At 46.6% G+C, this 144179-nt stretch overlaps 1 protein-coding gene across 1 annotated transcript; it reads left to right on the top strand.

Annotated features, from left to right (window-relative positions):
- The first annotated feature begins 39083 nt into the window (after nt 1–39083).
- Nucleotides 39084–125744, top strand: GLRX (glutaredoxin). The gene is made up of 3 exons (XM_078677344.1): nt 39084–39449; nt 124017–124136; nt 125493–125744. Exons 1-2 carry the CDS (start codon nt 39243–39245, stop codon nt 124128–124130), a joined length of 321 nt encoding a protein of 106 aa, XP_078533470.1. The 5' UTR covers nt 39084–39242; the 3' UTR covers nt 124131–124136; nt 125493–125744.
- Nucleotides 125745–144179: the final 18435 nt, after the last annotated feature.

The raw sequence follows: 144179 nt of genomic DNA, 5'->3' as shown, positions 1-144179 counted from the left end.
AGCCAATTTTTAACATACTTAAACCAGGGATTAGTAGTATAAACATCAAGGTTCTTGACTTCCAAGATTCCATGTCTATAATCTTCAAGATCCGGAATACTCCAGAGTCTGATCCAGAACAAAAGTGGCCTAAGTAATGCAATGTGGTCTGTCCTTTTCATGTTTAAATCCATAAATAGTGGTACAAGTGGAGTACATTTGGGCAATCTCAAAAGCCTTCTGTAAAAGGTGTTTTCACTAATCGTAAAGATGTTACCTGCCTTTACACCCCAGATTTCAGCTCCATATAAAGCACCAGATTGGGCCTTGAATTTAAAAACTTCTAGTGCTTGTGAAATGGACTTGCTTGAACTTGCCCCATGGCGCTTGATAATAGGAAAGGTACTCTGATTGAAAATAGTTTTACTTTTTTCAATTTGCGTTTTCCATGAGGTTGTTGAATCTAGGGAAACCCCCAAGTACGAGAAGTTTGGAACCAGATCAAGCCTCTGGTTGTTTAAAAAGAATTGCCCTTTAAATGATTTATGAGGATTTATGGACATACATTTAGCTTTTTTGTGTTTATTTCTAGGCCTTTTGCATCACAATACATTTTAAAGGAATTTAAGAGTGTTTGGAGACCCATAGGCGTTTGCGAAATCAAAATTGTATCGTCCGCAAATAAGAGTGAGGGAATCCTCACACCATTCAGTTTTGGGGAATCATTATTGCATTTGTCTAAGTATTCTGGGATGTCGTTGACAAATAAAGAAAAAAGTGTAGGGGCCAACACACATCCTTGACGGACTCCCCGTCTAATAGGTATGGGTTCTGTTAGTTCCCCTTTCGGGCCCCAGCGTACTCTAGCAAAATTATTGGCATGTAATCGTCTGATTTGCTGGAGTATACATGATGGTAGGCCCAGTGCAAACAAACAATCCCATAAACGATCCCGCAAAACGAAATCGAAAGCTGCCCTAAGGTCAACAAACGCTACATAAATATGTCCTCTGAATAGAGAAACATATTTCCAACAAATGCAGCAAAACCTAAATACTTGGTCTATCGTGCTTGTGTTCCGTCTAAAACCTGCTTGGAACTTTGTAAAGATCTCATTCTCACCGATCCACAGATCCATTCGATTTAAAAGATGTCTTGAGTAGATTTTTTGTAAAATGTCTAAAAGACAGATGGGACGATAGTTAGAAGGATCATATCTATCTCCCTTCTTAAAAACTAAAATATTTTCTGCTCCCCGCCAGCTATCTGGTAGGTTTCCTCCGGCCGCTAGCATATTAAAAAGCTTGTTTATATAAGGCACCCATACACTGGTCTCGTGCTTGTACAAGTCCCTCGGTATTTTATCAAGTCCCGGGGCTTTACCGCTTTTTACAGCGGTTATTGCCAACTCTGTTTGTGCAAAATGTTGCTATTTCACTATTTGTTTGAATCCTACATTTCCACATGTTAGCTTCCAGCTTAAATGCCTCTATCTAATCTCTTTTCTTAAGGTATCTATTCCACCATATTCTTTAATACATACTAGTCTTATGAGACCCCATGTCATCTTACTGTATATAAAAAATTCTTCACAATAAACATAAAGTGCCCCCTAAAATCCATTTACAATATAAAAGTGCTAGTACTAGTAGTGTTATGATACTTCCTAAATAAAAAACATACCATTTGATTAAAATGGATGTTTGCATAGTACAGGTCCTTAGTAATGGAGTCAGGGCCAGACTGGCTACTGGGCAGTTTGGAATGCTGCCAAGCTGCTGCCTGATTTTACTGCAGTGGGGGCTGATTTTGTCCATGGAGACCTGCGTGTGCTTAGAAATACGAATTTCTTTTAGCTCACGCAGGTACCAATTAACAAAATCCGCCCCCAGCTCAGCAGCATTCCTAACTGCCCGGTAGACAGTCCGGCCCTGAATAGAGTATACCTGGACAAGAATAAAATCCACATCCAAATATTCCCCCATTGCTAAAAAATCATCATCACTGCTACAGAATTTCATTATTATATCTAAAATAGGTGCAAAGATAAATGGTTACCAAATTTCATTTCTTTCCTTATAAATGCAAAGCTAAATACCACCAGACGGCCTACATGCTGATATTGTCTACCTCTAGGAAGAGAAGGATCGACTATAAAAAATTATGTAAGTCCTCCGTTGTTTAGTCCATGAGGATGCTTAGAATCAACTTAAGTCATTGTTATGTATCTGTTTGAAGTGGCGAGCTACCGGATATGTAGGGTCGTTATTAACAATGCTACGCAGATGCTGCAATATCCTGACATGCACCTGTAACTTGGTACTACCCACATATTGGAGTCCACAGGTGCATGTCAGGACATATACTGCAAATTCTGTTCTACATGAGAAGTTGCCCCTAATGGCTATTTCTTCTGGACAAAATGGAGTTGTATAATGTGTGGTATTTTTACCAAACTTGCAAGCTCTGCAAGTACTGCATTTTGTGAAGCCATTTTTGGGTTGCAACCACGTTTTAGCTGCTGCTAACTCTGGGCAAACCTTCCCTATCTGCGTGCGCATCTAGATGCCCTTTCTGTAGGTGACGGTGGGTTGCGGTATATATATATATATATATATATATATATATATATATATATATTCGTTAAAAAAACATAGGTTTCAGGGATTTTATAGTTAGTTGGACATTTGACTCATATAAAACCAGAGAAATTCGCCCGTTATAGTTAGTTGAGCTAACTATAACTCACGCACCCGCAATGCACTGCTGATGACGTCTCATACTACATCACTCATGACATGGTCAGTGACATCACTGATGAAATCTCAAAAGAAATCACTGATTTCGAAGGTTTTTTAAATGTTAATTTCTTAGTTTAATATTTACACAACCTATATTTTTTCTATTTTTTTGGTAATATTTTGGAACTCTATTATCCTTTTTTTAACATTAAAAATGATTTAATGTTTTATATCTTCCCCCAAAAATATGTCTATATATTTTTTTTTGGGGGGGAGAAAACTGCAGTCCCATACCGGTAGTGTACCAAGCTCCATCACCACGTAAATCCTATCTGCCATATTGCTAAACTCGTAAATGATGTGCATTTCGTATCCGACGGGTTCATGGCACTGCGTCCCGCGCAACATCATATATGTATGAGGTCGCGCCAGCTGCTACTCTGGTATCTGACGCAGTACCAAGCCACGCATTACATCATGTACATATGGGTCGCGCCCACTGCGCATTTCGTATGCGATGAGTGCCCACTGGCAGGCCCTGTGTTACGTCATAGACGTATGGTGTCGCGCCGGGTATGCCTATTCCTCATTTTTTTGTCTCAAATAAGTTTAAAATGTATATGAGAGCAAACGCTAATCTAAAATATTTGAAACATTTATATATTTCTAACTGTAATAAACTTATATTATGATGAATATATTTTCTCAAAATCGCGTCGGGTGCAGCCTCCTTGCGCGCTCCATGCGCGATTGCCATGTGGCCTTAAAAAAAAGTATTTGATTAGTTCATAACATTTCCCATTGTAACAGTTGGAGGACCCTACCCATTTTAGTCATTCTCTCTACAACGTTTGATGAGACACACCCTTTCTGCTTAGTGAGCTTCTTTGAAGTGTTTTGCTGTGTACACATATCATACACTACACACAACGATCATCTTGATCAATATTCATGGTCTGTACATTAGGATTCAAAGTGTGATGGCAATGCATCTGAAACGTTATATCAAAAAATAAATGTGTGTTACACGATGCCCCTGGTGTGTGTGCGTATTATTGTGCTGCCTTTTTCGGACTGGGTATTGGTGGCTCGAAGGGGTATCATCAGCCACGGGCAGAGTGCCCATCCTAGATCACATGTGACAAACAGTAAAGAGTAATGTGTAGATTTGTGTTTCAATATGCTCTGTTGTCAGGCTTTACCAGTATAGTAGTGTGTCCTATGTGAGACTTTCAGATTCACATTTGACATGCATTGCTTGACTGTAGTGAGCATTATCACTATGTATGACGTAGCCTCACTGCTGATCCTCCCTCCATTCGAGCACATTCACATGTGTACGCTTCGAGATAGCAACCCTTTCAATAATACCACACACCATTGACAAGCGTGTCTCCGCATAGCCACAAGCTTGACATCGACATGTAATGTTGGCCACACAATGTTTAAGAACAGCATCTCATTAGCGATAGTTACCGCCCTCCCGGTACATGCTACATTAATGTAAATTACACATTCTGCGACGTCAAAACTGCAACAGAGACACACATAAGTACACTTCCTAGCCAGGCAGGAACTGAACAACACCCAGGTCTCCGGAATAATTATTCACAACCCTAGGCTGGCCTGGCCTACGCAACCCCAGCCCACTTTGCGTACGTATTAATAGGATAACGATAACGCCACATGTCCCAGTTCTTCCACACTGCCTCAGGTGATATGGCCGCATCCACCTCGCATATCACAATGTGCAATTAAAAAAAAGGTGATGAGTTGTACATCGTCCGGCAATCACCACTCGATATGAATTGTGATCCCTACTGGCCATAGTGTTTGGAAAGGGATCCATGAGGTGTACTCCATCCTGGCAATCAACACTGCATATGAATTGTAAACACTGCTGCCCGTCGTGTTTGGACACACAACAATGACAGCAGGTGAGCAGTGGGGCCAGGATGCACAGTTCTGCAGGAGGGTAGGGTGCATCAGCCTGGGTGCGAACAAGCAATGTTGCTGTGCGTAATGATGTGATCTCTGACCTCATTCAGTTACATATCTGTCTTATTTTAAGGACCTGCCGGACCCTACTGTAGTGCTGAGCCAGCAGGCACCGCTGCCATACAGACACGTGGCATTGGCTTTTGGAACACTGTAGTCAGCTAATTACTAAGTGTACATGCACACAGGCTTGCTCCACTGCATTACAGGCGCACATTATGCTTCTAGCATGCGCTCTGTTCCTTTGTATGTAAATGTTGGCATAACATTTTATTATTTAACCTTTTGTATTCTTGTGCACTCCACGATTACCACTAACAGTTTGTAGATCGTACTTCAAGAAGGAAGAATGCACTCAACTGGTGTTCTTTACTAAGCTTGAAATAAACCTTCATTTACCTTAAGACGTTTCCAGCATTATATTATTTCTCCCTTTACAGACACTGAGTTGCTTGCGCCAAAATGGGCGGAGCGGGTGCTCACCCTGTGACGATGCCCTGAGCATTCTGACGCCTTCCATCGTGGTATCAAGACACCCACCGTTCTAGACCAGAGAACTTCTGTGCCACCCTGAGAGAGGCACCCCGGAGTCAGAGCTTGCACCGGCATGTCATTGGACACACAGGTGGTGGGTGGTGGGTGGTGGCAGGTGAGGAGTTAAGCCTCAGTGCGCAGGAGATGCAATTGAGCACAGTGTGGGGGAAGGGGCTGGGGGGCAGCAGCCTGGGTGCACAGGTGCAGGCAAGCGATGTTGCCGTGGATAATAATGTAATCTTCATTCATATCTGTTTCATTTTAAGGACTTGCTGGACCGCACTCTTTCTCGCGGACCCCAGCGTCCTAGACACACGGGAAGTAAACAGTGAGGGCTGGGTGCAGTAGGCCGACGCTCTGTCTCCTCCTTCCTCTGTTCTTTTGACTCTCCCTCCACTTCTCCCTTCCACCCCCTCCCTCTCTGTCCCATGCTCACTATCTTCCTTTCATTCATATATGCTATAGCGCCCAGAGCCCATCACTTTACAGCAATCAGCTTGGTTTGATCCCCGAATCTTCACACCAGTAGGCGTGAGTACTTCACGTCCGGTATAGTATAAATGCACTGTAGGGGTCAGTAGTTTGCTTCCCACTCCCTGTATGGTATAAACGCCTACTAACAGTACTTGCTCACCTATGCTACAAAGACCAGAGCACATCACTTTACAGCAATGAGCTCACAGTTTAGGCTCTCGGTTTCATACCCGAGTGTAGCAGCATCTCATCTCAGCACCATGTTGTGGTAAATAAATAAATAATACCCTATTTTTGACTAGACTTATAGCATAACAGATAGCTCAATAAATAAGAGTCAAGATTCGAGGTAGTAGGAGTTTCTGCAGGTTTATTACAGCATAAGGACAGGATCAGGACAACCTGCATAGGAACAGAATGACAGGGCCCAGCAGGACAACTGGGGCCCAGCAGGGGAAAAGAGGCCCAGCAGCTGCTGGGGCTAGGTCTGGGATGAGCGCGCTAACATTTAATAACAAAACATTGACTTATATACATAGCGCGAACACATAGCATTACATTGCAGTAGGCGTAACAGTGGGTGGAGCAGAAGGCGTGACGCGTAGCAGTCGCGAAAGATAACAGTAAAAAGAGGTGTAACTGGGAGTATACATAGACATGTGATGCGAACGTAACAGAATATGTCATGAATGGGCGGAAACATAGGAGGGGGCTACCTAAGGAGCCGGGACCTCTAACCTAATGGTGCGCGAAAACTGGCAATGACGTATTACTAGGAGAAGCTGGGGGCTACGAACTCTGTGCTAGGAGCAGAGACTAGAGTCTGGAGGGTCGGAGCGACATGTACCTAAACCCTATCTGGTATCTGATGTTTAGGGAACATGTTGATATGAACTAGAAGTCATGAGGGGAGAGGCTAACTTGACTCTAAGACTGGACCATGCATTATTCTACATGTAGTGCGTGATGAAGAATACTAAATGACCATTAAATACAGTATTTCTCTAACGTGGAGCCGAGTAGGCTAGACAATGACGGAAACTATTGATGCAGTTCAGTAGCTTAGGAATGCAGAAGAGGAGGACTGAACTGATAGCTGGAACTATAACATACTTTTGGCAGACTCAGAGGCAGAGCCAAGCTGCACCGGGCACTGCGAGGCAGGAAGTAAGTGAAGGGTCGAGGATACAGGTGGGGGCTGTATCGCTCCTCAGCGAGGCTTTCAGGAGACAGGAGCTGAATCCAGGGTCCGGGCCCTTTTGAGGCCTAGAAACGGGGATTTTATAATGGAATAACGTGCACACTGAGAAACGTGGCAACATTACTTTACATAGGCCTGATATTCGTAGTATTCACGAGGACTGGAAACTAACATACCAGAGGTGGACACAACTGTAATTGCGTCATTAATCGGACATGGGGAATAACATATGCATATTGGTCATGCACACATAACATATGATGGATGAGGCGTAGGGACACAGAACATGGCAAAATTTACTTTTCCACATTCCCTCCTTGTCACTACGTTTCCATCAGGAAACATCAATTTTCATGATACCATCTATCATTTCATACAGTACCATTTGCTCGTCTCGAATTGTCTTGGAACGGGATTTAGAACGGGGCTTGGGACTAGGAATACAAGAGGTAGCACACATGCTGCAAATCGCAGGGCCACATTGTATACAGAGGCAGCAGCTGAATATGATCGCTACTGCAATACCTAGGAAGGACAGGACTTTCCATCCCCATGCGGAAATTATATTCCAGAACCAACCGGACCATGTCCAGGTGCCTGGATCTTGATGTAACAGATGGGCAATTTTATGGAGTCTGGTTATAGCTGAATAAACAGACGGCGCGTTATTTGGAATGAAAATGCAGCAACTAGATCCGATGACTCTACAGGCCCCGCCCCTATCGGCCAGTATGACGTCAAGGACGAGACGATTTTGCAAAACGACAAATCTCATAGCAGATTGTTCTTCGGTTAGGTTACCTAGAGCAGAGGCAGTCTCATTAACTACAGCTTCAAGGGTTCTTGTTAACCTACGGATCAGTTTACTATTCTGGACAGGTCCTACAAAGAAGAAGAAACCTTTATTGAAATCTGTATACTGTTCTAGAGTAGTTTCAGTATAATCGACAATTGGGGACTCCCTTCTATGTCTAATGTGTACTAGATGTGTGTTTCTGTGATAATCAGATGGGGCTAGGAAAACAGGTGGCAGTAGGAAGGCAATGTAACAGGTTCCCTCCCAATCGAGGGGCAGACGGACATATGCAGCTTGACCACAAATAAAATAAGAATGACGTGAAGCTTTGAAAACAGATTTCCCACTGTCACTATACTGAATAACAGTAGTACATTCACTATGACCTATGTGTATAGAACCATAACTTTGGACACATAATTCGCCTTTGACTGGTAGTACTGAAATAGCAGGTAAGTCTGGAGTAGTATCAGACTGAACATTCAGGACCATGAAATTCGACGAATAATTACCTAAATTATATACTTCGTTTTCTAGATCTAAACCTGTCCTGTGGGGAAAACCTTGCTTGTCTGGAAAACATGTACTGTTAAGAAAAGACATATCTGTTGAGGACGACGTTAACGTGGACCATGCTCCACACGAACCATTATGTGAGAATGGATAAGGAAACAGTGGCAGAACTCCCTTCGGTGTCTGGAAAGGGGGGAGTCGACCACACACCCAACAATTAGTGGCATTGCTGGTCTGGTGTGAATAATGTAACATACGGATGAATGTGTTATTACGCATTGCGAGGCGGTATGAATATTCGTGAGGAGGCAGATCACTAAACGTGTGCTCTACTGTAGCATTAGCAGACATATTTACATGAGGAACTGGTAAATACAGGAAAAATGCGTAGCTGGTGCAGGAAATCATTATGCTGAGAAATAATATGAAACTCAGAAAAACGATACATTGAAGTGAACTTCGACTGACTCTCTCACTATGGGGGTCTATTTTATACATGTCAGAAACAATTTAACCGTTTCACCTAGGGGAGGACTTATACAATTAAACTGGCTGACTTATTAGACCTGAGCTTTAACTTATACTCCTGTTGCGGAGTTTTCTCTAACAAGGGAGGGGTTGTAATAATGTCCGGTGCGGGACAGTCCTTTAAAACAATGTTCTGGCAATCCTTTGAATCCTGGGAAATGTTCTTGGAAATGTTTTTGAAGACTGGTTTCGGTCCTTTGAAAAGTTTTACATGAGAAAGGTGTACCCACCACTTCCTGCCTTCCAACTTGACGGCAGTTCGGGTGGTCAAGAGGACCTGACGTGGCTCCTTCCAACGTGGTTCCAGCGGACTTGATCTGTCAAAATTTCTGATCATCACCAAGGAACCTGGAACGATCTCGTGCGGTGCCACCTCGGTATTGTCTGGAAATGCGGCGGCAACCTGTGAACGACATGAGTTGAGGGCAGACATCAAGGAAGCTAGGTAATCTGTCAGCATATTACATGAAACATCGGTAATACTTCGGGGTCTAGGAGTACCCCACATGTTAGGGGGGCGGCCGAATACGACCTCATACGGGGACAGACCTGATCTGGAATGTGCGACCATACGCATATAAAATAAAGCAACTGGCAGAGCTACTAGCCAGTCTACACCTTTGTCCTTACAGACTTTTGCTATACGGATTTTCAGAGTCTGATTATGTCTCTCGACTAGTCCAGCTGCTTCTGGATGGCGTACACAATGGAACTTCCACTGGTACCCTAACAACAGGGAAACGTGTCTCATGAGTTCTGAGGAGAATGGCTGACCGTTATCAGAATATACGACTCTAGGGAGTCCGTATCTAGGGAAAAATTCACGAACCAACTGCTTGGCAGTGGTCGCGGCTGTGTAATCTGGGACTGGATATGCTTCTGTCCACCTGGACAAAGCGCATACTACTACAAGGACATACTTGAAACCTCGACATCGCTCCATCTGAATATAATCCATCTGGAGGACCTCAAAAGGGTGGTCAGGGGGCTGGAAACCACCTTGTTCCACCGGGACACTTTTACCTGGATTAAACTGACAACATATCATACAGGTACGGACTTTCTGCTTGGCTGCAGCTCGTAAATGCTTGTTGAACCAAATGTTCTGGATACTGTCTAACATAGCTTTTTCTCCTAAATGTGCTGGACTATGTGCGGTATTGATAATGACTTGAACCATAGAATCGGGGAGAAACCATGTGGCTCTACCCTTCGTTAACCATCCTTGATCTGTCTGGACCCCTCCTTGTTCAGACCATTTCTTGATTTCATCGGGGGTAGCATGTAACTGAATATCTATGACATCTTGTGTAGGGTCCTTAACTGTCATGCATGTAATCAGATCTGGAGTATGTGTCATGTTTACTGGAATGTCTGGAGTCTGTGCTGTAAGCTTGGCTGTGCGGTCTGCTAGATCATTACCTTGGGAAATAATGTCAGTGACTTTCGTATGTGCTTTGCATTTCATGATAGCAATAGATGTCGGTAAATGTATGGCATCTAACAGGGCTTGAATAAGGAGACCATGCTGAATCTTGGTTCCATGAGAAGTCATGAAACCTCTCTCCTGCCAGAGCACTCCGAAGTCGTGTACAACTCCGAATGCGTAACGTGAATCTGTGTAAACATTAACTTTCAGGTTCTTGGCGTGTATACAGGCTTGTGTCAGAGCAACTAGCTCTGCTGCTTGAGCGGACAGAGTATCAATACGGTGTGTTTCAATAACTTCAGTGTCAGTAGTCACTGCATACGCGGCGACTAGTTCTCCTGTACTAGTTCTCATACATGAACCATCCACATAAAGTGTCAGGTCAGGATCTGGTAACGGAATGTCTGTCAGGTCTTGTCTTGGCTTTGTCGTAATGTTAACTACTTCCACACAATCATGTGGGTCTGGATTTGAATTAACTGATGGTAACAGTGTAGCAGGATTCAGAACGTTGCAGCGTCTAATTTCTATGTGTGGCTGGAACAGTGTCAATTCATAACCTGTTAAACGTGCAATTGTCAAGTGCTGAGTTTGTGTTCGGTTTAAAAGAACTTCTACTGAATGTGGAACTTGTACTGTCAGGGAATGTCCTAAAACTATGGAATCACTTTGTCTGATAGCTAGTGCTGTGGCTGCAACTGACTTGAGGCACGCAGGCAACGCCTGGGCGACTGGATCTAATGTGCTCGAAAAATAAGCACAGGGCTTGTATTGACCTGCTTGATCTTGTGTGAGAACAGATAATGCTGTACCTTCGCGTTCAGTAACAAAAAGTGTAAAAGGCTTACTGTAGTTCGGTGTAGCTAGAACTGGAGCTTGACATAGGGCTTTCTTTAACTCGTTGAAACTAAGTGTATGTTCAGATGTCCAAGGGAGGACAGTCGATACGGCTGCCTCCTGTGTCGTTAACTGTATCAGTGGCTTGGCTAGAAATGCATACTGGGGAATCCATTGTCTACAATAAGAAGTAAGGCCGATAAAAGCACGTACCTCCTTCTGGGTTCTGGGCTGGGGAAGACTCGCTATTAACTGGATACGGTCGGGTGTCAACTGCCTACCCCTCTTGGACAGCAAGTGTCCTAAGTATACCACTTGCTGGACACAAAATTGAAGCTTCGAAGGTGACACCTTGTGCCCCATCTCGGCTAGAAAATACAGAACTGTAAGTGATGCTCGCTCGCAAGCACGTTCAGAACGGGCTGTGATCAGTAGATCATCGACATACTGGAGCAGGGCAGTGTCAGTTGGCATGTGAATATTGTCTAGTTGTCTCTTGAGTGCTTGACTGTAAATACTAGGGCTTTCTGTGAAACCTTGAGGAGCGCGTGTAAACATATAGCTCCTTCCATTTAAACAAAATCCGAAAAGAAACTGGCTGTCTGGATGAATTGGAACACTAAAAAATGCATTCTTGAGGTCAATGACAGTGAAAAACATGGCTTCGGAATCAATGGCTGTTAACAGGGAAGAGATGTCTGGAACAACTGGGTACTGAGGAATTATACATTTATTAAGCTCTCGTAAATCAATCACTAATCGATATACTGGGGGTGCATTTGGATCAGTACGTTTCATGACTGGAATGATCGGAGAATTGCATACATTGGAGTCAGTTTCTACAACTACTCCTTGAGCCATGAGCTCGTCAATAATTTTGGATAAGGCTGCTACAGCCTCAGGTGGCAATCTGTACTGTCTGATTCGGGGTAACACTACACCTGGCTTGAGAGTCACACGATGGGGTGTGATTTGCATGTAACCTACATCAGTTGGACCTTGCGCCCATAAATGCTGCGGAACATTAGACAATCTTGAATCAAAATCTCGTAACACATAGTGACCCTTAAAGTCACGTAGGAACAGACGTATTCCCTCTGGGGAACAGCAAATAACTGCACCTAACTCTTTCAGTGTCTTAATACATAACAGATTTTCTGGACATGACTTAGTAAGTAACAGATCAGTAGTACGGGACAATGGACCTACTTCTAGAGTAACTGGCTTTGATATCTCATTAACGATGGGTTTTCCTGAAAATCCAAGGGAAACATTTCTTGAGCCTGAGAGCGGAGCCCCTGGAACTTCGGCATGACTAATTGTGGTCCTACTTGCCCCTGTATCGATCAAAAATTTTCTGTCTTTCCCTAATACTTGGCTGTGAACATAGGGACCTTCTTGATCTACAGGTATCTCGATGAGAGGCAAGCCTACCTCCCTCTCTAGGCTGTTTCATGAATATGACTGGTACTCTGGATACTCAGACTGTGCATACTGGTACATCTGCGATGTAACATGCTGTGTTGCAGCAATAGGCTGCGGTACTGTAACTGTCTGTTGTGCATTCTGTGGCTGAGGAATCTGTGAAACTTGTTCTTGTCTAGGCGGACGTGGTCTTTCTTTAGTCTTACCAGTAGCTATATTATGTTTCAGAACTGCACACTCGTTTATAAAATGACCTGGCTGTTTACAATAATTGCAGTTCCCTTTAACGGGAGCTGCAGGATGACTGGCTTGATTCGGACCCCTCTTCTGACTGTCTTGAGGAACAGATTGTGCAACTAGCACTTTCATTTTCGTGTCTTTCATACGTTTTCTCTCGTGTTCTTGCTCTTCTCTGATTCTATTCTGGTGATACTGGAGCATCTGGAGCATCTGGGACGGAGTATTTGCTTGCCAGGTGCTTTCGACTTTCAAAACTCGGTTTTTAATTTGTGGACTTGAATTCTCGACTAATTTGGTAACGAAAAGATGAGGGTATGACTCACTACTTGTCTTAAGACCACTGTTAATACTGAAACATTTCTCGAATCTAGAATAAAAATCACTAATGTCTTCATCTTGTTTCTGTTTACAGGCTGAGATTGCATCCCAGTCTTCTTTCCTAGTTGTCAATAATCTGGGTAAAACTTGAATCAATAATTCTGGTAATTCTTTACATTTATCTCCAAGACCGGTACCTGGTACTCGTGCCTTGTCTTCAGCTTCTAGAGCTGCCCAATCGATCTTTTTCTCTCCCACCTCCCATTCTTTTTCTTTTAACTTTTCATACACCCCTGCGGGTAACAGGACCTTTAACATTTTAATGATATCTGGGTAAGTGTATTCTCCCATACGGAGCATGTCTTTTAATTCTCTATGGAACCCTGCTGGATCTTTGTCATGACAGGGAATTAATTTCTTCATTTCAAGAAGTTCCATCTTTGAAATCGGAGTGTATACAAACACTCGTTGCATTACGCCACCCGCCCCTTGGACTGGGTGGACTTCTCGTAACGGATTCTGTCTGTCTATGTAAAACGATTTACTTTCTGGGGGTGAGACATGAACAAAATGCGGGTTCAAAAACGTTCTATATTTGTGGCGCTGTTCTAGAATGACAATAATTAAATCGGTACCTAGGCCTCTCCATTTATACTGGAGTAACTCGTTCAGGATATCGTGTAACGGGCCTGGATCAGAATGTTGACCCTCATACAGAGTAATGAGGTGCTGGATCATATACATACCCACCAGTCGTTGCTCGGCTGGGGGCAGTTTCAGAAACATTTGTGCCACTATTTCGTCTGGAAAAGTGGTAGAATCAGTAATCCATCGGACTGCTGATCGGGCTAGTTCTTGTTCATGCATGGTACTTAACTCACTATAACCGACTCGTGATTTCAGAATGTGATCGGTAGCTTGAAATACTTGTTCTAGAGAACCTTGTTCTGGTGCTGGATGATGAAAAACAGACTTGGGTTCTAGGCGTAAATGGCGATCTGGAAATCTGGATTTTCCTACATACGCTATTCTGGCGGGATTCTCGTTCTCTTCCTCTTCAGGATCAGAGATACTTTCTTTCTCGCTTACTTGTGCTGCTTTACGCTGTTCGTGTAACCTTACTATTTCTTTACGAATTTTCTTGTACATACTCTCCATGGCACTGACGGTCTTGTGCTTACCCTCGGCTATATTATCACTCCACCTTGTCAGGATTCTCATTTCGGCGGGATCTTTAGACGGGTAATCTTGTTCTCTTATTAGACAATTGATCAGGAACTTTAATATCATGAGCTGAATCTCGGCTTTCCTTTGAGACATAATCTCGCCAATACTTTCTGGATCATCCCCTGTACGGATGAAACGATATATTCTGTCTAGATCTTCTTTCATATTCGGCAAGGTGACTAGATACTCGGTCACTCTCCTTACACGTAAGGAATATAAAACCATAGTATATTCGCCTGGAACTGGATCATAAACACATTCGTTAAGGGCTTGCCTGATTTCTGTAACAGACTTATTACTTTTAGGAGTACGCTGTGATGCTTGAGCATGTAATTCGAGTGCTGATAAACGCTTGTGTGGCGGCGGGGTTTGAGGAGCAGCTCCTCCTGCGGCCCCTAAACTGGAGTCGTCTACTGAGGCTCTACGTCCTGGCAGAGTGGGAAGTGGAACTATAGGCTGGACCGGGGGTACCGTAACAGGTACTCCGGTGTCTGGAGGAACATGAATTACCTGGTTTACAGGGACTGGCGGAGCGCGAACAGGATTGGCATATTCGGGGACTGTGTCGTCCAAATAGGACGAAATAAAAATATCAGCTGCGGTCGGTTTGTGACGTAGCTTGGTCGGAACTAATGGTGGCGGGAAATTACTGGATGCCTCTGGGGTCGCTTTTTGCACACCTTCGGCAAGAAGAGGATACATACCCTTAATAAGGGCATGCCTCTGTCTGTCTGACTGTTCGGTTTTGACTTGTTCACCTATCTCGATTAATTCTCTTTCTTGGGCTCGTTCTTGGGATTCTCTACTTAACTCTGACTTTCTGACTTCCTTTTCCGTTCTTTTATGAGCTTCCTTACGCCATAACTCGATGGCATCTTTCTGTGACTGTCTGGCTTTCTTTTTCCATAATGCTTCTTCTACTCGCATGATACATTCGGCATCCCATGTACCCGATACGGGCCATCTATACTTTTCTTCTAACTGTTTGGTATACTCTACCCACAAATCTAGATACATTATGGCGCTTATGCCATGTTTCTGATACATAAAGTGACCTGGACTGTCCCTAGGCGGGACAGGAACTGCTTCCTCTAACAGACCCTTTCTGGTTTTTAACTGACGTAACTTGGAAAAGAGCGGCATTCTAAACTTGAATCGGAACACAATACAATACACGAAAAACAATAACAATTGGGAAAACAATTCAGGCATACCACGACATTGGAAATACATTAAACAATATCATAACATAACAGTTCGAACAGAATACTACCTGAAAATACTGAAAACAGAAACAGAACAGAATTCTCGAGAACGGAACAGACTAGAGTTGCTGGATGCACTGCTATAACAGTACGGAACATACCGGTCCCATAAAGGAACGCATCAAGACCCGTATCCACCTAGGTGAACACTTCGTTTGTGGGCTTGGGTACCACCAACCCACGGACCAGGAGTCAATTTAGACTGACCCTGTCTAGATACTACCCCAGCAATGGTACTCACCGGGCAATACGGAACGGAAAGCCTCGGACGGGACTGGACTACGACGGACTTCGGACTTCGGACTTCAGTTACGGGTGGGCCTCCGGATACCTCGGACCTTGGACTCTCGGCTTGGGCTCTGGTCGGGACTCGCCGCGTTCCTCCACCGTCTCGTTTGGATGCTGGACCGCCTCCTCCGTCTCCTCCGTGGGCCTGAGGGATACTTGGAGCAGAAATATCTGCCAGTGCACGGTATGGTTCCGTCACGACTGCAGAGGGTCAGGGGGTCGGCGTGGCTTCACCGACGCGTGGGGAAAGGGCAAGTCCCTATTCGGGCGCCATTATGTGGTAAATAAATAAATAATACCCTATTTTTGACTAGACTTATAGCATAACAGATAGCTCAATAAATAAGAGTCAAGATTCGAGGTAGTAGGAGTTTCTGCAGGTTTATTACAGCATAAGGACAGGATCAGGACAACCTGCATAGGAACAGAATGACAGGGCCCAGCAGGACAACTGGGGCCCAGCAGGGGAAAAGAGGCCCAGCAGCTGCTGGGGCTAGGTCTGGGATGAGCGCGCTAACATTTAATAACAAAACATTGACTTATATACATAGCGCGAACACATAGCATTACATTGCAGTAGGCGTAACAGTGGGTGGAGCAGAAGGCGTGACGCGTAGCAGTCGCGAAAGATAACAGTAAAAAGAGGTGTAACTGGGAGTATACATAGACATGTGATGCGAACGTAACAGAATATGTCATGAATGGGCGGAAACATAGGAGGGGGCTACCTAAGGAGCCGGGACCTCTAACCTAATGGTGCGCGAAAACTGGCAATGACGTATTACTAGGAGAAGCTGGGGGCTACGAACTCTGTGCTAGGAGCAGAGACTAGAGTCTGGAGGGTCGGAGCGACATGTACCTAAACCCTATCTGGTATCTGATGTTTAGGGAACATGTTGATATGAACTAGAAGTCATGAGGGGAGAGGCTAACTTGACTCTAAGACTGGACCATGCATTATTCTACATGTAGTGCGTGATGAAGAATACTAAATGACCATTAAATACAGTATTTCTCTAACGTGGAGCCGAGTAGGCTAGACAATGACGGAAACTATTGATGCAGTTCAGTAGCTTAGGAATGCAGAAGAGGAGGACTGAACTGATAGCTGGAACTATAACATACTTTTGGCAGACTCAGAGGCAGAGCCAAGCTGCACCGGGCACTGCGAGGCAGGAAGTAAGTGAAGGGTCGAGGATACAGGTGGGGGCTGTATCGCTCCTCAGCGAGGCTTTCAGGAGACAGGAGCTGAATCCAGGGTCCGGGCCCTTTTGAGGCCTAGAAACGGGGATTTTATAATGGAATAACGTGCACACTGAGAAACGTGGCAACATTACTTTACATAGGCCTGATATTCGTAGTATTCACGAGGACTGGAAACTAACATACCAGAGGTGGACACAACTGTAATTGCGTCATTAATCGGACATGGGGAATAACATATGCATATTGGTCATGCACACATAACATATGATGGATGAGGCGTAGGGACACAGAACATGGCAAAATTTACTTTTCCACAATGTCACTCTGAGCAACACCGCACTTTCAGACCGGTAGGAGTGACTACTTTGCTTCACACTCCCCCACAGAGGTTACAGTGCTCCTATCCTCTTCTTTCCTACTCTTATCGCCCTGTTTTCCCCTTACTCGTTTCAACGGAATCACAAACTGGCTGCCAACTCTCTCTAGTTGCAACCGTTCGCACTGCTCGCAGCCAATAAGTAGCAAGCTTGTGCTCGTAACACCTCAGCCAATCAGATGGCAGAATTCCCAAATATCGATATCTGTAAATTTCGATATTTCTCCCAAACTACTGAATGGATTTACACCAAATAAACAAAAGCGTGCTTTCCAGACCAAGACCCTTCTCCCTGCAAAATTTGGGGTAATTCCGTTCACCCGTTCGACCTGTAGCCTTGTCTAAAGCTTCCTATGAAAATTGCACGGAGGAAACATGTTTTGCGACCCCTCTTTTTTCTCGGCCCCCACCCTTGACAAATCACCCCCAAACTTTCAACATAGGAGCTGATATGAACAAAGACCTAGTTGGGAAAATTTCAAGAAGATTCATCAAACAACGCCAAAGTTGTAAGCAAAACAAAAAATGCTCTTCCTATGGAAACTTGGTCATAACTATAACTACCTACTGGCGGCCGCCAGTAAGTAATGGCGGAGTGCTTTCATATGCAATAAAGAAAATTAGCACTTACTTGGGTCCACTCTCGTTTGTTCGACAAAAGGAGCAGAAGAGCGAGGATTCTTCATATATATATGGTAATTGTATGGTTTATTGGGGTGGGAATTGTAATTTTAGGGTTCAGGGAAGGTATGGGTTTGGGGTGCCAAGGGTAATTTGAGGGATTAAGGGTGAGTGTGAGTTTTCGGGTTGCCAAGGGTATATTTATGGTTTAGGATTGGTATGGGTTTTTGGGTGCCAAGGACAATTTCAGGGTTCAGGGTGGGTATTGGTTTTGGAGTGCCAAGGGTAAATTTAGGGTTCAGGGTGGGTATGGGTTTCGTAGTGCCAAGGGTAAATTTAGGGTTCAGGGTGGGTATGGGTTTTGGGGTTGCACAGGTAATTTTAGGGTTTAGGGGTATGGGTATTGGTGTGGTAAGGGTATTTTTAGCGTCAAGGTGGGTATGGTTTTTGGGGTGGTCAAGGGTAATTTGTGGGTTTAGGGTGGGTAAGGGTTTTGGGATGCCACTGGTAAATTTAGGGTTCAGGGTGGGTATGGGTATTGGGGTGGTAAGGTTAATTTTAGGGTTCAGGGTGGGTATGGGTTTTGGGGTGCCGCAGGTAAATTTAGGGTTCAGGGTGGATATGTGTTTTGTGGTAGCCAGGGTAATTTTAGGGTTCAGGGTGTGTATGGGTTTTGGGGTGCCAAGGGTAATTTTTGGGATTCAGGGTGGGTATGGATTTGGGGTGCCACAGGTAATTTTAGGTTTCAGGGTGAGTATGGGTTTTGGGGTGTCCAGAGTAATGTTGGGGTTCAAGGTAGGTATGGGTTAAGTAGTGGTATGGGTAAATTTGGGGTTTAGGGGTTCAAGCTCGCTGTGTCTATTGAAACACGTCATGGCAGGCACTACGCCTGTGTATTTCTGGGGATAATCTGGGTTTAAATTGCACTGATTTTTCCACAAAACCGTTTGAAGTCTTCTTTTGAGTTTGGCTGGGGTCTGTGCCTGCTGGTTCTGCAGAGGATAGGCAGACAGAATTCTTGTGTGTATATATATATATATATATATATATATATATATATATATATATATATATATATATATATATATATATATATATATATATATATATATATATATATATACATATATGTGCATATATATATATTTACCTACCTTAATCACTTTTACCAAGTGTACGCCTTTACTACACATGCCTTTGCATTGTAATGACATGCATGATAAAGGCATATTCGTGGTAAAAGTTTGCAATGTAATGGTAGGTCGTGATAAATGTGTTCGCGTAGTAATACCTGTATTGTAATGGCATGCGTGGTAGTAGTACGCATTGTAACGTGACCTATTCGTAGGCCCTTTCATCACAGCATTGCTGAAACATGCACCTGACGCATCACCGGCACAACACATCTTTGATGTGCATCCTCACAACACTCTGCAAACCAAAAATAAAGGTACTGTGTTCAGCGGGCCTAACTGAATCCCTGTAGCAAGCCCTTGCTCCATCACAGTCGGCCTAAACTTGTAACTTTGTCCCGGTCTGGTGCGACCATATATCCACAATTGGCACTTTGTGCTTTTGGGCACTATTTTTACTAAAATCATTCAAATTAAATATCTCTGATTCTCCTGGTTGGATTTTTTTTGTTATGGTCTTGTTTTATTTATTGTAGAAATGTATATATTTTTTAACTTGGTGTTGGATCCTTTAGTTGTAGTGTTTTTACTTTATTACAATTCAATTCAATTCAAAGACTTTATTTCGATCTCTGCGGATCTAAACGTACACCATAAAAAGTACACCATAAAAAAGACAATGACAAACACACAATACAATAAAATATATCACCCTAAGGAACAGTCACAATCTGACTACAGTCTTAATGTTATCAATTGAACAAAGTGCGCTGGTAGTTGTGCAAAAAGGAAATTAATCCACATAGTAACAGCATAATTAGACAATTTACATTATTAGTTATAAAAACAAACTTCATAAATATTCCTTAAAACAGAAAGACCAATTGCATATCTTGTAACTTCCTCTAAAAAGGAATTTAAAAATGTTAAAGAATTTAAAATTATGTGTTACATCATAGGTACCATCGCATTGTCATTCTCAGAAGTAGAAAACTTGGCACGCCTTATCCATAGGGCCATTAGAAACTTTCCTACACAAAAAACAATCATGCGTGTCGTGTTGGTCCTCATTATTCTATATGCCTCCTTATATCTCCTTACTCCCAGATTTTTACAGAGGGGCGCTATCCATTTAAGTACAGTTTGAAGTGTTGCTCAAATACTTTACACATTGCCCCACAATTAAGCCTGACTGTTCTGTGCCGCGCTACCGGAGGGTTAAATACAGGTTAATTTAGGGTTGACTTGTGACTCACCCCGACAAGAATTGCAGTTGCTGCTTGACTAGGGCTCATAATCTAGTCAACCAACAACCCAATTTCTCCCAAGGAGGTATTGCTTCAATTCCTGGTAATCCTATTACTCTGATTTTACTTTTTTGTCCCAGGCCTTATGAATGATGTGTGTCCAGCTTTGATCACAGGTCTGCCATATTGCTTCTATAGTCGACTCTGGGGATCTCTTGGTAGACATGCTGCTTCATAGGCACATCTTGAATAGAAGGAGTTTACAAGTTTTGTTTTAGATAATCAACAGGATGCCTTTAGGGTGTTGACACATCTTATGACCTGGGGGCGCGGATGATGAAACAAAATCAGAGTAATGGGATTATGAGCAGAGCCACTGGAATTATGTAATTGCGCTGCTGTGGCGATTTTCGAATATTAATAGTTTTGCCTCATTTGCCACATAATCTATCACCTGACGCATAATCTGCAGATTTTAACAACAAAAAAATAGATTCTAGCTCAAATGGTTCAAAAGTTACTAAAAATGCAGCAACATGTGTTAACAGGCAGTAGAAGACCCTCTGCAAAGATGGACTAGTCATCTTTTGGTTGCTTTTTGCTACATTTGGGTGTTAAATTGGAACTAGTGAGATGCAACCAATGCCCATTTCATTGGCTCCCAGTTAAACATCGGGCGAAATTTAAAGCCCTCTGTATGGTTTAGAAGGCTCTAAAGGGAGCAGGCCCTGGCTATTTAAGACAACGGTTTTAATGGTACGTTCCCAGTAGAGCCTTGCGCTGTACGACTGCAAAACAAGTGACTTTTTCCCTCAGTAAAAAAAGCTAGCTAGGGTGGCAGGAGCTTCATTACATGTGCCGCAAAAGCTTGGAACAATCTCCCATTCCACCTCAGAAATGCTACCGACCTCCTCTCCTTCAGGAAAGGGCTGAAAACCTGGTTATTTACGTTATAGCCAATCACTCAACAGTAACCTTTTAGGCAAGTCCTAAGCGCCAGGACAACTTGGTGCAACAGTTGCGCTCTAGAAGTTTTATTAACATAACATAACATAACATAACCATACAGTGTTGTCAAGTTTAAAAATGATGAAATAATTAAGTAATACTGTTACGAAATGTTCCACATTATGCTGCAAAATTTGCCTTTTCTTGCTGCATAAATTACTCAACCCTGCTGCATAATTGGCCCTCTCCTGTCGCATAATTCCAGCGGCCCGGATTATGAGTAAGTAATTTAATAATTTCCACTTCTTCTTTCCAAAGAGTATATCTCCTTGGTGAGTTCAAGCTTGCAGCTCATCACAGCTGTGACCTGCTGGTTACAACTTTGAGTTGCAGAAAGTCTATATCTCAGCTTTTCATCCTTTCCAGCTCAGTCGATTGTGCATCACTGAGCTAGGTAAAATAAACTGCTAGCTGCAGTGTTTAGAGATGGCTAATCTATGAGACGTGATGTATTTGGAGGGGCCAGGACGGGCTGGGTTCGGATCCCACTATGGGCTCTTAACTGAGAATTGTGGATGAGGCTGCAGTAGGCAAACCGAAGTGCATTTCAATCTACTCTTCTCATTTTTATTCTTGAAATTTGGGAGGTGCTATGAATTTTAATTTTAATTACAGTGATATTCGTTGTTTTTCTTTTGTTGTGAGTGCAGTGTGAAGATCTAGAAAACAGTAGAGTGAAAGTGGTAATTCACAAATGCAAGCAAGCACTAATATAAACTGACACTCACATTTTATTCACATGCCTGGCTGGCTGTAAGAAACGAGTGCTCCCCCCAACCCCAATCCATGTCTAAATTACGTTTACCAGAATATACGTTTGGGACATGCGTAGCCTTTACTTATGTATTACCGACTGAAGCCTAGTTGCAGGCTGCCACAAATGCGATGTTTACGCACAGAACGAGGATAGGGTTAGGAAAACATAGAATTCGGTGTTTTTATCTAGTTTATTTGTACATTCCTATACACACCTTTTGAAAATAACACTTTCCCACACTGCACTTACACCTGTAGTATGTAAGCTAAGTTCGTCCTAGCCAGCGAGGGGGTACAAAGTATCAGCAATTGATTCAACCGTACAGGATACAAAGTATCACCAGGTCTATACCTGCACAGGATACACTGTATCAGAAAATGACACCGCCGTGAGAAGCCGCATTAATGGAGCTTTTGTTCGCATGAGGCTGGTTAAGTTACAACACTTTGAGTGGGTCTTGTTGATTTAACTCTATAGGATACAATACATCGGACGAGAAATAGACAGGTGGCTAGAGCCTGCAGACTGAGCCCTTTGATTTTACAAGGAGGAATGATTGCACCTTATTAAAGGGAAATGTTGCTTCCCTTCAATGTGATGTGATGTCTTGGCTGTAAGAGTAGCTGAGAGGTGAGCCAGGTGTGACTCAGTCTTGATTCTTTGACGACGCCTTAGTTTGACCTTGGACTCCATCCACGATAGTTTACGAATGCATGTGAGCCGAAGAAAAATCAGACACTCAAGGAAATGTCTATAGGACGAGCCTTTATTTAGACAAGGCCTGGCTTTTTGTGCAATTGTTTTTTTTCTTGTGTATCATTGTTTTTATGTGTTTATAGCAATTTTGACATATAATACCTCCACAGTACCTACAATATTCGCGGGTTTGTAGCTCACCGAAGCTGGACCAGTAGGAGATGGTTTGTTTTTCTTTTCAGTGAATGTGTTGGTAGTAGCAATGAAGGTGTGGCTATAGCACAGTGTCCAGCACTAACAGTGGTGCTGTATAATTTCTGTATATTTAAACATAGGTTGGTATCATGACTGTTTTAAATCACTGGTGACACGTAGGGTGTGCTCAATATTTAAAAGACAATTGATCTTGTAGTGAAGTAGTGTGGCTCACTGGTTAGAGGCGGCAGACCCGAGAGCAGAGGACGGCCCGGGACCAGGGTTCGATTCCCGACGCGGCAGGTTTCTGGACCAGGGTCAGCGGACTCGATAATTCTCTCGCCTCGGTGCCCACTCGGATCAGCGATCACACTCGGCAACTCTGGGCATTAGCTTGCCTCATCTTCACTAACGGCCCCACCAGACCGCCGGGGATGCCTGGTCTCACCCTGGAGGTACCCATTAAGGGACCATCTCTCAGGGAAGCCAGGAAGGGTTTCGCAGCGGTCGAAGCGCGGAGATACTCCTCCGGGAGTCGATCCTAGCGCTATATAAACTTGCAATTAATTAATTAAACTTTTAGAATTCCGTATTTAATTCAGAAAGGCCCGAAAGAGTGTGCCCTACGGAGCCAAGTGTTTGTGAACATACCACTTCGTCCGTTCCGGGTAAGTGTCCACTTAGCATATTACCCATATCATAGTCCATTTAAGGCGTTGTCACCAAGTTGTCCACGTCTCAGTGATTTACTGAAGCATAGGAAGGTTATAATATGAGTCACACATATTGATGTTGGGCTGCGTATACCTTACGTACCTTTCGTAGAAGGACAGGCACTATACTTAGGGTAGCCCCTGATGCTGGTAGAGCTGTTATATTAGACATTAGATTAAAGGGTACATACAGTACAGTGACCACACAACTTATCTAGATGACCCATTTCTCATTGACGGTGAGATCACATATGCCCAACGTCCCGACATTTACCTTCCTCGTGGACACCTGGACAAACCCCAGCTCTGGACCGGACAGCACCACCGTCATCCCCGATGGCTACAAGATCACCCACAAGGACCACACCAACCGACCAGGAGGAGGCGTCACCATCGTCCACAAAAACACTCTCCACCTGACCACCCTCAAGGATGACTCAACAACAACAATGGAATAACTCCACTTCCAGATCCAGAACAACCCAACAACACCCTCCACAGCACCCTGGTCTACCGACCACCACAGAGACCTCCACTGGCTCCCAGTCAACAAAAGAATCACTTTCAAGCTCCTCACACACGCCTACAAAGCCCTCCATGACGCAGAACCAGCATGGCAGGACCAAGGCTTCTCATTCCAAAAATCCACCAGACACCTCCGCTCCGCCGAGCTGGCCCTGGCCACTGTCCCTCGGATCCACAAGACTAGAACAAGAGAAAGATCCTTCTCCTACCTCCCCGCCAATACCTGGAACACCCTGCCTCTCCAACTCAGACAATCCCTGTCGCTGTCCCAATGCAGGAGGGATCTCAAGATCTGGCTCTTTGACTGAACCCCAGCTCTCTTAGGGTTTTCAACACCCCCAGCGCTTTGAGTCCCTCATGGGTGAGTAACCACGCTTTACAAACACTGATTGATTGATGTATGCTGGTTAGGGCAGTATACTGACAATAACTTCAACGAGTGTTTAGCATCTACTATTGAGATAGGTTTAACAGCCCTTTTTTCTTTCCTTTTAGGAGAAGAGGCAGTTAACTCTTGCCCTTATGGGACCCATCAATTCATGATCAGGTCAAAACATCGACAACACACCATTGCTTGTATCATGATTGCCTCAGCAGGAATACCCCATGGAACTGTTGCCAGGACTCTTGATGTCTACAAATAACATTTAAACATTTGGTTCTACTAATGTTTTTATGTGATCGTGTGTATAACTGTCACACTTCTTGGAGCTCTGCATCATCTTCACTATTATCATTGCATGTATTGCACCACTGTGTTTCTCCAAGCACAGTGCAACTAAACATAATGACTGAATGTTATATTGTTTCCCATGAAAGATATAAGATCTTTTTGTCCAATCAAGCTTTCACTTCTTCAAGTTGTATGCTATGTGATTATAAAAAATTAATAAACACTCCACTGACTTTGCTGCTGCCCTGGGGTCAAGCAAGAATGTCAAATATATATTAGGCAGATTTGTATCACCAACAAAAAAGACAAGTTTTACAGATGCACTAAAATACTGCTTAAATACTGGGAATATTCCAAAACTTTGTCAACTTGCTAATTTGTTTCAGGCTGTTTTTAAAAATTTTTTATCGCATTATAAATTAAATGATAGACTGTTATAGTATTTATATATGTGAAAAATACGTGTTTCATTATTGGTGAAAGTTCTTAGTCTATGTTATTTCTGTCTTGAATGCTGAGGGTTTTAATTAAGCAAAAGCAATAAATGTACTTACTTACATTGAAAGGCTACAAGATTCAGGACAGAATGTGATGTTGGTTAACACTGTGGCCACAGATTGTTTTCGCATGGTAATGAGATAAATGTGTCCCTGGGGGCCTATGTTACACATATTATGATTAGCCCAGTCCATGTAGGCTAATTGGGTCTCTCCTTGTTTATATACAACAACATTGAATCTGTGCATAACATAACATTAGGCATTACTTAGACAGAAACTAAATGAAAAATGTATATATTTTGTCATCAGGCTTTATCAATGATTCCGATTAATGCCCCTGCCCTAGAAACTTTGTCCACTTTCTGGATCCCTGTTAACTTTAGCACAGTGTATGAGGGCTCTGTAGGCCTTATTTTACAGTGAAGCTTGTATAGATATTTCCTTCCACAGAAGCTACTTTATTTAGGGTGATTGGATGCATGCCTGGGCCACATAGCTGCCTGAATCGCTGCGTTTTCACCTCCCAAGGCTTTCTTGATCTCTGCTCACTTTCTGAGTCCCAAATTCTATGTGGTTCGAAATGTATATACACGCAGACCACTTCATAGATGGCAGGTACCGACTTGTGACTTCAAGTCTATCCTCACTCGTCTCTCCTACACCCATGAGTAGGCACAAGTACATGCTTTTCTATAACACAATTTCAGCAGTTTTAGCCATATCCACACACCAACATACTTCAAACAAAGGCCTGACTGCACTCACACATTTCTGTCCTTCAATTACAATATAAAGCTTAAGAAACCTCCTTCTCACTCATTTTCTCTTCAAACTCATTCGGAGTCATAGCAATGAAATTCATTAGGAGCATAACTGGGACTAGTCTTGTGCTCCTATGGAAAGCATGCCATGCATTTACACCAATTTTTTATGAGCAGACTAACTTAATTATTAGGAGTCAGGTGTGATCTTTAGTGAGGGCTGTGGTATGTGAACTCATGCATTGGTTCAGGGTTTTACTAGATGCGCCAAAGAGAATGAGAATAGGTATTCTTAGAATGCAGGGGTATGAAAACAGATGTGATCTTTGAAATTACGTTGACTGTCCTTGAGTCAGACGGGCCAGGCCAAGATAATGTTGCCTGCACTTTGTATGTTGTTTCGCACACAACCATGGAATGGTGCTGCCCATCAAAGAGTGCGGGTCTGAATGCACTAGCAGGTAAAAAAAAGGACTATAAATGACTTTGTGATCTGGAGATTACCTATTGGGGGAGGAACACATGTCATACAAGCGGAGAGAGAATAATCACAAGAGCGGGAGTCAACCAGGATAATCTCCTCCCCCCAAAGACACAGTGTTCTGACCTTCCCACACTCCCAAGAAGGATCACAGGGACTGCTTGGGACTGTTTGCACTAAGGATACTGTTAGAGATTGTCCCAGGGTCACAGCCTAGGTAGTGTTAACAGTAACCACTGCGTAAAATAATACCCAGTATCTAGTGCTGCCTTCTGATATAAGGTGTGCAGCATTAGGTTGTGTGATTCATTACAGCACTTCTTTTGAAAGACTAAGCACTGTTTGGACATTCAGTTACTAACACATAGTCATTGATTTGTCAAGTACTGAGTCTTGAACCCCCATCTGGACTGCTCGACTTCACTTCACATGGTAAAGGGATGTACTTGGTGCTCAGTTTTTGACGACATTGTAAGTTTAGGTCCTAGGACTTTAGTGATAAACGGCTCTGATTGATACTCTCTGACGCCAGTAACCCCTCTTTACCATGAGCTCCTGAAAAAGTACCCACACTTTTGGTAATGGTGGTTATAAATGAGATGTGTATATTAAGAAATAGTGTTCATTGTACGCATTTTTTCTTCTTTAATTCTTATGAAGATAATCTTCATATGTAATAATTTTCCAAAGTTTCATTTATGAAAAATTTACATTTAATTAACAATAATACTGGGGGTGTGCTTACTGCTTTGACCTCAGACTAGAAGCCGTCCTTAACCACTGTGACCCCACACTGGGACATGTCCTTAATGCAATCGCTGTGTAGTGTGGGTTCACCTATTGCATTGATCTGACATCGGACACCAACCTTTCTTGCATTAATGTCACACGGGAGGTACCTTGTATTGCTGGGATATCACACTGGGATCTGTCCCCAGTGGGGTGGACAAACATGTGCAGGCCTGCACTTACTACATTGACCTCCCACTGAAAGCTTACTTTCACTGCAGTGATTTTACACTGGGAGGTCCCTCGTATTGCTAGGATATCACACTGCTATCTGTCCCCAGTGGGGTGGACATGTGCAGACCTGCTCTTACTGCATTTACCTCACACTAAAAGCTTACTTTCACTGCCGTGACGTTACACTGTGTGGGATCTCGTACTGCTGTGATATCACACTATCTGTCCCGAGTGATGCGGACACACGCGGTGCACTTACTGCATTGACCTCTCACTGAAAGCTTCCCTTCACTGCAGTGATATCACACTTGGCTCTATCATTTGCTGTAGTTCCTTCACCCTGAGAGCTGTCTTTACAGTTGGGACACCAGTGCTGTCTTTGCTGCAGGGACATCATGCTGAGCTCCTTTTACTGCATCGCACAGACTTCTACTGCAGAAACATTACATCGATAGCTTCATGGACTGCAGCAACGCCACAGTGGGAGTAATGTTCCCTACACTGAAGGTTATTCTTAATTTTATGTCAAAGGCTGTGGGTTTCCAGTATGCCGTCCCTGCAGTTATGTCTTCAGTGTTGCCTCTCTCACAGTGCACTTTTCATTCTGTGCATAATGTGTTCCCAGGGCACATCTTGCTACCATGACACACACACACACTTACAGCTCTCTGTCCCAGGGCACATCTCACCGCCTGACCATATTGCTACCAAGACTCAGTGGTTAATTTGTAAAAATAATAAGTGCTGGGGCTCTCGCCAGGAGGCAGCTTGCACCAGCCCATATCTCCTGTTAATGCCCAATAAAACACAACCAACTTACTAACCATGAAAGTTGGGAGAGTATGTGCCCATTTTTGATCGGTATGGATGTAAGACGCAACTTTGGTGTGTCAAGTCTGCACCAATCTTTGAACGGAGGACATGAAGTGCAGCGATAAGGCCATGATCTCAGATATTCTGTAGAGGAAAACCCCAGGCCCAAGTTATTTGGAGAAGGCCCGCAGACACCCAACAGTTACTGCCCAAGATGTACCAATAGCTAGTCTATAGCAAGACCGGCCTGCGTGATGGAATGTGTATCACCACACAAGAGGATTTTTACCTATTTGCCCCTGTGACAGCATAAAGGATTCTTATCTTGAACACTACGGGGTTGTGACAAGAATCCCCCTATTCCACTCACCTGAAAATCAGATCATAAGAGTGGATCTGATGAAGGTGGCAGCTACTTATATCCACCAAAACATGCGTTGCCCAATCTGCCGGGAACCTCGACAAGACAACACAAGAGCAGTTTCAAACTGTGATTTATTCAGCCTTCAAACCCTGTCTATTTGGGTTTCCCTGCTGTGTCATCAGCGTATGAGATCACTCTGACCCCACAGGATTCTGCCACTGTGGCCAGCGGCGATAGATAGACATTAAAAAACAGTGGGCTCAGGGCAGAGCCCTGAGGGACACCACAACTAAATGGTTTCTTCTCCGAGATATAAGGTTGAAGGTAGACTTGTTGGGTGCGACCGCTAAGAAAAGATCTAATCCAGGCCAAAAGGGTGCCCTTAATCCCAAGACTATACAGTCTTTCAATCAATATGGCAAGGGAGACCGTATCGAATGCCGCGGACAGGTCAAGGAGCACAAGCAAAGCTGCACTGCCTACGTCCACGCATTCGCGGATAGTCTCTGCCACCTCCATAAGTGCAGTCTCGGTACTATAGCTGGATCTAAAACCAGACTGCGAATCGTGGAGTAGTTGTCCGGACTCAAGGTAGTTAGAAAGTTGTTCTTGCACAACTTTCTCCAGGATTTTGGATGGTTTAGTTGGATAGTTGCTAAACATCGATGGGTCGGCTTCTAGTTTTTTTTAAATAGCGATAAGCATGGCCTGTTTCCAAGACAAAGGGAAATGACCAGTTTGTTATGAGGTGTTCCAGATCATGTTCAGCAGAGATATGATAAGAGGGGCGAGTGAACTAAATAGTTGTGCAGGACAGAGGTCCAAAGGGAAGCCTGATTTGCATGCCAACATTTTTTGCGAAGAGGTATTAATAGAGATCGATTTAAAAGATGTAAAAGCCTCCTTCGTTACTCTGGAGTCAAGAACTGGGGCATCCATGGATGGATTGAACGTAGAAAAAAGTCTAAAACAAATTCGGGAAAAAAGTTAGATAAACCATCACAGAGTCCTTGGCTAGAGGGGGTCGAGTTCAATAATGCAGTTGGTTTGGAAAACTCTTTCACTATTTTGAACATAGTTTTTGAGGAGTTATCAGCAGAGCTGACTTTCTTAATGAAGTACTCTCTCATTACGGTATGTTTCAGTGTGTGGAATTTCTTAATGGCAGCTCTATAAGTACCTTGATCCTCTGGATCATAGGATTGTCTTCAGCTCCGCTCAAGCTTTTGACAGTGGCTCTTCTCAGCATGCAAGGCGGGGGAGAACCAAGGAGCTGATGATTTTAATCTAGAGGAAATTATTGGTCGCATAGGGGCAATAGCGTCAATGGCTGAGGATAGTCAGCCATTAAACTTTGAGACATCACTGTCTAGATCCCCTACTCACTGCCAAGAAGAATAGGAAAGTGTGGGGGCCAGCGATGAACAAGTGATTTTGAATCATTTCCTACTATACTTCCTGGCCTTAACTGGTGTGCCAGAGTGAGGGGTTATAGCCAGACTAAAAGAGATTAGGAAATGGTCTGACCAGGTGAGAGGAAGGGGATATGCTGTGGTCAGATTAGGATGATTGGTGAACAATAGGTCCAGCGTATGGCCGGCCAGATGAGTGGGGCCACTAACCCGCTTTGTCAGATTGAGCCCCTTCATGGTGTCCAGGAGCAGCCCCGCTTTGGTGCAAGAGGTGTCATCCACATGCAGGTTAAAATCACCTAATATAGTGAAATGGGAGTGTTTAAGTGATAGGTCAGCAGCCGTAGTATAAAAATCACTGAGAGATTGGGGGGAACTGGGAGGTCTTATAAAAGAATACCTGCCAGAATTGAATACCTCTTCACACTAGGAAGGTATCCCTTCTACGAGCAAATCAGACCTAGGACTGCTTCTTTGGCTACATTCATGCCTCAGTACCTCTCTAGTGCCACCTGCAGGGGTCCTACCATTCCTTGTCTGCCTTCCTCTCTCCCTGTCATAAGCATAGCGGCCCTCTCTGCCTCCAACTCCAGTGCGTTACTGAGGCTCTTATTAGATTGGTTCCAGAGTCCTGCTTTGGTGTTTGTCTCCCCCGTGTCTGTTTCCTCTCACTCCTTCTACACCCACCTTCCCTCTTCTCAGTCCCAGTCGCTCCTCCCGCCGCCGCTGCCAGGCCGAGTCTCTGCCCCTGTGTGGAGTGGCCCCCTGTCCTTGCCCGCTCTCTCCTGTGCCGCTAAGGTTTGCCATCTGTGTCGTGTTCTGCTCGTGTTGCTGATTTTTTTCGTCGATCCCCTGCCCCTTGTAACTTTTGCTCCGTGTCTCACTGCCCCTCCGCCTGTTGTCGCCCTTGCTGTGCCTACTGTATTTTGTGTCCTAACTTTGTTTCTGTACCCTGCCCTGTTCCCCTGCCCACCCCGCTCCCTGCCGCTGCTCCCCCACGGCCCACCCACGCTCCCTCCGCATCTCCTCACCGCTCCCCCACCCATTCGCCACCCCGCTTCCACCTCCCAGCTGCCCCTCCCTCCCACTAAGTAATACTTAAGCCGGGCGCACGGGACGAGGAGCTGCCACCTGACCTGACCTGGTCAGTCCCGGTCGCTCCTCCCGCCGCCGCTGCCAGGCCGAGTCTCTGCCCCTGTGTGGAGTGGCCCCCTGTCCGTGCCCACTCTCTCCTGTGCCTCTAAGGTTTGCCATCTGTGTCATGTTCTGCTCGTGTTGCTGATTTTTTTCGTCGATCCCCTGCCCCTTGTAACTTTTGCTCCGTGTCTCACTGCCCCTCCGCCTGTTGTCGCCCATGCTGTGCCTACTGTATTTTGTGTCCTAACTTTGTTTCTGTACCCTGCCCTGTTCCCCTGCCCACCCCGCTCCCTGCCGCTGCTCCCCCGCGGCCCCACACACGCTCCCTCCGCATCTCCTCACCGCTCCCCCCCACTCGCCACCCCGCTCCCGCCTCCCAGCTACCCCTCCCTAGCCCCGCCCCCCCACTCTCCATTTATGGCAGAGTGCATGCGTACGTGCAGCGGGCACGCCGAAGGTAAGCCCGTCTGCGCCCGTCCGCGCCTGGTCCGCGCCTAGCACCAGACCCCCTGGCCCCCGAAGATGCCAGCCCACCTGCCGGACCTACGACGCCGCTACCCTCACCGCACTCAACACCGGCCGAAACCCCACCGAGCCACCCCAGGACGCACCCACGGACCCTTCACCTGCCAATCCTGCAAGTTCTCCTGCATCCGGCCCTGCACCGCACCCGCCAAGCCGACCCCAAGCAGCAACCACCTGAAGTGCATCCTGCTCAACACCCGCTCCGTCCACAGACACGCCGTCGAACTCTGGAACCTCCTCGACTCCACATCTCCAGACGTCGCCTTCCTCTCGGAAACCTGGATGAACGCCTCCTCAGCGCCCGACATCGCCATCGCCATCCCGGACGGGTACAAGATCACCAGGAGGGACCGAGTCAACCAGACCGGGGGAGTAATCGCCATCATCCACAAGAACACCATCCGCATCACAACCAACACCGATGACACCCTCACCGCCGCCGAACACCTGCACTTCCAGATACACACCGACCCCAAGACCACCCTCAGAGGCACCCTCATCTACAGACCCCCGGGACCTCGCACACAATTCAGCGAAGACCTCGCCGACTTCATCAGCCCGCACGCCCTCCCCTCCACCGACTACATCCTCCTAGGGGACCTCAACTTCCACCTGGAGAACTACAACGACCGCAACACCACCACCCTGCTGGACAACCTCGCCAACCTCGGACTCAAGCAACTGGTGACCACCCCCACCCACTACGCCGGCCACATGCTCGACCCCGTCTTCTCCTCCAGCAAAGACGTCTGCTTCAGCCACGCCACCGGACTCCACTGGACAGACCACAGCTGCGTCCACTTCAGCTTCAGAAGGACCACGCTCCACCACCACCCGCAACAGGTTCCCCACAGAAGCTGGAACAAGATCACATCTGACCAGCTCACCACATCCCTGAGCCAGCACCCTCCCGCCAGCTCTACGAACCCCAACCAAGCCGCCAACCACCTCACAAGGTGGATCAGCAACTGCGCAGACGACCTCGCTCCACTGCAGACCCCCCCCCCGTCAGACCCGGCAACAAGAGAGCACCCTGGTTCACCGACGAACTCAAGAGCTCCAAGAAGAACTGCCGGGCCCTCGAGAAAGCCTGGCGCAGAGACCCGACTACAGACAACATGACCACCCTCAAGCTCGCCACTCGAAAACACCACCAGCTGATTCACACCACCAAGAAAACCGCTTTCAAGGAACGACTAGACAACAACGCCCACAACAGCAAGGAACTCTTCAACATCGTCAAAGAGCTCTCCAACCCAAGTGCCAGAAACAACGACATCACTCCCTCACAAGACCTCTGTGACTCACTCGCCTCGTTCTTCCACAGCAAGATCGCAGACATACACAACAGTTTCAACGCACAGCCGACGCACCCGACGACCACACCAACGCCCCCCACCACCACCCTCCGCTCCTGGACCCCGATCAACACCGAAGACACCATCAGCACAATGAACTCCATCCACTCTGGATCACCAACCGACCCCTGCCCTCACCACGTCTTCAACAAGGCCGACGCCATCATCGCACCCCATCTCCAGAACATCATCAACACCTCCTTCAACACCGCCACCTTCCCATAGACCTGGAAGCACGCCGAACTCAGTGCCCTACTGAAGAAACCATCAGCGGACCCCACCGACCTAAAAAATTACCGTCCCATCTCGCTCCTTCCTTTTCCTGCCAAAGTCATCGAGAAGACCGTCAACAGACAGCTGGCCGCCTTCCTCGAGACGAATGGCTCCCTCGACCACTCGCAGTCCGGTTTCAGAGCCAACCACAGCACCGAGACCGCCCTCATCGCAGCCACAGACGACATCCGAGCCCTGCTCGACAACGGGGAAAGAGCGGCACTCATCCTCCTGGACCTCTCCGCAGCATTCGACACTGATGGCCACCGCACCCTAGTGCAGCGCCTCTTCGACATCGGAATCCAGGAGAAGGCAATGGAGTGGATCATCTCCTTCCTCGCCGGAAGAACACAGAGAGTCCGCCTCCCCCCGTTCAGATCCGAGGCCAACAAAGTCATCTGCGGCGTACCACAAGCATCATCGCTCAGCCCCACCCTCTTCAACGTCTACATGAGCCCCCTCGCAGCCATAGCACGCCAACACAACCTCAACATCATCTCCTACGCCGACGACACTCAGCTGATCCTCTCCCTCACCAACGACCCCGCCACTGCCAGAACCAGCCTACACGAAGGGATGAAGGGCGTAGCCGAGTGGATGACGAACAGCCGCCTGAAACTGAATTCAGACAAGATGGAAGTCCTCATGTGGGAGAGGTGTGGCGCCGCGGCCAGGGCGACTGACGCTGGAATCTGGGGATCATGGTTCGATCCCCGGCTCCGGCAGCAGGTTAGCCCAGCACCATGTGACTCTGGGCAATAGCTCGCTTAATCTTCCCGACGGCCCCCAGCGCCTAGAGACCCTTACGGGTGATTGTGCGCTTTACAAATGTGGATTATTATTATTATTATTATCCTGGGATCATCACCCTCCGCCTGGGACAACTCCTGGTGGCCCCCTGCCCTGGGCAGCGCACCCAAACCGTCGGTCCACGCACGCAGCCTGGGCTTCATCCTCGACACCTCCCTCTCGATGACCAGACAAGTCAACGCCGTCTCCTCGTCATGCTTTAACATCCTTCGCATGCTACGGAAGATCTTCCGGTGGATCCCCACCGAAACCAGGAAGACGGTCACCCATGCCTTCGTCACCAGCCGTCTGGACTACGGTAACACACTCTACGCCGGAACCACTACCAAACTTCAGAAAAGGATCCAGCGCATTCAGAACGCCTCAGCACGACTCATCCTGGACATCCCCCGACACAGCCACATCTCCAGACACCTGAAAGACCTGCACTGGCTCCCCGTCAGCAAGAGAATCACGTTCCGACTCCTCACCCACGCACACAAAGCTCTCCACAACCAAGGCCCCAGATCCCTCAACGACCGCCTGACCTTCTACGCTCCCGCCCGCCAACTACGTTCCTCCAGCCACGCCCTCGCTGCCGTTCCCCGCATCCGAAGAGCCACCTTGGGAGGAAGATCCTTCTCCTACCTGGCTGCCAAGACGTGGAACTCCCTCCCTATCCACCTCCGCCTGACCCAAGACCACCTCGCCTTCAGGAAGCAACTCAAGACCTGGCTGTTCGAGCAGTAGCGGACCCCCCCTCCCCCAAGCGCCTTGAGACCCTCCAGGTGAGTAGCGCGCTATATATTGATTGATTGATTGAATTTCACCCACCGACTCCACCTGTGCCCTAACCTGTAACGTGTTATAAAGTACCACTACTAAGCTTTTTTAACACCCCTTCCACCTCTCCCCTCTGTACCTGCACATGTCTTGGTACCCGAAGAGAAAACAGGATTTATACAACAGGAAAGAACCTCTATTGACTTTTACTATGTTTTTGGTGTAAGCTTTAACCAATCTGCTTCTTGCATTGTATTTATCAATTGTGTCTGTTCACGAAAATGTGTGGTTTTCCTTTGCGTGCACAGTGAATTGGTATTACAACCTAAAGGAGAAGCTATTCCAGTTCAATGCATATCACTGGGATACTTCACAACGGTTCATTCTTGAACAAACTGCCCGCATTCTTAAAGCTCATATGCAACTTCAAGGTGGATCTGTGTAACTTCTTGAGTAAGTTACCAGATGATGTCATGCCACTAGAGCCAGTAACTGACAATGCGACTAGGCTGTTCCTTGAAGAAGAAAGAAGGAAGAGAAGGTGCTCACGGGAAGGGCAGGGGTAGTACTCAGTGGAGTGCTCCCCTGGGTATCCAATTTGTTGGATGTAATGGCCTCACACACCCTTGCGAATGTCATGCTTCATCATCGGCAATGCTCCTCGTCGGGCAGGCGGTGCAATGCCCAACGGGCTCATCTCAAAGAGGGGCTCTTTAGCGGAGATCTTTTATTCATCTGCCTATGAGTGAAGTGGGGGTGAGGGGCCAGAAGGGAAGGGATAGTGTAAGTAAGTGAGTTTAAAATGTGGCACACGGTACCGGAGATCAATTTATTCTGGTGGTCCCCTGCCACAAGTAATATCGATATGCAATGTAGTCCTGGATCGTGACGTGGAATCCTAATTTCCTGCGATCACAGGCTACCCACTGTTTTTACTTGTGGCAGGGAACCACCAGAATAAATTGATCTCCGGTACCTTGTGCCACATTTTAAACTCACTTACTTACACTATCCCTTCCCTCCTGGCCCCTCACCCCCACTTCACTCATAGGCATTTGGATAAAAGATCTCCGCTAAAGAGCCCCTCTTTGAGGTGAGCCCGTTGGGCATTGCACCGCCTGCCCGACGAGGAGCATTGCCGATGATGAAGCATGACACTCGCAAGGGTGTGTGAGGCCATTACATCCAACAAATTGGATACCCAGGGGAGTACTCCACTGAGTACTACCCCTGCCCTTCCCGTGACCACCTTCTCTTCCTTCTTTCTTCTTCAAGGAACAGCCTAGTCGCATTGTCAGTTACTGTCTTTTGGGGCTCTGACTACGGCTGGACCTTCCATTCTCGAGTTTCCGTGAATGGTAATCCGAGCCCTTGGATCTTAACCTGATCCACTACCTCCCCTTCCTTTGACATATGCCACTAGAGCCACCATACTCCAGTATTGTTTTTCAGTTAGCGCCCAACTGTAATCTAGAACTTTATTTTCAATAATCAGTTGAGGTTTACCAAGACTACAACTTTCAGAATGCATTGCGAGGAAGCTGAACATTTTTAGGCAAATCTCACCACACAATATTATAGAAACGTGCTAAATATTGATATAAAAAATGCATGATAAGTTAAACATTAGAAAATGTGCCTTTCTTTAATATGCAAACGTGAAATTTGATTTTGATTTTCTGTAGAAGTATTTCATTTCTATAGTTTCTTCACTTGCTAGGCTGCACTATTAATTTATTCTACTCTATCCCTTTAAGAAAATAAATGCTTTTCATAAAATTGTAATTAAACATTATATTCGAACTTTAGGGTTTTACTTTTTATGAAATGTGCTGTTTCCTGAAAAATGCATTCCTTCTTTTCTTACACTAAATGATTTCAATGTATTTATATTTGGATTATTTGCCACATATACATAATGAACAAGTGTTTTAATGAAAAGACAATACTAGCTGCAACTTATACTTTGTGATCTAACCGGGACATACCAGAATTTGAATGTTTCGTTTCATAGAGTAGCCCATCATTGTAAGATGATACACCAAACATCTAGCAGTGTAGGCAAGCAAAAGGTTCTCATGAGAATCTTTGTAGATGTAACTTCTTGTAATACATTGTAGCCATTTCTAACTGACTTCATGCTGGCGTGGACGTTTACCATGGGAACCGAGGACAAGGATGACGGACCATCGAAAGATCCCTCTCTATTGGACACCGATGACACCTTCATCTGTTTTTGAAACCTGTTCAGCTGTTTTCAATAGTATATGTTCCTAGCTAGAGACAACACTCTCAATTCATTGCATGCATCCCTAACTTGCCGTGTCCCGTGGCACTTTGCTGTTCTAGCCCGACTTGCCATAAGCTACTGCTTACGGTGATTTCTTTGTTTTAGCTATGCTTTGTGAGGAGATTTTCTGTTACATACTGATCATAGCTATAGCTTGGATTCTATCCTTTTCACTTGCATAGGTGGTTGCTACTGCAATTGTCCAGAGAACTCGATGGGTAGCTCGATCTTTCTCTTAGTTGTCTGACTTTGCACCTAAATCTACTTGCTCTTTTACAATATGAACTCTTTATGGGCTCTCAATAGGATCACATAGGTCTTTAGTTTAGAATAGGGACTGCATTCTGAATGTAACACGCTTTTTATTTCTCTATTCTTGTTCTAACTAATCTCATTTCATATTATTTCTGTAATTGATTTTCTACTAATTTGAATAAAAAGAACAAAAATATTGGCTAGTCAACAAAATGCGAAAATAACTTTGTATAACTTCACCAACCCTCTTTATTGAATGGATATCAAATGTAATCATTAATGTTATTGTTGTGTAAACACTATTCTAAAACTGTGGCAAAGATTTATCAACCTAGAAACAGCTGAACTTCCAGGTTCTCTAGGTAAGTTTTGAAGTGGCATCATTTGTGGACATTTGTATACGTTTTTTGCGCTTGCAAATCTGTTGACATTGAAAGATGAAGTCATCTGGGTGCAATCCTGGCTTTTTAGACAACAGCACCGCTCAAAGGGAGGACAAACGGTTATAGCCAGGAGTGGCGGAAGCCACACCGTACTTTTACTTTGATACATCTACAACAGGCCTTGCTCCCTCTGGTCCCAGGGGTCATGAAGGCAGAATCCGACAGTAAACAGGGCTCTAAAGCCATGTATATCTGATGCAGTTTGCCAGTTCCCACTTGCTGCCTTTCCCCGCGTTCCTGAGAAACAGAGCGAGCTCAGTGAGATGCTGAGGGTGGAACAAGTGCCCAGCACTGTGATGGCATTAGAGGTCACTGAGTGTGTGATGATGTCACTATCACTAATCCAGGCATTTTGGTGACATGGCTTCGGGTGCTCACTTTCTGCACTTTGATGCCTGATACTTGTTTTACCAGAAAGCGAAAGTACAAGTGCCAGAAAGGAAAGGAAAAGCCAAGGCTGGAACAAGTGCCCAGCACTGTGATGGCATTAGAGGTCACTGAGTGTGTGATGATGTCACTATCACTATTCCAGGCATTTTGGTGACATGGCTTCGGGTGTTCACTTTCTGTACTTTGATGCCTGATACTTGTTTTACCAGAAAGCGAAAGTACAAGTGCCAGAAAGGAAAGGAAAAGCCGAGGCTGGCCGACGAAAAATAACAGCATTGCTCGGAGAGAGAACATTGCAACTTCTACCAACACACGGTGGGAGTTCTCTCAGGGGCTCACACTTTGTTAATCTGGAAATTAATTAGTGCCTGAAAAATATTCAAGCATCTCGTATACACACAACACGTAAGTGACCCTATAGCAGGGTGGGAGTTGTGTCTCCTACACAAAAATGTCACGGTCACTCCTTCACACCCAGCCCCACTGCTCCCCGAAACAGATGTGTGTCTACCTCTATAAATGGTTATTTTATTCGTACAGCATCAGGCACGTCTTCGGGTCTACCCACTAGAAGCAGGAAGTCCGGACAGAAAAGTGCTGCTCGGTCCCTTTAAGTATCTTGACCGACAGGGTGGTGTGTTAGCGCCTCGCACCCTCCCTCCTCCAGTCACTCGAGTCTCTTTCCCGTTAGCATCTGCGAGCAGTTCGCGCCAGACTCCTTCGAGGAAGCTGCCTTTGTCCTGTGCTTAGCCCGGCAGCAAGATGGCTCAGAGCTTCGTAGACAGCAAGATCCAGGCGGGCAAAGTCACCGTGTTCCTGAAGCCATCCTGCCCGTACTGCGTCCGAGCCGAGGGGCTCCTGAAAAAATACAAGTTCAAGCCGGGCTACCTGCAGATCATCGACATCAGCCACCACGAACTGATGAACAAAATCCAGGACTACCTGATGCAGCTCACGGGCGAGCGGACGGTGAGTGAGGGCTCCTTTAGTAATAGTCACACGAGGCAGGTTACAGGAAAGCTCGCTCGCGTATTCACCGATTACTTCTCACGGAGTTTTATGGACTGTTTGTGACATTCTGTCCGAGGCAGAATTTCCCCAGGGGAAGGTGAAAGCGCAGACTGATTATTTTCGTTGCTTCTTGGCGCTTTTATGCTCTTTCTTCAGTCACTGCACTGTATCTGGCGAGGGGGTGGGGCGCTTGATACTTTACTGTAAAGAGTGAATTGTTGAAGAATAGGTACCGGAGTGACAGGGCGAAAATAGCGCTTATGTAAGTTCTCCATTTACTGTCTTCTTGCATCTAGGAAGGTTGCGTAAGGACGCCGCGCGCTGCCGGTGTCCGAGGGACGCGTGACTTGCAGAAATTGATCCATCTCAGGCAGCCCTTATTGTATGCAATGTAACGAGGGCGTTGTCTCTCTTGCAATCAAAGCAGCATGTTGTATTCCATGACTTTCTCTACCCAGGGGGTTCCCCCTAATGTTCAAGGAAAGCTCTTCGGTGACCCCCAGATTGTCAAGTACTAAAGATATCATTCATTCCTGCTGAACAAACGAAGATCATTTATTTACCTGGCTTATCACATTACCACGCCCGATTTAAACGAACGGGGTTATTAACCTCTCTTGTTGGTTTTGTTAAAAGCTTTGTTACTTTTTAGAGGCGATGTTTTTTGTTGGCTTTTTTTTCGCTTGGGCACCCGTGTGCTGACTTTAACAGATTCACTTCTCTTCAAATCTAGCATTCTAGTCTGGTAGCGCTGTGCACGCTGGACCTTGTCGTTTGCCGATTTAAATTACATGTGGCATTCAGATCCCATCATGCATAGAGCTTGCCCGCGTTGTGATTTATAATATAACACGTTTTCTTTTTTTTTTAATTTCCGAAATTCTTTATTGTATATATAAAAATATAGTTTTACATACAGGGAAGAGGCTTATACATGAGCGGAAAGAAGAAAAGAGAGAAAGAAAAAAAAGGGGGGGGGGGTGGCATTCCGTACTCTTGAGATCATTCGCCGGTTCGTAGTCTCATAGTCCCAAGTCTCATAGACTCATAGTCATATTGCGTCCATTGGTGTTCCTTGGCGTTTGTGACCAAGCATCTTGCTCCCCGCGCCGCCCCGGGGGATAGTGGAGAGAGATATAGGTTATAGGTTAAGTAGGAGATGTACACGGTGCTCTGTTGGCACTAGCCTGTTTCTGCCCGTGACCTCAGATGTATCACGTTCACGCCTACGGTGGCTTGTGTGATGCCAGGTAGTGGTCTAAAGATCCCCACATGGTCGACTGCTTGTGCGTCTTCGGTGTGTGTTTTGCTGTTATGTTGTCCGCCCCCCTAAGGAACGTGACCCAGTTGAGCCATGCCTGTGGAGCCGCCTTTGATGTGTCCTTCCAGTTAGTTAGGACTACTTTGACTGCGGCTGTCAGCAGGAGATCTATGAGGTCCCTGTCCTCGGCCTTTGTGATTGCCTGTGACGTGAACCCTAGAGCCAGACTTGTGATGTTCGTTGGTATGTCTATGCCTGTGATCTCGTGGATGAGTGTTCTGATCTTCCCCCAGAAGTCCTTGATTTTTGGGCATTTTAGAAGGAGGTGTTCTAAGTCTCCCCTTTCTCTATCACAGTTCCAGCACATGTCGCTGTCTCTAATGCCCACAGTGGCTAATCGGGCTGGTGTCCAATATGCCTTGTGTATCAGCCAGAATTTTGTCTGATTCAGCGTGGCCGTCACTTTTTTCCTACTAGTGGACCTCCATAGCTCTGCCTTGGCTTCCTGACTGAGTGCTTGACCTGCTGCCTCTCCCCAGAAGTTTAGGACCTTGTCATTGAGTTTGGTGTGTTTGGGGCCTAGGATCTTGTAGAGGTGTGCCACCTGGTGTCCTAGCGTGTTCAGGCTGCTGGCCAACTGTATTATCGAAGGTGTCTGGGTGTTGAGGTTCGCCTTCCTAATTGCGACTTTTATCTTCAGGAAGTTGTATAGTTCTACGCTGTTTAGGTTGTACTCTCCTTTCAGGGTGTCGAATGTTACGTCTGCACCCTTGTTCTTAAGATCCCTGGCTGTGGATATCCCTAGGCTATACCAGTCGTGCATGTCGAGGACCTTCCCCCCTGTATTTTAAGGATGGGTTGTGCCAGATAGATTCAAAAGGCCCTCCTTTGATACTCGTGTTGAGAAGTTTGTCAATTTTAAGCAGAGCTTGTTTTGTGTTTCTGAGTACCGGGTTGTCTTTGATTGCCGGGTGTTTGGTGGCCGTGAGGAGGGAGATGGGTTTCATACCTTTTAGTAACCCCTGTTCTAGTGTTAGCCATGCCGGTGTGTAGTCTTGTCTTGGGTCCAGCCAGTGCAGTCCCTGTCTAGCTAAGCACGCCTCGTGGAATCGTTTGAAGTTTGTTATGTTTAGCCCCCCCTGTTCCTTTGATAATCTGAGCTTTTGTATGCTTATTCTGGCCCTCTTCCCTCTCCATAGGAAATCGTTCAGTATCTTGTCTATCTTTTTGTGGAAGTCATCTGTGTTGGTTAGGGGTAGCATGGCTAGCATATAGTTCACCATCGGTGTGAGCATCATTTTTATTGTTTCTACCCTCCCCCACCATGTTGTGAACTTGGGTGACCACCCGTCTACTTTGGCCTTGATTTTCTGGATTATAACCTGTTCATTATGTTCTAGTGTCGTGCTCAGGTTTCTCTCGAAGAGGATACCTAGATACTTAATAGGTTTAGTTTGCCACGCTAGGCCTGACGTTCCTAGTACTGTACTTGTTGTGTGGATGTTTAGGGGCTTGCATTCTGATTTGTCCTTGTTGAGTTTGTACCCTGAGACTTGGGCGTACCTCTCAATTGTATCTGTCAGTGCCTTGATAGATCTCTCAGGGTCTTCTGTCATTATTAACACATCGTCTGCATATGCCGCTAGCTTAAATTTTTCTCCTCCGATTGGCACCCCAGCTATATCCTCGTTTGTTCGTATCATTGTAAGGAGTGGCTCTATTGCCAATAGGAAGAGGCCAGGTGAGCGTGGACAGCCTTGTCGCGTGCCTCTGCCCAGGTTTAGTATGTTTGAGATGCCGCCGTTCACTACCACTCGCGCCTTGGGGCTGTTGTAAAGCGCCATCACCATCCTCCTGTAGTTGGGTCCTAGCCCGAATTTCCCCATGCAGTGATCTAGATAGGGCCATGAGACTCTGTCAAACGCTTTTTCGGCGTCCAGGGCTATCATTACGGCTGCTTTACTGCTCTGGGCCGAGTGGTTGATTATATGGCATAGTAGTCTGGTGTTGTCATGGGACATGCGGTTTTTGAGGTATCCTACCTGGGAGTTGTGTATGAGTTTAGGTAGGTAGGCGTTAAGTCTGTTGGCTAGTATCTTCGCGTATATCTTGCAGTCTACATTTATGAGTGAGATCGGCCTGAAGTTCTTCGCCTCTGTCGTGTCCTTCCCTTCCTTTGGTATGACTATTATATTAGCCTCAGCCATTGATGGGGTCATGCGTCCTTTGTGGACGCACTCCTCAAATACCTGTTTCAACGTGGGTTGGAGTGTGGTCAGGTATTGTTTATAGAAACCTGCTGTAAAGCCGTCAGGCCCTGGTGCCTTGTTCTCTTTGAGGCTGGCCGTGGCCTTCCTTATCTCATCCTCTGTGACTGTTAGCTCTAGGACTTCTCGTTCTCGCTCTGTTAGGGTGGGAGTGGCTATGCTGTTGAGGAGTTCCTCGCCCCCGTCCTCTTTTAGCGTGTCGTCTCTTGTGTAAAGACCCTCATAGAAGTCCCTGAATACCTCCAGAATGTCCTTATTGGCTGTCTGGGCCTTATTATGTTTGTCTTTGATCGCCCCAATTGTGTGCTGTTTTTGTTTCCCTTTCAGATAGGTTGCTAGATTTTTCCCCGCTTTGTTGGCCGTGCAAAGATTGATTGATTTATATTTGTTGATCCAGGTCCCTGCTCTCTCGCTTAGTATTCTATTCAGCTCGTACTTCAGTTTGGTTAGCTCTGTGAGTGTGTTTTTGTCTTCTAGGCTTGCTATGTGGCTGTTCTCCAGTGTTTTGATCTCTTTCTCCAGGTTCTCTATCCTTTTATTCCTTGCTTTGTTCATTTTCCCTTTTATTGTCATTACTACCCCCCGTATGGTCGCTTTAAGAGCGTCCCATAGTACCTCTCTAGGCGTTTCTGGTGTGTCGTTGATTGTCAGGTACTCTCGAATTGCTGTGTCTATCTCTGCCTTCGCCACTGTGTGTTGGAGAAGGCCGTCATCAAATCGCCACCTGCGTGTTGGCTTCTCGTTGTGTCTGCCTGATAAGGATAGGCTTATATGTGCGTGATCTGATATTGTTCTGGGTCCTATTTCTGTGTGGTCTATGAGGTGTGTGTGTGTTTCTGACATCAGTATGTAGTCTATCCGACTGTAGGAGTTGTGGGGGTTGGAGTAGAATGTGTATTCCCTGGCGTCCGGGTTGCTTAGGCGCCACGGGTCCTTAAGGCTCAGTTTTGTGCACAGGTTCTTGAGAATGTTAGGGCTAGTGGTTGTGTGGCGTCTGCAGGGGTGCTTGTCTATAGCTGGGTCCAGGACTTGGTTGAAATCTCCGGCAACGATCAGTAGATCTTCCATTGGTAGGTTGTGTAGCTGGGCACCTATCCCCTCCCAAAATTGTTTATCCTCACTGTTAGGGCCGTATATGTTTGCGACGTGGTAGGTCTCACCTGCTCGCTTGAGGCTGGTCACTAGTGTCCTGCCCTGGGTGTCTGTTTGATAGCTTGTGAGAGACAAGTTCGAATTTTTGCTGATTAGTGTTATTACCCCATTCTTCTTGTTCTGGGCTGGTGATCCCACCACCTCCCCTATCCAGTTAGCTCTTAATCGCGGGATGTCGGCCTCTTCTAGTCTGGTCTCTTGTAGCACATAGATGTCGCTTTTGAGTTTCCTTAGGTGGTCGAGCACCTTCCTTCTTTTTACGGGGCTATTCAGCCCTTTGACATTTAGGGAGACTATTTTGATATCTGACCCTATGCTATTCTGTCCGTTATGTGTCATTAGTGCTGCTTTGTGTTCGCTGTGCTGGTGGGCTGCCCTTAGGCTCGTTTGCTCTTCTAGCCATGTGCCTAATCATGTCTTCCTGTTTCCTTTTGCTCCTACTTGGTGCAAGTGTGACAGAGAAATAAAAGATGCAAGAGATGCAGAGAAAGAAAAGATAGTCAGTAAGCCCATGTACAAAACCCCCCCCTCCCCTTTTCCCCTCCTCCCCCCTCCCCCACTCTCGCCTTCCCGCCCCCCTCCCTCCCATACTTGCAAAAAGGGTGTGCGACGACAAAGTTCCTCTGCTCGCATCATCCCTGAGGTAGAGTTGGTTATGTCCTTGGCTGTTGTGTTCCTCCATGTTCGGGTCTCTTTTATGTCCTTCAGCCCTTCAGTCCTTCAGTCTCCCAGTCTCTCTCTGTTGCCTGTGCACTTCCTTCATTATACATTGTGAGGTAGGTACGCTGTTCTGTGCTTCCCTGCTGGTCCTCTCCGTTCACCTCTTTACTCTGATTGTTCGTTCAGCGGCGACGCGCTCCTCTTTGCTGCCCCAGGGCTTTTGTTCTCCTCCATGTCCTCCACTGCTGGACCTTGCAGGTATCGTTTTAGAGCCTCTGGGCATTCAAAAAACATCGTCTTCCATTTGTCTGTCACCTTGAATTTTGTTGGGCTGACAAAGCTGAACGCGGCTCCTCTTCTCCGCAGGATGTCTCTTTGTGCCAGGAAGCCTTTCCTTAGCTCCACTGTCGGCTTTGAATAGTCCTGAGTCAATACTATCTTGCTGCCGGCCCACGTTAGATTCTGATTTTTCCTGGCGAAGGCAAAAATGGCCTCTGTCTGGTTTAGTCTCAGAGGGTTGCAAATTATCGCTCTTGGGCCTCTTCCTGTGGCTGGTTTCCCTGCTGGTATCCTGTATGCCTTTTGTACCTCGAAGCCTTTTTGGAAGGTGATACCTGTAAGTTGTGGAATCATCTCCTCTAGCATGGCGGCACAGGAGCCTGCCTTATCTTCAGCCCCCTCTGGCACTCCCAGTATTCTTATGTTGCCCCGTCTTGCCCTGTCGTCCTTCTCCGCTAGGTGTTTTTGTACGGCATTTGTGGCTGTTCTCAGCTCTGCTATAGCCTTGGTGTGTCTGCTCGTTTCATCTTCCACCAAGCTTATTCGGTTTTCTGCAGCTTCTATTCTTGTGTTTGTTTTGTGAAGGTCCGCTCTAATGGCCGCCATCTCTAGTTGCATGTTCTCCAGCTTGAGTTTCGTCTCTCTTCCCACCTCATTGCCTTCGTTTACCTTCCGCAGGATGGTTTCCAACGTGACCGGCTCGCCTCTTGTTTTGGTCGGGGACCCTTGGTTGTCAAATTTTGGTTTCTTCTGTTGCTCGCCTGTTGGTTTTCCATCATTGCCAGCCATTGTTATAATGCCCCTCCTTGATAGGATGCTGCCTAGCCTCCCTTTCGCTAGGGTTGTCTTGGGTAGTTCTGTCACCTTTAACGTTGTCTCTGAAATGCCTTGCAGTCTGTATCTGCTCGGCTCCCGGATGTGCCTTGTTCTGGTCTTTGCCTTAAGACCTGCCAGCGTGTGCCTTGTCTCGTTCGCGTTCTGTCTTGCTGCTTTGCCAACCGGGCGCTGGGGCTGCGTGCTTACGTCTGGCGCTCAGGAGGGTAGGCTGGATGTTGTGTTTGTTTTTATCTGGTCCTGCCCGTTGCCTTTAATGTGTGCTGTGCACTTGCTCTGCTCTGTGTGCCTTTAAGGGTCTTGGCCCTGCCCTTGCTGTGACGTTGTCTTCGGCCTCTCGCTGGCCCCTCTGACCTCTTCTCGGCTCAAGCTTGCGTTGCTTGTACACTTTTTATTCTGTTCTCGCCCTTACTTAACTTTATGTGCTCCTTAGCGTACTCTTTTGGTGCCCGGCTTCGCTTGCTGCAGCTGCCTGCGTCCTGGCCTGCTGACTGCTGCTTACTGTGAATGCCACGCCTCTTGGTGCAGTTTGCGCTATGCTCGCACTGTCTCTTTTATGCCCTTACTCTGTTTGCCTTTCGTTGCTCTGTGCCACTCACACTGCCGGCAGTACTGCTTCGCTTGCTGCAGCTGCCTGCGTCCTGGCCTGCTGACTGCTGCTGCTTACTGCTGCTTTGCAGTGTTTGCTGTGTGGCTGCGTGCCCCTCGTTGAGTTTTCGGACCCCGCTGTGAATGCCACGCCTCTTGGTGCAGTTTGCGCTGTGCTCGCGCCTCCTCCGCGCTGCTTGATCTGGCGTCTGCCGTGCTTTTCGCCGCCTCCGCGCCGCTTGATCCGGCTTCTACCTTGCTTCCACGGCTGTTTCACCTCTCGGAAGGGCCGTCGCGCTTCCCCCCTCAGTTTCCCCTGCTCGTGCAGAGTCTTCCGGCGCTGGTCGATGACACCCTTCCTCTTCCGGTCTGGTCCGGGTCTTCCGCCTGGAGGTTGTTGTTGGAGAAGACTTCCGGTGATGGCGCCTTCCTTCCTCTCACTTCCGGTGCCTGTGTCTGTGACGGTGCCGAGCCTCCCGGTAAGCGTGCCACTTCGTTTTCACTGGAGGGGGTTTGCTTGTCTGGCGGGCTTACCTCGCTGCGTGTATGCCTTCTTCGAACGGAGGCAGTGGTGATTGCACGGCGCTTCTGCGGTGAGAGCGTTCCAATCACGAAATGCTGCCTTACTCTCCTTTTTTCTCTTTCCGTGGGTGCGGTATTGGGTCTTTATTACTCTGCTCTCTTCAAAAGCCGGTCTGCTGCACGGCAACCGCTTTGCTGTTCTCTCTGCGAGCCCCGGGCACCATCTTGAGCTCACGCTGTTGTAACTCTTGGCAAAGTTCTCGAGCTGCTCTCTCGGCACTGCGGTTGTTACCCTTACTTCTGGACGTCTTCCCTGCTGCTGGGAGCTTTCCCCTGCTTGTTCCTCTCCTTTGTTGGTGGAATTGGCTGTTTTGGCGAGTTGTTTTCCCCTCAGGGATGCGGAGCTGACGGACCTAGACGACCGTCCACATTGCCGTCCAAGCCACGCCCTCCAATATAACACGTTTTCGTAGCGCGCTTTTTTTGCAGTTAATTTGACTGGTAGCGCTTTGGGGGAGAGCTTGTTCCAAAGCGCTACCAGCTCCATGACGGGTGCTCATCGGCATGCTCTGGTTTATGTGTGGGCACTGCACCCCTGCATGTGGGGGTCAATGCCTCGTCAGTGGTAGTAGGCGGTATTTAAATGTCCGGGGGTCCATGCCTCGTCAGTGGTAGTAGGCGGTATTTAAATGTCCGGGGGTCGTGGGGTTGACTTTGTGGCCTACAGCCCAAGCCAGTGAAAAGATGACGTGTTGGGATGTTCTCTGCGGATTTATTTCTTTATTTAAAGTTTTGTAGAGCGCGAACATGACCCAAGTGGGTATCAGAGTGCTTTACATACAGTTGAGGAAGACATAGCAAAATAGCTAGGGGAGACAAATCAAGGTAACAGTGGGACAATATACAACCGGAGCAAGATGACTTTCTGGTGGACATAGGAAGCAGGCTGGGTGAGATCGAAAAGTAGGGCAATAAACATCAAGAGCAAACAATACAATATGGCGGGCTGCAACAAATGATATGTATTCAGTAAGCTAGAGGCAAGAAGACAAAAGCCTCTAGATCAGCGCATGGGGTCCATACCCCACCAGTGGCGGGGAGCAGAAAATGATCTAAGGCAAAAAATGTGCATGGCGAAACCAAGTGATATTTCTAAAAATAAATGCCCCTAGCACCCAGATCCTGAGTAAGCTCACCCGTTCCATGTTCCCCGAGAAAATCAGTGTCTTTGATGTATTGAAGTGTGGATCTACTGCCAAACTAGAGTTGGTTCTGAAGGTGTGTTCTGTTGCTTGGGGTCTTACCATTAGTACAGTGGGCTGATCTTTTTAATTAGATATGGGTTTAGTAGGTTTGTCTACCGTGTGGAGTGGACAATAGTTATTTTGGATATCTGAAGAGTATCATCTGGCCCCGTTCCTCAAGTGCCAGTGTTTTTCTGTGCTCTCTTGTTATCCAAATTCAGGTGCTCGTTCTCCTGACCCTTGTCAAGTGGGATTGGCTGTGTTTATTTTTTATCTATTTAATTTTTTAAGATTCTTTCTTTCACATTTATACTTTATGGCATTTATACAGTGCATATTCACCCCCCCCCCCCGAGGGTGATCTCAGCGGTAGACAACAGTCCTGATCTGATCTAAGAACCCCTTCAATAAACCAGATACAGAGTGCTTAAACTATGCATTGGAAAGTCCTGCAAAGAGATCATAGAAAACCCAAACTGCTCCTGCACCCAGTATTGACTTGGTCCTTTATAGAGAGTCAGTCGGTAATCAGAAAGTCTAACTCCTTAGCTGCTCTTTTAGGCTTTGTAGCTGGGTCCAGAGCAGGCAAGGCCCGTGCTGGGTGTGCCACCGGGCGGTGGCGGTGGCGGGGGAGGGGCAGGGTGGGTGGGGGGGGGGGGGATGTTAAATGCGGGAAATAGACAATTTCAGGTAAGTACCGAAAAAAATACTAATTTCATTGCGCGTGCTGCATTGCCAAATGTAATGCAGCGCATGTAACAAAATTCATTTTATGTATTTTTTTCGGTACTTACCTGAAATCGTCCGTTTCCCGCATTTTACAACCCCCCCACCCTGCCCCTCCCCCACCCCATGTCACCGCCCAGTGGCACGCCTGGTTCAGAGTAGGCCACCGCAATTCTTTCCAGGCACTTTAAGCCTTCCCGAATAGTAAGATCTGTTTTCTTTCCATTAAGTTTTAGACAGTTGGGCTGCATCCAGTCCGCCACTTCAGTAAGACAGATAAAAAACAAACATTAGCGTCTACATTGCTCGCATCATTGGAAACGATTTGCTGGGTGTTTTCTGCATAAGAGGTGATCTTGAACCCACCAAGACCTGGCAATGCCAGCTAAAGGAGTCACATAGATGTTGAAAACCCGGGGACACCACAGTTGACCGGCACTGGGTTAGATCTAAATGGGGGGTAGCTGGATGTACTGGGACCAATTCTTCAGAAAGGAGCAAAACTAATGGTGGGCAGAACTCGTGGAGTTTCACTCCATGGAATTCTGCGGAGTTACAGAAAAACTAGGCAAGATTCTGCTGAACTCCACCAATGTGTGGGAAATATGCAACTCGCACTGCAATCTAGTGCTGGTAGCACAAGCAGCGCGGAAAATCAGTGTGAACGGCACCATGTGCGTGGTCATTCAAGTTGATTTTGCTGCGCTCGAGTAGAAAATCAACAGCAACAAATCTACTCGAACTGAAGCCCTCTGGCCGTGACTGCTCTTGAACACTGGTGACCACCCGCGTTAAAAATTAGTCTAGGGGATCAAAAATTATGTTCGTCAGCGCGCATATTCTGAAGTCATGCAGTGATTGGCAGAATTTGGCCAGAACTCTGAGTTAAAGAGTAACGCAGAGTGGCCAAATTCTGACAATTCCACAGGCAGGATACAACATTCCACCCACCCTTTAACAAAACTATTGTAGAGTGGCAAAATGCAGGCAGATCTCATAAAGCCTTTGTAGTAGCAGCCGATATGATGCCACCCAGGGGGGGTAAGCCCTATTGTATCCCAAGAAGAGGACTCTTTGTGATTAATGGGTGACTTTGACTTAACCATTTTGATTCTGCATATGGTGATAAGGAAGTACAGCACAAAAGGACTATTTATTAATTGCCCCAATATGAGTGCCAGTGGCCTGCACCAGCTCAAATTAAACCCTGCTCTCACCCCCCTAATTAAAGTCTAACCCCTCTTGTGGGACCACATGACACTCGGGAAATGATCTGACAAACTCTTAGCATCCCCTGTCTTTCAGGGCACAGTATTGGACATAATACCACCCTCTTCATGTGTACATCAAACTGCGTACAACCATGCTTAGTTCATCCTCCGAACACCACACGCCTAGGCACCAAGGCTATTGCATGATGCTGCCATGCTGGATACTGAATCCTGTGGGATCAACCCTGTGCAGCCCTCCTCATGTGCACAGCTCCTGGTCATTACTTTCCTTTATCCTCCGCTCTCTTACCCAGGAGCGGGCCCATCAACTGAGGTAAAAGTGTAGGAAAGACAGGCAATAGAGAAGTGAAGCATGAGTGACCGGTGTCATGAGACCAGCAGATAAGTGTGATTTAGACTTTAGGTGCAGCTGGTGGCCATCTCAAGCTATCACCCAAGGGTGATAGCTTGAGATGGCCAGGGGAAACAATTGGCACTTTGAGATGGCAAGATGAAGATCCCACCCAGTGTGGCCGACTATTCTAAAGTGTCTAGGGACAAAGCCCAAGACTGCACAGCTTCTAAAGCAATCCACCCACACCCTCTGTAAAACCAAAAAATAGCCATCAATCAATCAAGACACGTATAAAGCGCACTTCATACCAGTTAGGGTCTCAAGGCGCTGGGTGGGGGGGATGGGCAGGGGGTGCTGCCACTGATCGAAGAGCCAGGTCTTGAGGAGTCTTCTGAAGGCCAATAGGTCTTGGGTCTGCTGTAGTTTTGTGGGGATGGTGTTCCAGGTCTTGGCTGCGAGGTGGGAGAAGGATATGCCGCCGGCGGTCGTTCTTCGGATGCGACGGACTGTGGCGAGGGCGAGGCCTGCGGAGCGGAGCGGGTGGGTGGGGGTGTGGAAGCTGAGTCGTCTGTTGAGGTATGCAGGGCCGGTGTTGTTGAGAGCTTTGTGCGCGTGGAGGAGGATCTTGAAGGTGACCCTCTTGTTGATGGGGAGCCAGTGCAGGTCTCTAATGTGGGGGGTGATGTGGCTGCAGCGGGGAATGTCGAGGATCAGGCGTGCCGAGGCGTTCTGGATGCATTGCAGCTGTCTAAGGAGCTTGGCCGACGTTCCTGCGTAGAGGGCGTTTCCGTAGTCCAGCCTGCTGGTGACGAGGGCCTGGGTGACTGTTCTTCTCGTTTCGGTGAGGATCCACTTGAAGATCCTGCGGAGCATTCGGAGGGTGTTAAAGCATGATAAGGAGACGGCGTTGACCTGCTTAGTCATGGAGAGGGTGGCGTCTAGGATGACCCTCAGATTGCGTGCATGGTCGGTGGGTTCTGGGGGTGTTCCTAGCGATGTTGGCCACCAGGAGTCTTCCCAGGCTGAAGGGGTGGGGCCGAGGATGAGGATCTCTGTCTTGTCTGAGTTCAGCTTCAGTCGGCATGTATGTTGCAGTGATAGCCTGGAGAGCAAGGGAAGAGGTGGGAGACTAGCACCAACACTGAAACAAAGAACTGGATGAGGGCAAAGGGCTACATAAACTAACACCCCAGCAGAGCCCATCATTGCTTGAGTACGAGTCATGTTGATTAGATACAAGCCTGGCTGTGAGAGATGCTAGGGAAAGACCGGGCTTCCGGGGCAGGCTGTGGGAGAAGATCATCCGCGTGGGCTTCGCTGCGGTGGCCCAGAAAACAAAACCACTGATGAACACAGCAGAAGAGACTGGAGGGAGACTGAACAGTCTTCAACTATATATTTATGGCTGTCAAGCCTATGCCCAGACTCAAAAGACAGGCTCATCAATTGCCCAAACTGTTACTCAGGGGGTCTTCCACCAGTCCACTCCAGTGAACATGACTGACTACAGCTAGATGATGTCTGCCCCCCCCCCGCGCCCTCCCGCCCACACCGGTCCGGAGAGAATAGCAGGGATTCTGATGGATGCATTCAGCAAACCGCCTGTCCACTATGATTCTCCCCTACCATCGTCAGAAGAAGCTCGGTGTTTGAGCCGTTCATGCTGTAGTTTGTTTGTACCTAGAAACTCACAGTGCTGTACCCTCAAAGTACAGCCCGCATATTCCTTGCCAGAGGTCGCGAACTACTCCTGTGAAGCGAGATCAATACACTCCAAGGCTGGTGAGAGGTATGAACAGGAGGACAAGACAAAGCAGATGGATGGGTCTGGAGTGTGACTCAAAGAGTTTTTGGTGTGCCAGGGAGAAAGTGGGGAAGTAGTGAAGGGTAGAAAAAAAGGGTGAAAGAGCAGACTACAGACTTCATCATTGTCCTGCTAAAAGTGACCGATAATTAAATTAGGGTGTTGTAGGAGCAGAAGCAACACTAGCTTGGTACGCTGTGCATATAGTTCTATCGGCAGTGATAAAAGAAGGGTTTGATGACAGAGAAGATTATATTTTATGGATTAGTTAAAGCTTTGCCACTACGACTGATTTTTGCCTGTACTAACATGATTCCCTTAGATCCACTGATAGTGATACAAATTTGTCAAGCAATATATCCGTCTTTTTACAGACAGAAGAAGGATAGATAGTGAAATTGAGTTGTTTGTGAGGATGGGCAAAATCTAATTTTGTCTTCCTCTGCAAAATATGTGTAAATTTCAAGAAAATTATTCATTTTATGCAAATCTATTTCATAGATCATCTGAATAAAAATGATACGTGAACATATACCTCTCAGTGTCCGCTTCTCTGCTAATGTGAAGGAGCGTTGCCCCACAGAAAAAATAAATGATAATGTTTAATCGTTTTATTTTTCCCTAAAGTCGTGCGCTCTAAAGGTGCGGGCTGGGCTGTGCCGGCCGCTGAGCAGGGGGAGGAGTAAAGAGTACATTCTAAAATGTGCATGACTGTTTGGCTGGCACAAAACAGCCGGCCAAACAGCCATGTGCACTTTGCATGTTCCTCACCAGGCTGCGTTGCACATCCTGGTGAGGAACATGCACAGGCTCCGATTCCCCGTCTGATCGCCAAATGGCCCTCAGACCAATCACAACGCTGCATTGCAGCATTGTGATTGGCTTAGGGGAGGGAGTCTGGGTGCTTCCTGTGCCTACGTGCCTGGTGTCGTAGATGTGGACGAAGAGGACACAGGAGAGCCAGCTACTGGTAAGGTAAGTGTTTTTTTTCATTTTTTTTTTACCCTTTTTCTTTTTTTCTTTTCCAACAACCCCCACCTCACCCGCCACTACTCCCCAGTAGCATCCACTACTGCCTCACATGCACATCTTATCCCAGGTATTGCCAGAAGACTGGTTTGAGCAGAAAACGTCTTGTGTCCATGGCTCACACCCATTTCATTTTTCAGATGAGACATTTGTTTGGGGCTACACTATAGCATCAAACTGTGCACTGCATACACTTTCCTTGGGGCAGAGCATCACAAAGACCAAAAACAAAAGAAACTTCTTTGAGTGGGTGGTACTTTATACACTTTTGAAACCTGTCTGACCTGGTGTGCTGTAGGAAGGGTTCACAGACCATGTCTGCCTTTTATCCTGGTGGTGAAAAGAAAGTATTCAACTGCCAAAATGATGGTGTTGGTGCTGGTCTGAGCAGAGACTGTCCCGAGATGGTCACTGTCCCGAGATGGTCACTGTCCCATAGCTCTGAAATATCCCAGTTCCATGTATGAGTATCTCATTCAGTCAAGGCTGTTAGATATAGCATTGTTTATTCCATTATGAATTGAGTACAACAATAAGGTTGCAGGTAAGGCCAGGTGCAAAACACTTTAAAAGCTCTGCGCTTCCCAAAGGCGCCTGGATGTCAGATGGTGCTGTTTTCACATAGGGAACCGGATGACGTCTCTGAAGTTAAACCAAAGCAGCTACCAGATAAGAAAAGTCCGCTAACATTTAACATCTGTGTGTGATCTGTGACCCTTTTACCTTGTTCCTTAAAGCAGAACATCTACTGGAAAGGAAAAGTAACGGGAAGAGATGGATTTGGCAGTACTGGAGCCAATCAGAGCTTGACATGACCTCTGCCCTGCCCCACTTTTTAAGCCAAAAGCAGTGGTTAGCCATCTCGCCATTCTCATTTTAAGTACAGGCTCACCAACCCCACATTTATGAGTGTGCTGACTGACTAACCCCGAGGGGCTTACAGCCACCCTCGTGGCCTGGGATCAGCTGGTAAGGATTCACCGTGAGAGGGGCAGGGCTGTTCCAGATGCCGCCCTTTACTGATTTATTGCTGCAAGAAAAACGTGTTTTTCAAAAGTAGCTTAACGAGACTGAAAAACATTTGACAAACTGAACACCCGGTGTTATTTTCTTAAACTTCAGTTTTGTTGTGGACACCTGAGTGAAGCTGAAGCCTTAGCAACCTGCAGGTTCCACAAACAAAACACATGGCAAGAGCCAGCAATTGGAGAGCCATCAGCTGACTAGGTGTTGAGGATAACACTGTCTCAGTCAAGGATTGTTCGCGTTTCATGCTGAAGAGGGTACACCTGCTGTTCCCTGTATAAACACCGGCCTAAAGTCCCACCATGCTGGGAAGTAATTTCTAATATACTTCCATATGCAAAAATGATCATAAACGCACATGCTGCTGTCCCATAGCAAATCCAAAATACATTGCAAACCTGCCTGACAATGCTAAACACAGCCCTCCACCAAAGCAACAATAACACGTTTCCACTATTTTTGTTTATATTTGACAGCAGTTGGTGTGTGGCCTTTTTATCTGAGCCAACAATAGTGGGTGTAGAGCAGATATGTGGTAGAGGTGGGGAGCTGGAGAAGCTAGCACTAGTGACAATTGAGTGGGAGTGCACTGGGACACTGCTGAACAGGCGGTGGTTGCGTTTCATCAGTATAGTAGATGTTGTGAACCGTGGAGTATATCGAAAGCTAGGCAGCGGGGATCGAAAAACGGAGGATGCTGTGATAAAAATGACAGGTGACCACTTACATGTGATTTCTACTGAAAGTGGCTATGTGGCTGCTTGGTCATAAACAGAACTGCTGGGGCATAAATGTTTTGTACAACTTTTATATAGTGAGCGACGCGAACAAGCTTAATGGCCATTCAAGATTGGAAGATTGGAAGGTGGGAAGGCTCAGATGGCAGAGTGCATTTGGTTAGTAAAAGGAAAGCCCTATTTGCAGGCCATAGTTGTAGAACTGTAGAGGTCTTCCCGAGGAGGAAATGATAGCAGCAGATGGGGTAGTGTGTACACAGCAGAGTACCGAGGCCTTAGAGCACTGTAGAGTAGAACGGAAGAAGAGAATATAGTAGCCCATAAAACCGAGTAGGTGGGATTGACAAGGCATGGAGAAAACCTCTATTGAACCCTGGAAAGGTAGAGCATCCTGAAAATGGTTATTGGTGTCTAAACAGAGCTTCAGGTCTCAGTCAGTGGTTTTAAGTAACAAAAATTCTTAATTTTTCCCATTCCGCGACACATATTAAGCCATGTGCAAAGTCCTCCTGAAGTGCTGCAGTATTTGCAGTTCTCATGTGCACAGTTGTGCCTTCGCCACATCCACACGCTCCCGAAGCTTTAGCGCTGTCCTGCTTGTGAAGTGACGGTCTGTCACCTGGTTCGGTTGAAACATTTGACAGATTGTTCTAAAATATACACGTGCAAGATTGGCACTACATGGATTAATTTGCTGCGATGATTCATTCTCCATTTTCTGCTATTTTCTGCTCATATCTGCAACTTATTAAACTCCACTTTGCGTCCAACTTGCCCCCCATCCTTTTCTGCCACTGCATGCTGACCCTGTAGCGGTGCCGTGCCTTAAGCTGGTGAATGCAGAAATGTACACCACACTCCATCTCCCACGCATCAACCCTACTCGGTGGTTTCACTCCTTGTGGGCAACTTTAGTTTATTCAAGTGTTTTAGTGTGCCCAGCAGATTCTTGGTGGCATTGCAGGTATATAGCTCCTTGTTGTGTGCTTGAAGCACCCTAGTTTGATTGCTGTAACCATTTGTTTTCCATTGTGAGCAGTAATTATCACCCACGGAGGAGGGCCAAGTGGCTCTTGTTTCTTTTAATAGCTTTTGCAGCTATGTTGTTTAAGCCACATGGTACACTGCAAAGTTGCTTAGCATGGAGCCTGTGCTTCCTATAATAACAATTAGGCGTCGTAATCTTGAATGTCGAGCAGCGGATGCTGCTACAAGCCCATACTCTGATGATGACTGGTTATATCGGAGTACTGCGCTGCGGACGAAAGAGGGTGTTTTTGCATTCTTTAACAACCGGGAGGCACAGTAAACAGGAAAAGCTCCGCTCATTGGATTAACCTTATCCATTGCTGCAGCCATGCGGCTGCGATGGTATAAGCTGATCGGTGTGCATATTGTACAGACATTATTGCCATATATGTTATGATGAAGGGTGTACCGACCGCTGTGGCAATGAGGTACACCAAGCGCTGTGTTTGTACAAGTTACCAGGGGCGGCTCCTCCGTTGGCGCATAGAGCTTCGCTCCACTTAATTGCCCACCAAAGCCCCTGGGATGAAAAATGGTAATTAACCACCATTTTATCTTTTATCTGCCCGTTCTGAACAGAGCATCGGGCGGGGCCTGCAGAGTGCCAGCGAGGAGGAGCGGTCATCGGAGAAATGCTGATGCACTGCTTAAAGTGCACATGTCTTTTTGGCTAGCCATCTTGCGACGGCCAGCCACAACTGCGCACTTTAAACCTCTCAACCCAGCGGTCTTAAAATAGCTGGTTTGAGAGTTGGTGCAGGCCTCCATACAGAGCACAGAGGCAGGCTGCTCCTTCCAATCAAAGTGCTGCTCTCATGCTGGTAGAGTAGCACTCCCATTGGTCAATGAGTTTCCTGGTGGCTGGGCGCCTTGTAATGCTAGAGTCCCAGCCTCCATTATCGGGCACCAGAATTGGCCAGTGTCCCTCTGTGTGAGGAGGTCGTCAGCGGAGGAAGTCCAGACCCTCTTTATGAGCTCCTTGATGTAGTGGATGCTGAAGCGCAGAGTCTGGAAGAAAGCAGTGGTCCGGAGTGCAGCAGAGGACTTTAGTAAGTTTTTAATTATTTAATTTTATTTTGCCCACGCACCCGCCCCCTCCCGTAGATGCCAGCTACCACTGCAAGTTACAACTTCATGATCTCTTCAGGCAAAACATTTTTTGCCGGTATTCCCTGACATATAAATAAGTTCCAATTCTGAGCATGTAGTTGCAAGAATTGGTTTATAATGAGTTTTCAGTCCGTATGTACCATTTTCCAATTCTAAAAACTAAAGAGCAAGGTGGGTCTTGTTATATCTAGATGTATGTGAAACATGATGCCAGGCTCATTGCCAAGCTTAATCTCTGGGGTTGGGAATGGCCGTTTTGTTAGCAAGGAATGGTAAAATGTTTTACGAGTGACCATGACGCCAGGTTTTGGTACAAAAGGTTAACCGCTTCGGGTTGGGAATTTTAATGATTTTTTCCAATGTTGTTTAGCAAACTTCACCTTGCAAAACGCGATCGAGCTAGGTGAGGCTCCTGCTGCGCAGAGGTGTCCCACTTCTGTTGTGGTTGAAATTAATTTTTCAACTTGGCCAGTTTGGTACTGGCTGTAATCTTTCGGGGCCAATGATTGGTCTAACATAATGAGGGCCAATGTCTCATAATCACAAAGCTTTCTTAATGCACTAAGGACTAGATAGTGCAGTAATTAAATGAATAGTAACATGATAAAACTAGTTGTTTTACCACATACCGGACTTAGCAACCTGTGGATATAATGATGTTTTATGGGAAAGCTTTGGACATAGTGAGTGCGGTTAAGAATGATTTGTAGCACAGGGAATCAATCGGTGCAATACATTGAATTAGGGTACATTGCATTGAATGAGTTGTTGCAGGTGTGGTGGCTGGTGACAGTTGAAAGTGGTAGGGCATAAATGTTTTGTACAACTTTTTTATAGTGAGCGACGCGAACAAGCTTAATGGACAAACGTGGGGTCCAAGCTGGGTCCTCCTCCCACTAATTAATTTAGTGATAAAGCAAGGCTTAAAAAGCTGTGGGAACCTATACACTTGAAATATTAAACACATTAAAAACTGCCCTATATCTTACTTTATCAATATGTTCAACAGTTACTGTAATGTGCAAATTGTAAAACGCAACAACTTCAGCCTTTTAAAGTGTGTGCCTGCCCGGTCTCTTGGACTGCAGGCAGCATCAACTTTGGAAGAAAATGCTCCAACCAGGCTTCGGGAAGGAATCGCAGCTTCTGATTGCATTCAGTCCTATAGAAATATGTGAAGACAGGTCTTTAAGTGGGATGAAAAATGTGGGGGCTCTCCAAAAGGCAACATGTCAAATACATTACTGTTATTCCCATAGTGTGTTACACGACTGGTATTTTGGTTTCTCTCTGAGATGTAATTCCATCCAGATATATAACACCCCAACTGATATACACCTAAAACCTGTCTACACAATTGGCTTTGTCAATGGTTGTTAGCTGTTTAAGATAAATGAGTAACAAGGATTTTTTTCATGTTTATTTTTTTGTTATTCATTTGTTTGTAAGTCTTTGACCTTACCTAAGGCAAGACGAATAGCACCATCAATGCTTGTTTGTTATGGAATCCCCAGGTCCATACTAACAGTAGGCTGGCAGGCCCCTCACCCTTGCCTCCCCTCATTGAGGTGGGAATTCGGATGCGTGCGGTTTGATTCAGCCTTCTGTTGTGAGGCAGGCCCTTCCCTCCAAACTTGGTGAAAAGAGAAAGGCCTTGAAATGCAGTCACCAGCTGACATTTCCGCTGGCGTGCAGAGGCCTCATTGCGAAAGCAATGCCTGCCCTTTGCTCCGGTACTCTGGGGCGGGTTCTGTGGTATAACGTCTGTTGACCTAAAGATCAGCTCTAACAAGAACTGAAAGGAGAGAAATGGGCGTGGGCCGTGACAGGTTGCTTCTGCTAACTTTCTCATAGCAAATGTTTGTTTAAGTAGATTTTGAAATGGCTGCTAAGAGCAAAGCGAGGAACGCAGTGAAATGCTTACTTTTTGTTAGTGAATTATTTGTACTTTTTTACAGCAACGAAAATGAAAATTTCGTCAGCTCTGGTGCTGCTAATTGTTCCAGAGTGTATTCAACTCCTAACAGTAACTCAGACTTTATTACACATGTTAAGCTGTGTTTAAGTACTTGAATAGTTTTAATTTATAATAGGTAACCTAAAATTCTGAGTTGTCATCTAACATGTTTGACTTGAATGCCCGTCATTCCTTTGGCAAAATAGTCTGTTCTTTGGACATGTTTTAGGCTACTAACTTCTTGTGATCCACAGGATGTGTTTCTGCAGTAATGTTGGTGATGCTCTTTGACAAATAAAAGTTGGCCATGCCTGAAACCGTCTTTTCTGTTAGGTGTGGTTCGCCCAACCCATTCTAAGGCATTGAATGGGATTTTACATTCTCTGATGCACAGGGCATTTACTGAGTTGCAACACAAGTTCATACATGTACTCTGACCTTTGAATGGATACTTGGCACCTAGTTACAGATATAAGTCCCCTCGGCGCACAGCCAGCTAGTTCGACGACTCCTGCTCCACGGGCGGAGAGATCCCCATTCGACCTCGTATCTGTGCCCTCAATGATTGAACACTCTACCCTAATCCCTCTTCCTACGCCACACACCACACGAGTGATTGGACAAATGCCCTACTTCTAACATGATTTGTCATACCCACGGCTTCCGATCGAATTTGCTCCTGACCCTCAGAGATTTGGTCATTCCACCCTCGCTAGCGCTACATCTTTGATACCCAAGGCTCATTTCACCCCGCTAGTTACACACGATCAACTCCCTCCACCTTAGCGCACACAGGCTTACACTGAGACCCCTCCTCCTCTTGCTCTCTCAACACATCCTATACCTCTCAAAGGATTTTTTCCATATGATCAGTTCCATCCTCCCAAGCTGAATTGAGCAAGGTTCGGCTACTCACCTACACCTACAACTCGCCCATCTCTAACATCTTTGATGACATTGCACCACTTCATCAAAAAAATACCTCAACAAAAAAATCCAAACCATGGTACAACGACAATTTAAACACGGAACGACGCAACCTTAGGGCAGCTGAACGAGCCTGGAGGTCAAATCCATCCCTGGAACAACAACAAATTCCTGAGAGAGGCCTGGAGTTTTTACAACAAGCAAATCAAGAGCACTGTCAGGAATTCCCGTCGTTCGGGGAGGTAAGCGCCGTGATCGGCGAAACAGACTACAACTCCCAAGAAGCTTAGCGGACAAGGTTATGCAAACGGGAAAGCCGTTGCATAACAAAAGAGTAACACGCCCATAAAAGAAGAACCGGGAGGAGGAAACGCTGTCAGATATTGTGATTACCGGCACTCCTGCATCCTTGTCAGAGGCGTAGGAGAGAAGAGCGGCAGGAAGAGAGCACCCGCGAACACGGAGGTAGGTCGAGACGTTTTCTCCCAGGGGCCGTGTCTCGCCAAGCTCTCCCTGTGTCGGCACTGACGCACAGAAGAGCCAACAGCCTCACGCCGTGTTGTATTGGCGGATTCAACACTCCGGCGTTGTAGACACTGGTTGGAGCCGTGACTCCCAGCTCTGCACGCTACGCAAACAGGCATCCGCTGTGACGTACACCGGGAGGTGTTTTGCCGCGTCACAGCCGACGGGTGTCCAGGGGCGATCGAGCGGCTGCTCTCGCCTGTGCTTTAGACATTTTGGGGAAACAGCAGAGACGCAGCACCAGGAGGTGTTCCGCGTCCCAGGGTGAAGAGAGGAAGAGGTCGAGCGGCTGCTCCCTTCGGGTAGAGACCCCGGCTGGGTGTCTCCCTGTCTCCTCTGTCAATCATCCCCCTTGTCACCCAGTATATCGAGTGGTATTGTCGTCCACTGGTTGTCTGCCCTCTGTTGGCATACGCCGGGACCGGCGTATATGCAGAGGACGGTTTGGTCAAACCGTGCTGGGTATTAGTATAACTTCCAGGAGTAGTCAGAGGAAGAGGTCGAGCGGCTGCTCCCTTCAGGTAGAGACCCCGGCTGGGTGTCTCCCTGACTCCTCTCTACACACCACATACTAACAGGGTACCACACAGCATATAGAGCGCTTTCGTGCTATGGGTTGGTAACCACGAAGACTGGAAGATTCCATTGACACTTTCATTTTGCCTTATTGTAGTTTTCGTTAATCATTCATTAAAGTCCACAATAACTACTTTAGTGTTGTTTCCTCCTTGCAAGTTACCGATCCCGAGACCATCAGGAAGTTACAAAATATCTGACCATTAACAACACTAACAGTCTCCTGATCGGTATCAGACATGGCGTCGCTTGATGACGTCTTGGCCGCCCTAGCCGCCATGCAAGTGGAGTTGACGGCCTCCAGGCAAGAAACAGCCGAAGTAAGGGACAGGCTGGATGCCCTACAGAGCGACCCGTTCACGCCTAGCACCTCTCGCACAACCCAAAACCCAGCGGTGGTGGTAGAAATGCCGGTTTCCATTCCGTTGGCGACACCGGAGAGATATGATGGGGATCCGAACAAAGTGCCGGTGTTCCTCACGCAGGTGGCTCTTCATCTATCGTGCAAGCCAAAGTCGTTCCCTACAAGCCAAGCCCATGTGGCCTTCCTTATTTCGTATCTGTCTGGAAACGCGGCGCAGTGGGCAGTCCCGCTGGTGAGCCGGGATGACCCCATCCTATGCGACTGGGGGGCGTTTCGTGAGGAATTCTTGAAGGTATTCGACCGAAGGGCTGATTCCTACACTGCGGACCGTGAAATGCTGGAATTAAGACAGGGATCCAACGATCTGGTGCAATACCTCGACGCATTCCGTAGGTTGGTTGCGGAAACCAAGTGGCCTGTTGCGAAACAGACGGCGCCTTTTCACCAAGGACTGTGCGATGAGCTCCAGGACGTCGTGGCGCAAATAGACCCTCAACCCAAGACGTGTGAAGGTCTTATCAGCCTGGTGTTGCGGTTGGACCATCGGTTGAGCGATCGAAAAGGCGATCGGAGAAAAGGGAAGGCCCTTCCGTCCTACGTGGCGGTGGGAAGTCCTGAACCCTCCGCTGCCTCCAAGGGAGAACCCATGGACATCAACGTCCTAAGGGCAAGCCTCACTGCCACGGAGAAAGAATCCCGTCGTAAGCAGGGACTGTGCCTATACTGCGGCAAGAAGGGCCACTACGTACGTGAATGCCCTGCCAAGCCGAAAACGTCACGGTACCGGGCCAACTGGTCGGTAACCGCAGTGGTGGATGTTCCGGCGGAAAAGTAGAGGACTCCCAGATCAATGAAGGGGCATCTCGGAGTCACACCTACATCTCTTCACTCTCCTTCTCTGTCACCAAGGGACAAAGACATCTCTTTCTCACTATACATGTGGGGGTACAGGAACAGTGGATACCCGTTGTAGCCATGGTGGATTCGGGGGCTACCGGCATGTTCATGGATTATAACGAGGCGAACAGGTTGGGGCTTATGCTTCGTCCGAAGGCCACCCCTGAAGATGTCTATGCGGTAGATGGTAGGAGGCTGGTGATGGGGCCCATAGGACAGCACACGGGGTTCCTTTCGGTGAAATACGGAAGGAGTCATCTGGAGCGGATTGATTTCAACATCATCAGAGCCCCTCAATACGGGGTCATATTGGGTTTGCCTTGGCTTCAGAAACATAACCCGTCAGTGGACTGGCCCACGCATCGCCTTGAGATGACGTCGCCGTATTGCAAACAGCATTGCGAAATGAGCTCGGAAGACCCTTTTTCCGACACAAGCGGGATACATACCGTGGCCACTGCGGCCAAAAAGGACGTGACACTCCCTCAGGCTTACCACATGTATAAAGACGTGTTCGATGAAGCAAAGGCCGAGGTGCTCCCTCCACATAGGCCTTTCGACTGCCAGATCGACCTAGTGCCGGGAGCAAGCGTTCCAAGTGGCAGGTTGTATGCCCTGACGGAGCCAGAAAACGTGCATCTCCGAGGGTACCTAGACAAGCTCCTAAACCTGGGATTCATCCGTCCGTCGAAATCCCCGGCCGCCTCGCCACTCTTCTTCATCCCTAAAGCCATCGGGGAACTGAGAGCCTGTGTGGACTTCAGGGCATTGAATGCAATAACCGTAAAGAATCGCTACCCGTTGCCTCTCATCAGTGTTCTACTGGAACAGGTAAAAAAGGCCCTTATCTACACAAAACTGGACCTGAAAGGGGCATACCATCTAGTGCGCATGAGGGACGGAGACGGGTGGAAAACCGCCTTTAAGACCAGGTTCGGCCTTTTTGAGTACCTCGTCATGCCGTTCGGCCTGTGCAATGCCCCTGCGGCCTTTCAGTTCTTTCTAAATGAGGTGTTTCGGGAGGTGATGGATATCTACGTCGTCGTTTACATCGACGACATCCTCATCTATTCGACCGATGAGGAGGAGCACGTACACCATGTCAGGACAGTACTCCAGAAGCTGAGGGAGAATATGCTGTTTTGCAAACTCAGCAAATGTGATTTCCACGTCACATCTGTGGAATTCCTCGGAGTGATGCGGAGTCCGGTCGGACAAGAGATGGCGGAACGCAAGATCAAGGCGGTGAAAGAGTGGGCGGTGCCTCAAGGAGTTAAAGACGTCCAAAGCTTCATAGGCTTCGCCAATTTTTACAGGCGATTTATAGATGGATTTTCAGGGTTGGTGGCCCCGATCACTCAACTGTTGAGGAAGTCCACAGAGTTCATTTGGTCCAGGGAGGCGCAGGAATCCTTTGAAGCCCTGAAAAGCGCTTTCAGTAAGGCGCCGGTGTTGGCTCATCCCGATCCGGAACTCCCCTACGTGGTAGAAGCGGATGGGTCGGATGTGGCGCTGGGAGCAATCCTATCCCAACATAATCAGGACACAGGGGTGCTTCATCCCGTGGCATACATGTCCCGTAAACTCAACGACGTGGAACGCAACTACCACATCGCGGAGAAGGAACTTCTCGCGATTAAGAACGCATTCGCTGAGTGGAGGCATTGGTTGATGGGGGCCAGGCATGTGGTGTCGGTGTACACGGACCATCGGAACCTGCAGTTCATGACGGCCGCCAGGCATCTGTCTCCCCGGCAGATGCGGTGGATGTTATTCTTCGCGGGGTTCAACTTCCACATCACTTACCGGCCTGGGTCGGAAAACAGGAAGGCGGACGCAATGTCACGACAGTCTGCGGTCAAGGAACCCCTGCCAGTGGCCGAACATTCTATCATTCCCCCTCATATGGTGTTGGGGGTTATTCAGACAGATACTTTCCTTAGGGGAATCCAGAGAGGGATCCGTTCTTTCGCATGGAAGAGGTGGCTCCTCAGCCACAAGGACTGGCAGTTGAGGGACGGGATACCTCTGAAAGGCAGGTGCCTGTTGCTACCCACGCCCAGACTGAGGAAACGGGCGTTTGTCTGGTGCCATGATTCTCCTTGTGCGGGGCATTTGGGATTCGAGAAAACGGTGGCCAGCATGGGGCGGCTATTCTGGTGGCCTTCGATGAGAACGGATGTACGGAGGTGGGGGCAGGAATGCTCCACGTGTGCGGCCATGAAGTCCGATCACAGCCGAACCCAAGGGCTCCTCCGTCCGCTCCCTACCCCGGAGAGACCATGGGATAACATATCGCTGGATTTCGTGGTGGGTCTGCCGGTGGATCAAGGAATGACGGCGATCTTGGTGGTTGTAGACTATTTGACGAAAATGGGCCACTTCATACCATGCAAACGCGTCCCTACAGCCGGAGAGTTAGCGTCCTTGCTCCTAAAGAATGTGGTACGGTTACATGGTTTACCGGCGGTAATCGTGTCAGACCGGGGGTCGCAGTTTACCGCCCTGTTCTGGAAGACCTGGTGCTCTGCCTTGCACGTCAAAACAGCTCTATCAACTAGCTACCACCCTCAGACGGACGGCCAAACGGAACGCCTGAACCAAACGCTCAAACAGTATCTGCGCTGTTTTGTGGAACAGGGGAGTGAGGAATGGGTCAACTTGCTGTGGGTTGCGGAGATCGCATATAACAACGCCACACACAGTTCCACCCATTCATCTCCTTTCTACAGCAACTATGGACGTCATCCTAGGTTCCTGCCGTTCCTCCATCCACTCAAGGAGAACAAAATACCCGCCACAGGGTGACACACATTAAGAACGCTTTGATGCGTTCAAGAGCGTTCCTGATCGAGGCAAAAAGGAGGTACAAAACAACGGCAGACAGAAAAAGAAGACCCGGGCCGCTCTACAGAACAGTAGACGACGTATGGATATCCACGAGGAACATGAGATTTCGTAAGAACAGCGTCTTCCATCCCAAATTCATGGGCCCCTATCGAATCATCAAGGTAATGGGTCCGTTGAAGGTGAGGTTACCCCAGTCCTTGCGTATTCACCCGGTTTTTCACGTTTCGCTGCTGAAACCGGCGACCTCCAAGAAAGCTGTGACACCAAGGCCGGTGTGCGTGGAATCTGAGATGGAGTACGAGGTGTTGGGAATCCTGGATTCCAAGTGGCGTGGGGGCAAGCTGTGGTACCTGGTGGCGTGGAAAGGCTATGGCCCGGAGGAGCAGTCCTGGGAACCTGCCGAGGGAGTTCACGCTCCCCGCTTGGTCTCTTTGTTCCATCGCCGTTTCCCTTCCAGCGCAGGCCCCGTGGCGAGTCGCTGAGAGAGGGGGGATGTACTGTCAGGAATTCCCGTCGTGCGGGGAGGTAAGCGCCGTGATCGGCGAAACAGACTACAACTCCCAAGAAGCTTAGCGGACAAGGTTATGCAAACGGGAAAGCCGTTGCATAACAAAAGAGTAACACGCCCATAAAAGAAGAACCGGGAGGAGGAAACGCTGTCAGATATTGTGATTACCGGCACTCCTGCATCCTTGTCAGAGGCGTAGGCGAGAAGAGCGGCAGGAAGAGAGCACCCGCGAACACGGAGGTAGGTCGAGACGTTTTCTCCCAGGGGCCGTGTCTCGCCAAGCTCTCCCTGTGTCGGCACTGACGCACAGAAGAGCCAACAGCCTCACGCCGTGTTGTATTGGCGGATTCAACACTCCGGCGTTGTAGACACTGGTTGGAGCCGTGACTCCCAGCTCTGCACGCTACGCAAACAGGCATCCGCTGTGACGCACACCGGGAGGTGTTTTGCCGCGTCACAGCCGACGGGTGTCCAGGGGCGATCGAGCGGCTGCTCTCGCCTGTGCTTTAGACATTTTGGGGAAACAGCAGAGACGCAGCACCAGGAGGTGTTCCGCGTCCCAGGGTGAAGAGAGGAAGAGGTCGAGCGGCTGCTCCCTTCGGGTTGAGACCCCGGCTGGGTGTCTCCCTGTCTCCTCTGTCAATCATCCCCCTTGTCACCCAGTATATCGAGTGGTATTGTCGTCTACTGGTTGTCTGCCCTCTGTTGGCATACGCCGGGACCGGCGTATATGCAGAGGACGGTTTGGTCAAACCGTGCTGGGTATTAGTATAACTTCCAGGAGTAGTCAGAGGAAGAGGTCGAGCGGCTGCTCCTTTCAGGTAGAGACCCCGGCTGGGTGTCTCCCTGACTCCTCTCTACACACCACATACTAACAGGGTACCACACAGCATATAGAGCGCTTTCGTGCTATGGGTTGGTAACCACGAAGACTGGAAGATTCCATTGACACTTTCATTTTGCCTTATTGTAGTTTTCGTTAATCATTCATTAAAGTCCACAATAACTACTTTAGTGTTGTGTCCTCCTTGCAAGTGTCTATTACCGATCCCGAGACCATCAGGAAGTTACAAGCGCTAAGGCAGATCACTTCAGACATCAACTTGATCAAGCCGCAAATCTCCCCAAGAAACTCTTCGAATTGGTCAAACAACAATCAATTGTTTGTTCAAATAACTCTGATGTCAGCCCACCGTCTGGCGATGAATTTTCAGCTTTTTTTCATTGGGAAATCAAGACTCCTCTCCAGTGAACTTGCCTCCAAGAAGGCTCTACTACCAGTTTCAGGGTATGCACCACCTCTTGTCCTCTTAGAAAACCCCAATCTCACAAGCCTGATCATTAAGAACAATGCCTCATGGAGCACCTTTACCCCTTTCAGTGAAAAAGACATCAACAGGATTCTTATGAACATCAATCCTTCCAACCACTTCAGGGGCCCACTGCCCCGACCATCTTCAAAGAGATCAAGAACGTTCTCATCCCCCACCAGGACAAGGATTGTAAATGCTTCTCTATCACAAGGCACGATCCCTGAATGTCTAAAAGCAGCACAGGTATCACCCATACTAAAAAAAAACAACCACAGATAAATCTGACCTCAATAATTTCTGCCCCATATCTAACAACCCCACTCTAGCCAAACTACTAGAAAAATGTGTACAATCCCAACTTTGTGCTCACATGGAGAATTTCCAACTCCTTAACCAGCATCAATCAGGCTTTCGAGAGGGGCACAGCACATAATTGGCACTCGCGCACATTTTGGACGACGTCTTAAAAATGCTTGACCAAAATGACTCCTGCCTCCTGATCCTCCTTGATCTTTCCTCCGCATTCGACATGGTTAATCACGACAACCTCCTTTCCACTCTGAAGAACAGGGTGGGATTCTCGGGACTGGCGTTACAATGGTTTGCCTCCTTCCTCCACTACAGAACACAAAGAGTCAAGGAAACCACTCCTTCTCCGGTACTCATGGGTGTCCCCAAAGGTCCGCCCTCTCTCCTATCCTCTTCAACCTGTTTTTGGAACCTCTTGCTAATTCCCTAAATGACATGAACATTCCCTTCCATATGTACGCGGACGACACACAACATTACCTGAAAATCTCATCCCTGGATAACATCATCTCACTCAACTCTCCCCTAACGTCTACTCAAAATTGGTTAACTGGGAACCACCTCCTGCTTAGCATCTCCAAAACTGAATTCCTCCTCCTCATCTCTCCTCCGAACCACCCCCTCAAGCTTGACCTTTGGTTGACCCGCCACACGGCTTTCAATTGAACTCCTCTCATCATAAACTTGGCCAAATCTCTCGGAATCACCTTGGACAAGCACCTGAATATGAACAATCATATCAGCAACGTATGTAGGGGAGCTAATCACTTGCTGAGGACTCTTAGAAATATCAAGCCCTTCCTTCCTCAAAATGACTTCAAACTGGCGGTCCAAGCACTGATCTTGCCAAGGCTAGATTATAGCAGCACTACACTCTGTGGCCTTCCCAAATACACCCTGGCTCCACTAAGGTCAGCACGTAATGTTGCGGCCAGATTAGTTACTGGTACCAAACGTATTGAGCACATTTCCCCAGTCCTAAAATCTCTTAAATGGTTGCCCTACGAATCTCGAAGTCACTTAAAAATTGTCGTCCTAGTGCAAAAAGCCCTGCATGCCAACACCACAGGTACCTAGCGCAAAAGCTTGATTATCCTGTCGCGAGAGAGCCTCAAGAAGCGCTAACAATTTCCTCCTGAAACCACATATCATGAACAAAAAGAGAACCTGTCGTCGAACCTTCTCAGGGGCTGCCCCAAAGATTTGGAACTCTTTCTCCTGAATTGCGCAGAATCTCATCAATAACTGCTTTCAAACTTGAAGCCAAAAGATTTCTAATGAACAAATTCTTATGCTAATTTGGGCTAGGTGCAATTGCTCGTAACCATTGATGCACCAACATGAGTTGCATTGACCCAGGTATAAACAGTGTAAGGGAGCTTTGTGCAAAATAGGCAGATTATCTTTACATTTTTTCAGAATGGTGCTTTATATCGGTCAATTGAGAGAAAATCATCGAATGCTGGTCAATTCTAGCTTTAAAATTGGGTCTGTATCCCTCAAGAGATACATTTAGGACAGTAAGAGGAATGTGCTGTCATGCAAGTGGAACTTAAAAGACTGGCATGATTCGCATTTGGAGGTCCTGAGGGTGGGGACTTTTCAACCCTCTGAATAGGTGCCATTAAGAAAAGTTTAAACATCGGAGGAGGATCTTTTTAGTGAAGTGCTGTGCAAAATGGAGATTTTCAGCAGGAAAAAGGCATTAAAGGATGACTGTAGCCCTGCACACCACGTTCAAGGCCTTCTCCCACCAGGAGAATATGAGCCAAACTCCCTGAGAGTCTTTCCCGTCCCAATGAGAGCCAACGGGGTGCACTCTGCCTCGGGTAAAAGGTGTAGGTCTCAAATTCTAGGGAGTATAGAGGCCGAGCATATCTGATGCTGGAGAAACCAATAACTGCTTATATTTACTTTTTACTGCAATCTGTCATTCATGTAGTGTGCAGTCTGCCATTCTTGATGTTCTGCGGTGCTTTTGGTTGACTGGGAATTACTTTATACATTGACTGATGATTCCGTCACAATAAAGGATTCCTTTTGTGAAGATTTGCAGCCAGTAGAGTGAAGTGATCCTGGGTTTTGTGAAAGTGTGAGCCTTAGTGAGTTTTGGGTTTTACGGGTGAGGTCAGAGGACTGAAACAGGCTGTGCCGTGTCTTTTCATCCAGTACGTGCTCTTTTTGACCGACAGATGTATATATATGCGTGTTAGGTAGTTGGTGGAGGCTGGTCCTGGTGCGTGCCCTACTTTTATATTTGGGCAGTGGTGGATGTATGTTCAGGGTTCTGCATGCATTCTGATGTAGGAAGGTGTAAGGTGTGCCTTTGAAAACAGTAGTGTCCACATGGTTGTGCTTTTGTGAACATGCTGAAACGCACCTGATATACCCCCCTTTAATTAATGCACTTGCTGAGAATCACCTTTTTTGCAGCACCGAAGCGTATAATCGTATGAGACTTTACTACTCGCAGCAAGAAAAGTGTAATGCCTCCCAGTTAGGACAGAGTCTGTACAATCTGTCTGCGCCCCTCCTGGAGAGTTCATTGACCATGAGGTGGCAGGCTCAGCACTCCACGATTTGCCTCTTTCCACAGTAACCTGCCTTAATGAGGATGCAGTTGTTATAAATTGCATTTGTTTTCTGTAAACTGATATTAATGCCACACTCCACTTATCTGGAGGAAGTTTATCAAAGTGGTAGTAAAATGTATTTGTAGGTAAATAAAATCCATTACAAAAAATGTAAATTCGCTTCCGTGTCTTTTTCTTCTGTCATTTTTTGGAATGTTTAAAAAAAAAAAAAAAATTTTGACCAACAAATACATTTTACTACTTTTCAAAGTGGTTGAAAAATCTTTAAGCGAAATCGGCGATTCAAAAAACACCCAGGAAAATTCATAACAAATTGCACAGCAACTGGAAAAAAGAGCACTGGCAACGCTCATAGTTGTGATGTTGGCTGCTGCTAATGCTTATTTTGTCTGTGAATGTTTTCAGTTTGAAGAAGGTGAGAAGATTTAGTGATACAAGTAAAGAGGCATAAAGGAAGTCCAGACATGACGACAAAAAGCAAATGACAAATTAAGAGTCAAGAAAGGCGAAGTTAAAGAAAGAAAATGAGAATTGAGAATGATTGCCTAGAAAAGAGGTGCGAGGGAACGTTTGATGATGTTTTACAACTAAGCCATTTGCAGAGCTCAGGTTCTACTGATGTTGCCTGTAATCACTCTTGCTTGTCAAGCAATGTTTTTTAAAAATATTTTTCCTAAATATTAGTGCTGCACCTAGAGAATGCTGTCATTCTCTCTGCTCCTATAGTAGACGAGTGGCTGAGTATCCTTCCATCTTGTGTTAATGCAAACCAGAGGCCTTCAAATGAATCAACTTTGCTTTGTAATTAATACTGTCAGCCAAACCTGTGGATGAACTCCAGAAGACATCCACTGCAACATGTGCAGTATTTCTTTTTCAACCTGTACATTATTTGTCCATTTATTTTCTTACACTGCCAAATACTACTCACCAGGCGATAGACTAGTGCATTTTTTAATTTCAACATATTTTTATTGAATTTTTGTACATATAGTCATCACGCTTTGTTGCTACAGGGTGGCAGCCCACACTGGCTGTGTTGTTTCAGAAATACATTTACACAGTATATATGGTTGGATGACCTCCCTATCCACTGCCCCGTTAAAGAGTAAAGATGTGTAAAATGGGAAAGGATAGAGAGAAAAAGAGAGAAAGAAGAAGCCTTAGTGTGCCAATAGTTTGCGTCCTTCGAGTTTGTGTTGTGATCAATGCTGGTATTTCCATCACTGCATTAGTCACGCACAGAGAGCACCTTGACATGCTTTGGGGAACATGTAGTGCTCAGAAAAACAATACTGGAGCGCAGGTCTTAACCTTTGCACTGCTGCTCTGCCTGTGAAGCATTTTACAAGACTACTTTTTATGGTGATGTGCAGGGGCGTAGCTCGGTCAGTAAGATTGGGGTGGGCAGGGGGGGGTCAGCTTCAGATTTCCTAACAATCAAACTGGCACGTGGGGTCTATTTACCGAATTGTTAGACAGTACAGCAGCCAAAAATGTGCTGAGCTGCGTGAGGAGGAGAGAGCAGAACAGCACTGTAGGAAGGTGGATACCTGACTATGGTTACCCCAGATTTTTTGCCTAGTGTTTAGCTGGTTTTCGACTTAGTTGGCCTGGGATCCTGCTAACCAGGACCCCAGGCTATCTGCTCTCTCTTAAAATGGACTCCATGCACCCTAGGTGCATAAGCAAATTGTTACTGGACACCTTATCAGACCCTATACAGTGCACTATAGGTGCCCAGGGCATAGGTGCATCCAGGGGCTGAAGCATAGCTTTTGCCTCCCCTGGCTGGTTCTTAAATTGACACAACTGGCTGAACACTCAGCTGGGGCAAGGTGGTGTAATCACCCCTTGCTTCGATATAGTATACCTATGTCTAAACCTATATCTGGACGCATATATACATATCAGCCACTCCTATAGCAGGCCTTAACAATCCTGGAGGCAGAGTGCTTGGTTTTATGTGAGATAGTGCTCTGGCATGAGCTGAGCCTGTCTGCAGCTTGCGGGACCATTTCCCTATAGCTGTTCCAGTGATACTGCCATACCATATACTCTTAAGTGCATTATAATCCTCGCGGTTAATGCTAACTTTGGTTTGGCTTTATCAAAACATGTCGTGTTTGGTGTCATACATTTTGGAATACTACCCCCTCGCCAGTTCTGGCGACGGGGGTAGCATTCCACCCTTCTAGAGGGAGAAGGCATGTTACTTACTGCAAATGCGGTTAATCCTAACCAGAGCCCCAGCATCACAAAATGGATGCTGCTGCCACAGACACAGGTCTGCCCTCCTGCTGCTGACCGAAAGTTGACAGCGGAGGCTTGATCAAAGGATCTCCTGTCACAGGGAGGTGTCACACCACCCCAGACAGGAGATAGTGGATTGTAGCAGGGAGGGTTGAATGAAACTAGACACTGCCTGGGGCACACAGGGTGTCACTGGGCAGATTCCAGTCAAACCGGTTCTGGGGACATCCAGCCCCAGTCTTGGCGGCAAACTGGACAAAGGAAAGGGGTGTAACCACCCCCTTCCTGGCTCCCACCCATAGGAGGGACCTAGCAGGTAATCCAGCCCCCCAGATTGGAATATAGGTGGGAGCAGTGCCAATGCACATCAGATTATCCTGACTGAAACTTATGAAACGAAACTCTGGACCCTTCGACATCCTACTCGACGTAGAAGACAGAAGAATCTCCCTTGTGGTCAAGGAGTGACCACCCTGTGCAAACAGGCACCATCCAGCACCTCGACGTTTGCTTTGTTGCAGTTCCTGCCAGAACTCGAGCGACAGAGATCAACAAGAGCCACCTTTCCTGACTTCCAACAGCCCGATCCACAGTCCATGCAGAGCTGGGACCCATGGAAGCGACCTGAAGCGTGGGAGCGGCCATCTTGAAGTAACTACGAAGCGCTGACCGTGCAGCACCCGAGGCTCCCTTGAAGCTGTGCATTAAAGCGTGAGAAGCTCCAGCCCCGAGCAGCTTTTGCATCGAAGCTCACCCCTCTACACTCGACGAGTGCTGCGTGGGGCCCTTCTGCATTTTCCTGCTCGACGCATTGGTCCGGTCGCTTGCCCGTTGGCTAGTGGCCCCTGTACCAACTAAACCGTGAATTTACACTGCTGGTCTGGTTGCTCCAGACTGGCCCTCGCTCCCCTGAAAAGGAGCACCCGCTCTGACCTTGCTGGTTCGAGTGCAACGCCTTCTTCGAATCCTGCGTGGGTTGCCCTTGCCAAGGCTTGTTGACTCCGATCCGGAAGCTGACCCCGCCGACAGCGAGAGCCTTTGTGGGACAGCTCGTGATCCACTCCAGGACATCCTCGGTGCCCCAGAGTCCACGTGGCAGCGGTGACAAGCCTCCCATCATCAACCAGATTGCACCCGACATCGCCTGGTTCCTTCCTGGTCACTGGCTAGTGACCCAGACTCTGTCCCCTCTGCTTTCAGGTACCCTTCAACTTCGATCCACTCTTGGGTCGCACCGGACACTTCTCTTCTGGACGCCTGCAGCCTCTTCACCCTCAGGCACCATCGAACTGCGTGACGGAACCCGACACAGGTTGGCACCTGTGCACCCGCGGCCTGTGGGTGAGGTAACTTACTAGCGCCGGTGTTCCCACACTGGTACACACCTAGTGCCTAAGTCTAAAGTTTGGTAGTCCTAGTCCAGTCGGAAGACTCCTTTTTGCAATAACATTGTAACTTTTACGCACCATTGACTTTACGTTGGTGAAAGCCGTGCTTCCCGCACTGCACCCGAATCCCGCGGGCTACTCCCGTCCTAACTGCTGTTAGTCCAGTGTAGTCCCAGCGATTCACAAGGCCCTAGGCCTTATCCCCGATCGATTAGTGATTGTTATACCACTTTATTGATATATGGTTTGAGTGGCCACCGGCCTCATCCAAAACGTGCAACTTGTTTGTTATACTGTGCTTTTATTTAAACGCTTGTGCTTCATTGCTCCTAAAGAGTAGTGGGCATTATTCTGAGAATAAATACATATATTTTGATAATATATAACTTGTGTGGTGTCCTTTCATTTGATATTACAGGATTGTATATGGTAAAACAGCTGGCTTCACATGTCCTTTGGAGTTAAGCCTATAAGGCTGCTTAGTCCATGCTACCCCTAGGATAGCTTGTCTATAAGGTCGACTTACAACCACCACCATAAGGGATTGTTTGGACTGATACAGGGTGCCCACAGAACCGTGGACATCATATACCAGGCCAACTTCTCACAAGTACCATATTTACAGAGATATTGCACTCTCCTCCCCTCACCCCGTGCCTGCGCACAATCAGGTAGCCATGGGCCACGCACACACCTTTGCACCATAGTGAAGGGGTAGATGTGCAAGTCTAGCATTGGTTTTGTACTGGGAGGGCGCCCTTCCAGTACAAAATACAATGCTTAGACTAACTTTAAAAACGTCCCCACTTTTTTATGTGCGCTGTACAGTGTAGCACACATGCAATGTCTCAAAGGAAGGGAGGAATAAATGCATTTCTCCTTGATAGCACCTATTTGAAATGGCCGTTATTTTTTGATGCAAAACTATCTACTTTTTTTTAGTAAATATATTTTTTCATCAAAAACCATGGATAGTTGCATGGGAACGCCCATGCACCACCCATGGAACGCCCCCATGGAACTAAGTAATGTGGATTGGTAGGGTTATTAAGTGAGAGAAAACACATTATTTTGTGAAATAATCAATATATTTTTCATTCTATTCCCGAACAGAAAGAGGGAGAGAGTGTGTGTGTGTGTGTGTGCACATTTTATGTCTTTTGTAAAACTTCTTGGTGAAATGCGACGGACCCCTCACTATACCCAACTGAAAACTCCTGTACCCAACTATATAGTACAAAATACATTTATTAGGAGTTTGTAACAATTTAAACACCCCCTCCTGAAGCTATGCCCCTGGTTATGTGGGCCGGCACAGTAGGATGAATTGTTTTACATGCTCTATACAAAAACAAACTGTGCTCCCTCTGCAGCCCCACCCGTGCCCTCTCTGACACACGTGTAGCTGCAGACTCATCCGACACGGTCCGGGTGGCTAACTAGTGAGTCATGGAAGTGGGACTTTTTGGCTGGCATGGGTAGTCTCTCGGCGAAGGTTGCACAGGAGTAGATTTCCAGCCCAACCCAGTCATGGCTGACATAACTAACGGGTGGGGGGTAGGTGTGAGGGGTATCATGCAGGGGGGTATTTTTTAAATAATTAAACGTACCTTGCCACCGCCCGGGTTCTACGTCTTCTCTGCTCTCCTGCTCTCCAGGAACCAGAAGCAGGCAACCAGGCTCCCTCCCTCCCCTAAGTCAATCACAATGCTGTAAGCAGCGTTGTGATTGGTCGGGACGCTGCCCAGCCAGCGGCTTATGGGGAGGACATTTTCTCCATGTAGGCTGCATTGCCGAAAATGTAGAGTGAGCATGACTGGTTTGGACGGCCCCAGGGGGCCGACCAAACAGTTTATGTGCACTCTGGAGTGGGCAGCACACCACTCCTCCCCTGCCCTGCTCTCAGAGCAGCCGTGCCCACCCACAATCAAACATAAAATGGTAATAACGGAAAGTTGTTACCATTTTATGTTTCTGCTTCTTGCACTGCGAGAAGCAGTGGGGCGATGCTCCTCCACCCTAGTGAAGGAGCTTCCCCTGCCCCAAGTATCTTCCTGTAAGCACTGGAAGCGAGCTAGCCGGAAGCAGTCACACTAAATATTTGAATAATTTCTCTGTGAACAAGTCACATTGCAATTTGAAATTGCAATGTAACTTGTTCTCAAGGGAATTATTCTAATATTTAGTGTCTAGGCTGCCGGCCAGCTAGAGTGAGACGCTCCTGCGAGAGGAGCGTAGAGCTGCCTGTAACTCTTGTCTTAGTCCAAATACTATTCAGATACTCAGATCACCCTTGAGCTGCCGTTTGCTGCTGCTCTCCATGGTCCCCTTCCCCTAACTGGCCAAAGGCTTACAGCTCATGAAAAAGCAAGCTGGTGAAGCTCTAAGCTTAGCAGATACACTCTTGACAGTCCTTATGGAATGGCAGCAATCAAGTGAGTCACACACTGCTTTTTCACTGTACAGCAACTCTGCCATATCTCTGCAGCATTCGTTCTACAGACTAGGCCACACACAATACAGTGTAATTGCATAGGGCGCCATGGTGAGGCATGCTTTGTGTTTATTTCTTTACTTGGATATTTTTTCAGCATGTACGTCCTCAGTGCTCCATGCCTAATGTTGCTCTCCCTTCTAGGACACATTCCTGCGTTGTGTGGCGCACACCTATTCTATTCTAATCATGTATTCCTTTGAGACGAAGATGTCTCCGTTTGGGAAACCTGTGATGAGCGTATTTTAATATCAATGCATCCTTAAATCCCAATTTACTATAACATCAAATGTCGCTCTAAACCCTGTTTTACATCTGCTGAAATATTTAATTGCAGAAGGTTAAGGAATCTAAGGGCGTTAGCAGAAAGTCTCACAAAAAAACAAACAAGGAAAAAATATTCAACTATTTTGCCTTTAAATAACCTTATACACAATAACCACACACCTAAATGAAGGATGCTAAATAATACAAATTAAAGAAATTGTGTGGAAATGCATAATTTTATACTAACGTTTTGATGCCTCATTTGCTTCATGCATTTTCTGCAGAGATTTTGTGTGTAATTGGAGAGAAACCGAATTTGGGCTTGACTGGCGCAGTGGGGACTAGTGACTTCTCTATTATAGTGCAATGATAATGTAGCCCATGACTTAAAGCACTGTGAATATGCACATTGTTTTACAATGTTATTACATACAATACTAAAAAGGCTGACTTAAAATGTACAGACATTTAGTTTTCATTATGAAGCGAGTGTTACGCTTCAATTGCAGGTGTTTTGCAGCAGTTTCAACATACGTTTAGAGGTTCTCATTGCTCAAAGGGTGTAATTTCTGGTATTTATCTTTTTACATGCACTTTACTTTTGGCTTTACTCACAAGAAAGTGTCACACGTTTGGCAGTTGAATGTCACTCTGAAGTGCACCTGAATCATGAAAATGTCACACATAAGTAATCTGAAAATTTGGCAGCTATGATGATCCTGCAGTTACTGCTTCTTATGAGTGCAGCCTAATGCTCTTGATATTTCTCCACAAATGCATCCAGCCATTATTTTTCACTTTCATCCCTTGAGCTGATCAAGTTACCTGGCTGGATCGGTGGTCTATCAGTATCCTAGCAGCGGACAGATGGCTTATCTGATCCTAGTGTCCATCAAAAATAGCTAATGCAGTACAATCTTTGCAAGCAAATATTGTTTCTATCTTCATTCTGGCATCCTCAAACTGCATGCGGTCTCAAATATTCTTTACATTCCTTCAATCTGACATGGAAAAACTGACCTTTAATCCCAACTTTTTTCTTGTCATCTCATCTTTTTTTTCCTTCCTTTGAAAAGTCTCTTACACATCCTACTCTGACTCATGCATATTTGCCTTACTCTCCAGTGTTGTATTACTGCAAATTGCTAGCAATTAATTTACAAGATCACGATCACTCCTCCTTCATCTGAAAGTCATACCTATGCAACCTAACAATACCTAATCTCCTCTAACTCATCTGTTAATCCCACGAACCATGTTGAGGCCGTCACATACCCCCCACTAATGATCACCACTAAACCCTATTCATTCAATCCAGAATAAAGAAACTGGAATGACTGCATAGAATGGTTTACTTGAGTGCACATGACTAGTCCCTATAACTAACCGTAACCAATAATAATGAACTAACCACTAAACTTGGGTTCTGGAGCAGCGTGCTGAATGGCTTACATTGCTGTAACTCCTCACCAGGGGTAGTAAGTACTAAATACATGCAATTAGAATTACAATACAACAATCCTTCCTGTGATGCATTCACCGGGCCTCTGCTAAAGATATTTTCTCTAATGTATTTTGTTACACTCCTAGGCCTGTTGGGCCAATTTTAGCACTGAAAAGCTATCCATCCCCACTATGACTGCCTTGAATTTTACATTGAGAGTTATCCATCCATCCCTCCACTCCTAACCCTAATATTTCTCTTGCGTGCCTTTCAGCAATACTGTGTTACACCCTAGTGTTTTGCGTGATTGGTCCCTCATGTGTGCAGTAACAACTGATCTCTCTCTGTCCGTGCTACTAAGGAATTTGCTGTCTTAGTGACGAAGGAAGAGTAAAATACCTGAGCTGCTACCACACCTTGTACAGCCCATTCATGCAACAAAGTAAACAGTCTCCTTTGTTGCAACTGGCTCACCATACAATAGCTTGGCTGAGCTCGAGGCTTCACCCTGCAGGTAGTGAGTGACTTGTTTGATGTGGGCTGCAAGCCCAGCAGGTGGAGGTTGTCGAACAAGCAGATGGAAGAGATAAGTTTTAAATACCTTAACTTATCGGTACTGCTCTTGGAAAGTTAAAGCAATAATCCTCAAAGCCCAATTCTCTATAAAATAGGAGACCTTCCTACTCTCTTAGTGAGAAATCCACTATAATTGGACCATATCAATTTACAATTGAACCCTGAAAATAAAGTTTATTCTAGGGAGACGTTAAAATCAAAATGCATATGCCATAAGTCTTTAGTTGGACATTTCGTGGGCCAGTTTTGTGGGGAAAAAAAGATCTGAGCTAAGCTAGAAGCAGATTCTAGACCTATCCGGCACCGTTTATGCCTACCTGGATCATTTTATGAAGAAAGGTCTTCTATGATGGACATAGGGGTTATGGTGTCTGAAGATGCCACTGTCTGGTTATAGCAGTAGAGAGCATAGAAGTTCATTAAGCAGGTGGTGGCAAAGGCCTATTTGAGCTGCTAGACACTTAAAGAAGATGTGGTGCGTTCAACTGGAGCTTTGAGTATGGTTTGTTTTCCTGTGTATGCAAGCTTGGAAAAATACAAGCGTCCTTGGGGTAATTTGTTTTAAAGAAATTATGTTTGTTTGTGGTTAAGTTGATCTGAGCAGTCTCATCAAGGGAGGGAACCATGATTTGTAGCAGATAGGAGGGCAAACCTTTGCTGAAAGGTCTTTGTAACTAGGTCTAGAAACCATTTAGTAGAATGTTGTACTGTCTGGTAGCCAGTGTGTATTTATCATTAGGGAGTTGGAACGTCTCTTATTTTATACCAGTGAGTGAACTGGAATCGAGAAGAAGACAAAGGGAAGGTTAGAGTCCATTCTGTTGAGAGAATACCGATGTCTGATTGTTCAAGACCAATGATCTGTGGTAAATTAATTTAAAGAACAAGTTTGAAATGGCCAGCCTTTTAAGAGGTTTCTGAATCATAGGTGGCTGGGTTCAGATCACAAGGGGAATTTGGGGGCTCTACCCAATCTAGGGCTTTGTAGGTGTATAATTGCTGGAGAGGGGGTTTCATTAAGATATATTTAGGAAATGTTGGATAGTGCTACATTGTTTTACGGTTAAAACTGGCACTAAGCAAACAAACATTGGAAAAACCTGTCCAAATTTGTAAGAGGTGATCTGGATGGGAAGACGTGTCCCTTATCCAGTGTTCCTGATTCTTCCAAAAACAATCAAGTGTGAAATTGCTAGGTCTCGAGTTACATTCACCTTATGCTTTACTGAAGATGTTGGATGATTTTCCAAAGCATGGAAGATTGAGTGTTAACTTTATAATCGCTGAGTAGATCTGGGGAATAAACGAGAGATCTGTACCATTGTTTTATGTTATGTCAATTAAAAGGTAAATCTAAAGCAATTAATGAAGATTGGGGGTGACCAGGAAGAGCCCAGGTTACCTGCATGCCACCAAGCGAATGGAAGATGCCAGCGATCCTACACCTGGTGACTGCGATCGCTGAGGATCCATTCACTCCTGCCCATTCTTCCAGTCTCCGGATAGGCATCTCAAGGTTCCTTACATAGTCGGCTGCCGGAAGTTCAAATGGAATGAGTGCAGCTTCTATATATTCATTTACAGGGCCCAGTAGTTACTCTCCAGTGTCTGCCCGCGTGGTTTTGGTAACTCGTCTTAATCTAAACTCCAACTGATGGCCATGGAGTAGGAAGCAGTAACTACAATTCAGTGTTCTGCCCAGTGCATTAATGGAGCATTTTAAGGGATTTCTCAGTTTGCTCTGCCTTACAAAAGCGCTGTCGGACCTGTGTGTTTCTTTATTTTGCCATAACATACAACACTATAAAGCAAGTTATTCCAGGGCTCTCAGAAACCGCAATAAAATGTAAACTATGGTGTGAAAATTAGATGCGTTTTTTTATAGAAATATCAGCGATTGTACACCAATATAATTGTAACAGTGTGCGAGCAGGGATTTAGAACATTGCAACATTAGCAGTTCACTGCTGGTGTACTTTCCTTTCTTGATTCACAATCTTGTTCACTGCTTTTATTTTGTTCTTTTTCTATACAGGATCAAGGGAGATGCTGCCACCTCCCCAGCATTCTTCGACCGCATTGGCGCAATGTACATTCCCCGTCTGCACTTTATTTGCTCTTACTTTTACAGTAATGCCCAGGCACTTCTCCATATAAGCTTTTCCGATTCTGTGCTTCCCCGTTTGTTGTGACCTTCTCTTTCTATTTTATTTCATTGTTTGGTTGCTGCAGTATCTTCTGCTCCACTATGTTGAATGTATACATGGCGCTAAGCCAGCAAGGAAATCCTCCTGCTTGAGATGTCCACAGTGTGGTCGCCTGATGCGCCCCAACAGCAATTCAGCTCAAAGACAGTGGCGTAGCTAGGGGACGGTCGGACCGCCCCAGGCAGCATGAGTTTTGGCGGTGGCGGACCACCCCCCTCGCTCCCGCTCTCACCTGCGTCCTAATGAACAGCCAGGCCTCCCTCTCACCCGCTATTCCATCACGTCGCCGTGGGCGGCAAAAGCAGGGGCCGCCACAGGTGGCCTAAGGCTATGCCACTGCTCAAAGAGCCTACAAGCTGGAAAATATTGCACTGACCTAAACCATACACCCTGTTACATTATATCAAAGTTAAAAAACAGAGAATGCCAGTTCTCCTAGTTGCTGCAAGGTTGCTAATTCTCTTTCTGGGCTCTTTGAAGAGCTATTACATTTCATCTTTGTGAACATTGAAAAGATAGGGCTTCCTTTGACTAGTCTCCTTCTTTCTCTCTTCCAACCCTTGATTTCTTTACCCCATTGACCAGAGTTCAGTCAAACTGAGATCCAATAGATCAGGCCCTTTTCTCAACCTTACTCCGAGAGTTGTCAAGTTTACAGATGAGGTTGGTGCTCTTCTCTCCCTCAAATTTGCAGTATTGTGCTTGCTACTGCCCAATCTCTCATTCTTTGAGCAAATCAATAGTCACCACCCCCTTTCTGAAAGCCTAAAAGGAATCTTACTCTTCCGTTTATCAACCTATATAGTTTCTTTTTTTCCCATTGTTACATCAAGTTTCAATTTTTGTTGAAGCTCCTAATTTCCTCCACTCCTCACAGTCAGGTTTCAGGGTTGGGCCTAGCACTGATTCCACCCTTCTTGCCATGATGGATCATCTAAGGCAATATCTGGATAAGAAAGTTAAGGACGCACTCATCCTGTTGGATTTGAGTGCAGCATTCAACACAATTTCCCACTCTAGTCTTATTAACAGACTGGAGCCATTGGGACTTGAAGGCTCAGCCTTGGGATGGTTTGTCTCCTTCCTAAAGGACCATTAATTCCAGGTCTTTTCGGACAATATAAAATAGAAGTCACAGCTCTGACCTCCGGAGTTCCGGGGCTCCATTTTGAGCTCCTTATTATTTAACATCTAATCCAATCTCTGATGGACTTAATAGAGAGCTGCAGCTTTACCCTCTTCTCATATGCCAATGATACTCAGATCATCTTTCCATTATCTTCTGCACATAGCCATGACCCACCCTTGTAACACCTGGCTATAAGTACATTTTTATCATGGATTTATAAAAACTCACTCCAACTTAATGGCGACAAGACTGAGGTTAAGGTTCTGGGTAACACCATCTCCCTTTGGGTCTCACGACATTGGCCAGAAATCTTAGGTACTCCACCTATACCTTCTTCCAAGGTACAAAATCTGGGCTTTTTTATCCGCGAAAAACTCTCCATGAAGCTGCATGTGGCTAAGGTAACTGCCACCTGCTTTGCAGTCCTTACGTGGCTGAAAAAAATCCTTTGGCTAATTAATTCCCCTAGCGGTCCAAAGGTAATTAAGGCTCTGGTCCTACCTGGGTGCGGACAAAACTTCGGTCCATTGCTTACAAATTGTTCAAAATGCTGCTGCTAGGTTGCTCTCCTGCTTAGTACAAAAGGGGGTGGTGATGGACGGAGCATCTGAACCAATCAAACACTCAAACCCAGTCAGAAGATCTGGGTTTGATCCATAACCGTTCTTTAGCCCACTCTGCCACCCCAGTTCAGACGTGGTTATATGTAAATCAGTCTGACCCTGTGCCTCATGGGAACAGTCCAGCCCGAACTGCCAAGCCATGCCTTCCCTGGACCGGAAACAAGCTTCCGAGGACCGGTTTCTGGCATTACAGCCGTCTTCAGCCCGGCTTTCTTGAATCCAGTGGCAAAGTGAGCAAGGGACTCGCGTCGGAGCATACCCTGCCACACTTATGGCGGCCAAAGCAGTACAAAAGGGGGGTGGTGATGGACGGAACATCTGAACCAATCAAACACTCGCACCCAGTAAAAAGATCTGGGTTTGATCCATCACTGTTCTTTAGCCGACTCTGCCACCCCAGTTCAGACATGGCTATATGCAAATCAGTCTGACCCTGTGCCTCATGGGAACAGTCCAGCCCGAACTGCCAAGCCATGCCTTCCCTGGACCGGAAACAAGCTTCCGAGGACCGGTTTCTGGCATTACAGCCGTCTTCAGCCCGGCTTTCTTGAATCCAGTGGCAAAGTGAGCAAGGGACTCGCGTCGGAGCATACCCTGCCACACTTATGGCGGCCAAAGCAGTACAAAAGGGGGGTGGTGATGGACGGAACATCTGAACCAATCAAACACTCGCACCCAGTAAAAAGATCTGGGTTTGATCCATCACTGTTCTTTAGCCGACTCTGCCACCCCAGTTCAGACATGGCTATATGCAAATCAGTCTGACCCTGTGCCTCATGGGAACAGTCAAGCCCGAACTGCCAAGCCATGTCTTCCCTGGACCGGAAACAAGCTTCCGAGGACCGGTTTCTGGCAGTTCGGGCTGGACTGTTCCCATGAGGCACTGGGTCAGACTGATTTGCATATGGCCATGTCTGACCTGGGGTGGCGGTGTGAGCTAAAGAACGGTGATGGATTAAACCCAGATCAGTCGACTGGGGGTGAGTGTTTGTATTGTCAACGCTCTGTCCCTCACCACCTTTGGATTTTCTTTGTTCGCCCTAAGTTGGCAGGGTATGCTCAGACGTGAGTCCCTTGCTCACTTTGCCACTGGAGTCAAGCAAGCCCGGCTGAAGACGGCTGTAATGCCAGAAACCGGTCCTGGGAAGCTTGATTCCGGTCCAGGGAAGACATGGCTTGGCAGTTCGGGCTGTACTGTTGCCATGAGGCACAGGGTCAGACTGATTTGCATATGGCCATGTCTGAACTGGGGTGGCGGAGTGAGCTAAAGAACGGTGATGGATTAAACCCAGATCAGTTGACTGGGGGTGAGTGTTTGTATTGTCAACGCTCCGTCCATCACCACCTTTGGTTTTTCTTTGCTCTCCTGCTTACCCAAATAGGCTTCAGTCTCTCATCTGCTTCAGGAATTCCATTGGCTTAAGATTTCCAAACGTATCAAGTTCAAAGCTCTGTGCTCCATGTTCAAGGCTAAATTTGGCATGGCACCACGTTGCATCCAGAACCTGGTAACTCCCTATCAGCCCACTCGGTCCTTGAGGTCCTCGAATCAAACTTTGTTCATTGTACCAACGTTCCGTCTAACTCATATGAAAGGCCGTTCCTTCTCCTACATAGTCGCTAAACTGTGGAATTCTCCACCAGACGCCCTCAGAAACTGCAAGTCATTTATCACCTTCCACAAAAATCTAAAGACATGGCTATTCTAGGTCGCTGTCCTTTGACATTCCATCTTTACTTTCCTCTGCTGGAAAACCCCTTGGGGTAGCTGTGTGAGCTATACGTTACTAATAATAATAATAGAGGTTCTTGGATCCGCCATAAAGCTCAACTCTCACCCAGAGTCAACAGCGCAGTCTTCTGGACCTGTAGTAGGCTGGCTTCTGCCATGCCCATGGGATGGAATTTGAGGTGGCGGCCTTAGACAACCTGTGCAGGATACTTGATGCAGAAAGACATACAGCTGTAGGTCTCCAAGACTTCTCTACAGCATTTGCTGTTTCCTCTCTCTGTTTTTCTTTGAATGGGCTTCCTTGTGAGGTATATTTCCATGACACACCCTTTGGCCATTGATTAAGTCGTTTAAATGTCAATAATGTTTGTTTTTTAGTTCTGTTGCCATGCTAACTACACTCAACCTATCTTGAGGCTCAGTGAAAAACCTTCACCAATGCAAACCAGCTTTTCAGTAGTGTTTAGTCACCCTGCTCGTTTGGGTGAATTCCTATCATCTGACGCTTAGCACAGAAAAAACAAGTGCTTGCCTTAGGGGAAGTCAGCATCCCTTGGTTAGAAACCTTGTAGCCCAGCCCTTCGGTAATGGCCCCAATCCTGCAAACTGTTTGAAATCTGTGCAATTCTTGATAAGGAATGTGCGGATCTTAAGGATCATAAAACAACAAATTGACAAATGAAGATTTTACTCTTCTTCCAAAAGAATACATGAAAACAATTATTCAGCCCAATATCTCATTCTGCAATAATTCTAGGTATTTGGTTTATCTCCGTCTCCCCAGGTAACTGATAAGCCAGCTACATGTGATCCAGAATAAAACATGCCCACTAAAGTGGTATTGGGTCTTTACCATAAGGACTGCATTTCTGGTCTTCTTTTCAATCTTTTTCGGCATCTTATTCCTAACCAGGCACTCTTTAAATGAATGTCCATCTTTTGCAAGGCCATTCATAACGCCAGCGAAGCTTTTTTTCCTCCAAATTTTCTTTTAAAATGTATATTTCTTCTAGAAAACATTGCTTAGCTGTTACCCGTGAACTGGTCTTTTCTAGATATGTGTTGAAGCAGGTAGGGAAGAAGAGTCTTCTGTAATTTGGCTGCAAAAATCTGAAACTCGCTTCTGAGTGACATCCTAACTCTTGCAAACCATATTGTTTTTCACAAGCTTCTTAAGGCCTGGCTCTTCACTTCGATCGGTTCCTTTAGCAAATTTGCAGGGCGCTCAGTTCACGCACTACACATGTCTTCACAAGAGTGAGTAAACCTTTCAAGGTCTGTGCAACACTGCACAAATTACATTTAATTAATTTAATAGCTCGAAAAATAAAAACCAAGAAACAAGCATTGGCAAAGTTAATAGGGTTGGCTTTAATGTACGAACAAACACAGGCATTCAAAAAGTGTTTGTGTGTATTTTATATGCACACATGTTTATCAAATTAAAGCCTTTCCCGTTGGCTTTACCAATTCTGATGAAAAAGTAGGAAAAATATCAAGGGGAAGCCGTGCCAGGGATGCAAAGTCAAATCTTTTACTATTCGTGACATTGTGGGTGCTGCTTACAGAACCGCCTTGAAAGGTGGTTGTGGAGATCAGAAAGTGCCTGTCTGTAGAGTAATCCTTCACTAGGACTTGGGTGGCCATCTCCAGAGGGACGAAAGGCTCAAGATTTCAAAGTAGTTCTAAATAAAATGAACATTCTAGGCAATCTCTTTGATGTGCAGTTCAAGGTATAGTTTGAAACTAAGACCTTTTGCTGAGTTGACAACTATAACTGGAAGGTCGTGGCATTCAGCTTATTTGTAAAATTTGTGTGCCTGATTTAAGGGTTGAGTGATGAGTACCTGCAGTAGGTAGTGATGTTTTTTAGGGTTCAGCCAAGGGCAGTGTTAAGGGTAAGTATGTAGTTTAGGGTCCAACGATGGCTGGTAGTAAAGAGCTTATAGGCTTCAGGGAAGGGCAGCATTAAAAAGTAGTAAGGCATTTTTAGGGTTGAGGAAGGTGGGTGTGAATGTGGAGGGAGGCAGAAGCAAACCAGAGGAGAAGAGCTAACTCATTACACTAGGAATTAACAATGGAAAACGCTGTTTTATCAAGGAGTGCCATATTAACATATCTCTGAAGTTGATGATGGAAAAGAAAGAGGGGTGGGTGTTCGCCATGCAGCTCAGCAACATATTCCTCCTGATTGCGCACCCACCATCTGCGATACTGTCAAAGAATTACCAAGCACTGTAATTATCTAGGAGGTGTGGTGTAATAGCATTGCAGTTGCATGTGTGTGACATAAGGGGCAAGCTCCATCCCATCCTAGCACAGTAGCTTAACTTAATAAAGATCCAGCCGTAATACCACAGGCTCATAAACCTTGATAAGCAAAGGATCAAAGATACTTGAAGGGTAAGCACTCTTTCTGTGGATGCACAAAGCTTTTGCCAAACGAACACGCATACTCAAGTGAAAGAACTTCAGGGCAGAGCCACAGTGCCTCTCTTTAGTACTCCTGAAAGCACTATTTAGGATTTGCTTGTGCTGCGATTGTGACATTTCTTGTATTTATATTTAAAAAAATCCTAAAAGGGGTTTAGAATCCTCCCATTGTTTACCTTTGGCTGGCTCCCACTCATGAAAGCCCGTCTTAGGTTTCACTTGCACTGTTTGTGAAATCCACCCATTACTCTGCTTTGCTTATCATTGGCTGGCTGGCTCCCATGTCACTCTTGTTTCTTTGCTGGTCAGCATCTCCTCCTCCTCTCCATCTTCTTGCCATGGAGCCTGACCAATTGTTGCTTCCTGTGGCCACTGTTCTTCAACTGGCTGAATGCATCTGGAGGTTTACGTAATCTCTGTTTCTGACTTCGTTATTCTAACCTTTCATTTTGCTGGCACCATTATACTTTCACCACACAGTGTCTCTGATGTGCCTCTGTAGCTAACCTCATTGACGGATATATAGTAGAACACTTGTGTCCCAAGGGTTCATTTACTTTTTGAATAACTTAACAGCCACTTGTTATTGTTTAATAACTTTTGTAACAAGTGACAGACTTTTGTAATCCGTTCAACCGAGTCCCAAGATGACTGGCAACACTTCCTGGTTTAAGTGTTGGCAGCCAAACAAAATTCAGTAGGGTCCCAGTTGGCTGTTGGGCACCCAGACATCTATATTTTTTAAACTTGAATATCTCTGAAACTACTTGATAGCATGCTTTTTGTGATTTGGTGTAAATCTATCTGGAAATGCATTTGGGACTCCCTTTTTCTTGGACCCCCCCTTGACGGATCACCCCGAATTTTCAACACCCCAGCTGAGTCACAACAGGGATTTATTTATTTTTTATTTGATGAAGGTTCGGCAAGCGGTACCAAAGTTATTGGCAAAACAACACTTCTCCTATGGAAACTTGGGTCCTACCATTAACTACCTACTGGTGACCTCCATTTTGATATAGAGAGAGATTGATAAATCAGCGTGACAAATTTATATTTAATCAATTGCTCTTTAGCTTTTTTTGCACATCATATCAAAACTTTTTTCACATGTGTGCTAACTTGACTGACTAATGTGAAAAATAGATCCGTATTTAGCTATTGCACCGAAAGCGATTTTTCACACTTTATTTATGAATTATGTGTTCCTAATGGTCGTAATATGTTTTATCATCATTCTAGCAGTCTACGGTTGGTTAGATTTGCAAATAGCAATATAAGAGTACTAATGTATTAAAAATGTGAACCATAGATGGCATTTCTTTATGGGAGTAAAAATCACCTTCTAGTTATATACATAACTAATTCATAACTAATTATATATTTATCAGTCAATTGTTTACTAGGGAATAAACCTATGATCATGTAAATTGATACGAGTGCGGTGCTCCAATGAATCACATTGTATACATTCGAAGAGCGTAAAGTTACTTGTGTCATGGCGGCTATGTTGAGTCACGATATGCGTAAAGCAGCGGTCTAGTTTTTAAAAATAGGGGCAGTGCAATGAACAAAGGACTGTTTTAAAATCACTTCTGTTGGGAAATCTGAATTGCCCAGCTAAAGGTGTAAGCTGAAATGCGTCGGCGTCCTGTTTTATGTCAAGTTGCAATAAAAAAAATAGAAACATACCACTGTGCCTGTGATGTATGTTAGGGATTCCACTGCAGTGGTGTGGCTGCCTCTACGATCGGGAAGAGCAGTGGAGTAGAGATTTATTTATTTGAGATATATATATATATTTTATACTTCAAGGCATAAGCGTAGTAAACATTTTGTAGTTACCATTCATGCCTTTACATCGAAAATGTAAGTTCTTTACAGGTAAGTATAAACCCTGTATATATCTAGATAGATAGACCGACAAAGGGTTTATACATACCTGTAAATACTTTAATTTTCATGATAAAGTCAAAAGCATGGTAAAAGCATGCTTGGTAAGCACTCATGCATTGTAATGACCGTGTTGTAAGGGCAGCGTGGTAATGGCTTACGTGGTTCTATCAAACAACCAGTTGGACAAGTTCAGAAGTGATACAGCCCTTGCTTTTAGTAAGGAGCTGTGGGCTGTGTGCTATGATACAGGATATTGCCTTACTCCCCCAGTCAGTTTTTATGGTGTTTGTTACCTCCCTCTTGGGGGCCTATTCACAAACTGCATTTTGTAATACTTAAAGTAGAACTACAGTAGTACTACTATTTACTGCAAAATGTTATTCACAAACCTAGGTCCCGTTACCTTTACCACTGCCTCCCTCACCTATCTTTTCAGTGCAGACATCTCTGCACACGTAGGTAAGTGTTTTTGTTGTGCATGTGGGAGGGACAAGGGGAATAGTTGGAAGTGGGTTATACTTACTATGAATTGGAGGCGTTTAGGAAGCGACATGTTAATACAAAAGCACTCTCACAAATGAGGTAGATCTTTACTAATTACAGACATTTCTAAAGTTGCTAGAGCCCCAAAGGAGTCCAAACCGGCGGAAATGCACTTCATCCCAACTAAAAAGCATCACACATGGCCAGTCATGGGTACTGAAACACTCGCGCAGAAAACAGTAGAGCCCGGGGGGGGGGGGCAGAAGAACATCCCATAGGAACTAATGTTAAAATAGTGTTAAATAAGTTTGATATAGGCCAAAATTGCCATAGAAGGATTCTGGTGATATGGTTTGCAAATATCAACAAAACCACTAGATGGCAATATTGGACCATATTATACATGGTACCCTTTATGTATTTTATATCACGTTTTGTTTGAGGCAGCTCAGTTGAACAGGCTGTTTTCTTCAAAGTGCAGCTAACAATGGGCACTTTCTTGAACAAGAACATTAAGGGTTTGTTTACCTTTCTTGAATAAATTCTTAATAAAACAATGGACAGTGGTGAGTGTGTGTACATATACACATTAATGTTAAAAAATATGTAATTGTATTTTAAACATTAATAATTTAACATTGAAAATGTAAACTTTTATTGAAAAATTAAACCTAATTTTTCATAAACTTTAGGTAATGGTAAACGAAAATATTAGTGAGGGTGAGCTTTTAATTTTTTTTTATAGATTACTAAACTAATTATTTAATACATATTTAATTTGAAAAGTTAATATACCTTAACATTTTGTTTTATTCGTGCTAGGTTAAAACTAACCTTTTAAATTAACATATTCTAAAAATCGTTTCCAGAACATCTTAACACAAGATAAAAACACATCCTATTCGACATGCACTGCAAGTGCTATATCTCATTTGAGCCTGTCGCGCAGTGTGTTAAAACATACTCCTGTCCCTGTGTTCTCAGAAAGAAGAATAACAGGTTTCCCATTAAAAATAATTCTCTGATTGAAATTAGTTTCTGTGCCCACGCACACCCAATGCTCTTTCTTTACACACCGCTAGTCATCAGGGTGGGCGATGCCCTGCTTTGTGCCCAGCAAAGACTGTCCGGCCCGCCCCACCTTGGTTTACGACAGCCCTCAAGAAAAGTAAGAGTTTTAAGCATTATTAGGGAGATTATCAATCCGGCCGTTAATCGGATCCTTAATCTCTCTCTGCAGAAGGGGCTGGTCCCCAACATGTGGAAAAGGGAGAGACTTCTTCCCTTTTAAAAAAAAGCTGATACTGGACCCAGAGTTAAACTTCCATTACAGGCCAATATATTTGCTTCCTTTCTTTTCCAAGGCCCTGGAAAAAGTTGTGAATCATGTCACCACCTCATTTGTCGAATCCAATCAAGTACTCGATCAGAGTCAGTCTGGATTCAGGGCAAATTTCAGCACCGAGACGGCGCTGTTGGAAGTTTCGTAGCCCATAAAGGACGCTTTGGACAAGGATGGCAAGGCCGTATTGATATTATTGGACTTATCTGCGGCGTTTGACACCATCCCCCATGACAGACTCCTGTCGAGACTCCAGGAGTGCGGGTTCGGGGGCGTGGTACTCCACTGGTTTGCCTCCTTTCTAAAGGATCGCCAGCAAACCGTTTGGTCCCCACCTTTTGCTGCCCCTATCCCCCCTCTGGAGTGGGAGTTCCTCAGGGCTCAATTTTGAACCCCACTCTTTATAATATATATATGGCCCCCTTAGCGACTCTGGCCGGGGGTCATGGAAATTGTATCATATGTGGATGATACGCAGCTGCTCTTCACATGCAATAAAGATGCCGATTTTAAAGGGTCATCATCTTCGGCCACCCCCCAGTAACATGTGGCGAAACTGGTGGCCAGTAGACATGTCTCCTCCCATAACCTCTGTAAAGACAACGAAAAATTTAGGAGTGAAGCTGGATGAGAATCTTTCCATGCAGGCACAGATTCAGGCAGTTGTCGGATCTTGCTTTGGTATGTTGAAAATGCTAAAGCAGTATCTGCCCCTCCTGCCTATTACATATAGGAATACGGTAGTCCAAGCACTGATAGTCTCCAGGCTGGACTACGTAAATGTACTGTACCTAGGGCTGCTGGAATATCTACTGGCTACTGGTACGGCTGCAGGTGGCCCAGAACACAGCTGGCAGCGCAATACTCATTCTCGGCCCAAGATCATGGATGTCTTCACAGTTGAAATCCCTACATTGGCTGCCAGTTCACAAGAGGATCTATTTTAAAGCAATGATCCTGGCTTTCAATGCTCTCCATGGCATAGGTGCCATGTACATCAGGAAGAGAGTCCAGTTCTACTGCCCGCACCGAACACTAAGGTCTTCAACACTTCCGTTGGCCCGCACTCCCAAATATCAATGAGCGTGGAGAGGGGGTCGCTCCTTTCAGATACAGGCGGCTCAACTATGGAACATTCTGCCACTGGAACTAAGACTGATGCAGGACCTTCTTGCGTTTAGGAAGTCATTGAAAACCTGATTATTCCAGCAATAATATTCCTCCTGGTTTTAATAGCACATGGCCAACGACGTCACAGCGCTCTGAGTGCCGGGACACTCTATCGAGTAGCTGCGCACTTTACAAATACTCATTTTACATGACCTAACATTAGATGGCTTTATTGTGTCTCAGTTATCTGCTCTTGATTCAAAGGCTTTCCTCCCTGTTTTAGTGTTTGTCCCACCCAGGAGCATTTTTGTTTCATAATGTTCTGATTCGATACAATGTCTTCTTCCACTACATATATAGGAGGCTCCTTTTAGGTCGAGCCTAGTGTCCGCACGCATGCGCTGCTCTGCAAGACTTGTTGTAGTGGTGTATGGAATGGAAACTCCACCCATATTTTTCATTGGCTTGTGTCATTGTCCTTCGTAAATGCTGGCTTCTGGTTTGTAAATAGGGTTGTTAGTCCCTCCTTAATACCACCTTGTCTTCATTTGTAACCTCCCATGGCGACTGGCCTTTTACTTCGGTTGTTACACAGTATGTGTTCTTAAGTCTGTAAGCACTATTTTCTCTATTGAGTTTCTCTTACTGCAGACATGACATGGTTGCTTACATTCTGTGCGCCATGCTCGCTTTTTCTTTTCAAGCAGCCGGGACAATGGCAGCCACTTCTTTCCAATTTATTTATTTATAAAGTTTTATATAGCCTGAACTAGACCCCAGAGGGGATCAGAGCACTTTACATTTAGGATAGTTGCGTTACAGGTTTCATCATTTACAAGAGCAAAGTAGGGTACAGTAAACAAAAACAATGTTGCAAGAATTCGTAGGAGGGAGACGAGGAAGAACTGTGTCCAATGTCCGGCTGGGTAGGGGACGGTCAAGGGGGAATCCAGGGCCAATCTCCTCTTTAGCTGTCTAGCACGGGCATCAGCCATGTTGCACAGCTCTCAGCATTCAGGAAAGATAGTATTGATTTGACATGATTTGAAAAGTTTTATATAGCGCTGGCTAGACCCGGAGGTATCGGAGCGATGCCATAGGTCTCATTTAAATGCAAAACCTATTGCATTGCAAATATTTTTTCCATGTTATCTGTGCCTTCTTTACTCCTGCCTTCCCTCCCTCTGTGCCTTTTTTACGCCCGCCCTCCCTCTTCTGTCCGGGCCTTCTTTTCCCTCTCTCCGTGTCTTCTTTCACCCCCTCCCTCTGCCTGTGCCCTGTTTACCACCACCCCCTCAGCCTTTGTCTGTGCCTAGTTTATACCCCCACCATTGTCCGTTACTTGTTCACCCCCAACCCCTCACCCATTGTCCATGTCTTGTTTACTCCCACCCCCCCAGCCATTGTCCATGTCTTGTTTACCCCCACCGGTTATCCGTGTCTTGTTTATCCTTGCCCCCACCCGTTGTCTGCACCTTGTTTACCTCCGCCCCCTCACCCGTTGTCCGCGCCGTTACATGGATGCCCCTGCCTTGTTTACACCCCAACCTGATGCCCACGTCTTGTTTACGCAAGTATTTGTTGTAACTAGATGCCATTCGAAATTATTAACCCAAATATAAAGGCATAGACGATATGCTTGTAACTTTGTAAAGGTTGGAATGTGGTGGGTTGATTGTTTTTTCCCTCCTCTTGCTTTTAATAGTAGTGTGATATTGCAAAGCTTTTTCTTATTCTATATTAATGGTGCAGTGCATCATGAATGTTATTGTATGGAGAATTTGTATGCAACCTGCAAATAAAGAAAAGATCATAAGGGAACTCTTTCCGTGCTCAGCTTGGGGTATGCTCCCAATCTAGAACATGTGTTTATTTGTACAGGCACTGCCAGTGATGCAGGAAGGAAGGAATGGAGATTATCTGTGCCAGTGTTTCGCGGTATGAATGCTATTACTTTACCCCCACGTTCTGTAACGATTGCTTAATTTTAGGCGGTGCGTCTTTGCAGTGCATGGAAAGTTAAGGTGATCCAAGATAAAGTTGTGTACATCATAAGGCTAGAGACAGGTTATGAGCCTGTCTCGACTGGTATTGTTGCACTGGTATGCTGGCTCCTCACACTTCCAAAATTTTCACCACCTGCTGCCTGCATGTACAGTGCCCAAAGTTGAAGTGCTGAAAATGAGTGGAGCGAGCAAGTCTGACTTCCTTAAAGTGGGATTCAGGTGGGGGTTGTCCCTTAAAGAAAATGTTTTAAAAAATAGAAACATTTGGCCTTTTTACACCATTATTTTCATTTATATTTGTTGCAAAATGAGACTACATCCTGCAACAATATACATATATCGAATTACCATGCTATCGCGGTCAGGAGAAACCTGTAATAAAATACCAAAATGAACACAACAGTGCCTTCAATAAACATGACACTGAATGTAGTCAGTGATTTAAGTGGGATTCAAAAAAGGTGAGGGCCTCTCTAAAAGGGCCATGCCCAAAGATTCGGAACTATGAATCTTTCCAAAAAGGCATGGGCTATGTGACTAAGAACCTGGATTTAACATACTTGAATTCTGAAAATATAAGATTGCAAATTAGACATTACTGAGGACTGTGGAAGGGGTAGTGGTCTTTGGAGTGTCTGTGACTTCTATTCCCCCCTTCACATCACTCTCCTCAGCAATCCCTGCTAGACGGTTGTGTCTTTTTTCCATACAACATTGTCTGTGTTGTCTTTACTCCCGCCCCTGCCCGTTGTCTGTTGTCTTTACTCCCACCTCCCACTTATTGTCTGTGTTGTTTTTACTACTGCCCCGGTTATCTGTTTTGTCTTTACTCCTGCCCCCACCCATTGTGTGTGCTGTCTTTACTCCTGCCCCCACCCATTGTCCGTGTTGTCTTTACTCTATCTCACCACCTGTTGTCCGTGAGGTCTTTACTCCCTCCCCCACCCATTGTCCATGTTGTCTTTACTCCCACAACCCCACCCGTTGTCCGTGTTGTCTTTACTCCCACCCCCACCCATTTTCTAGGTTGTCTTTACTCCAGCCCCCACTTGTTGTCCGTGTTGTCTTTACTCCTGCCTCACCCATTGTCGTATTGTCTTTACTCCTGCCTCACCCATTGTCGTATTGTCTTTACTCCTGCCCCACCTGTTTTCCACGTTGTCTTTACTCCCACCCCGTCCATTTTCCGTACTCTATTTACTCCCGCCCCATCCCGTTGTCCTTGCTCTCTTTACTCCCACTCCCCTCTAGTTCTCCGTGTTGTCTTTACTCCCATCCCCTTCCTTACTTACTCAATCTGGAAGCTAAACGAAGGTGCGAGTTGCAGGGTAAGGAGCAAACCCATTTTAAGTTCAGAATTTTTTTTATTAAAGTAATTTCAGACAAAATAAGCACAATAAATCAAAAAAGATGTTACATAAGATCAAGCATTAATACAATAAAATTGGGTAGAGGTAAAAAAGAAAGGGGGAAATAAAAGGAAAACAACTGAAGTTAAGTCATAAACAGTAAGCATGACTGAAAAATCTTGAAATCTATACCAGTAAATCATTCAGGGAATTGAAAACAGTAAAATTAAATATGCAATGTGCAAAATACAAAAGTAGAATATGAGACACGAAGGATATGGAACCGTCAAGAGGCATTTATGGAGGTTTGGGGACTTCCTGCTGCAAGGGAGATAATGGCAAAGAGCGTCTGGCAAACCCATTTAAGTTACACTTCTAAATAGATATTTAGGTTTGCTTTCATTTACAAACCTTTCCAGTACAGCGATGTCTCGAGTGAACCCTGGATTTTGCATTGCATGAGGAAGCTGCCAAGCAACCTTCCCTGGGTGGGCTTAGGGCAGCAGCTTCACAACAACGGTAGAGAGGAACCATATGCAAGCCTGGAGCGGCTGACTTTGTTTGGAACTATGTTATCTGGTTAGACTTGTTTCATCTGTACAAACTCTTGCATTCCCCTTAAAATGTCTGTGTCCGTAATCCCTCCCCTTTGGTAGGGACACATACTGAAAATGTCTAAGCTTGCGCCAAAAGGTTTATCCTTATCGGATCCCTTCGAGGCACAATGACATGCCTGTCGGTGCCTCCGTTTATAGAAACATTGCCAATTCTTGTTTATTTTTCGTTTTAAAACCGGAAATAAATCTATCCAACTATCACAGCTTTCCTGATGAAGTTGTGGTGTATTTTATTCCACCCTCGCCAAAAACTGTCCCTTCGTGCCGTGACTTTCACTAAACTCCACCAAACAGCGAGAACGGCTGCATACTAAGTGCAAACCCCAGTGAATAAGGAGCTATTTTTTTGTTAACATTCAAAGATTGATGCTGCCAAAGAAGAATAAAGACCGTACCCTTTTGTACTCTCAAGCATTCTAGACAGCAGCCACACTGGTCTACAACATACCTTTAATACATTGGCAAAGCCAATAACTCTAGCAAAACACTTAAAAGACCTATTGGTTATGCCGATGCTTGTTTATTTTATAATCAGCTCCTCATCTGTGTATTTTCTCTCTCTCTCCATGCTTGTTCTTCTTCTCACAAGTTTCAGTAATTTCTCCCTTCTCAATGCTCCTCGGCCCAGCTCCATGTGTGTGTGTGTGTGTGTGTGTGTGTGTGTGTGTGTTTTTTTTGTTGTTGTTTTTTTTAACAAGGTCCTGGCAGCTGAAAAGTACTGCTGCACTACTAGATCCACTGATTATCCTTCATGCACCATTCTTTTTTGTATTTGCTTTTTACATTGTAATTTATTGTTCAACATGGTCGTATGCCATGTTAGAATATTATATAAAAATGGTCATGTATGTGCATGTGACACAACGCATGCTTGCATATCAGAGACCATCTTAAAGGGGATGTTAATTAATAGAAAACCCAATCCCAGATTTCCAGGCATGCTGAACATGTTTCTTGAAGTATGTGGCATATTTGTGATTGGTGAAAATAACATTGTCAAAGCAAATAGCTCATCCATGTTGGCTTTGTCAGCTGTTGCTGTATTTAGTTGGTTAGGAGTGGGTTTGTACTGTGATCTGGCTGGAACTGTTAGGTGCACCATTCTAGGCCTCATGGGCAACACCTATCTAGTCACAGTAATCGGTAAACTTGCATCTGTGCTGACTCTGGGAGAGTGACCGCGAGGTTTAAGATGGGTAGATTCAAGCTTGTAGAGGCCTATCATGCCCTTCTTATCTGACCTGTGTAACATCGGGTCATTTATCTCCAGTTGCTGGGTGGTAACAGTTCTCGGGCATTACCCAATTTACCAGCATTTGATTCATTGACCTCGAGAGGATGAGAAGCTGAGTTGGCCCAGCATGGATTCGAAGCTGTGACCTGCAGTTTACTACCGATGTCAGCTGTGAGCGCCTAATTTGCTGAGCCATCTCGTAAGCAGGCGCGGTGCGTCCATTGGGGCGTAGGGGCGAAGCCCCACTAAGCCCCATGGACCTGCCGCGTCGTCACTAAAAGCCAAATACAAATATTTAAAAGAATCGCGCTATCTGCCGGCCGGGAAACCGGGAGACACCCGACTTTCCCGGAGTGCGCAGGGGGGGGGGGGAGGATGGGCCTGCTGCAGCTGCGCAAGTGTATTTTTGGGCACAAACATCCCCGCGCATGCGCAGATCGTTTTCCTGTGAATTCCCCCTTAGAGAGAGGACCAGGGGGCGGGCCGCAGCCCCCGGGGTTACACAGGGTGACTGGGCGAGGAGTCATGGTGCCCCCACAGCGCCAGGATTGGCTGGTCAGTCAAGTTCTGTTACTTCAACCACTCTGCTGCCAATGGCGTAGGGCACACGTGCCGTGTTTCATGTGGAAATGTGTTTGTGGCAAATATACTGAAAAGGTGGTTCAAAAAAGGCATTGAGTTATTACCACGGCGAGGTGGGGTGAGAGGGGAACACAAGTCCGGGAGCTCCGGACGCGCTCCTGAGCACTGTCTCTATCAGACACATTGCGCTGATCCTGACTGTTAGTGTCTCAGCGCCTGGAGGCCCACTACATAGAAACCAAGAAATAAGCACAGCACCAGCAGTGTCCCAGCTCAGACCTCCTGCGGCGTTGAGCACAACAGCGCATACCTCGTCTGAGTTCACGCAGGATGGGGAACCCACTGCTAAAAAAAAAGTGTGTTGAAGTCAACCTGGAGTCGGGTGATTATCAGTTTTCGCAAATTTTGAAAGGATGCTGTGATTGTAATACAAGCTTCCATTGTCTGTGGGTAGCCTGTGCGCTTGTATACACTATACAAATACATCTAAGCAGAGACTGAAAGGCTAGGTGGAAGTGAGCAGCCTCTGTGAGGTGAATCCACAAGTTATGCCAGGAGGAGGCCCCATATAACAATTGTGGCCTTATATTACTGTGTAGAAAACCCGCCCGCACTTCCCAGAACACAGAGATAAGAAGCCCCAGGCAGATGACAAAAAGATTTCACTTAGAACAGAGGAAGACAGTCTGTAAAAGTATGAAAACCGAAATAAACATACATTTTCCTGTGCAGAAAACGTTTTTCACTAAACTCTTAAACACACTGAATGAAGTAACAATGCAGTCACTTGACAGGTGTAATGATAACATAAGATCCCCTCTACTAATTCTAATTCCAATATTGTCGTTTATTAAGCAATTTAATACCCACAACATATCGGTATGGATGGGTGGATGCATGAATGAATGATGGATGCAGGATGGATGCAGGATGGATGGATGGATGGGTGGGTGGGTTTATGCATGAATGAATGATGGTTGCAGGATGGATGCAGGATTGATGGGTGGATGCATGAATGAATGAATGATGGATGCAGGATGGATGCAGGATGGATGGATGGGTGGGTGGATGCATGAATGAATGATGGATGCAGGATGGATGCAGGATGGATGGATGGATGGATGGGTGGATGGATGGATGAATGAATGAATGATGGATGCAGGGTGGATGGATGGATGGGTGCATGAATGAATGATGGATGCAGGATGGATGGGTGGGTGGATGGATGGATGGACGGGTGGATGCATGCATGCATGCATGAATGAAGGATGGATGGATGGATGGGTGGATGGATGGGTGGATGCATGAATGAATGATGGATGCAGGATGGATGCAGAATTGGTGGGTGGGTGGATGGATGGATGGCTGGGTGGATGCATGAATGAATGATGGATGCAGGATGGGTGGATGGATGGATGGATGGGTGGATGCATGAATGAATGATGGATGCAGGATGGATGCAGGATGGGTGGGTGGATGGATGGATGGATGGGTTGATGCATGAATGAATGATGGATGCAGGATGGATGGATGGATGGATGGGTGGATGCATGAATGGATGATGGATGGGTGGATGGATGGATGGGTGGATGCATGAATGAATGATGTATGGATGATGGATGGATGGGTGGATGCATGAATGATGTATGGATGGATGCAAGGTGGTTCGGGCTGCGCCTGCTCGCTGCAATATGCAAATTAGTTTACGCCTCACCACTTTCAAATGTCACCAGCCGCCCCTGCTCGTAAGCACTATTATTGTTTTTTAGAAGACTTATCCTAGTAATCCGTCATATATGAAGAATTTGATAGTGACTAGATTTTGCTTTTTTCCCATAATTGGTATAGGCAATTTACTGATTTCAGAAAACTACTTCATTTCTGCTCGTTATCGACCTCGGTACTGCCTATTCTTTCACTCGCAGCGTAAACAAAGAAACCTTAACAGAAGAACGCTCCCATTTTGTACTCCATTTATTAACTATTAAACCATTTCTATGAATAATAAAGTTTCCAACAGCTGTGTCTGTTAATCGCTAAAAAGATGTTTTAAATGTTTAATATGCTTAATACTAAAGTGCATCAGTTAATCCTAAACAATCCTAACCGTCATAAACTTAGCCAACAAGTTCCGTGATCGTACCTCGTTTCCTCTGTACATAAAATTACGACAAATTAACATGGTTAACTTTTGTTTATAAAAGAAGGTAACTGTTGGAAACTTCAATTTTCACAGAAATGTTTTGCTCAGAAATAAATGGAGTTTAAAATTGGTGCCTCCTAAAGTTTAAAGGTGCCTTTGATTCATTGTAGGGCTGCAGCGTCGAGGAGCGCACTGCGCATGTCAGCAGAACCTACCAAAAGACAGAAACGTGGCAAAAACACTGCTTTCGGTGTTCAAAGTTGCTACAGCATGTAGAATGTTTACTATGTGATTTTTCAGGTTCAGTCACACTGGTCTTTTAACCTCAGGGTGTTGCTGGCGGTTTGGTGTTTGTTTTAATCTCTCTCTGCGCTGCTATGCAGAGCTCGTTTGTAACCACCTGCACTCAGTGTTTGTCTGTTGGTCATGGGCACGGCACTGCCCGTGTAAAATGATTGTCCATTTTTTTAATCTAATATTTGTTTTGGGGATTCTTTTGCAGCGAGGCTCGCCAGCCACTCTCGCTCCTTGTTAGAATGGCTAGACAGAACCAGGCTGGGTTTGCTTGTTCCCCACTGCAGACCTGGCTTCTGCCCTGTCAGCTGGGGAGTATAACACGCACTGATATTACCAGTGGACAGGGCCGGTGCTAGGCATGGGCAGCCTGGGCAGCTGCCCAGGGCCTCGCAGTCAGCCCACCAGCATGGGACCCCGAACCGATCGTGGGTCCCCTCCCTGGGCCTCTCAGGGATGGTGTCTGGGGGCCTAGGGGAGGGAGACGCTTCCCCTTGTCCCAATTGCAAGGAGACCCATTCATAGTGCCCACACCGACATCGCTCGCTCCACTTGTACCCACACATTCACACCAAGAAGACTCATGAGACATAATTGTGGGAAAACGGTGGTGCAGGTTTATTTGCATACAACAGCAGATAGGTGGGTCATCTTACAGGCGATCCAAGACGGCAGCCCCTCGCTGGCCCGCCTGCCTAATTAGCCAATTTGCACGGTAAGTCGATGCTCTTGACGGTGCAATACCTTTAATAGTTATCTCATTTACTCCCGCCCCCCCTGTCGGGGCAGAGCGATGAGGCACACCCCCGGTCGGTTTAGGCCCCCCGACCGCCCGAAGGACTAACGGGGCGCCGACGTTGTTTCCTGGAACCCCCTCGGCTCCAGGTTCTTGGCTCGGGCACCCCTAATGTGCCAGGCAGAGGTATTGCTGTCTCCTTCTGCCGCAGAGGTACCCTTACTGTCCATCTGCTTCCAGATCGCCCTGTGACTCCGCCTGCAACACAAAACAGACCATTATTTGTTCACACCAACCTGCTGCTCTGCCGCTGGGTCTGGGCCAGGGCGGGAACAGCGCAGAGTAGTCCAAATAAACGCGGCGGCAAAAGAGGAAGTACTGAACCAGGCTGGCCTAGATAAAGGCCCTAGGCCCGCCCTCCACCTACATGCTTGCGCCTGCATTGGCCACCCCAAAAGGGGGGCGGCGCCCTGACGTCGCGCTGATGACGTTTTGCTCGCGAGGCATGTGTCACTAAGACGCTGTCTCGCGTTATCTCCCCTTCGTGTCGCGCGGCCAGCGGCATAGTGCCCACACCGACATCGCTCGCTCCACTTGTACCCACACATTCACACCAAGAAGACTCATGAGACATAATTGTGGGAAAACGGTGGTGCAGGTTTATTTGCATACAACAGCAGATAGGTGGGTCATCTTACAGGCGATCCAAGACGGCAGCCCCTCGCTGGCCCGCCTGCCTAATTAGCCAATTTGCACGGTAAGTCGATGCTCTTGACGGTGCAATACCTTTAATAGTTATCTCGTTTACTCCCGCCCCCCCTGTCGGGGCAGAGCGATGAGGCACACCCCCGGTCGGTTTAGGCCCCCCGACCGCCCGAAGGACTAACGGGGCGCCGACGTTGTTTCCTGGAACCCCCTCGGCTCCAGGTTCTTGGCTCGGGCACCCCTAATGTGCCAGGCAGAGGTATTGCTGTCTCCTTCTGCCGCAGAGGTACCCTTACTGTCCATCTGCTTCCAGATCGCCCTGTACTCCGCCACAGCTCTGGATGAGGCCCCCGACGATGACAGAGCCCCCCACCACCTAGCACCTTGTACTTAGCCTAGCCCTGCATGTCAATTGCAGCCTGCTGCCGCTAAAGTCTCCTGTAAGTCAAGGAGAAACACATCCATCCCAGTCTCAGACAAGTGAACCCCATCCTTGTCATAGTAACCCACAGTCCTGTCCTGTATTAATGAATGCCTAATGAAACCCATACCCCTCTTTTCGGTGAATTTCTGCATAGCCCTGTTCACCCTTCTCCTGCCCTGCTCAATAGCAAGCGGTGACCGCGCTCCCCTCCATGTCCTGCGTGGGACAATTTCTGACCATATCAATTCCGTTGTTCCCAACTCGTTCGCTATTGCCGTGAATTCCCGCTGCATGGTATCCACTAAGGCTCGCCTCCCCATAGTTACCAGGTCGTTACCACCCAGATGTATTACTAGGATGTTGGGTGGTCCCCCCAAGGCTGCCACACCCTGCGCCAGTCTGCGCTTCAGCTGACCCCACCTCATTCCAGAAGAGCCCATCCATACTATCCGGGTCTTCGCGAAGGCCAACTCCCATTTCCTGAATGCCGCCCATCGCTCGAGTCTGGAAACATAAGAATGCCCCATTACCCACACGCAGACGCCGACTGTAAGGAAAGACATCGTGGGTATTACGCTTTTATTCGAAAATTTCACTGCAAGCAATAATCAACAAAACACACCAAACTTCAATAGCACGATATACAATGTTCAAAGTAAAATGACAGCTCGGCATTGCCTTGAAGGAGCAAATGGTCCCCACCCTATATTAAGGTCTCCAACCCGGATATGAAACGCCAACATTAAAGTTCGATGCCCCAATACTTATGGGCGTACATATCTTTGGTAACATGCTGATGACCATCTCCCCACTCTTTTGACCCCTTCTTCTCCCAGGCCCGCCTTGAATGCTGCTGTGGCTGCACCTATTCTGAAAGAATGGCTGGAAAATTTTTTGCCATCCCCAGCTGCAGCCAACCCCGCCTTTGCCAACACTTTCTCCATCACCTTTTCAAATTGGAACTTAGTTAGAGGCATCCCATCTGCGTGGATCAGAAAAGGTCCCGCCAGCAGGGGTCTTATTTTCAAGTATTCCCGCACCAAGGACACCGGGCAATACCTGGGGTCCTCAAAAGCATGCAATGTTATAGCTACTCCTTTCCCAGCCTGATCGGTTTTGGATTTGCGCAACCATAAGACCAGGGAATCCCTGGCATTCACATCTAGCATGTCCAGTGCTCTCCCCGACCTGTCGTTTTTGGACCTGACTACCAGCTCGCTGGTCCGGAATGCCCCGAAGAAGGCCAGGCAGAACGCTGTTGCAAACAGATGAGCCTCAAAGGCCGAACTGGCCACCGCAGGCACTGTATCTACCATGCATTTTAGGGTAGGGAACTCTATCCCGGCTCTCTTATCAGGGCTCCTGATCTCATCCCGCGCCCAGCCCTTCAGCGCCGCCCTAATGCTAAATGCTCCAGTGGGGTCGTCTTCACCATTCAACTTAGTGTCGTGCCTGAGTGCGGCCAGGTGGCTGCACACCCAAGAATGGGACTTGCCGGATTCGTTCGCCCAAACCACAAAACCCTCAACCTGTCCCTTCAAGCCCCCCTCCGTTGCACCGAGGTACTTCGTCACTGTTCGGAAAGTGTCCAGCTGGGACGCATATCTCCTCCTTGTCGATTGTGCCAAGGAACGCTGACCCATCTGTTTTAAGCGTTCCCCCACCGAAGGAGTCGCCAGTATACTGCCGGGAACGGTGTCATCTCCTTGCTTGCCTGCGGCCATGCCTCCCGGAAACGTGACAGCTGAAAGCGAGAGAGAGCGTCAGCTGCCACATTTTTGACACCTTCCACATGTCTAGCTCTAAACTCGATGTTGTAGCGCAACCCCGCCCCGACCAACTCTCTCAGTAGGCTAAGAACCAACGGGCAGTTTGCACTCAGGCCGTTAATCGCCTGGACCACAGCAAGGTTGTCAGACCAGAACACCACCTTCCTGTTGCCCAGTTCTGCCGGCCATAGGTGCAAAGCTACCACGATGGGAAAGAGCTCGAGGACAGTGATATTCGCCGTCACCCCTTTCTTGCGCCATGCATCTGGCCATTTCATCGCACACCATTTCTCACGAAATATTACACCAAATCCTACTCTCCCTGATGCATCAGAAAATAAACAGATGCCTTGGCTGCTCTCCCAGGGGGCCCTCCAGATAACTGTACCGTTAAAATTACTCAGAAATTCATCCCACAGGGTCAGATCAGCTCTCAATCCGGGTCCCAGACGAACTAGATGATGCTTTTTTACCATCCCTGCCGTAGCCTTGGCCAACCTGCGTGAGAACACCTTGCCTGCCGGTATAACCCTTGCGGCGAAGTTCAGCTTGCCTAACAAGCTCTGCACCCGTTCCAGTGATGCGCTGCCCTTACCCAGCATTGCAGCAATCTCCTGTCTCAAGTCACACACCTTGTCAGCTGGTAGCCTGGATTGCCCATTGACAGTATCTAGCTCCACACCCAGGAATGTTAGCACCTGTGCGGGCCCTTCAGTCTTCCCTGGTGCCAGGGGGACCCCCAAATGTTCAGACAAGTCCTCAAAAGCTCGCAGTGCTTCATCGCACTCCTGAGAACCGTCCCTGCCAAAAAAGAGGAAGTCATCCAGGTAGTGAGTGACTTGGGAAATACCGTACCTGTGCGTCAGTGCCCATTGTAGGAAAGAGCTGAAAGTCTCAAAAATTGCGCACGACACCGCGCAACCCATCGGCATGCATCGGTCAAAGTACAGTGCCCCTCCCCAGCTGAAACCCAGCAGATGCTGACTGTCGGGGTGGACCGGCAAGAGGCGAAATGCTGACTCTATATCTGCTTTTGCCAACCAAGCTCCCCTACCTGTCCTCCTAATCAAATCGATGGCCATGTCTAGAGAGCAATAAGAAACCGTACATGCCCCTTCATCTAACCAGTGGTTAACTGAATTGCCCTCTGGGTACGACAGATGGTGGATCAGTCTGTAAGAGCCCTGCTGCTTCTTCGGGACTACACCTAACGGGGAAACTAGAAAATTCGGGAGAGGTGGGGAAGAATATGGCCCGGCCACCCTCCCCAAGTCAACCTCCTTCTTTATTTTCTGGGTAACCACTTGCGGTAGGTCCCTAGCTGATCTCAAGTTCAGCGCATCCCTGTGGCCCAAAGGGCCCTTATATGGAATCCTGAAACCATCCATAAAGCCCTCGGTCAGTAGCTCGCGCTCCTTTTTAAGCGGGTATACCCTGAGCAACGGCAGCATGTTCAGCAGTCTTATGGGGGAAGGACCCTTGGAATGCACCATCCCCTCACCCAGCTGGGGGATCATCAAATCATGTTCAAAAGCTGAGTCATCACATACTATGCGTCCTGTCTGCCCTTGGATTACCTCATTGCCTGGCCCCATCTGAACCCTGTGCTGTGGTAGTGGCTGTGTTCTGGACAGTGGTGCAAGAGATTGCCGCGTGTTGAGACCCGCACTTGCTGCAATCGTGTGCGAACTTACATGCCCTCCCCCATGTGCAAGCGCCATTGTTGAACAGCCTACAAGTCCCTGAGTTGAAACGCCTTGGTCCTGCTCCATAGCCCCTCCCTCGACCTCCCCGAAAGGGCTGCTGAAAGGACCGCCTCGGGTATTGTTCCCACTTCCTATCCTGGTCCCACCGCTTGGCCTCCTCGCCCTCACTCTGTGACCTGTGCGATGTCTCCCTTTTACCATTACCCGTCCTGCACATATGCTTGAACCATAGCTGTATGTCGGTGTGGTCCCACCCTATGTCAGGGCAACTGGCCATGGACTTCCTGAACTCCTGGTCGTAGTAAAACCATCCCATCCCCCCAGATTCTCTCGCCCCTTGCTGGATGGAATTGGCATACTCCATCAAAGCCTCGCTTTGACCCGGGTCCTTCTGTACAATTATGGCTGCCAAGATGTTGAACGCCTCCGTCCAATTCTCGATGGTCTTTTCTGGCCACCGCTGAAACCTGACCTTATCCTCCTCCTTCTTCCCCATCCTCCTCGTGTCAGCCCCCGAGGTGTCGTGCATAAGCAAGGTCAGGATGTCTATGTACTCCCTTCTCCAAATGCCCTCCTTTGCCGCCTGCGGCACTTGCCTTGCCAATGAACAACCACCTTTATTTTTGAACCCTGGTTTCCCCATACCTGTTGGCTGACCCACACCAGCGGGACTTGAAGCTGCCCCGCCCCCTGCCCCCACAACCGTGGTACCACCAGCTGCCCCGCCCAAGGCCCCCCCTGCACATGCACCAGCACCTGATACCCCCTCTGTGGCCGGCACCCTTCCAGCAGCATGCAATCCTGAAGCGGTGCCAGGCAGAGGCCCTGCCGGGGGGACAATTACCGGTGTACCAGGGGGTCCGCTCTGAAGGACACTGGGGGGCACACTTAGCTGACTCACTGCTGACACATTCTGCGAGTTAAGTGCGTTGACAATTTGTGGGGCTCCGGTCAAAGGGAACCCGTGACCCATGCTCGGCTGAACCGCAGGCGCACTGATCTGCTGCGTAACGGCCGATACACTTTGTGAGTTGATAGCATTAATAATCTGCGGAGCGCCCGAAAAAGTGTTGGGCCCCGCCTGTGATACGTCGTTAACGGCGCCCTGTTGACTGACTGGTACGGCATTCCGCCCCGCCCGTGAGTTGGCACCCAGACCGGCGGGCATCGATGACGGTATGACCACAGACGACGGCCCCCCTAAAGGAGGCGGTCCTGCTTGAGCCCATACCTGGCTCACTGGATCAGAAGCTACTGCCCCCAGCAAAGGAGCCAACTTCTCATGTGCCACAGTTATGGAGTCTAAACGCTTCTGAAAGGTAGCCATGAAACCCATCATGTCCTCCATTGTCTTACCCAGTTGGGACAAATCGTTCAACTCCGCCATAGGCACCGCCGTGGGTATTACTGCAGTGTTTGTTGTGTTGGCCACAACCTCAACAGGGAGCGCTGGTGTTGCCGCCTCGATCCTACGTGGCGGTGAGACTGGGAAGTCCTTCTGTGTGGCTTTCCTTTTGCGGGTGGACCGACGCGTCCCCTCTCCTGAAGTGCCCGGTGCGTCGTCGCATGCACCCTGTCCGCCTGCCTCTTCCAGACGGCGTGCTTCGATAAAGCCCTGTGCCCATGCCGGCCCCTTCGACTGTGCGACCGCCAAGAATTCAGCCCATAATCCATCCAGTGGCAACGCGTCACCGCGGGAGCTCATCGTGGCTGCTCCTGCCTCTTGGCCCTACAAGCGAAAGGTACACATCAAGCACTGCATTTGCTAAGTCATCTACCCACAACCATGGCGGGACTACGTCCTGAGCCTTCATTAGCGTAAGAACTATGTCTGTAGCTTGGCGATCACCCTCTCACAACTACCCCGGTGTCGTTTACGAAGCGAGTGTTACCTGATGTTCTTTGAAAACGTTCGCTGTCACGCACTCCGAGATCCGCCCGCGCCGCGCCGAGCCGAACCTGTACCGAGCCGAACCTGTAAAACAGCACGTGTTACTTCACCTGTCTCCCTACACGACCTCCTCCTACCTAACACAAAACCCGCGTACCCGCTGCCACGTATTAGACACTTTGGCCAAATATATTAACTGGCGTCCTTAAATATAGCCACCCGATCAGTGCCCGCAACCCAGCGTATCTGTGAAACCTGTAAAACAAAATGGATTTAAACGACCGCACCTGGATCCGTCCTGCCCCGTTGGAAGAAAAGGATCTTACCCAAATGTCCACCCCGCCTTGCCTAGGCGGCCCCATCTCACCTGAATGCCCTGTGCAGTTGCTGCTGTCGACCCCTGCTCGCGCGCTCACCGGAGCTGAACTCGACGCTTGGTCCTCCTAACAACGCGGACAAGTTGAAGGAAGATGGCCAAACAGATGATTAGAACGTTAATTGGCACAGCGACTCTGAAACATTCATCACATGCAGGGAAGCAACGACATCGCAAACGAAATAAAGGAATGCAAACTTAAAAAACAACGCCACCTCCTTATTGCTGGAGCCCTCTACAATTCTTTCTGTGAATGTGTTTTATCTGCGATGGCAGCAGTTCTCCCTCCTTACTCATTTTAGCTTCGTTTATCTCCTTTACTGCAAACCAATCATTACAAACATGATCGACACTTTGTTGGAATTACTAGTGTAATAAAGTGTTGCAATGCATATAGCAGGCTAGTACTAATTATGTTCTTCGTTCTCATCTTGCCTGGCACATCACAAAAGTGGGTTACCAGATAGGCCAGTGACCCCACAACACGGCCGTTAAGGTTACAAAAATTCACAATGCTGCAATTGTTATCTGCCACTGTGTCATAGCATCACCTGCCCCGTGCAGCAGAGAGCAGAGGCCTTAAATACCACTGCTACTCTTTCCTTCCCAGATCCCATACAATTCGAGGACAATTTGGAACAGCCGGCTCAAGCCAGGATACGGCATCTGTAGCTTTCTGAACTATTCTCTTTTAAGTAGAAAATGCGTAGTATAAGCGCGCAGACATACTCGTGGTATGGAAATGGCCAAACACATGAGCAATGATGTAAGATAACCAAACGGCAATACAGGATATGATGAATTGAAATGAAATGACGCTTGGCACAGATTTGGGCCTTAGTTGCCACACCAGCAAAATTGGGTATGCCCCTCTCGTGATTATTCGTGCGGATTATAAATTAAATCAACACAGTGGCAAAAGTGTTTAATTTGGAGTGCCGTTGCTGAAAACGTCCCGTCTAACATTACCGCCACCTGGCCGCAATGAGGTCTGGCATGTTGCAGTGCCGTGGCGTGGAGTTGAACTCCCTCGAGAACTATGCCAAAAACCTATGCACGTTGTCAAGAGTGCCTCACCACAGATATCTCCATGGAAAATGCGCGCGAAAATTTGCTCTTCGACTGTTACACGCTTTCCCCACCAGTTCTCACCCGGGCCTACAGCCTACACAATGCGCGCGAAAATGTGCTCTCCGACTGTTACACGCTTTCCCCACCAGTTCTCGCCCGGGCCTCCAGCCTACACACGGATGGATGGCACAGAAGGCCGCCAGGGGGACCGAATACGCACCCGTTCGATGCACAGCCCCGTGCTCTCCCACTGTACACGCTTTCCCCACCAGTTCTCACACGTCGCCCGGGCCTCCGGCCTACACACGGCTGAGCCGCCAACAGTCAACCAAACGCTCTCACCATCGGCCCGACACACATAAACGAACCACGAACCTACGATGCTCTACCCGCCGCCGTATACCCGCGCTCCCTCCAGGAATAACCCTAACCCGGACGCCAAGGTGCTACGCAACCCCCCCCGTGGACAAGCCACTGGGCCCTATCAACCTGGTCATGCCCAGGGACGGGGCCGGGGGGAGGCCGATAGCACGCATACCTCGGGAAAGAATCCCACGTCGAACAGCGCAGAGTAGTCCAAATAAACGCGGCGGCAAAAGAGGAAGTACTGAACCAGGCTGGCCTAGATAAAGGCCCTAGGCCCGCCCTCCACCTACATGCTTGCGCCTGCATTGGCCACCCCAAAAGGGGGGCGGCGCCCTGACGTCGCGCTGATGACGTTTTGCTCGCGAGGCATGTGTCACTAAGACGCTGTCTCGCGTTATCTCCCCTTCGTGTCGCGCGGCCAGCGGCAGAGACACTGCGGGAGGCCCATTGTACAGGATTTTAGCGCTCCCACCATGTTAACTCTCAGCCCACAAGCAATTCTTACACGTATCAGGCTGGAGGTGTGAGTATTGCTTGAGAGCTGAAAGTTAAAACTGTGGGGGCGCTAAAATCCTGTACAATGGACCTCCTGCGGTGTCTCTGAATGGTTTCTGTGGTAAATATGTCTTTCTTCACTCTTTATTGTAGTATTAGAATATTTTATGTCACCGAGTATTCTAACATCATTTGGAATTGTTATACATCATTTTAGAACCATAACATGTAATGTAGAACTTGCTGGTTTGGGGTTTAGGTTTGAATGCCAGAGAAGCGGTTGGAGCTGATCTGAGCTTGTGCACCAGTGGGTCATTTCTGGCATTTGAATAAATAAGGTTTAACTTCATTAAGACTCCTTCGCTTTTTAGTTTCCTTGCAAGGGGTCACTTAAGTAAATTAGAGGGGCCTCGCGCCTTCCCTTAACTAAAGTAGAGGGGCCTCGCGCATTCCCTTTTGGCCCAGGGCCTCGCAAATCATAGAACCTGCCCTGCCAGTGGAGGCATTTAAAATGTCCGACCCCACTGGTATGTATTCACCAGAGCTAAGCATATCAAATCGATCCTTATTAGGCCAGGGCTGAGAGTGCATAATCAGATGGACTTATTGTTTACAATAAACTCGGGATCTGCTTCGGGTCCTACCCCATTAACTTTTTGGACCAGCCTCCTTCAGCCATTGGAATGAGACTTTGTCTGTCACATCTTGGCTCAGCTCACAAGCATTCTATTTCATTTATTATACTGACTGCTTGGGTGTGTGCGTTTGCCTCCAATTGAGTATTTAAAAAGCAGTCTCTATTAGCTCCTTGTCGTCACAATTTCTTCTTTCTACTCCTTCCCGCCTATTGCTCTTTCCCCTGTGTTTCAGCTTCTTATTGCTTTTGACAGCCCCTCCTTCGTGTTGCCCCCACCCCCATTGTTGTGGATCGGGCTCGTTATTTTTTTTTTTTTTTTTTAACTACATGACCTTGTTCCTTCCAGTTCTCCCTCTGGTTGCTTCATTCCTCCTTTTCCTTCTCTCAAACACCCCTCCTTGTTGCTACTTCTCACACCTCCCTCTTTCCCTCTAAAATATATTTGTGGCTTTGCATCATGTTGTTGAAGTGTAAGGGGAGGAGAAGGTGCTTTTTTTTATTTTTTTTATTTTTTTATTCACTGTATCTGCATTTCTTTGTATATCCCATAATACAGTAATACAATGAAGGTTCCCTTATCATCCTATCTGTGTTTTGCATAGAAAAAAAGAACACAACTACATTGAATGCTCCTTGGCATTCATTTCAGTCTTGTTTTTGTTTCTCGGTGAAATGAAGATCTGGTTCAAAGAAACTTCCAATATTGTTCTGAATTACTTAATCAGACATGCCAGCACACAGGAGGCCACGTCTCACAAAATATCAGCATTTTTCCTCCAGTAAAGAGCTATGTCACACAGTGAACATAGACATATTTTTGTAAGAGGAAGTTTCAACCCCATGGTGGCGTGGAAGCTCTAAACCAGTGAAATTCAATAGGGTTTTTGCATTTTACACAGTATGTTGGGGACTTCTCCAGAAATGTATATTTAATTGGAAGGTAGGAGTGACTGCTGAGATAGTGCGGTACAAAAGGGGGTGGTGATGGACGGAGCATCTGAATCAATCAAACACTCACACCCAGTCAAAAGATCAGGGTTTAATCCATCACCGTTCTTTAGCCCACTCTGCCACCCCAGTTCAGACATGGCTATATGCAAATCAGTCTGACCCTGTGCCTCATGGGAACAGTCCAGCCCGAACTGCCAAGCCATGTCTTCCCTGGACCGGAAACAAGCTTCCGAGGACCGGTTTCTGGCATTCCAGCCGTCTTCAGCCCGGCTTGCTTGAATCCAGTGGCAAAGTGAGCAAGGGACTCTCAAGCAGAGTCTAATTGCAAGTTGTCAAATGGGTACTTCAGGAAAAAAATCCTCTTGAAGTTTGTTGTGTCCCTGTAACCATACAGGTGGTCAGTCAACTGACCCCTGGAGTCTGCGTCTTTTTGACAAGTGGGAGCAGTGCAGCCTTTTAAGTCTCCTCCCAGGTTTCCGACAGCAGGTGCAGTCCATTTCCTGTTCTTTCACAGGTCCAGAAAGCATTCTGAGTGGCTGGTGGTGAGGTCCATTTTTGTACAGTCGGTAGATTAGCCATCAGGATGGGGTGGCTCTGCGGACTACCCAACCAATGAAGAAAAGGTTCTCCGGAGCAAAACTTTATAAATAAATAAACCCTAGCCAATTTTGTGGTACCTCCTGTTGGCTTTACTGCTAACTGGCTCAGAACACCCTATTCTATGGAGAATTCAAGATACCACATGTCTTTTACCCTTCGAGGGAGCTTGTATGTCAGTCAGTTGTGTGTTTAGGGAAAAGAGCAGCCCCTTCCTTCTAAGCTACACTAAAACTGGTTCAGGAACCAGCAGTCCCTTCCACGGAGACAGAGCCAGGCTGATCCCAGGTGTTCTGGAATCAGAGATTTCCCATTCCAGTCCCCTCCTTAAACTAAACCATGAATGGGAAGGACTCCACTCTGCTTCTTTCAAGTTAATTAAAATCCTATAAACTTCCCAGCTGCACCTCCTGAGCCGATACAGAGTATGCACCTGGCACATCCTGTTGTCAGGCCTAAGCTATTGTTCTGCCACAGAAGCAGTTTTCACTCCTCGTCAAGATCATGCTTTGGCAGACACAGCTGCTGGCAAGCTAATGCAAATTAGCCTCCAGGATCGAAGAGTCGAAACATAACTTTCTAAGACGTTACCTTTCCTAAATATTTATTACAAATCTAACTTTACCATTGAACTGGAGTTTTGATAATTATTTAAAAGTAGTCGTTGAGCCATTTCTCTAGCTTGTACCAATCCCAAGATTGCAAAATTAATATGTCAATCTTCACTCTAGTTCTCATCATAGGACTGACTGAGCCTTCCACATTAAAAATAGTCTTCAGGTGTTTGTCACTGTAGGAACATGCCAATATTTAATTCTTATATGTCTCACTTTTATATATTAGGCACCCTACTTTGTAGGCTACAAGGACTGTGTGAATCTGACTTTTCAGAATCTGAGAGAGTTTTTTTCCCCTCTGTCAAAAGGTTTATTTTGATAGGTTGGGCTGCAGGCATACATTGCAGGAGTCGGGCTACAAGAATCGTGATGAAGCCAATTTTGTCTTTGCCACACTAGTGGATGGCACAATGTGGTGGAATCCACAGGTGATATTTAACTCTCTGTTGGTACATTTCTGCTCTATATACTATTGCCTTTTAGGGAAGTTGGATATGCCAATTAGATATTTTGGGGTCAAAGCAGGTAGACTGTGCTGGAGGCAGCACCACAGTTTGAGGAGTCTACAAACCAGCAATAAAATTCAGCAAAAAATGGGGGTGACCATGCACCAACTGCCATTTCTTACAATGGGTGTCTGAAGTGCCAGATAATTTTAACACCTGCCCCAAAATGCAATACTTTAGCCTGTGTACACAGACTCCACACCTTCTTTAAGGGAAATATTCTTTGATTTGGACTTAGAGTGAAGAAGACTCGGTTTTAAATTAATGCTTTTTAAATATCAGGCTGTTGGTTGGAATACCGCACACGTCTTCTCTTCCGTAGTAGGTATGACAACACTCTAACCGTTGCCAATGACTCAGTAGAAAGCTCTGCAACACGCTGACCTACATTCCATAGAAAAAGCGTTTTGGAAACTAAAGAATGTGACGCTTCAGAAACTGAAATATATAACTGTATCAATTAGTCAATCAGGGTTGGTAAAGCGCAACTACTCGCCCGTGAGCGTCTCACAGCGCTTGGTGGGGGTCAAAGGGGGGGGGGGGGGCTCAGTTAGGTGTCTGCCAACGTAGAAAACTCGTTTGGCAACCATTAAAACGGTTTACTGTAAGTCAAGACATGGAGCAGTATTTATATGCTAAAAAGCAGAAGTCGCAGAAAGAGTGTAAATTAAAGCATGATGATAAATCAGAGAAAAATGGCCCACTTTCTTTAGCTGGTAGCCATGCCTTTATCATTTGTGGCCCTAAAAAATATGCTGAGATGTTTATACTTCCCTAGAGAGTGTCAGGAATGTGGGCACCTGTGGGTACAGAACGGATAACTTGCCTGAAAGGATATAAAATAGGTGCCAAATGAGAGATGCCTCTCTGGGTGTGGAAGGCCAATGAATGCGTTTGAAATCCAACATCAAGCTACCATATCCAATTCTGAGAGAATACTTTGAAGCTTCAACCAAAGTGGTTTCCTCTTGTGGTCTTTGATCCCAAAAAATTACTAGCTTTACAGAACCAATGCCTAGTAATTCCATTCGTAAGGGGTATGAAATAGACATTTTCATTATAGTTCTTGCCTCATCTTCAAGCCTCTTTTTAATGTTATTTGTATAAAATGTTTGTTTTTTCTATACAATTGTTTCTTTAGATACACAACTGGTATCTCCGATGGACTTTGTGGTGTCTCTGATCGCAATACTGGATGACCATGAACTCCAATAGAAAGCACACTTGCTCACCATACAAATGTGGAAAGACCATAGTGTGTTCAATACTAGAATCATAACCATTTGCTCTACAGAACTAAAATAAATGTAAAGTAAAAAATATATATATCAGCAGGAAAATAGGATATCCTGATCCGGAAATGGCCTAAAGTGTCCCTTTAACACAGTATCTACTTTTTGTGGAGAGGCTGTCTGCGTGAATTATTAAGCGAGAGAGCAGAGTTCAACCTAATTATGGAAGATAGCTGGATGTAAAGAAGTCTTCATCCCTCATGATGGTAGAAAAAAAGTGTCCCATGGCCCTCCTAATTAACTTTATGGGGGGGGCTGTTGGAATGGGAATAAGCTCTGCATAGTGTACATTCATGCATACCTTCCTGGAGTGCAGACTGTGTGTGTGTGTCTAATATCCTGGTTTTGATTTTTGACCCGGAGTCCCACTAATCTAGCATGTGCACAAAAGTACTTGACCTTTGACATTTGTAAGATCAAAGACCTGTGCTGTGACCTGGTGGTGTGCACCAGCATATCCTTATTGGCAGACCGTGGACTACAGCAGTCCCTGCTATGAGTTTATCGTAGTGGCAGTGTATTGTGATTTGTGAATCCATAGTTGGGACCAGACTTTTTTGAATCTGTCACTAGACTGGAGGCCTACTGGCCTACCCATGTAAAATTCCACTTCTCTGCACCTACCCACCTCCTTGCTCTAACACCCCAAGCATATGCTGTGCATGGATGCGTGTGTAGTGTGAGATTTAGTACAGGTTGGAGATGAGGTGGTTTTCCAATCAGTGAAAATATTTTGCCGATATTTCTGAAGCTTTAGGGAGGGAAACTAGACACTGAAATAAATGGGATGGAGACAAGGCTCTTTTAGAAATTCCATTAGGCCTATTGCCTGGCAAGGAGCTGCTGGTTAGTCTTCTGAACACCGCCATTGGGGCTGTTTGGGAAGACTGGTGGGCCATGGATTGTTGTCTAAAGTAAAAGGTACCCTTTAGTTGAGGCCCAGGCTTTTTTTTTTTTTTTTACATTTTTTGTTCCTCCTGATCACACGTTCTCTTTGCTTGCAGAAGGTTTTGGTACCTCATACCTTTTTGTGCCTCTGTTGTGGGTACTCCAGGTTGGAAACGGCCCAGCTCAGAGACTCGTTTCTCTGAGCAAAGGCTGTGTTTGGAATGAAACCTGGACAGAACACATGAAAGGAGAACTACCCCAAACTGGTTCTGAAGATGCAGATAGTGGGTTCACATCTCCTGTCTTATTTTGCTGTACATAAGTGAGACCTCACTTGTTGTCCAGTTCAAAGTCTTTTATGGCCAAGGAAGGGAGTGATCTGCAGAGTGTTATGTTTATGTTTGTTTATTGAATTTGTATTGCGCAACAAATACCCGAAGGTGTCTCGGCGCAGAGGATTATACAATGACGAAAAAAATGAAAAATTAGATTATTGATCAAAGAGCCATGTCTTCAGCTGTTTTCGGAAAATTAAAAGGGTAGGACTGGTCTTAATGGTGAGAGGGAGAGTATTCCAAAGCCTCGCCGTAGCCACCAAAAAGCGTCTGTCTCCCCAAGCAACTGTTCTAGTGCGAGGAAGAGGAAGAAGGTAGTTGGATGCCGAACGGAGAGACCTGCTGGGAGTGTAAATCCTGAAAGCATTTATTAGAAATTGAGGGCCTGAGTTATGGATGGCCTTATATGCAATGCAGAGGGCTTTGAATTTTATGCGGCTTCTGACTCTGAGCCAGTGCAGTTGACGTATGGCCGCCAAAACAGATTGGTATTTGGGGATAGAAAGAAGTGCTCTAGCTGCCGCATTTTGGACTAATTGCAATTTATCCACAACCTGCTGTTGGGCATTTAGCAGGAGGGCATTGCAATAGTCCAATTTTGAGAATATTAGTGTGGTTATCAATGTTATTCCTGCAGCTGGAGGTAATTAGGGAAGTAATTTTTTTATTTTCCTAAGGGTGAAGGAGGATGAAGTCACAGTATTAACATGATGGATAAATGTTAATTTGGTGTCAAATATGACTCCAAGGTTCCTCACCTTGGCAACCGGTACCGGAGAGGGGCCAAAATCAATGGGCCACCAAATGTCAGACCATACCAGAGACAGGTTGCCAAAGGTCATCACCTCTGTTTTATTCGAATTTAATTTTAGGCAGTTCATCAGCATCCAGGAGCCTATGGCTAGCATAGCCTCCTGGAATCTCGATGCAACTGCCAAACCATTCTTATGGACCGCCAACACCAATTGGGTGTCGTCTGCGTAGGTGGTCAAACTCAGCCCATAAGCTTTTATGACCCTCGCCAAGTCCGACACATAGATGTTGAATAGTGTCGGACTTAGCGATGATCCCTGGGGTACTCCACAAGGTAGTGGGATGTGGGCGAGTAGAAGGTACCAAGTTTCACAGATTGGGAGCGGTTGGCCAGAAAGGAGGCTATGAGGTCTCTGGCTAGATGGTTAACCCCCAGTGCTGAGACACGGTCGATCAAGATGGTGTGATCGACCGTGTCAAAGGCAGCGTAGAGATCAAGCAATATGAGTGCAGCTGCCCCATTATGGTCTAAAATTGTTCTGATCTCATCAGCCGCCATTATCAGTGCTGTTTCTGTCCTATGGCCTTTTCTAAATCCGAATTGTGTATCATCCAGCAAATGATGTTGATCAATGAATTCTGAAAGTTTACGGTTCATAAGTGCTTCAAAGATTTTTGCTGGAAAAGGGTGGCAGGCTATGGGTCTATAACTGGCTAGTTCTAGTGGGTCCAATGAAGGTTTTTTTTAACAGGGGTTTAATTATTGTTTTCTTCCATATCTGTGGGTACTCACCCGTAAGGAACATAGAGTTGCAAATCTCAGTGAGGGGGGGGTGTAATAATTTCACTGAGTAAATTAAGTACCGATGGAGGGCACGGGTCAAGTGGGGAGCCTGAGGTGATGGTTGCTGTGTATTTATTAATTGTCTCAGCAAGGACAGGGTGAAACAAAGAAAACGTTGGACCAGCAGCCGGTGAGAAAATAGGTCGAGGGTCAGGGTCTTTGGAATGGGCTAATGAAGAAAAAGTAGCATAGATGTTAGTGACTTTGCTAGTAAAGTAATCAGCTAAGGAGTTGCAAAGATCTTGGGATGGCTCAATTACAGAAACAGATGGAGGAGTGGATAGAATGTCAACTATTTGAAACAGTTTTCTAGAAGAATTGTGTGCGAGCTCTATTTGGGATAGGTAGTAGGCCCTTTTATGAGAGATTATGGCACGCGTGTAAATAGCTATGGCAGCTTTGTAGCTTTGTTTATCGTGAAGATTATAGTGCTTTCGCCAATGTCTCTCAAGGTTCCTGCAGTGCTGCCTCTGCAGTCTAAGTTCCTCTGAAAACCATCTGGCGGATTTGGTAGAACGGTTAGGCAAAACTAACTTGGTGGGCACCACCTTATTGAGTGCCTCCAGGAGCCAATCATGATATTTGATAGACGCCTGATTAGGGTTGGTGGAAGTATCAAAAGGGGGAGTCATGAGTACTTGGGTAAGCAGAGAGGGATCTAAGTTTTTCCAATCACGGATACTCTGTGCAGTTTGTGATTTAGATTGTGCTGGATTAGGGTTATGTGCTTTAATACAAAAAATGACTGCATCATGATCTGACCAAGTCCGAGGTAACACCTTAGTGAATGATATAGCAGAGTTGTTGGTGAACAGCCCATCCAAGGTGTGACCAGCTTGATTGGTCGGGGCTGTGACTAGTTGATGTAGTCCTAGTGCTTCCAAATCGGCAATAAGTTGAATCGTATCTTTGTCCACGGGAGATTCAAGATGGAAATTAAAATCTCCCAGGACTGTGTAGTCCGACGATTCTGTGCACAGTTGTAATATATCGCCAAGATTGGAGAGAAAGTGAGTGCGTGGGCCTGGAGGTCGATAAAGAAGACTGCCCTTAAAGACTTGGTTTTTATTAAGTGTGATGGAGAACTTAAGAACCTCACTGGTCAAAGCAGGCCTTGGTTCGGTTTTTAGGCGAAACTTAGCTTTATGGACTATGGTAAGTCCCCCACCCCTACCTAAGGGTCTGTCCAGTTTGGATACAAGAAAGCCCTCAGGAGTAGCAGAGCAAAAGTCCGGTCCCGAGGCCGCATCGCCCCAAGTTCCTGGGATGAACAGAATATCCAGGTCTAAATTGCTGATTAATTCCCGGATTTCTAAGTTATGCCTTGGTAAGGATCGGGCATTAATAAGGGCAGCAGAATAAGGGGGCCTTAATTTTCGAGCGGGAGGACTGAATAGGTGGGCATAGATCGGAGAATGAAAAAAGACATGTAGGACAAGGATTACTAAGAAGCGTAGGTAGTGACACTCCAAACATAGGAGAGCAATGGTGTGGAAAAACACTTACGTTTATCTCTCTTAACTGGTCAGCAGTATACCGGATTTGCGGCGCTTGGTGTGTGGAAGTATTTCGCACAGGGGTGGTGGCCCTAGGCCCGGTCCTGGCGCAGACGGAAGACTGCTGTGCAACCAGAGCTGGTGTCTGCCTGGCAATCTGCTTTCCAAGGTGAGGGGACCATACTAGAGTTTGACTTCTTGCTGGAAGAGCTCTACACTTGACTTGAAGTGCCTAGAAGCCTGCATGCCTGCCTGCCTCCCTACAGAGAAAGGGAATAACCCTGCCAGCCCTTCAGGAGGAGTGTGCCCAGGAGGAGTAATATGCAGCGTGTCCCAGGTGTCTGTCTGACATCCAATAGAATAGGACCTAGGAGAATGATCTGTTGACCCTGTTGTCTGGGTCTACAGTCTCTCCATGGCTGTTCCAGGGAGGAACCATGAAGATTTGGGCTGTGAGCACTAAGACCCAGTTGGGGGGGTGATACGGAGTCAAAGATCTGGGCTGTGTCATTAAAATATTGTGGCCACATTACCATTAGAAGAACAATATGTGTGAGACTGTGTCCCCATCAGAGGAGCAGCCTCTGTATGGCTTTATTGCCTACAGAGGATCAACATGTGTGTGGCAGCACTGCAAGTAAAAGATTTTCCTGTGCCTCGCCACACCAAGCCCAGGGAATCAGCCACGGCATGGATGCACTGCGCCCAGAGAATCAGCCCAGGCGTGACCGCACCGGGATGGCTGCAGAGCGCCAAGGGAATCGAGGTGTGTGGGGCTAAACTCTTCACAATGTGATCAAGCCTTGAACTGGAACAGTCTCTCCTGTCTTCTCAACAACTGTAGAAGATCATTGTGGAATGCACCAAAACAGGACCACCAAATTCATGTCTGCTGGGCAGGCGTCCCATCAGTCAGCTCAAAGATCTAAGACAGAGTTACCATTAGTGCCACCTCCCAGAAGCGGGAGAAGGGCGAGGGCACTGAGAAGGAAGCAGGTTGGCTGCCAAATGAGTGATCCAGCACCGGGGTTAAGAAATTGTAAAAAATTAACTGTGAGAGACTGAGCACAAGTATGTTAGAGGGGAGATTGGCACCATAGCCGATAGAGGTGAAGCCCTGCCCAACAGCACCTGGAAAGTAAATTGTATTGCGAAGTGTGTGATATCCCATTCTAGTGTGCAATTAACTACTTTTTTTATTCTTGAAAGTGAAGCACTGGGTTGGAAATCCATTTGTTTATCTCTTGCACTATTGTGTGATTGTTGAGTTCTGAACTCGAGCTTCAATGAGAAGCCTGTGAGTCTTCACCATTGCTACCAATGATTCACATGCTGAAGGTGTTGTACTCAGGTACAGGAGTTAATTTTACTACAGCTCTGCAAACAGACCTAAGAGACAAACCGGCCAGGTCCAGTACCCCCTGGCGAATAGTATGCATACAACGTGTGAATCACCCCACTTATTGTAAATCAACCCCCCTCCCAACAATCCTGTACTACAGAGCGACAAAACACGGCTTTTGACCATCCAAGGCGTTGTCCTTTATTTCACCTTTAAGGTACTCATTAATTAGATCATTAACTTGATCATTTATTCAAGCATAAACAAAAACTAACATTGTTCACTACTTATGAATGACCAGAAGGTGCAAGCATATTCAAAGGTTACGTCTAAGCAATAGACTGTATTTACATTATAATCATTGAATTAACCATCAAGACACGAAATTGTGGTGAACCCCCCTGTGTACGCTGTGCCAGGAGGCCCCAACTTGCACTGGCCCCGGAGTACCACCCAGGGCGTCAGACAGCATTGATGGATCACATTGACCAGCAGTCATTTTTTACTAGTAGTCACTTTTCTGCCCTCCATCCCAGAGGTAACTACCATCAGGGCACCGCATAACACCTTCGTCTCACCGGTGTTCCTGAACACAGGGCACCCTCAAAGTTTCTTAACACACAGGCATCTCGGGTAGGGCAGGAGAGTCCAGGAACACCAGCAGGTCAGTCCCCCCCCTCCCGCCACCCCAGAGCCCCATTGAATGTTCGCCCTGACCCAAGGGTCAGTCCATACATAGAGTCCACATCTTCGTATCCCTGGCCATTTTGCTGCCAGAGACCCCACCACAGGGCGAGGAGCTCACTGGCGCTCTCGCCCGCCCCCTCCTATAGTTTGACTGTGTGACACCTCCGCAATGGCAACTAAAATTGTCTGGATAAATAGTTCTTGTCCCCTGTTAGACAAATGCACTCCATCCTTGAGATAAAACTCTGCATTGGATACCTGAATCACATTGTGCCTGATCGTGTGCAGCGAGGAGCCAGCCAAAATCTTAGCGACTGCTTGATTAAATGTCTTTACTGATCCGTTCACCGATTGAACAGGTGGACCCTTGGGCCATACCCGACGTGGTATTCCCTAGATCAACCCAGGCCAGGCCTAGTACCCCCTGCTTACCCCATGGCAACACTGAACAGGTTCTAAAAGGCCCAGTTCACAGCTTCTTTAAGTCCAAAATCTATCACGTGACTAATTATAAGGTTTGTATAAATATCAAAGTTTTCCAGAATGTATAATGATCTCATGGAGTATCCATTGAAAGATAGGAAACTGTAGATTGTCTGCAGTATAAAGTTCCACCTATGGGTCAAAATGTGGTTTGATCCTATCTTTATGAATTGCAACCAAGCATCTGTGCTTGCAGATTACTTCTGTTGTTGCACACCTTGTTTCCAGTTGGGTGCACAATAGAATTCTGCGTGGTGCTCTTGGTGTTTTTATCCACTCTATCCAAGGCGTCCATTCACCACCACATTAAAAGGTTGTCAACACTTGTCACTGTAAACATGTTTTACTGAGAAACTATCGAAGGAATAACAGCCATTTCATACTGACCTGCCACACTGAGTCAGTGGCATCATTTTGTTGCCACGCAGTAAGTAGTCTGAGCAATAAAATATACCCTCGCTTTCAACTATATGGCTGTCCCCAAATAAGTGGACGGAGCATGTAATTCTTACCCGCTCAACAAAGGTTTGCTGGAGTTGTTCCTCAGGAAAGTTTCCTTCCTTCTTCAATTCCTTCTCTTTTCTACTTTACATTTTGTTTATTTTTTTCCACTCGTCTGTTCTCCCTTGTTTTATGCTCTCCCTACATTTGCCTCTCACTTACATTTTCTTTACCATTTCCTTAATATCTCTTTCTCTCTGTATCCATGTTTGGCAACGTTGTCACCCCTTGGCCCTCTCTACACAACTGTGTCGTCTTCTTTCATGTGGTGTTATTTATTAGCCTCCGTTGTCTTGCAACCTGAAAGTCACAGTTCAAAGTAAAGAAAAACCTTAAGTCTGTCGTGTCAGTCAAGTGACAGCCCCTCTCAAGCTGATAAAGCGGGTCCTTGACTCTCCTGCGTGTCTGCTCTGTTAAAGGGCGCTCTATCTAGGATACATTACATAGAGCGATCGTCATATGCATTTTTGTTAGACTCGGTCAATGTTTGTCATGCTTAGGATTTGGAAGCATTGATCAGGCTTAGGGAGCAAAACTGAAGTGAAAGGTTTAAGTCACAACCCTCTGACACCTCTCTTGCCAGGTTGATTAAAAAAACATAGTGACAAGGCAGATTTCAAGGGTCTGCGCAAGCAATCTGGAGCGTAGTTGTGGCTTCGGTCCTGCAGGGGGCGCCCCTGTACTTGAAATGTTCAGTCGGTTTTTGGTGGAAGATGCTGTACGCATGCTGTAAATGAGACTAGCGTGTGATTTGATCCATCTGAAGAATGAGTATGAAGGTAACACGTACATATCCAGAAACAACGCATCTATTTCTGGTGTTTTAGTCCTGCGGTTCTTATATTGTATAGTAAAGTAAACCCGTGCTGCTGGCCTGTAAGCGCAGAATGGTGTGTGCTTCTGTAAGCACACAGCTAGAGAACACTAATGGATGGAAGGCAGTGTCATGCTATATATTGTACTGCGGGATCAGGACTATCTGCGTACTTTTAAAACGTACATATTGAAATGCTCTCGTTTAAACTTGAAGTACCATATCCGGATCTTGTGCTGGTACGGAAGGGCGGCTGTATTTTTCTGTTTTCAAGAAATTGCACTGTCTGCCACGTATGCACTAATAGTAGCGCAGTCGGTTAGTGCACGCGCTGCAGCCAGAACGCATGGCCTTGAACAGCAGCGCAGTAGTTACTCTGTGTCTCCAAGCTGCAGTGTCTGGGGCTCATATCATCTGCTGTGTAACCTAGTAAGTGCATGTGTTTTAGACGGCGTCATTACTTGAGAAAACCAGGGCAGAGACCGTGGTTTAAAATCCTACGTATAGATTTTTTCAATACACTTGGATGTGATAATTCGGGAGCTGGTGGATGACTTATTAAGAACCCTACGTAAAGTACGGGGTAGTGTAGTTCAGGCCTGGCTCTAGGGTTTTTTTCTCTGGGAGGGCCGAGAGGAAGCATGGGTGAACCATGAAAATGAATGGGTGCTGGCCAAAAAACAACAAAGTATTTAATCTGTCTGATATTTCAGGTATTGGCTTCTGTCCGCTTCTGGCATTTTCAACTCAATAATCGGCACCAAAGGAGCTACATACTTTGCTTTCTTGGATATGGTTTTACTTTTTTATGGGGGGGGGGGGGGGAGTTGGGGGTGATGCTGCTTATCAGAACCTTAAGATGCAGAACTTTAAGAGTACAGCATGCTCCTGGTCATGTGCAGCAGCAGAGAGGTTTCTGCTTCTGACAAGGGCCACTTTATAGCTTTAAATGTTTTTTAAAAAAAGTTAGCAACTTTTAACTTTGCATTTACGTTTAAAAATAGGATGCAATAAGCCCAGAATCATAATTCAGTTTTCAGGATATCATTGTGCATCATAGCAGCTAATAAACTCTGCTGACTTCACACCTCTCCCCAGGCCTGAAAGTATCCTTTGTCAATGGTGTCAATCGTTTAAATAAACCATATGAGAGAACCCGTGGGGTTGCACGCCCCGGTGGAACGTTAGGGTGAAAAACACTTGTATTAAAGTTCTGAATGGCCTCGGGTGGGCCAGGGTATCCTTGGGTTGGCCCGGCCCACACTCTAGAACTGGACCTGTAGTTTATACAGGTGTGTGTGTAGTAGTAGGCTTGTGGCACACTGAGACAGCCGTAGTAGGGGGAGGACGGTGAAACAAATGTATTGTTGTTTCCGTGTGCTGCCTGAATTGGAGACGAGGGCCATGCGACGCAGTGAGCGCATAACAAGCTCCCGGTAGGACTCGTGAGTGATAATGAGGCCACTTTGGAGAGCAATTAATTATGTTCCATTTTGAACAATAAGCATTCCCGCGATATTGGAGTACAAGTGTCGAAATGCCCCCCCCCCCCCCCTCTCCCATCCCCCGGGGGCGCTAGTAACGGTATGCGTAGCTTCAGCGCGCTATCCTAGCCATACAGGATCTGTTTACAGGAGAGAAACAATCCGAAGATGTAAAATAGCACACGAGGGCTCCTTTTTTTACGACCGTAGAAAAGCGGGTCATTACTGAGACACTGTTCTGCTCACTTGTACTTGTTGACACTGATATGTTTGTCTGTCCATTGGTGGATCTATGATGGAGAAGATTTGGGGCCGCAGGAATCTAGACAGAATTATGTACCAAGTCCCTGACCCAGTCTCCCCACTAGAACACCTTCAATACCGATCTATCGTTTCTCGCATTATACCGCGGCTTCACGTGAATGCTCCAAGCGTTTCTCCTCCCCTGCTTTAAAATCGGATTATAATGCTTCCATTTCTCTTCTCTTTTTGTTTGGGTTTAGGTGCCACGCGTTTTCATTGGAGAGAAGAGCGTCGGTGGCTGTTCAGACGTGACCGAGCTTGAGAGCAGCGGCCAGCTCCAGCCAATGATCCAAGCCATAGGAGCCCTCCAGTAACCAGTGGTAGGTGGAGCGCATTAGTGGGTACCAGACTCTAAGCATCTTGAACAAGCTTCATCACCGCACCATATGGCTGTCCCTAAATAAGGCTGCACCTCTCTTACCAGTACGGTTATATGTTGTTACCACGAATTCCGTTGCAACGCATGCCTTTTCCACGCATGCGTTACCACGGAATTCGTTTTCCCCTCATCTTCTTTGCCACGTCGTTCTTACGTCATAAAGAGGAAACGGAAGTTTATTCCGCTTCCTCTCTTATGACACTGTTTTTTTCGGCACGGCGGGATCGTTTTTTTATGGGGGGGGAGACCCCCCCCAACCCCCCTTTTTAATCCTTCGGTTTTTTTTTTCGTGGTAAATACGATCGTTGAAGGCATACGCGTTGGAAAGACGTTTACGTGGTAAGTGCCTCGTTGTAAACGTTACGCGTAGTACTGCCTTCGTTGTTAATGATGTTTCCCAGTGGTTATATGTTGTTACCACGAATTCCGTTGCAACGCATGCCTTTTCCACGCATGCGTTACCACGGAATTCGTTTTCCCCTCATCTTCTTTGCCACGTCGTTCTTACGTCATAAAGAGGAAACGGAAGTTTATTCCGCTTCCTCTCTTATGACACTGTTTTTTTCGGCACGGCGGGATCGTTTTTTTATGGGGGGGGAGACCCCCCCCAACCCCCCTTTTTAATCCTTCGGTTTTTTTTTCGTGGTAAATACGATCGTTGAAGGCATACGCGTTGGAAAGACGTTTACGTGGTAAGTGCCTCGTTGTAAACGTTACGCGTAGTACTGCCTTCGTTGTTAATGATGTTTCCCACCAGTACAAAGTCCCCTCAACACAGCTGATCTCAAAATCTTTTTCAGTATTTAGTTTTAATTGTAATAAACACTGATTTCTTTACAAGACAAAAAACGGCGATGCAAACAGACTTTTGCAACATTAGTGGAAAGCGTGTCGAGGTGAACATGGGGGCGCATGGCAAAGTGGTGTAGATGCTTCAGCACTAATATTTGTATTCTAACAGGAGCCCGAGACAGCTCAGCGTGGTTGTATAATGCAGTTGTTGTGCTTGCTTCTTGTGATTAGCCTGTATGAGGATATTGGTACCTTAAATAACAGGAGCCAGGATGGAATTCAGACAAAAACAGGAGGCCCAATTAGTCTAATGGTAGGAAATCCACCTCTCTTTACAGTGCACCGCAATGGTGCACACTGTGAAGTGAAGTCGGGGAGACCCTTATTGGTTTACAGAGGCACAAGTAGATAATACTGCCACTCTTGAATGCCTATGAATTTAATCAACCGGATTCTACAATGGTTCTTTGCTAAAAATGCAAACTGATTTTTTTTGTCATTTCAGGAGAAACCTAGTCCTACAGGATGCTGCTGTGCGATACCCACGTTGCTGAAATCTCGTCGAAATAAACTGCCCACCTTCATACTACGAAGTGCTTAAAATGGGTTATTTCACATTTTGCTTGGAATTTGGTTTCCTCTTGGGAAACGCCATTTATTTTTGAGTTTGGGTGTTTTTCATTGCACACAATTTATATTTTTTAAATGGCAAAATACATTCAACTGTACAAGTAAAATCGTGAAAATGAAAGCTTAACTGGCTCTTTTTATTTTTCAAATCTCATTTGTGTTGAAGCTGGATTTGATCCCAACAAAAGAGTTTTATTTATTTACATATTTAGCAGATGTAACGTTTTGAACAGAAAAGAAGTAGTGAGGGGAACAATGAGGGAGGGGGTTGAAGCTGGCTAAAGTAAACGGAGGTGAATTATTAACATCACTTTGTGGAAGCTAGGAGCAAAGACCAACCTTAATACACATCACAAAGAGGGTATTTCACAGAAGCAGGGCTTAAGCGCTGGTGGTGCCCGGTGCAATATTCATTTTTTTGCACCCCCACGCCACATGACCCCCTCCTCTGATTCTCTCACTTTCAACGACAAAAGTGGCCCATATCTTCCCTGTAATAAATTATTGCTAAACACATCACCCCCACCTGAGATCAGTGCCCCCTCCACAGGCCAGCGCCCAATGCGGCCGTACGGGTCGCCCTGCACAGAGCTCGTTGTGTGGTTGTTATGACATAGGACAAGCTGCCAATGTGTAGGTCTAGGCGAGATTACTTGAAAGCAACTTGATTAACCTCCAAGGATTAGAGGCTTGATCACCTACAAAGACGTAGAGTAAGTAAAATTCATACCTTGTTTTTTCCCTACCTGTATATATGTAAGTTTTGGTATTTATTTAGCACAAACCTAGCTAGAAGGCAACCAAACGCTGTACATTACACATGAGACGATTCACAAGATTGTGTAAATCAAGACCAGATTTATCAAGAACTAACACAACGCAACGCAGCAAGTTTAAGTTGTGTTGCATGAAAGGAAGAGAGCAGAACCGCACCACGGTTAAAATAATGTGGCACAGTTCTGCTGCCTCTTTGTGCTGGTCCGCTTTTGGCTGCCATGCGCCAAAGAGACACTTGCGCCATATTGCAAAGGTGTCTGCATTGTGGGAACAATGGGTGTGTACTGGAAGGGGTATTACTATGCTTAATGGCATTTCCCACGTTGTATATGTGCTGTAGAATACCTGCACTTTTCCTGAGCTCTTACAGTAAAACTTTGGCATGTCAGTTGAGTCTATCAGACGATAGCTACAAAGAGTTAGCCCTTTGTGTATGGAGGATGTAAGTGGAGATATTCCAAGATGCCAGAGTTGTTTGAGAATATATATAGTGAAGAAAGGGAATATGCAGTCCACTACATATCCAGGTGATCTTGTAAACAAAGCAGGTGGTAGGCCAATTTGGGCCCAGGCCACACTGGATCAGCAATTAAAAGCAATCTGTGTTTCTGTAAAATTGTAGAAAAAACAGCAATGGACCGCACACCGCTAGCCCCTCCTCCGGGTCGCCCCTAAGCACTCTGGTATGTGCAGTGCCTGAAGTTAGAAGAATTACTGAAAGTTCGTAAGTGGTTCACCTATGTAGATGGAAGTAGATACTTGTTCCCCCGATCTCTAGACCCGGGACATGGCCCGGGTTTCGGGATATCTTCCCTCATCAGTAGAGAAAGTCAATAGGGGTGGAAGAGAAGGCTGCCTCGTAACCGTCACGGGCCTCGTTGCCCAGCACGCAGGTGCGTCGTCCAGAAGCTCGTCAGCTTGGGAGGCTCAAGGGAGCCCTTATGTAGAAAAAACAGCAATGGACCGCACACCGCTAGCCCCTCCTCCGGGTCGCCCCTAAGCACTTTGGTATGTGCAGTGCCTGAAGTTCGAAGAATTACTGAAAGTTCGTAAGTGGTTCACCTATGTAGGTGCAAGTAGATACTTGTTGTTCCCCCGATCTCTAGACCCGGGATATGGCCCGGGTTTCGGGATATCTTCCCTCATCAGTAGAGAAAGTCAATTGGGGTGGAAGAGAAGGCCGCCTCGTAACCGTCACGGGCCTCGTTGCCCAGCACGCAGGTGCGTCGTCCAGAAGCTTGTCAGCTTGGGAGGCTCAAGGGAGCCCTTATGTAGAAAAAACAGCAATGGACCGCACACCGCTAGCCCCTCCTCCGGGTCGCCCCTAAGCACTCTGGTATGTGCAGTGCCTGAAGTTCGAAGAATTACTGAAAGTTCGTAAGTGGTTCACCTATGTAGGTGCAAGTAGATACTTGTTGTTCCCCCGATCTCTAGACCCGGGACATGGCCCGGGTTTCGGGATATCTTCCCTCATCAGTAGAGAAAGTCAATAGGGGTGGAAGAGAAGGCCGCCTCGTAACCGTCACGGGCCTCGTTGCCCAGCACGCAGGTGCGTCGTCCAGAAGCTTGTCAGCTTGCGAGGCTCAAGGGAGCCCTTATGTAGAAAAAACAGCAATGGACCGCACACCGCTAGCCCCTCCTCCGGGTCGCCCCTAAGCACTCTGGTATGTGCAGTGCCTGAAGTTCGAAGAATTACTGAAAGTTCGTAAGTGGTTCACCTATGTAGGTGCAAGTAGATACTTGTTATTCCCCCGATCTCTAGACCCGGGACATGGCCCGGGTTTCGGGATATCTTCCCTCATCAGTAGAGAAAGTCAATAGGGGTGGAAGAGAAGGCCACCTCATAACCGTCACAGGCCTCGTTGCCCAGCACGCAGGTGCGTCGTCCAGAAGCTCGTCAGCTTGGGAGGCTCAAGGGAGCCCTTATGTAGAAAAAACTGCAATGGACCGCACACCGCTAGCCCCTCCTCCGGGTCGCCCCTAAGCACTCTGGTATGTGCAGTGCCTGAAGTTCGAAGAATTACTGAAAGTTCGTAAGTGGTTCACCTATGTAGGTGCAAGTAGATACTTGTTGTTCCCCCGATCTCTAGACCCGGGACATGGCCCGGGTTTCGGGATATCTTCCCTCATCTGTAGAGAAAGTCTTGGCCATTTATTGGACCCGGTGTTTGCCAACTGGGAGGGCATAACCACGAGTATTCCTAACCCACTTCCCTGGACAGACCATTTTCTAGTCCCTTTCGAAATTAGTACTTCAGGTAGCATTGACCCCCAGTTGGGAGGCAACAATAGTTACCCATACCGTAAATGGAAAAATTTCTCACAACCTACCTTTAGCGAGATGCTAAGTTTAGGGGGGATGCCGGGAGGCTCAGATAGTGAAAGTGCTAATCGAAACGTAGAAACCCGGATCCTTGATGCCTTGAATAGGGTAGCACCTTTATCTAAGGCCAAACAGGGGAATAGAGCAAGGAGATCGGCCCTATGGTACACGATAGATCTGCAGTCAATCAGATCAGAATGTAAAAAGCTGGAAAGACTCTGGCGCAGGGATATGAATGAGCGCAGTAAATTTCAGTATAGAACAGCCCAGAGAAGTTACCAAAAGCAGGTTAGAATTGCTAAAGCCACATATTATGGAAACCGAATTAGTGAGGCGGATTGTTCGTCTAGAGAACTGTTTAAAATTTACAAAGAAATCTCAGCCGTCTCAAATTCCAATGTTCCGGAGACTGACTCCGTCTTGGAATGCAATAAGGTGGCAGAATATTTTGCCAACAAGGTTAAAAAAATCTACAGTTCTTTCTCCAGATGTCCTGCTGATGGAGAAACCTTCGTAGAACTGAAGGAAGTGGCACTGCTGAATTCTGAGCTGAGGTTAGAGTGTTTTACCGTACCGCCCAGTAAAGAACTTGAAATCATTTGCACCAGTATAAAATCGGGTTCTCCACGAGACCCCGCTCCCCCGAGGGTCTTGGGTGCAAGCATAGTGGCTCTAGAACCTTATATCCGCCATGTCCTTGTAACATCCTTTAACTCTCAGACCCTTCCGGTAAACTGGAAAAAGGCCATTGTGTTACCCATTAGGAAAAAACCTAATGTAAGCCATGATGTCCTGGAGAACCTACGACCCATTTCTCTGCTACCCTATACTGCGAAAATTGCAGAGAAAATTGCAAATGTGCAATTGATGGCATTTGCGGAGAAGACTAATCTCCTGCACTCCTCCCAATCGGGGTTCCGAAGGGGTTTCTCTACTGAGACGGCCTTATTACGAGCCACCGAAACTCTACGTCAGGGAGCTGACGTAGGCCTAACCATGGCACTGGTCATGCTAGACCTTAGTGCAGCGTTCGACTCTGTAGCACATATCACCTTGCTACAGTGTCTGAACAGAGGAGGTGTGACTGATAGAGCACTTGGTTGGCTAAAATCGTTTCTGACGGGCAGAAGCTTTCAGGTCCAGCGGGGTTCGTTTCAGTCTGAGGAGATGGTATTGGAACAGGGGGTGCCACAGGGCTCAGCTCTGAGTCTGACTCTTTTTAATTTATATATGGCCCCCCTGGCTGAGGTAGTCCAATCGTTCGGCGTAGAGATTGTTTCCTACGCCGACGATACGCAGCTCCTACTCACCCTCACCCAAACACCTGCAGCTGGAGCCAATAACTTCCGAGCCTGCATGCAAGCATTGGCTACTTGGATGGATAATCACTGTCTAAAACTGAACGGCTCCAAGACAGAAGTCTTGGTGGTTGGTGGTGATCAACGGCTCTGGACATGTGACTGGTGGCCAAGCTGTCTAGGCTCCATGCCTACACCCTGTCCTGAAGCTAAGAATTTGGGGATATGGGTGGATCCCACACTCTCTTACGAGACACACATTAGTCGATTAGTGGGCAAGTGCTTTGGAGTATTAAAGACTCTCAATAAAACCCTGGACCTCCTCCCCTTGGAGGCTCGGTGCACTATGACCCAGGCACTGATTACGTCACGCCTCGACTATGGGAATGTCCTCTTCTTGGGACCTTCTAGTAAAAGTATAGGATGACTCCAGATACTGCAAAACGCTGCAGCTCGCCTAGTACTTAGACTCCCAAGAAGAGCCAATTCCAGAGCCGCCCTGAGACCCTCCACTGGCTCCCAGTGAAAAAAAGAATGTACAAAGCCCTCCTAATATGTCATCGGATCCTTTAGCATAAAGCTCCCGGCTATCTGGCGGGTCTGGTTACCTTGTATGAGCCACGCAGACCACTTAGGTCGGGCAGAATGGGCACGCTTGTGACCCACCGCTATAGGAGAGTAAAAATGGGAGGTCGGTCCTTTAGAGTGGCGGCGGCGATAGGCTGGAACAAACTTCCCACCAGTCTCCGCCGGGAGCCATCTGAAACCAAATTCCGCCGTCAACTGAAAACACATCTGTTCTCCTTGTAAGTCTACATTAGTGTTTCTGGCCATGTACTGACCTCTCCTCTGGCGAGCTCCTTCTCTCTTTAGCGCGGGGACACGCCGGGAGGGCGTAACCATAGCGCTTTATAAATGTCTTTATTATTTATTATTATTAGGGGTGGAAGAGAAGGCCGCCTCGTAACCGTCACGGGCCTCGTTGCCCAGCACGCAGGTGCGTCGTCCAGAAGCTCGTCAGCTTGGGAGGCTCAAGGGAGCCCTTATGTAGAAAAAACAGCAATGGACCGCACACCGCTAGCCCCTCCTCCGGGTCGCCCCTAAGCACTCTGGTATGTGCAGTGCCTGAAGTTCGAAGAATTACTGAAAGTTCGTAAGTGGTTCACCTATGTAGGTGCAAGTAGATACTTGTTGTTCCCCCGATCTCTAGACCCGGGACATGGCCCGGGTTTCGGGATATCTTCCCTCATCAGTAGAGAAAGTCAATAGGGGTGGAAGAGAAGGCCGCCTCGTAACCGTCACGGGCCTCGTTGCCCAGCACGCAGGTGCGTCGTCCAGAAGCTCGTCAGCTTGGGAGGCTCAAGGAAGCCCTTATGTAGAAAAAACAGCAATGGACCGCACATCGCTAGCCCCTCCTCCGGGTCGCCCCTAAGCACTCTGGTATGTGCAGTGTCTGAAGTTCGAAGAATTACTGAAAGTTCGTAAGTGGTTCACCTATGTAGGTGCAAGTAGATACTTGTTGTTCCCCCGATCTCTAGACCCGGGACATGGCCCGGGTTTCGGGATATCTTCCCTCATCAGTAGAGAAAGTCAATTGGGGTGGAAGAGAAGGCCACTTAAATTGTGTTTAATTGGGGGGGTACCCTCAAACCCTCTCACTTTCTCTCTCCCTTTCACTCTCTCTCTATAAATAAATATATATATATATATATATATATATATATATATATATATGATCGCTCGAGTGTAAACACACCAACCACACTCACGGGGCTTCCAGGCAAGGCTTTATTTCATAACAAATCGCTCAATAGCTGGAAACCGGGGACAAAGTTCATGATGATTCCTGCTTCGTCTGCTGTCCTGACGCGTTTCGAAGGCGGTAGCCTTCTTCTTCAGAGGAGGACGAATGCTTTGCAGGGTAGTGGCAGGAAACACCCTTTTTATTGTTCAGTGCACGCCCCTGGATGGGCGCAGTGCCTAGTGGTGTTTGTAGTCCTGCCGTGATGTCTACTCGCAGTATTGCGTACAAGTTCGGGGTTTTCTTTTGTCATGAAGTGGCCTTGTCTTGGAAACCCCTCGCCAGCCAGGCAGCGTAGTGATAATAATAAAGTTAGGGAGAGGTATATGAGCATCTCCCCGCAGGCTGGATGCTCGCCATTATGGACTCGTTACATCACGCTGCGTGGCGGTGCTCGGCGAATTGCAGTTCTGCTGCCACGCTCATTCCCCATCACGGCGCCGTACACTCTTTTCAGGCGGGTGCAGCAAAGGAGGTGATGGGACCTTCCAAAATATGATCGCTCGAGTGTAAACACACCAACCACACTCATGGGGCTTCCAGGCAAGGCTTTATTTCATAACAAATCGCTCAATAGCTGGAAACCGGGAACAAAGTTCATGATGATTCCTGCTTCGTCTGCTGTCCTGACGCGTTTCGAAGGCGGTAGCCTTCTTCTTCAGAGGAGGACGAATGCTTTGCAGGGTAGTGGCAGGAAACACCCTTTTTATTGTTCAGTGCACGCCCCTGGATGGGCGCAGTGCCTAGTGGTGTTTGTAGTCCTGCCGTGATGTCTACTCGCAGCATTGCGTACAAGTTCGGGGTTTTCTTTTGTCATGAAGTGGCCTTGTCTTGGAAACCCCTCGCCAGCCAGGCAGCGTAGTGATAATAAAGTTAGAGAGAGGTATATGAGCATCTCCCCGCAGGCTGGATGCTTGCCATTATGGACTCGTTACATCACGCTGCGTGGTGGTGCTCGGCGAATTGCAGTTCTGCTGCCACGCTCATTCCCCATCACGGCGCCGTACACTCTTTTCAGGCGGGTGCAGCAAAGGAGGTGATGGGACCTTCCAAAATATGATCGCTCGAGTGTAAACACACCAACCACATATATATACATGTATATATATATATACCCTAAAAGTACTTTACCTCTACCCTCCTCTGAACGCTATGGACACCTTACCTTCCTTTACCTCGATCTGCCCGTCACCTCTAAAAGCCCTTGCTCCCTTTCCCCCTACCAGTCTCTGATCTCTAAAAAACACCTTATCTCTCTTTAGCTCTACCCTCCCCATAATCCTAAAAAAGCCTTACCATCTACCTACACTTGAGCCCTACAAGCCCTTACCTCCCGTTACCCGTACCTGGCCCTGAACCCTAATAAATTCTTACCCCTTTTCCCACCCCCTAAACCCTAAAAAAATATATTCTTCCTTTACCTCCACCCACCCTTCCCAAAAAACCCAACCCTTACCCCCTTTACCTCTACCCACCCCTGACCCTTTAATACTCTATCTCTGAACACGTATGCCCTCCTTTTTTAAGTGACAAGAAATCTTTATTCAAACAACAGATACCTGCATTGTAAAGGCCTGGAATGTAAAATGCTTAAAAAGAGCCCTCATACTTACCTGCATTGTACAGACTTGTGTTGTAATCTTCATTATGTTAAACACCCTGATGTAAACGTTAGATACCAAAATGCACAGAATTGCTCTTTCTGTGGTGGTGTCAGCCAGAGTCAATGGCTCGACTTCCAGAGATACATTAATATGCATTCTACACTCCTTCCTTGAAATTTCCTGTTCAGAGCATGGAACGCTGTGGGTTTGAAGTGGATTTAAGAGCAGACGACTGCCTGCTTGTTCTCGCAGGGAGAGCAATTTCTGTTTGCGTGCCGGCCCGTGGCTGGCGGTCTGACCAGAGTTCGAGAATTCTCAGCGGCTGCCGATGAGTAAAGCGCTCTCGCGGTGAGAGTCTTTTCGGTTTTCGTGGCCGTACTGTATAAGGCAAAGAGGGAGGATCCAGTGGCTACTTGGGTCCAGGTGCTGCTCAGGCTCGAGTGGCCTCATTTAAAGGATCGGCTTTGGGGAACAGGCACATTCACGAGAAGCGGCCCGTAATGTACTTTCTTCAGTTCGGGGGCGCTTGTAGTCGAATTTTATGTGTCCTGGCATACTTTGTTTGAATTAACAGACACAATTGTGTTCTATTATCATATATCTAAACCAAGGAGGTTATTGATTTTTCTGCTGACTGTAGTTGAAGAGTCAAGCATTCTACATTGACCCTTTCTGGCTGAATTTCTGCTTTTCTCCTCTAACACCTGCCTAGGCCCCTTAAGGCCTTGCTGGGTGCACCCCAAATCATTCTCCTCCATCTTGTGAGTTGCAGCCTACCTGTGCCTCAGATTGCAGTGAGCAGAGTCCAGGAAGTGGTAAGGAGAAAGACTAGTGCTGTCTCTTCCCAAGACAAAAAGTTGTTTAAAAAACGATTTTCACTTTCTGTGTTTACTGTCTTTGCCTGTGGTTGTTACAGCTAAAAATTGTAGTTTTAGCCTGCGTGTAACTGCATATTTTATCACCTGTGTTGTGTTTTAAACTTGTAGTTTTCCCTGCCCATGATTGCCTGCATTTAGCGTGTTGAATTGTGGGATTTGCAGTCCAACCTCTGTAGTTTGTCCCTCTCATTCCTTGGTGACAATTCTGTTTTCCCTCCAAATTTCTTCTTTGCTCTGTGCTAAGACCTGTATGTTAAAACAGTGCACTCCCAGCCGCCATTTTTTGTTCACAAGCCAGTGAAACCAGCCCCCCTGCCTCCCACCCCAAGCAACAGGGATTTTCTACATCAGAGGGTGCTTCTGTGAGCTGTTTAAACTGTGTTTTACTAGGGCTTGTGCACTTCGTTTTTTGGCCTGCAGGGGGAGTAAAGTTTTATTAAAACAGTATTCTTAGATTTCAAGTTAGTGAGGCCCTTACCTGCTGAAGTCCAAAGTGAGGATTGAGCCTGTCCGTCTCCTAGGAGATTCTGACCAGGAGAAGCAGCTTCCAATTCCCTGGCCAACAAACCTTGTCTGAGGTCGCTGGGACCTTATATGGTCTGCTAGTGGTTGGTACATGGCTACACTGATTGGTGGTTGTATCTGGTGTTTCAATTGGATTAGGGTTAATGTCCTCATGGGCTGGGTATTTGAGGGTTCTGATTGGTTTCTGGGTCTGTGATTCAATCATTGTAGGGTTGGGACTAGGGCTAGGGTTAGGATTTCTATTGGAAGTAGGGACTAGGGCTTCCTATGGTATTCGTTGTTGGGAGTAGGGTGGGACTAGGGCTAGGGTTAGACCTTTAATTGGAAGTAGCGAATAGGGCTTCTGGTGTGATTAATTGCTGGACTGGGTGTGGGACTTAGAGTAGGGTTAGGCTTTCTATTGGAAGTAGGGACTATAGCTACCTGTGCCATTGTTTGCTTGGACTTGTTTTGGGACTACTGGTAGGGCTAGGTTTTTTAACTGATTGGGTGCTTGGACTAGGGCTAAGATTGGCTGTAAGGTCCTGGTCTCCTATTGGTTCTAGATTTTAGGGCTAGTGTTGTGATTGGATTGTGTTAGGGCTAGGGTTCCCATTGCCCTAATCAGGGGTCACCTGATTACTAGGGCTATAAAAAAGGCCAGGGTTAGGGCGTCTCAGCCCAGGCAGAGAGGCTATGGGCAGAGAGGACAAGGGCAGTTGCCTGTTTGAGCCTGTTAAGGGCAGAGAGGAAAAGGGCAGTTTCCTGTTTGAGCCAGTTCGAGACTGGCCAGGGCCAGAAATGCTGCCCATTTTCCCATTTAGCAATACCCAGCTCACACCATCCACATCCACAAACTTAAGGTACTTATGGATCTATATATATATCACTTTCTTCTAATTTAGCATTTCCAATGCACTAACCTATTTCTCAGCCTATACATCTATCAATATATCCTCTAGATCCACTCTAATTTATCCCAAACCCCATGCCACTACTATGATCCCCAAAATAACGCTTTCTTGACTCTCTTCTACTCTACCCCTCCTTGTATCATCTGACACCTCTTTCTACTATACCTATCCCCCAAAACAAACCTTTCTAAACTCTTCCCTCTGACTCCTCCCCTCCAAAACCCCTTTTTACTCATCCAAAAGCCTCCTCCTACTGCTAAAAAAAAATCCTTCACTTTTATACCTCCACTATCCTTTTGAATCAAAATTAACAGACTAACATGTTCACTTCTCAAATTCCATATTCAACTATACTAATTCACCACTAATCCCTTTATGGGTTCCGGAGTGGCGTGCTTCAACACCCCATCAGGGGTAACAAGTGCTATATGAATGCAAACCTTTCTTCCCCTTTTATCCTTCCACTATCCTCGCTCCGAATAACTGACTAATATCCACCACTGAGATTACTTTCATATTTCACCATACTAATTCACCACTAATCCTTTATGGGCTTCCGGAGTAGCGTGCTTCAACACCCCATCAGGGGTAACAAGCGCTATATAAATACAAACCTTTTTTTCCTCCTCTATCCTTCTGCTATCATTCCAAATCCAAATAACTGACTAACCTATCAACCACTTAAAATGTACTTGCATGTTTCACTATACTAATTCAACACTAATCCTCTATGGGTCCCGGAGTAGCGTGCTACTCTCCGAAAAAGCGCTTCGACGCCTCGTCAGGGGTAGTAAGCGCTATATAAATGCAATTACAATACAATACAATACAATACATGCTTTGCATACTCCTACCAACCAGTGCTGGATGCAAACGTTTACAAGTTGTTTTTGAGTAACTAAGGGCCCGATTACGATGGCGGAACGCTCACCACCGCCAGATGTGCGGTGGCGGGCCCTCCGCCATCTGACTGCCAATTTCCCCCGTCACATTACGATGGTGGGGGGCATCGTTCCGCAAGCATGGCGGGTGCAAAGACCGCCCGCCATGCTTCCGCCACAGGCAATCATTACGATTGCATGGCGGAGGGGACCGGACCTGCAAAATGATGGCGGTGCCTAGCAGGCACCGTCCGCCAGATTGCAATGCTGGCTTCAGCCAGCCTTTCCATGGCGGTTTCAGGCTGGCGGAGATTGGATTCAGGGGCCTGTTGCGGGCCCCCTCTGTGTCGGGGGGTGCACTGTGGGTGTACCCCTAATACCCCCAACATTAACCAGCACTAAGTGGCAGGCACCACGTGGTGCTTGCCACTTAGTGCAGGGAAATGAACTGCATGACGTTTTAACATTGCGAACAGTGCTGCAGCCAGCAGCACCATCCGCAATGTTAAAGCCCCGGGATGCGCCTGCCAGACTGGTGAGCGCATCATAATTTGGTTGGTGGGACCGCCACACGACTGGCGGGTGGACCCAACCACCGCAACGATGACGGGGTGGACTCTGGTCTGCCGGCCACCGTAATGACCACCATAGTCTTTTGTGACTCCACTTTTACCTATAATGCACCGAACACACGCTCCACCTCAGTTTGCGTTTTCTGTAGGCATGACTCGTGGGGTGGGTGGGCGTGGGATCACGTGGGGAGTGAGGGGTTACGCAGGTAGGGGGGTCACATGGGTAGGGGGTCACGCGGCTAGGGGGGGTCAATAATAAAAAAAAAAAATTAAACTTACCTTTCCACTGCGCTGGGTCCCGCGTCTTCACTGCTCCTGCTTCTGACAGGAAGCAGGCAGCCTTCCTCACCTCCCCTAAGCCAATCACAATGCTCCACGCTGTAGTGGAGCATTGTGATTGGTCAGTACACCGCCCAGCCAAGGGCTGTAGGGGATGGCATGTTCTCCATGTAGGCTGCAATGCAACCTACATGGAGAAGTGTAGAGTGCGCATGACTGGTTTGGTTGGCCCGAGAGGGCCGGCCAGACAGTCTTTGCGCACCCAGGAATGGGAAAACCACTCCTGTCCTGCCCGGGCAGCTCCGCCCACCTGCCTGCCCGCAATGCGCAAAGAAACATAAAATGGTAATAACCAAAAGTTATTACCATTTTATGTTTTAGCTTTCTCTCACTGCGAGAAAGCAGTGGAGCGACACTCCTCTGCCCTAGTGGAGGAGCCGCCCCTGGTGTTCTGGCATCTGCCTCGCGTCTTTGAATGCCAGCTCTGTGACTGACTACATTTGTTCTCTGGGACCTTCAGTTCCTCCTTCCAAGACTTGGAAACCAGTGCCATTAAAATGTCTGGACCTATATTTGGTACCAGCTGAAGCGACCACTTTGCTGGACTGCGACTTGGAGGACACACTTTGGCAGGGCATTGAGGTAGCTCTCTTAAGGAATCGGGTGGTATTTCGAGAGTACCTGGGGGGGTGAGGGGTTTACAGAAAGAACCCTTTAAAATGTTGCCCTAAATCCTACACCAATTTCCCCTGATCGGACCACCACACTGTACTTGTGCTGCCCCTAGGGTACAATTAGTCAACCAATTCAGCATGAAAAGCATTTCAAAGCCAATATGATATCCGGCACTATATAGAGCACTTTAACAAACTGCTTCAGGGGTCATCTGAGATGCCTGATCTCTTCAGGCCGGAGAACATTTTCGTTGCCGAAAAAGAGGAGCTGGCCCATTGGGTCTTCATCCAGAGGAGGGTTGGCAGAGCCTGGAGGTGCTGTTCTTCGATACCTCTGAGCCAGAGCCTAAGGAAAAGGATCCCCCTGGCAGGGCAGAGCAGAGGCACCAGGACAAAGACCACCACCCTCTGTATCATTCAGGAAAAACACATTTTCCTGCTGGGGCACTACGCTCTGTTAATCAAAACCTGTTTTGCATATCTAAAGTGCATAAAACCAGAGCAGGAGGCGGATCGTTCTCCTTCCTGGGACCTTGCTGCTGGAATTCTTCAGCAGCTCGTCCTCACTTTGCCCCTAAGGAAAGTTTGTTCAAGGCTCCCTTAAAGACTTAATTGTTTCGCGAGATGCGATTCAGTTCTGCTGTCTCTGTCCGTACACTGCAAAGGCACCATCATTGAAGCAGCTGTTGCGCTATATACATTTATCTTCATCCAATCCTACACCCTGGGCAGGCCCCCTGTTCACCTCTTGCACCTGAGTTCACCCCGCGTGCCCAGATGAACTCGCAAGTCGAGACCGAGCACAGTGCCTGGGAAAATCTGGTGATGAGCCCTTAGTCTAGCCTGAAAAGGCACAGGCCTGCGGTCTGGCTCACAAGACAGACACCTCTCGATTCCAAGGGGACCCTGCAGCCCAAGCAAGCCCCTATCTGGTTCATCAAGAAGCACCACCCATCCAAGCCGCTTCATCCCCAAGGCCTGCGAGATCTTTGCAGAGCTGAAATTAACTTCGAAGTCGACTCCCAAGATTGCTCCTAGGTCAACTTCAAAAGAATCCTTGACTCATAGGTCTGACTTTAACCAGGTCCCATTTGACCTGCAGTTTCCTGAAGTGATTTTCGTCTGGCAGAAAATATATCGACCCACTGGAAAGAACCAGACCAGACTCATCTCTTGCAGGAACAACCACAATTTCCCCAGATTCCAAAAAAGAGGGGGCTCACCCAGCCCTCTAAGAGCTACGCACCTTCCATCACTAGGCCTCCTGCCCCACCTCCACCATCTCCTCAGCCACACACACACCTCCAGCTCCTCGGTCCAAGTGACGTGAATGAGGCGGAATACGGTGACTAAGCCCATACAACACGAGGGAACATATTACAAGCCGCGCCCAGGGAGGGAGGCGATCCCTTCAAGGGCTATATAGGCGGACACCCCATATGACCTAGCCCTGGACCCCTACCCGATCAAAGCTCCCCCTCCTGGTGACACAAGTGAGTACCATACAGACAGCAGATCCGTACCACAGGGTGAAACTGTATATGGTGCAGGACGAGGATGGATGGTACAGAAAGGAAATCTAATACCTCTCTACGCTCTGCAGCTTGTTTAGCACGTTGGCAGGGAATTTCAAATGCCTGTTCAAGGCTAGAGTGGTCACCACCTTGTGATAAAAAGAAATATCTGGTGGCCCTTGACAACCTAGTGTATATACGGCGCCAGGTCCCACCTAACTCACTAGTAGCACAAATCACTAGGAAAAGAGCCTCAAGTCAGGTGGAAGGAATGCTCCTGCCTTGTAAGTGTGTGACTGTGGGAGCCGGTCACGCAATAGCGCATTGAAAATTCAGTCCGATCACTCTCCAATCTCTTGCACCAGACTGTTCAGCCATTTTTTCCATCCATTCCTAATCTGACCATAGGGATGTCACACCTTAACAAAAGACTGTTGATGGCATTCCAAAGGCTGCTGTCTCTTTTTCAGACATTACGTCCTTTATGGTGAGGATGGTATTGAGTCTGCTGGGGATGATGGCTTCCTTCATTCTAATATTCCCGCACACAAAGCTGAACATGCGTCCATTGCAGGAGTGTCTAGCAAGGCAATGGTTTCAAATGAAGTGTCACTGAGAAGATCTAGTGTTGGTGCAGCCCAGGATTCAGTGCACCCTCCTATTGTGAAACAAGAACTTGTTGTGTTGCTTGTCACGTGTAGCACACCTCAACACATTGACTATGCAGGGCACCTGGATGCAACAACAATGAGATTCTGTAACAACTGCTTAGAACTCATGGCAATCAGTTTAGCTCTCAAGGCCTCTTACAGACTTATTCAAGGTAAAATAGTCCTCCTAAAGATGGACAATATGACCGTGATTAATTATATTGAGAAACTGAGAGGGACTCATTTGCCCCAGCTGGCTGAACTGGATCAGGACATCTGGCATTGGCCCATTTAAAATTCTAGTTCGCTCCTATTTAAGCATCTGATGGGAAGGACAATGACTTGGCACACGTGCTAAGCAGGCCGCATCAACAAGTCCATGAGAAGGAGATGAATCCCCAAGTCCTCCAAAGTACTTTTGTCAATGGCGCACTTGTGTCAATGACCCTCATCCGATTAGTATCAATGTGGGCCATACATCCTTGTCATTACATAATTCTGGAGAAGTCTCTAAATCCACACAAAAAACAACCCATGAGGCTGTATCTTCTGACTCAGCATTGTAGTCCGATCAGGCACCTTTACCTCACGCAACTAAGTTGATCTACTTGGCATCTGAATATTTAGAATTTAGTTATCTAACGAGTGAATGCAGATCTAGGTGAGGTGTGTACACCCACCTGCTTATGCAGCAAGTGGAAAAGATTTGTCAACTTTAGCATCTGTAAGAACATGGACACCCTGATGGTCTCTGGGCAGGACATTTGTTATTTGTTGCATTTGCATAAAGTAGAATTGGCTTACATTTTTATTTGTGTACACCTAGTTGCAGTAACAGCCTAAATCCAAAATAGTTGGCATTGGGTCCTTTTGTACAATTTGCGTTTTCATGGCCTTCATGGAGGATGCCTTCAGTGTCCGCTTGTTACTGTGATGTAATTCTCACCTACTTATAGATCCTCCTTTGAACCACTACTCTCCTGTGGCATGCAAGTCTTATCATGGACGGTAGCCTTTATAATTGCCATCACCTCTCTAAGGAGAATCCATGAGCTGCAGGCTTTTTATATGGAAGAACCATTCATTCAAGTTCATAGAGATAGGGTGGTATAAAAGGCGAATATGTGATGTTACAACGCAATCAAAATGATTGCGATATGTAACATCGCAGTTTTTACAATGCAAGTCGTTACAATGACTTGCACTGGAGGGCGCTGGACTTAGACTGGTGTTGGATTAGTAAACCTTACTACTTCTACATACAGTAGGGAAGGAATTGGAATATTAAATCTTACTATTCCTTAGGTTATAGCGCCATCCAGCGCATGTCAATGTAACGACTTGCGTTGTAATAACTGCGTTCTAAATGCATTGCGGTGTAATCACCGCAATGTAAAGGATGTTTTCCATAAAGGGCAAACCCAAAATTCCAACCCAAAGTGATTTTCCCTTTTCACATTAACCAAACTATTGCATTACCTGTCTTGCTTACACATCCAGACTCTGTGGCAGAAAGGGCATTACACACTTTAGATGTCAAGAAGGCACTTATGTTTTACCTTGACAGGACCAAATCCATCTGTAAAACAATGCAACTGTTTGTGGCTTTTGCAAAGCCTCACATAAGTTATCCCCTTTCCAATGTATGCATTGCTGGAAATGTTGTTAAATGACTTTAACATTCTGAACAAGGGCAACACGTATACGACATGTACTGCACATTCCATGCATAAAAAGGGAGCCACTATGGCTTTCCTGGGAAACATTCCTTTAGCATACATTTGTAAGGCTGCTACATGGTCAGCACCACAGATGTTCACTAGCTGTTACTTTCTGGACATTCAAGTTCAACAGCAGGCTTAGGTTGCAAGTGGTGAGAAAATTGCTTCAAACATCCTCATTATCCACTCTCTAGTCACGCCTTGAGGAGTAACTGCTTTATAGTTTATGCAGAGCATGCAGATCAATCATCATTTCTGCTACGAGCAGACCATGTACTTACCCTGGTCTGATCTCTTCAAGGTGTAGTGCTGTAGGTTCACATGCACCTGATCCAGCGGGCTATAGGAAATATGTCATAAGCTACGCTACCCAACTCCACATTATACACCATCAATCAGTAATTAATCACAAGGCCCATAAATCTACCATGACATATTTTTACCAACTGAATCATGTGACCTAATTAACCTATTCACAAATTATATACATTTATATACAACCGCGGTAAATGAATTCATCACACTTTACAAACCCTACTAATTAATTAAGCCACTGTGGCGATAAATCTAGCTGATGGTAACCTAAACACATGAAATAACAAGACCAGCTTGTTTTCCAAAGTAACATTTTTATTAGCTACTCATTTGGAAAATGTATTAGAGATTTTATTAAAGCATTTTTATTTGAATCATTGCAAATGGTAATGACAGTTTTATTATGAAATCAAAATATTATTGCAAATAGAAATTATCAGTTTGGCATTTTCAAAACCTAAGTCCCTAACTAATGCTAAGCTATGACAAAGAATTAAAGAATAAAGTCTCTGAAGGCCCTTACGTGCTCCAAGGAAAGTCCAATAGCACAACGCCCTCATCGAAAGGTCCGCAAGGAGAAGCATAACTCTTCCACGGGGCAAGAGTTTTTATACCTTTCTACGCTAAGCTAATCTAGGAAAATGTATTTTTCTCTGCTGAAATCGGAGTCCCATTGGTCCAAAAGTGACAGGCGACGTGTCACCACATTTTAGAATCACAGTTCCGTCACGTTCTTAGAGACCTTTGTCTCTAGTTTTCGAACAACGCAGCTTCCTCCAGTTCGCAACATTTTATACAAGTAAAGTTTTTGGCTTCCTCAGATACGTGGTTGTTTCAAGCCTTTTTGCCGGTTCCTGGCCTTGGCCTTGCTCGACCAAGAGACTGTCAGCTCAGCACGACAAATTTGCTTCAGGACAGGAGGAAAACGATGCCAACATGGACTCACTCTGGCTCCAAGCAGATTTTTGCAAGCACGGAAATTCACTAGGCCCAAAACCTTTTTCATTAACTATCATATAAACAAACACAAAAGAATAATTAATACAAGTAATATAGTTTGTTCTGTTGCCACCCTCCATTTCTAATGATTAACCCATTAGTCTAAATTACCTAGCTGATAGCGTACAAGTAAAGCAGCATTTTATATCTACCATTCTTCTTTTATTCCAGCAGGGTTCTTTATGCACCTATAGAGAATAGAGTGACACCACATAGACAGGGAAGCAAAATAAGCACATGCCATTTATTCTAAACAGCTGCAATTAATTATGACACAACAATAGACACGATTAATTTATTATTTTCACAAACAAGGAAATGCAACATAATGCACGATTATGAGCACACATGTTAATACCCCATATGTATTCACGTGTATTGTAACTTAAAACTAGGTTGAATTAATACACATACAGCACAATTGTTAGCCTTATTATTTTTATTTATGGAAGTGTGACTTCACGAGTTGAAATGAAAAACATTTCTGAATCTCGCTCCATCAACTCCCTCATCTGGTGATTACCAAATCACCACACCACACCCAAAAATGTAGCAAATTTTATCTTAAACGAAAATGGTTCAATTTCACTGTGTTAGTATTTTCTAAAGACTTGTTTCAGCAAAATCTTTGCAATTGTCATATTGAGCTCTGCGTAACTCCTCAAGCTCTACCTCCCTCTCTTGCTCCTTCTTGATTTTGTAAATTCTCTTCTTTTCCCTCATGTGCTTCTTTCTCTTGTGTAACATGCAACTGATCTTTGTCAAAACTATCACAAAAATTATCACAAACAAAGGTGTTAGAATCTTGCCAAGAACTGAACCACCAATTTCTTGAAACCAGGTTTTGATAGCTTGGAA

The sequence above is a fragment of the Lissotriton helveticus genome, chromosome 2_1 (assembly GCF_964261635.1).
Source record: "Lissotriton helveticus chromosome 2_1, aLisHel1.1, whole genome shotgun sequence".
In the NCBI taxonomy this organism is placed as follows: Eukaryota; Metazoa; Chordata; class Amphibia; order Caudata; family Salamandridae; genus Lissotriton; species Lissotriton helveticus.
This window is presented reverse-complemented; position numbering and strand designations above follow the sequence as displayed.

Coding starts and splice junctions, on each gene's coding strand:
- GLRX (XM_078677344.1), top strand. CDS start 39,243: ATGGCTCAGAGCTTCGTAGACAGCAAGATCCAGGCGGGCAAAGTCACC. Junction 39,450..124,016: donor AGCTCACGGGCGAGCGGACG/GTGAGTGAGGGC, acceptor GTTTGGGTTTAG/GTGCCACGCGTTTTCATTGG.